General features: G+C 41.2%; 1 protein-coding gene across 1 annotated transcript; it reads right to left on the reverse strand.

The window, feature by feature from the left end:
* Positions 1 to 9,792: 9,792 nt before the first annotated feature.
* On the reverse strand, positions 9,793 to 106,679 carry SV2C (synaptic vesicle glycoprotein 2C). Its single transcript, XM_072138184.1, has 13 exons — positions 106,292 to 106,679; positions 78,667 to 79,339; positions 56,346 to 56,526; positions 51,074 to 51,225; positions 29,227 to 29,360; positions 27,377 to 27,466; positions 26,646 to 26,756; positions 19,054 to 19,142; positions 17,507 to 17,671; positions 16,595 to 16,728; positions 15,502 to 15,705; positions 13,814 to 13,973; positions 9,793 to 12,450 (listed from the first exon to the last, which is right to left on the reverse strand). Exons 2-13 carry the CDS (start codon positions 79,226 to 79,228, stop codon positions 12,267 to 12,269), a joined length of 2,166 nt encoding a protein of 721 aa, XP_071994285.1. The 5' UTR covers positions 79,229 to 79,339; positions 106,292 to 106,679; the 3' UTR covers positions 9,793 to 12,266.
* Between the last annotated feature and the right edge of the window lie 272 nt (positions 106,680 to 106,951).

Raw genomic sequence — 106,951 nt, forward strand, 5'->3', positions numbered from 1 at the left:
TTAGATGCTATCTAGCTTCATTCTGTCACTCTGTCATGGCCATGCTGTTGCCCATAATTTTGGCATAATGGTGCATTTAAGCAGCCTCAGAGGCATCCATGCATGCTGCCCCTGCTGTTTCCTGTCCATTTCCGTGGTGTTTCCATCCTTTTCTGAGGTTCCCAGGTGTTTGGCCAAGCTTCCCTGTGCAGAGCCTTGGTCCCCTTGAAAAATGCTCGAGTCTCCCATTGACTTCAATGGGGCTCGTTATTCGAGACGAGCACTCGAGCATCGGGAAAAGTTTGTCTCGAATAACGAGTACCCGAGCATTTTAGTGCTCGCTCATCTCTAATTGTAAGCTCTTGTTAGCAAAACTGTAGCAAAAAATTCCTACAGTTCCATCTGACAATGTTATTGCTCTGTAATTACTTTGCTTATATATGTCCCCCATGATCTGTAAAGTGCTGTAGAAAATGTTGATGCTATATAAATAAAGATTTAGGGGGACATTAATCATAGTCTGTTAGACTGTTTTGAGCTTCTTTTAGCGCAAAAATCTGGCGCATCTCGTTAATTAGGCGCGTTAATTAGGCGCATACAGATGTTTGCACGGGATCTATCACAAATTTGCGCCTAAAAAGTCGCAAAAAAAGGCACAAAAATGCACCTCCTCTGAGCAGGTGCACTTCCAAAAAACTTCCCTTTTCATTACTAAAAACATACATTTTAGGTTCCCAAATGAAAAATTCCCTCTATGCAACATGGAAAATACTTCGGAGCAGTTTTAAAATGTAAAATTTCTCCAGTGACGACTTCACCATTGTCTATGGGATCATCTCTGTGAGTGATTATTGTCTTATTGTACAGATCTGAGGATATTATCAGACTCCATTTACTGTACATTATAATAAAAAAGGAAAAGACTCATTTCTGCAAGAATTTTTTTTTTTTTTTTTACATCTCTGTAACGTTTAGTCCTTGCAGTTACAGCACAATGATAGTTTTTTTGTGCAGAGATGAAGCCCTGAACGTTCTGTCACCTTTTCTCAGTCTCCTTTCATTACTGCTCACAAATATGCAGTATATAATAAAAGACCTGGAGAATCTACCTATACTAATATCACAGAGACTGAATATGCATCTATGACAATTTGTCATGCTTTGCGCAGCGCTGCGTAATCTGTAGGCGCTATATAAATAATAGTTATTATTAATATCTGTGTGGTTATTTCTATTTGAGCTATTAAGCACCCAGTCTCTGCTGGTCCAGTCCCTCTCATCTACAGGATTTATATATGGAAAAGAGCTACATAGAATAGCAGAGAATCTCTGGGATGGGAGACGGCAGAAACTGATAACATAGTAGTTATATAATATGACCAGTGAGAATCTCAATTCAAGGGATCAGCGCGCCATCTAGTGGTCATAGTAAATGATTGCATGTTTCGCTTGGTTTATATAAGGCACTATTTCTCATGATTGATAAATGTATCTAAATCAGTTTTCATAAATAACCAATGTTGATAGGCGCTTTGGTTGATAAGCTTTATTTTAGCACAGTTTTTATGAAAACCAAATGCCTATAGCAGCGTAAAAACCTACAAAACAAGAGCAATATGTTTAAGAGGCAAAAATGTTGCTATATAGTACATAGTATATTTCGGTTACTTGATCACTATCAATGTTCCTGTTGACCAACATGATAAGTTGCAGTGGACACTATGTCAAATCTGCTTCATTTGACCAAACTCTGTGGAGGGGATCTTTATTCTGCAATAGATAAATGGACTGAGATGGTCTCTGCACTTTCAGATTTGTGAGAGGTATTGGGGAACATTTATTTCATTTATTTTACGATCATGTACTCCGCCTCGATTCACTAAGATCGCGCGCCCGATATCCTGCATGTGTCACTTCCCCGCTCAGGTCCCACAGAGTTCACCATCTTCTTCCTGGTGCATGTAAGTGCACAATTTGAAAGTTAAATCCTGCGCTCAGTCCGAATCAGTCAGATCCCCCCCAATTTGTGTAGCATAAAAGCCAGCGCAGCTGCGCCAAAAAAAACGATTGCGTACAACACAATCCCAGAGCAGACACCTGTTAATTACCTGTCCAAGCCGTGCAAACCCTGAAACAGACAAACAGTCCAACGAAGATGCGATCTGTGACCCTAAGTAAATATGCCCCATGACCCTAAGTAAATATGCCAGCTTTGTTGGATCTTCAGGAGCTATAAAAATGCCAGCCAGGTGAAGAGCGCGGGTATAGGTTGTGGTTAGGCTTAGAAACCTCAGCCTGAAACTGGGAGGGATTGATGACCAGAGTGTGGGTTGAGTGTTTGCAATGAGGCTTTGATAATGCACAACTTTATCAGTCTTTTACATCATTTTACCTGGAGGAATTTCAGTTGCCGCTTCGTTACCACTTTGCTTCATATTATTGAGATTTTGCAGTATTAGTTTAATCACAGCTCGTAAAGTTCTGCCACAAGATTTTGGTTTGATTGGTTTCTGGACCTTGATTGGGCCATTACAAGACCTTGATTCTTTCTTTGTAGATTTGACAACCCAGGTATGACTGAGTTTTAGCCCTTGGATGTTTCACTCTTTGGATAGATGTCCTCATATTGGTAATAAACAAATGTGCACTCAGTATTATGCCCAAATATGTCCATCCCTGTCTGTCCAACGTCCAACGTAAATTGTTCCCGAAAATGGTTTGGTCAAATGCAAGTTCAATCTTAAAGCATTACTAAAATTTTGATTGTTTCTTTTTTTGCAAAAATTAATAGAGCAGATGATACCAGTAACTTTGTATTACACTGTATTAAATAAAACAGCTTCTCTGTGCCTTGATTCTGCTCCTTCTTTCTCCTGTATTGAGCAGTGTATCTCAAGTCCTATACACATTATTGAGATAAAGAAAGCAAGCTAAAGATGAGCTCTTTCCATACTTAGATCATATTTCATGTGATTATTCAGGTCTCTAAGGATTATCAAGGAAATGTCCATAAAGTCATTAGACACTTTATCAGGTTCTTTATCTTTCAGCCGTCAGTGGATACAGGACAGAAAGCTGATTTACACAAACTGCTTTAAGAATGGAGAAAGAGAAGGATAAAGAAGAACACAGGAACCAATTTCTTTAATTAATTATCTAATAAAGTTTACTTTATCAGCTGCACTGTTAGTTATGCTTTAAGCTGTGCTACCTTGTTCTTTATAGAAAGAAGAGGTTTTCTCCTTGCAACATATATGAACAAGTTTTTATAATTTTCTGTGAATCTGTATAGTGTGTAATGTAGTCCTTCAATTGTTGCAATTGTCACGGGTGCTCCCACGACCCATGTCTCGGGTTGCAGTCTCACACGTGATCCTCCTTGTTCCCCAGCGCCCCGCAGCTTCCGCTTACCTGTCCCCGCTCCCTCGGCCGTGCTTGCGCGTCACCGCCCACACGCTTGCCAGTTTCAGAGGATTTGGCTCTGGCCATTTCCCAGAATACCATTTAAATGTCTTCTGTTTTGTGGCAAACAAGTCATGAAAAAGTTGACAAAAAGTTGACACAATTCCTGACACTTTTTTTCCCCCTATACCACCCTCATGCCAAGTGGCCGAGGAATGGGCAGAGCTGGGAACCAGCAGAGGATTTGTCATGAGTGCCGCTCGGTGTGCCCAGCCGTGATTCATTCCCCTCATAAATCTTCTCAAATTAATGGGCAGCAACAATTTCTTCCTATTATTTCCGATAAAGAAGTGGTCACACTTGGTGATGATGCAGGTATTTGATTTGCATTTACCCTTTTAACTCTTATGGAAGCCGGTAGAATGTTCTTTGCTTTTCACACATTGAGTTTCCTTTTTGGTAAATAATGAAAATGTGATTTTTCTTCTGTTGTCTACCCAAGGTTTTATTAACCTACTTCAAGGGAACTCATAAAGATCCAAATGTCTTTATAATTAACACCAAATAATTCAAAGAGACTTACTTTTTCTTGTATACAGGCAGTCCCCAGGTTACATACAAGATAGGGTCTGTAGGTTTGTTCTTAAGTTGAGTTTGTATGTAAGTCGGAACTGTATACTTTATCATTGTAATCCCAGCCAGAACTTTTTTGGTCTCTGTGACAATTGGATTTTAAAAATGTTGGATTGTCATAAGAATCAATATTAACACTAAAGCTTCATTACAGACACTTGTGATATCTGTTATAGCTGATTATTGTAGCCTAGGACTAAAGTACAATAAATTACCAATATCCAGAGGTCCGTTTGTAACTATGGGTCGTATGTAAGTCGAGTGTTCTTAAGTAGGGGACCACCTGTATTTGTATTTATAGAGATATATAAATATCTATTTCCTTCTGTAGTGCTCCTTAAATCTTTAAATTTCCTGGTTCCCACATGTAGATTTCAAAGTCTCGATTAGCTAGTCTAGTAAAGTATGTGAGTTAGGCCTTTTGCCCAAGAGCAAGCTTGTTCCAAGAAAATCACTCCGTGTGATGGTGGGGTTTCCTTGACTGAACCTTATATCACTGGACGGAACTCAACAAGTCTGCTCAGTCCAGTGATATGAGGTTCAGCCCAGGAAATCCCAACACATGCAGTGTTTTTCTCAGACCAAACACACATATACTAATAATCTTTATTTATATGGCACCATCGTATTCTGTACCGCTTTATAGATGATGGGGAACATATACAAATAAAATGAGACATTAATGAGTAATAACCGTCATATGGAACAATAGGAGGGAGGGCCCTGCTTGAAAGAGCTTACAGTCTATGAGGATGAGGAGGTGACACAAGAGCTTACAGTCTATGAGGATGAGGGGGTGACACAAGAGCTTACAGTCTATGAGGATGAGGGGGTGACACAAGAGCTTACAGACTATGAGGATGAGGGGGTGACAGAAGAGCTTACAGTCTATGAGGATGAGGGGGGACACAAGAGCTTACAGTCTATGAGGATGAGGGGGTGACACAAGAGCTTACAGTCTATGAGGGTGAGGGGTGACACAAGAGCTTACAGTCTATGAGGATAAGGCGGTGACACAAGAGCTTACAGTCTATGAGGATGAGGGGGTGACACAAGAGCTTACAGTCTATGAGGATGAGGGGGTGACACAAGAGCTTACAGTCTATGAGGATGAGGGGGTGACACAAGAGCTTACAGACTATGAGGATGAGGGGGTGGCAGAAGAGCTTACAGTCTATGAGGATGAGGGGGGACACAAGAGCTTACAGTCTATGAGGATGAGGGGGTGACACAAGAGCTTACAGTCTATGAGGGTGAGGGGTGACACAAGAGCTTACAGTCTATGAGGATAAGGCGGTGACACAAGAGCTTACAGTCTATGAGGATGAGGGGGTGACACAAGAGCTTACAGTCTATGAGGATGAGGGGGTGACACAAGAGCTTACAGTCTATGAGGATGAGGGGGTGACACAAGAGCTTACAGACTATGAGGATGAGGGGGTGACACAAGAGCTTACAGTCTATGAGGATGAGGGGGTGACACAAGAGCTTACAGTCTATGAGGGTGAGGGGTGACACAAGAGCTTACAGTCTATGAGGATGAGGGGCTGACACAAGAGCTTACAGTCTATGAGGATGAGGGGGTGACACAAGAGCTTACAGTCTATGAGGGTGAGGGGTGACACAAGAGCTTACAGTCTATGAGGATGAGGGGCTGACACAAGAGCTTACAGTCTATGAGGATAAGGCGGTGACAAAAGAGCTTACCGTCTATGAGGATGAGGTGTGACACAAGAGCATACAGTCTATGAGGATGAGGGGGGACACAAGAGCTTACAGTCTAAGAGGATGAGGGGGGACACAAGAACTTACAGTCTATGAGGATGAGGGGGTAACACAAGAGCTTGCAGTCTATGAGGATAAGTAGGTGACACAAGAGCTTACAGTCTATGAGGATGAGGAGGTGACACAAGAGCTTACAGTCTATGAGGATGAGGAGGTGATACATGAGCTTACAGTCTATGAGGATGAGGGGGTGACACAAAAGCTTACAGTCTATGAGGATGAGGGGGTGACACATGAGCTTACAGTCTATGAGGATGAGGGGGTGACACAAGAGCTTACAGTCTATGAGGATGAGGTGGTGACACAAGAGCTTAGAGTCTATGAGGATGAGGGGGTGACACAAGAGCTTACAGTCTATGAGGATGAGGGGGTGACACAAGAGCTTACAGTCTATGAGGATGAGGGGGTGACACAAGAGCTTACAGTCTATGAGGATGAGGAGGTGACACAAGAGCTTACAGTCTATGAGGAGAAGGGGGTGACACAAGAGCTTACAGTCTATGAGGATGAGGGGGTGACACAAGAGCTTACAGTCTATGAGGATGAGGGGGTGACACAAGAGCTTACAGTCTATGAGGATGAGGGGGTGACACAAGAGCTTACAGTCTATGAGGATGAGGGAGTGACACAAGAGCTTACAGTCTATGAGGATGAGGGGGTGACACAAGAGCTTACAGTCTATGAGGATGAGGGGTGACACAGCCCAGGACTTGCTGTGCACAGAGCTATTTTAAAGTGACAGCGCTACCTGGGACTATTTTCTGCTTTATTGGTGTCCTCGGTGCTGGTATCAATGAAAACTGTGACAGAGAAGGAAGTATAAATCACAAATTACATTTCTGTGTTGGCACTTTGCGATAAATAAGCGGCTCTTTGTTGTAGTTTGGGCACTCGGTATCTAAAAGGTTTGCCATCACTGGTCTATGGGGATGAGGGGTGACACAAGAGCCTACAGTCTAGGACAGTGATGGCAAACCTTTAAGAGATCGAGTGCCCAAAACGAGGCTCAAAACACACTAGCCTTTCCCAAAGTGCCAACACAGCAATTTAGGCAGCAACAAACTTATTGCTACCAGAGTCTTTGAGTTCCAATCCGACCCTGTCCACACCTTCTCACTCTTCGGACAGGACCAAGCAGCACAGGATTGGTCACTTTAAAGTATCAGGGCATTACTTGGACTGCCTGAGACTGCAGGAAGGCGCCATGTGTGGCAAACTCTGTGCCTGGGAAGACAGCCTGTGTGCCCACAGAGAGGTCTCAGAGTGCCGTCTCTGGCACCAGTGCCATAGGTTCGCCAACACTGGTCTAGGAGGATGAGGGGGTAACACAAGAGCTTACAGTCTATGAGAATGAGGGGGTGACACAAGAGCTTACAATCTATGAGGAGGAGGGGTGACACAAGAGCTTACAGTCTATGAGGATGAGGGGGTGACACAAGAGCTTACAGTCTATGAGGATGAGGGGGTGACACAAGAGCTTACAGTCTATGAGAATGAGGGGGTGACACAAGAGCTTACAGTCTATGAGGATGAGGGGGTGACACAAGAGCACCTCTAATTGATTTGCATATTGTTAAAACAATAATAAAAGAATCAACCATTTCAAGATAGAATAAAAGAATCTTGCTGGAAACAGGCATGGGTCAGGGAATTGAGCGATACACAACTACCATCAGGTAATCTGATAGTAGATGTCCTTTAAAGTTGGATGCAGTTATGAAATATGATAGGCTGCCTAAAGAGATGGGTTTTAAGAGCATGTTTGAAGCTTTGTGGATTGGGTATTAGTCTGATGGACCGCGGTAGGGCATTTCAGAGGATTGCTACTGGAGACATGAGAGGGAGGTTAGATTAAGGGAACAGAATAACCTAAGAACAGTGATAGACTGAGATGCTAGAGGAGAGGTAGGGGGAGCAGATATTCGGAATATGCTTTCCTAGGCCATGATAATACAGCAACTGCAAGCGGTCAAAGCCCTTCCCACATTTAATCACCACAATGGGGCACATTTACTTACCTGTCGCGATCCCCAAGGTGCGTTGTCCGACGAGGATTCAGAGCTGCCGCAATTCCCTAAGATCGTGTGTGTGACCATAACCTCTCTAATAACGGACCGTGTCACAATGGTCATTATAGAATCAATCTTTATTTGTATACAGCAGAAGGAAAAATACTCTTTTCTTGGTTTGCTCTTCATTAAATATCTTTGTGTTTAATTACAAGTAGAATGGATGTCTGTCAGGTAAACTTATACACACGGGATAGTTTCATGTACATACGGTCATGTGACATAGAGCATGCCCTTTCACAATTGTACACATAGCATCGGCTCATGAAACAAATCGGTAAAAAGGTTGGGTTAGTTTGGCAATCGGACACATAGAGCAGTAGCATACAGGACAATGGGCTCACGATTGTAACATTTATACAACAAGCAAGCAAGTCTGGCTGACCACAAGTAGGCAACGATCCTTAGTGACCTAAACATTAGGCCAACAGTATTCTGTGCCTTTGAAGGGATGTAATAACCCTACACCAATGTCCTCATTATGGAAGATTCCAATCAAATAAATCCTTGCATCTCTTTATGTTCTATGATGGAACAAAATGTTTGGCAGATTGGTTTACAGTCCAGTGGTCACATTTCCATACATTTCGAGTAAGCCTCCATCTTGGCACATGTCTCTAGCAGGGACATACATTCGCTGCAGTCCTTTATATCTGGCAAACCAGACAAAAATAATATTTTCCGACCTCGCACATCATGCTAGAACATACATTGGGGAACATGGCGCGTCGTGAAGCTTGCTTATCGGATGCAGAGCTGGAGTAGTAATTATCAATATGCAGAGGTGACTCTTAGAGGAAAGACAAACCTACAGATCCTCAGTTTGTGTTGAAAATGATTAAAAGACCGTCTACTGGAGTTAGTAGTTATATGGCTCAGAGTAACACCGGTGTGAAAATACAAAAATAGTTTTGCTTCATCGTGACTGTACAAAGGAGCGGAAATGCCTGAACAAGGTATAGGACACACTGACATGCAGGGTACAAACAGTATGTACAGAGACATGTAGATCCCCAGTTATATATGGCTAGTAGCCAGTTGCTTTAAATCTACCACCAGGATGAAGGATTGTACACCAAGCACACTGACATACCGGTGTGTGCCCCCTCTGGCAGGATAGTAAATGTATGGCAATCTTCCAGGCCAATCACTCAGAATAGTTCTTTTTCATAAATGAATATCTTAAACCAGGGTCATTATATAAGTCAGACATGTTTTAATCTAATTTTATGCTGTATATAACTGAGGAAGAGCCCGGTCCAGGCTCGAAACGTGTATTATTCAGCCTATGAATAAAGATATTCATTTATGAAAAGGAACTATTCTGAGTGATTGGCGCCGCTGATAGCCTGGAAGATTGCCAAACATTAACTACTCTGTTCTCCGACGAATTCTATTGCCGAAAAAAACCCAGGACGGCTGCCGAGACCACTACAATACCTAAGCTACTATACGAGTTGTACCGCTTGTACAATCAGAAAAGGTGAGCAGATTACCAATCATATTTTTTTACCAAGCCAGAAACTGCTTTCACACATGTGGCGCTTGTATCGCTTTTCTTTCTTCTCTTTCTAACTCTGGCAGGATCTGCTCTTTTTTAAGCTTTTATGCCCTTTTTTGTAAGATAAAAGGCTTTAGAAATTATGCAAATGAGCCTGGGGGGCTCCTCAGTCCCTCAGTTTTATTTGCCTAATTTTAAAAGCCTTTTTTTTTAAAAACAAGGGCATAATACGGGGCACACACCAGTAAGTCAGTGTGCTTGGTTTACTATCCTTCATCCTGCTGGTAGATGTACTGTAATTTGAGAATCATTTATAATGTCTCCTGCTTGCACCATTGACACTGCAGTAACAGCAGTTACAGTCATAACCGCTCGTTGCAGGTGAAACTAAACCAATGTCCAAATCAGGGAAATTTTTTATGCTTGGTAATGTAAGCTACAGTTTTTGTGGAAAAACAGAAGATATTAATTATAATATTTATATATATTTATATATCATCCGACAATATCATGATTGGTTCTCTGAAAAAATCTGTCATGTATTTTTGTCTTTGTGTTTTAAGCTACAGAAAATATTTCAGCTATATCAACATCAGTGGAGCAGCACCTAAGGATATAGTAGTAGGCGGAAGTGATGAAATGTCCTTTTAAAGCGTGGGGAGTGTCATCTGGGCTCATTTTTTTAAATACATTTTTGACAAAAATTAAATATATGATATAGTGCTCCATATATTTTTAACTAACTATATTACTCTTTCTATAGTTCTAAAATTCTCTCTTTATCTGGACTAATTTTCCAGTATAGTTATTGTAAAACAGCTTGATACAGAGATCTTAAATCCACACTTTTTTTGAACATTAAACATTACAAAAATAGCTGTTTATAGTTGCCACAAGGGCAACACATGTTCTAAATGGGAGGCAGGCAGAATATTACTATTTAAAGAGGTTGTATTCTCACATTACCAATCCACTGTTCCTATTACACAGCCGCTGACGTGGGTCACTGATGCAGATAGCGAGTCATTTCCAGTGTGTCTACATAATAATAAAACTCAGAGCACTGCCCCATCCACCTGGGGAATACACACCTTTTACATGGTTTGTCATTTTTTCACCAGGACAAGGGTGTTAGTAAAAATTTGGGTGAATTCCAGCAAATGTGGGACGATTGTCATCTGTGTAAAAGAGACCAGACCCAGTAAGCTGTGGAACAGGGACTTAGGAGGATTGGTAATTTTAGTATCACCCACATGACCCCTTTAACTGTAAGTGAAGAAGATTGAATTAAAAGCTGTTTCAGAAAAAAAGTGTTATGGAGTTAGTTACAGAGATAAATTTTTATCCATTGTAAACTACTTTTATGTTATTGTTTTAAATAAAAAGTCACATTTAATGATAATTGACATTAAAACTCTTGCATATAATTTCAGTTCATTGTGTGCAGGTGTCTGCAAACAGAAAATGTGTGTATATATATATATATATATATATATATACATATATATATATATATATATATATATATATATATATATATATATATATATATGTGTGTATGTTAGCTAATAAATAAAATAGTAAAAATAATAAAACATAAGTTATAATAATTTTTTACAAGATAATTTACAGGGACATTACTTGTTGGCAACTTCTGGGAAATTTGGCAAACTCAGGGGTGGAAATTAAAAAAACGTATACTCCTCTACTCCCGATTCCCACAGCGCAATCTTCGGGGGCTGTGCATACCTGGAAGTTCCAGGGGTAATGCGACCCACTTTAAACAACATGTGTCCTCCTGGTACCACAGGATGTCATTTCCTCTAAGGCCACAAGTGACATTCATGGTCAAAGGAGGCTGCTCATTGGCAAAGTGGGTCCCATGTCCCTCTGGAATTTTTGAAGTGATGCAGGAGTCGGGAGCAGGGGCGTAACTTGAGGTGGTGCAGAGGTTGCGGTTGCACCAGGGCCCAAGAGGTTAAGGGGCCCCTTATGGTGTCACTTTCCTATATGAAAAGACTATTACTATAAACCATTCATTATAGTCGGGGGCCTGGCACAGACTTTGAATTGGGGCCCATCAGCTTCAAGTTACGCCACTAGTTGGGAGCTTTGGAAGAGCAAGGGTTCTTAGAAGAGACAAAGGTTGAAACTTTTAGCCCCCAATGCACAATTTGGGTTCACCACAAATTATTGTGAGATTATGAAAAAATCCTCACACCTCTGGATTATGTGTCTGGGTTACCTTTAGCACTAGGGTGCACTAAGTGCACCTGCAACCTTTCCTTTTCTATAGCTTTAATGTCATAATGAACTGTAAATTGGGCCTAGTTTGGCCATCTAAAGCCTGTAGTAGATTTGCTTGTTTTTGAGTTATTTTAAGGGGTTGTCCAACTGAAGCACAATGCCGCTTAAATGCGCATTGTGCTCATTGATGAAATTTAGATTTTTTTTAAACTAATAATTATTACATTTTGTATAACGATTTATGTGCCATTTATTCCAAACAGCCAGAAAGACACACAGGCATAGACAATTCTATTCCGATGAGACACAATTGGTAGAACCAGTTTTTGGGCCTGATTTTTGGCATTATTCCTGTGGACTTCTAACCTGCTCTACATAAGTGCATTTTATTGGGCCAATGGTGTACTGGCCATTCAAAGGACAAAAAAGTAGCAAGAAAGGCGTCATACAATGTAAAAAGCGAACCAAATAAAAAGTATGTGGACAGCTCTAGTTCTACACATACACACAGCACAGCAAGGACATCTACAGTACATTGTGTTAACATGATGTGTTCGGGCTTCTCGATGAAATTTTGAGTATTTTATTCCATTTTTTATTTTCAGGGATAACAGAAAAAATTGTATCCGCAATGGCTTTTGTTTTCCCATTTACATCAACACCTGGTTTCTTGTGTCCGGCAGCCTAAGTCCCACCAGACCTCCACATACAAGCACGGCTGAGGCCAGAAGAATAGGTATGGCTTTAGTGATTCCCACAAGTGAACCGAATATTAAGTTTCCAAGCACAGCTGCGGCCTTACACAGTGCATTCAGAAAGCCGAAACCTGTGGACCTGCAATAAAATACATATTAGAGTCAAGAACTGCTGAGATACATACAAGATTAAGAAAAGTAGGTCCCACAATATCACAATGGAGATCACTCGCACTGGTCTTAGTTCTCAACCTTATCTACACCCTATGAAATACTGCCCCATCCTGCATCCTCTCTAACTCATCAATACCAGCCCATATGCAATCTTGGTTATAACAATTACACCCTTCCCTTTACAACTCAAAACACATCCTTCCGTTTTTGAATTCAAGACTTCTCTGGAAGTTATTTGCTTTACTCTCTATCCCCTCAACTTTAAACCCTTTGTAGGAAAATGATGAGACATTGGGGCTTATTTACGAAGGGTCCACGGCCGCACTTTCCTCGGATTTTCCGACGGTTTCAGGTTTTGCACAGCTGTGACAGGTGTTTAACTGGGGATCGTGTCGCACGTGATCGGATTTTGGTGCAGCTGCGCTGGCTTTCATGCGACATAAATTGGGGGACGGGCTGTCAGACGATCTGACTGTTTCGGACTGAGCGACACATGCAGGATATTGGGCTCACGATCTTAGTGAATCCTGGCAGAGTGCATGATCATCGTTCAGTGGACTCCTCCGGACAGGTAAGTAAATGTGCCCCATTGACATGTCTGATAATTGATTCTCAAATGAGAAGAAATTCCAGATGTTGCTGGCAGTGGCTTTTTCTCCTTTCGTACCAATCGGCTTAAGGCTTTTGAAGGTGTATGGGCCCTTTAAGACATTACCTAACTTAATAAGCTTGAAACCCGCTACTTTGATGGCCCGTCAGATATATTTTTGGCTGCCCTGCCTGTGTGTTGTTTAGAAAGTCTATATGTAAATGAAGCTAATTATGTTACCCAATAATTAAATAATCTATCAGGACTGAAGAATCCAATCACTCATAACAAAACACCAGCTGCTTCTTCAAAATTGAATAAAGGAGAAAATTAAAACACAACCTCGAGGGCTGTCAATCTCCAAATCCAATGTTTACGAAAGTAATTTAAGCAAATGGGCAACACATCAACAAAATCTAAGAATCTGCTTGATGTTTATACTGAAGCTTAAAGGAAATCCACCATCAAAATCCATCATTATACACCAGGGACATTTACTCATAGATCCAGGCACCATGACTGTAATCTTCCCACTGTGTGCTCTGTGCTTAAACTCACTGCTGCCAAAAGAGAGGGAAATGCTGAGGGAGCAGGGGTGTGCTTCTGCACAGTGTAACAGCCTGTGAAGCTACACCTCGGAGCGGGTGTCCCTGGTTATCATGTTTGATGCTGATGGTAGATTTCCTTTAATGAATGAGATTATACCTGTCGGTGTTAGTCTTCTTACTCATGTCCTTACCTCTTGTCTGTGGGGTACAGCTCCACAGTCACCACATCCAGAGAATTCCAAGCAGAAATAGTTAGACCATTGTAAACACACAACATCCCGACCATCATGGACTCACTCGTACCGAACCAGAGGAAGAAACAGCTGATGCCCGAGAGCACCATAGACCCTCCTGAATGGAAATGCAAAAGGAGAAGCACATTAGATATTTTGTCAACTAATCATTGTTGCACCCCATACCATTTATTTTCATCTGCCCATTTATCCATTTAAAGAAGACCTGTTACCAAGTACAAAATAATGAATTCATAATGATTGCCGCCATTCAGCACCGCACCACCATTACTACGGCCCCCTCTCTTCCCTTCTCTTTCCTTTGCTCTGCCTTAAGTAGGACACAAGGCTTTTTTACTAAGCCTTACCTAAGCCCATGGTTATCATTACAGCCTTGCGGCGCTGGGGACCTGGGTTCAAGTCCCAGGTTCAAAATCTGTTTGCGTGGGTTTCCTCCGGGTCCTCCAGTTTCCTCCCACGCTCCAAAACATACTGGTAGATTGATTACATTGTGAGCCGTATTGGGGACAGGGACTGATCTGGCAAGCTCTGTGCAGCGCTGAGTAATCTGTGTGCGCTATATAAATACAGGAATTATTATTACGGTATAATAACCATTCCCTAGCTTAAACTGAAACTGATCAGGTGGACAACAAACCCTTTATCTCCTTGTCCACGTGACAGTATCAGGTCCATGGGGAAAATCCATTGTTAAGTGATTCTTTATATAATTATAATGTAGTTTTTTTAAGAGAATTAGCTTTAATCTCATGAGCCCAACTTACCTTCCCCTTTTACAGACATCTTTATACAGGCACTAATTAATACAAGGTAAAAATCACTGTGTGTGGTGGGGTATGTAGGACTCTCGGTGTCCCTCCTCAGAGTCCTGTCAGAGTCTACTCACAATTTTATTTAAATTCATTTCCAAACTATAATAACCTAAAATGCTACAGAAATCAGCTTCTCTCCCTGCTCTGAAATAGGGTAACAGAAATCAATTGACAGGTTCCCTTTAAAGGTACTATCAAAAGATGGGTGACAACCTACCAAAAACAGCTCCAAACATTTCTGGCAGGTAGAGGCAAAGCTGCAATACTGTCATAGGTTATTCTTTTTTGATAAGATACTTAGGCTACATTCCCTGCATGTTTTAAGCAGATTCCTAATGTTTCCCTACAATGGAGGGCTAGAACATATCCCAGGCTATGGATAAACAGTGCTATACGTCATCTATTTCCTTCCACCCCTAGTGGGGGAGTGAACACCGGCAGCAACCAGTGATTGGATGCTTCCTACGTTCAGGGAGTTTCCCATTGATGTAATTGTGACTTTACTGGGGACCTCCCTGAGTTTACGCACAGCAGAGGCAGAGAATGGATGCACTACTTTACATCCATCTCCCACAGGGTATAATGACCTCCGCTGAGCATATACACTGTCCAGCAAGAGGGGGCAGGATAGATAAAGAAAGCTGATCCATCAGAGACATTAAGGATGCCTTCACCTGCCCATATATATGTCCGTGGATATGCTCACCGTATCCACTGGGAGTTTTCCTGTTGTATACGCTGAGCATATCAAAAAAGTGTCAGGAATGTAGACTTTAGATACATATGACAGTAAGTATTTTATATGACACATACCCAGCATTGTTAATCTCCCAATTTTGTCCATCAAAAGAGCGGAGACGATATTGCCAGGAAGAACGGCAAGTGTTCCCAAGAAATTCACAAAGTAGATCCAGTAGGCGCTGTAGTCATCGTCAAATGTGATCTGACACCCCACCTTGGGATTGTGAAATGTGCAATTTATCAGTTCACTGTCGGTGAACTTGTATTTTTCTAGGTCTGTCGAAACAAATGCATGTGAAGTTACATACATCGGACTCACTATATTACAATATACATTGTGCACACTGCCTGTCCCCATCATATCACTGCTGTGCTCTTGTTGCACACCAGGTGTCAGTGTTCTCATAAGGTGCATAGCAGAAATATTACTGCAGTAATAAAATTTCACTGGAATACAGTGTTTCCAAAATATACTATAAAATATTTTTTGAAAGAAAAAAGTCTTATAGATACATTCGCTCTTATGTTTTCAGCTTTTTGTCTTTTGATCATTTCCAGCCTCCCCTTAATATTAATATTAGAAGTTTAATACATTTAACCTGCTGCAGAATAAAGTATTTTCCAATTTCTGTTCAAAGTAGAATCCATTTACATTACATTAACACAGGATCAGACTAAGAAACTTTAGCAGTTATACATGATTTTCTTTAGTGCTCATGGTCTAATTTTCCCTTCTCAGGAACAATCTCAGTTTTGGCTGTTTGTGGAGGTATAAAAGTACCTAAAGGAAACCATCCAACAGCCAAAGAATAGAAAAATCCTGGGCACATGTAAGAAAGATCATCTGTAGTGTATATGAAGTTCTGCAGAAGCTGCAGCTAGGTGCTTAGTTGCTATAAGGCAGTGGTTCTCAACCTTTCTAATGCTGTGACCCCGCAATACAGTTCCTCATGCTGTGGTGACCCCAAACCATGCAACTCGCAGTAAAAACACAGTAAAATTGCGGCTCTGATGGCTTTAGGCGACCCCCGGTTTTGGTCGTTCGACCCCTCCTGGGGTCCTGACCCACAGGTTGAGAACCACTGCTATAAGGGCAGATCTGGAGACCCAGTGGTGCCTTACAAATAATAGGAAATACCATATATATACGGTGACACATCCTCACCTGTATTTACAAAATGTGAATGTACGAAGGTGCAATTTCTGAAGTAGGTGTTCAGTGATGTCACATCTTCAAAATAACATCTTTCAAACAGTGAATCTTGGAATACTACAGACTTAAACTTCATTGAAGTAAACCTGTGAATTACAGCAAGAGTTTTTTTTTAACAAGATAGGGAACTACATGCAATCTGCTCAGCTCCTCCTGCTCTATAACATGCTGCTTGCTCATAGGACACTACTATCAATCTGCTCGGCTCCTTCTGCTGTATAACATGCTGACAGAGGAAACGCACACTAGTATGTCAGTGTGCTTGATGCTGAAGATAGATTTCCTTAAAGGATTGTAAACCAAGCACACGGACATACTAGTGTGTGTCCCCTCTGTCAGGATCTGCTCTTCTTTTATCTTCTTATGCCCTTGTTTTCAGGGGCGTAACTTGAGGGGGTGCAGAGATTGCGGTCGCACCAGGGCCCAAGAGGTTTAGGGCGCCCTTATGGTGTCACTTTTCCATAGGAGAAGACCAGTACTATAGACCATACATTATAGTCGGGGGCCTGGCACAGACTTTGCACTGGGGCCCATCAGCTTCTAGTTGCGTCACTGCTTGTGTTTAAGAAGAAATGTCTCTAAAGATTATGCAAATCAGGCTGAGGGGCTCCAGTCTCCATTAACATCTATGGAGCTATGCATAATTTTATATGCTTTTTTAAAAAAAACCCGGGCATAAGAAGTTAAAAGAAGCACAGATCCTTACAGATGGGATACACACCAGTATGTCAGTGTGCTTGGTTTATAATCCCTGATGCTGATGGTAGATGTCCTTTAAGCTATATCACTGTTTTGAGCCTCTTATGCTGCTTTCTAGGTGTTGTAAATACAGTAAGATAACTCCAAGGGAAAACAGATTAATACTTGTCATTGATGAACTCTCCGCTTTTATGGATCTGATTTTCCAGTGTAAAGTTGAAATTGTAGTTAGAAATATTTTCTCCATAGAAGTATTTCACTCTCAGAGCATATTCATCCGCCTGAAGATGTTTAATGACGTCGGAGAACCAGACGGATAATCCATAGTAGCTGGGGAAAAAAAGAATCACTTTACTTTACAATGTGCAATGTTTAGAGAAGTAAAGATGCACAGACATGCACCTTTGTGCACTGGATCTGGCTTTGCAGTGTACTTTCTGTAAGTGATTTGAAAGTCTGTGTTCACACCACTTTTTCAATGTAAATGTACTGTATATACCAGAGTTCCATAATATACAATGAGACTAGGGGGCATGCATCTACACATTTGTGTGACGTAGTACTGTATATACAGGACTATACAGGCAGTCCCCCCAAGTTGAGTTTGTGAGTAAGTCGGAACTGTATACTTTATTATTGTAACCCCAGACAATTGGATTTTAAAAATGTTGGATTGTCATTAGAACCAGGATTAACAATAAAGCTTAATTGCAGACACCTGTGATAACTGTTACAGATGTTTATTGTAGCTTGGGACTAAAGTACAGCAAATTACCAAAATCCAATTTTTCCGTTTGTAACTAGGGGCCGTATGTAAGTCAGGTGTTCTTAAGAAGGGAACCGCCTGTACATATATACGGATAGTTAAAATGGTATAAACACAGACTTCTATAAAGAGGTTGAATAGTACCAGACTAATACTTGTCACAGCTGAAGCTCCATTCCGATTGTATCCAGTCTAGGCAGCTGGATTCATTTTCTGACACATTGGGGAGAATTTATTAAGATTGGTATTTCTGCATTTCAGTAGATCCAGATGCAATCTCCACCAGGTCAGACCTTAATAGACCAGGTCTAAACCTAGAGGAGATTTCACCTATAGCCAGTTTTACAGAAGAGACTATAGTAAATGTGGCAGGCAGGGGGGTCCGCGGCTCTGTTATCTTGTGGAGCATGTCCTTGTTGGTTATAGAGCTATATCTTAGTGAGGACTTTCCCATAAATTTTTAAAGGTGTTTTCCCAAAAAGCAAGTTAGGCCCTACCCACAGGGAGCTGGTGGAAATTGCTCCATTGAGATGACCGGGGCAGACCACGGATGCTCAGCTCATGACTGGGAGCTGAAGAGGGGTGTGACGGGAGTACATCAGACCCCTAATCTAGTGCCCTGGGGGGGTCCTATCACTGAGTCCCCCACCGATCAGCAAGTTAGTGGGAAAACTCACAAACTTGCTTCTGTTCTATGCAAGTGGATTTCTACATAGAAAAAAAAGAAGCAGCATGCCCTTCTTTCAGGATATTCTTTCAGAATATGCTGAGCAAACTTGTTCCCACGTCTCACTGGCCAAAAGTATGTTTCTTTATACCATATTTATTCTCCTTTAACTATCCAATATTTGAAAGGAACAGTTTGCAGCGTAGAAGTAATAGAAAGAATAAACCACACTGTATACACAGAGGTAAGAGAGCTATATGGGATGGAGTGTATACATACCCGAATGACAGGCTCAGCCAGACTATTGTCAGTTTGATTGTGTTTTCTTTGACAGGATAATCAAAGCATTTCATGAACGTTAACCAAATCTGTAAAATAATGTGTAATATTAAGGATGATGTAAGTAAATGATAGAGCACGCTTCATAATAAGAGATAGGGGTAATGAGGGGGCTTGATAATTACAGCCTTTCATTCCAATTAATTTTCATACAGAATCTGGAATAGCAGCGGTGTAGGAGGGACGTCATCTACTGGCCTATTAGTGAGATTAAGTATCATCAGGTTATGTTACACTGTCACTCATTATACAATGCTTCACATACAAAGGAAAGGAGAAATTAGAGAAAGTTTGGGAGTTAAACCACATAATAAAAAATTTTAATGGACAATTTCCATTGCCAAGTGGTGCATTGCATTATCTACAATGTGTTTGCTATCGGGGGTATACACTAAGCCCCTCTCCTACAAAGAAAAGCACATGACTGTTAGGCCTCATTCAACAGAATGTAATACTGCCGCACATATCGGTCCTCATTGATGGCGCCGGTCACTGTGCGATGAGCACCTTGTCTCACTGACCTGAGACCTTACATGTCGAAACATAGGACATGTCCTATATTTCGCTGTGTTACTGGGACCAGCTCTGTACTGTTCTATGCAAAAGGGAGGGGTCAGAGCGGGAGTGGTGCTACAACTGCATCACAGCACCCATAGAGGTCTATGGCGCCCAGTCACCTGGGCTCAGCTTTCTATGGAGAGGGGTGAGGAGCGCTCGTCCCTCTACTCTTCTTCACCTGGCCAGTTTACGGCCTAGTTAAGCACCCATCCATGTGCAAAGGGCCTAAAGCAGACATTTTAGGAGAGAAGAAGGTTCTCTTAAATAGGGTGTCCCGAGTTTGATTGTTATGCCCTATCCTATAGATTACAATCTGATGGGTGGACGTCTGACTCCTGGTACCCCTACCGATCACAAGAATGGACTCCAATGATCACAAGTTCTCACTAAAGATGAAAATGCTATGTATTATAATGTAGGCCCCATCACATTTCCTATGAAGTGTCCATAGCCCTATCTAAGAGAGAGAGAGGACTGAGACACAAAATTATGCACATATGGCTAAACACATGCAAATGAATCCAATAATATAAGAGTAGCAAAATCAATCAATCAATCTTAATTGTATCCAAAATTACATAATATAAACGCCAGGCAAAAAATTGTATAAAAACATTTAAAACAGGGGTAAATACCTGTACCTCCAAAATAAATCAAAAGGGGAAATGTGTAACACCCCAAACTTTATCTCCCCTTTACACAGCCCCCTCCCAAAAATTGTTCAAAAAAAATCCTGAATGGATGGCAAGCCAGGCAGAAAAAGAGAAATGTGGACCTACATAAATAGGTATTGAAGCCAAATGGCACAGCAAATAAACACCAATACAATGCACAATATGAAAAGCCCAATACTGATACCTGCACTATTGTAATAATGATAGCAGAAGGAAAGCGGAGGGAAGGGGGCTGCTAATATCCCATGCATATCGCCACCAGTAGTGGCTTCCTCAAGGGTGACCACTGTATGGAGGTGCCAATCTATAAATACCTGCATAAGCCCTAGTAGATCCGTGTCAGCTGTGGCTCATGCGCATGCCACCAATATAATGGCGGCCACCAGCGTCATCGAGCCCACTGTGTGCCAGAATGCAATATGAAAACTTATGGGGTCAATATAAAAAACCCTTATTTTGGCACAAATTCGCCAGCCAACAAGCCGGAGGCCGGTGCAATACCTAAGTATATATGAGACAGAGTCTGTGGGGCACATTTACTGAGGAGCGTGCACCAGTTTTCTCTCAGACTATGTCTCCTTTTAGTGCATACTGCTTGCACAGGTATTTAAGAAGTGTCTGAGACACATTTCTGAAGCATGCGGCACACAGAAATGTGTTGCATGCCCCCTGTTAAAGGTGCACCAAAAAAATGGTGCACACTGTACAAATCCTGAATCTATATGCACTATACACAGGCAAACTGCATATAGTACAGAATGCACTGTTGTTAGTAAATGTGCCCCTGTGTGTGCGTGCAATAATGCACATATATTAATATATTACAAAGTGGGTGTGCTGTAATACAACTTCAATATGAAAACTTCAATTAGTAAAAACTAACTGAAAAATGAATTACCCGTATATATTCGAGTATAAGCTGAGCTTTTCAGCACAAAAAAAAATCGCTGAAAAACCCAAACTTGGCTTATACTCGAGTAAAAAAAATAAAATAAATCAAAACTCACCTATCTGGCGGCCCCCATAGGTCTTTTGTGCGATCCGTCTGGCAGCCAGCACACACTCTGATGTCAGCGGTGGTGGCTGACTTCATAACTGAGAGCCGCACGGACCAGTCGCTGACGGACGCATCACACTGAAGACCCACAGGGGCTGCCGGAAAGGTGAGTTTTGGTATATATTTTTTTTTGGCTGCATGACGGGGTGGAGAGCCGGCTGTACGACGATACGAGGAGGGCATACTGGCTGCATTCTGGGGCAGGGGCTGGCAGGCTATGTAGTACAGGGGGCTGGCTGGCTATATAGTACAGGGGGCAGGCTATATACTCCAGGGGGCTGGCAGGCTACATACTGGGGAGGCTGTGACCAATGCATTTCCCAGCCTTGGCTTATACAGTTTTTTTTGTGATAAAATTAGGGGCCTCCGCTTATACCCGGGTCGGCTTATACTCGAGTATATATGGTAAGTGAGAAAGAATGCATAAATAAAACTAATATGTTAATACAGGGGCGTAACTAGGACATGCAGGGCCCCATAGCAGACTTCTGAATGGGGCCCCCTTCCTGCTTTAAAATATGCATATTGCACTCACATTGATATACCTATATACAGAAACATACATTTCTTCACTCTTACACACATATAGAGCACATCATATATACACACATACAGTGCTATATACAGACGTACAGCATATATACACACATACAGTATATACACACCTTACATCATATACATTTACAGCATATATACACACACATATATATGTTATATACATATCATACTGTACCATGTGCAGAATGATATGTATATAGTGGTGCACATCCTCCATTCTTTAGGGTCAGGTCGGATGATGGGCCCCTTTGACACTGTGGGCCCCATAGCAGCTGCTATGGCTGCTACCACTGCAGTTATGCCCCTGTGTTAATATAGAAATAGATGCAAACATTAATCCATATAAAAAACATATAGTAAATATATATGTATAAACAAAAACATGCACCTAAGTGTTCCCAGTGAAAACTAAAAAATATATGATACATATTATAAAGGATCCTGTATATATACACATAGGCCCATGTTCACACAAACACAAGTGGATACTGGAAAAGGCACACCTCATCACAGATGATACACTAAGACCTATAGAAAGCTCCATATGAATAGTAACACTACTTAATAAAAAAAAACAATACAGAAATCAAATTAATATGTATGTGCAACAGGGACTAGAACAAGGAGTCAAATAGTATACAGTCCGAGGCGAGCAGTCCGCAGTACATCAAATTGGCGGGTTGGAAGGGGCAATGGTTCCAGAATAGCCCTATACCTGACATCTGACTTGCTTGTGGTTTTGGCTAGGAAACTTTTCTAGCGCTAGAAGTCTATAATGTGCAGACTGGCACAATGCGCTTCCACTTAAATTGCCATCTGCTTAATATTTTAAAGGATGAATGCTCTGGAATTAATGCAACCCGCACTTTTGATGGCTAATATTAGCTAATGCTGGGTTTGCTTTTTAAGATTGTGAACAGATTTTATCTAAGGAAGCTAAATCAACCAGAAGGAACAGAATTGTGGATAAAATCATAAACGATAACATTGCTGGTATCTGGATAACCAGAGATTAACGGATATTTGATGTTGTTAATCTGGAGGATTTTCATATTAGTAGATCTGTATCACTGGTTACATGTTGGTTTTAGTTCAGAATAGGCTAAAATATTTCGAACAGGAATATAATAGAGCGATTATGATTTGCAGTTTTTAACAGTTTCATAAAACAGAAGTAATAAAAAATGGAGCAGACAGGAATGTGATTAAAGTAAATATAGCGAAGTATATGTCATTGATCGTGAGGATCCTTTAGCCTGTGAGCCATCTTCATACATCCTATGGCTCCTTGCACATGAGGAGCGCTCACCATCTCCTCTCCTGCACCCGGTCGCTTGGGTGGCAAGCGACCAGGTGCAGGAGAGGAGAGGGTGAGCACTCCTCATCCCTCCCCTCTCCATAGAAAACTGCCTTAAAATGACAAAATATAGGACATCTGCCAAATTTTGAACAGAGGCTGACCGGCTTAGCCACGGTGCAGTTAGACACAATGGGGCACATTTACGAAGGGCCGGGCACCAGTCTTCTGTCGGAATTTGCACGTTCTTTCTAGTGCAAACTGCGACACAAATTTCTGCACTGAAAGGGGTGTCCCGGTGCTCAGTCGGACCTCGCGCCACATTTATCATGCGCAGTCTAACAGAAATGTGTTGCACATCCCATGTTAAATGTGCACCAAAAAAGAGTTGGTTCATTCTGTTGGAGCAGTGCAGGGGGACCAGATTCATGAAGAACCGACACCGGATATCCTGAATCAAGTGCCCCCTGCAAACTCCACAAACAGCACTGTTTTTTATAATTGCACTGCTCTGCTTCCTCACCTCGTTTATACATCTAACCTCCCATATAGATTGTGAGCCCTCAGGGGCAGGGTAGGGTCCTCCTTCCACTTGTTTTCTGATCTCTGTAGTTTTTGCATTTGTTCTCGTCTTAATGTAATGTATGTGCACCCCTTATGGATTGTACAGCACAATGGGGCAGATTTACTTACCTGGTCCATTCGCGATCCAGCGGCGCGTTCTGTGCGGAGGATCCGGGTCTTCCGGCAGTTCCTCCGACGTCCACCAGGTGTCGCTGCTGCGCTGAAGTTCATCGGAATGCACTGAACTTCACCAGGCCAAACTGGGTGCGACACTTTTTTGAAAAAAATGCGGCGGTTTTTCCTAATCCGCCAGGTTTTCGTACGGCCACGCCCCCCCCCCCCCCGATTTCTGTCGCGTGCATGTCGGCGCCGCTGCGCCACAATCCGATCGTGTGCACAAAAAACCTGGGGCAATTCAGGGAAAATGACCCCCAATGTATTCTAGGATTGAATTTACATCTCACCTTACATAACCATTATTACCTATACACAATTTGTACTGTGCACAGACCAAAAATCATCTAAATCAGTTGTCACACATATCCATGTATAGCTATACAATATACACTCACCGGCCACTCTATAAGGTACACCTGTCCAACTGCTTGTTAACACTTAATTTCTAATCAGCCAATCACATGGCGGCAACTCAGTGCATTTAGGCATGTAGACATGGTCAAGACAATCTCCTGCAGTTCAAACCGAGCATCAGTATGGGGAAGAAAGGTGATTTGAGTGCCTTTGAACGTGACATGGTTGTTGGTCCCAGAAGGGCTGGTCTGAGTATTTCAGAAGCTGCTGATCTACTGGGATTTTCACGCACAACCATCTCTAGGGTTTACAGAGAATGGTCCGAAAAAGAAAAAACATCCAGTGAGCGGCAGTTCTGTGGGCGGAAATGCCTTGTTGATGCCAGAGGTCAGAGAAGAATGGGCAGACTGGTTTGAGCTGATAGAAAGGCAACAGTGACTCAAATCGCCACCTGTTACAACCAAGGTAGGCAGAAGAGCATCTCTGAACGCACAGTACGTCGAACTTTGAGGCAGATGGGCTACAGCAGCAGAAGACCACACCGGGTGCCACTCCTTTCAGCTAAGAACAGGAAACTGAGGCTACAATTTGCACAAGCTCATCGAAATTGGACAGTAGAAGATTGGAAAAATGTTGCCTGGTCTGATGAGTCTCGATTTCTGCTGCGACATTCGGATGGTGGGGTCAGAATTTGGCGTCAACAACATGAAAGCATGGATCCATCCTGCCTTGTATCAACGGTTCAGGCTGGTGGTGGTGGTGTCATGGTGTGGGGAATATTTTCTTGGCACTCTTTGGGCCCCTTGGTACCAATTGAGCATCGTTGCAACGCCACAGCCTACCTGAGTATTGTTGCTGACCATGTCCATCCCTTTATGACCACAATGTACCCAACATCTGATGGCTACTTTCAGCAGGATAATGCGCCATGTCATAAAGCTGGAATCATCTCAGACTGGTTTCTTGAACATGACAATGAGTTCACTGTACTCAAATGGCCTCCACAGTCACCAGATCTCAATCCAATAGAGCATCTTTGGGATGTGGTGGACGGGAGATTCGCATCATGGATGTGCAGCTGACAAATCTGCGGCAACTGTGTGATGCCATCATGTCAATATGGAATTGATTTTTGGAGAGAAGTATGGCAAGAGAGGACAGGGAGAGAAGAAGCGCTAATAGTGTCACACCTTTAGGAGTGAAGATAGGATAGGGGTAAATATTATGCTCACCCTGTGTTGTTGTGCTAGAATAGGCACAACACTACGAAATGGCGTTAGTCATGAATGTTCCTGGTGCTGCCTCCTTGTGGATGAGCTCCTGCGTGGTGTGGCCGCACCACTCAGGATAATCTCCGCTCCCCGTTTTTAACAGATATATGCCGACACATCCCGCCAGATCCCTCAAGAGACCGGAGCATCAGCGTCCGTCCTCCACTACAGGTGAGCCTATCTACCATCTCCCCAAGCAGGCTATTCCCCTCCAACCCAACGATCCAATACCTAATATATTTTTCAACTAATTCTGTTTTTTAGAACTAATTTATGTATATAACCGATTAATGAATGAATTATTTAATTATTTATTTATTTATTAATGAATTATTCATCTATTCATTTATGTATGTATGAATCATTTGTCTATTTATTTATGTATGTATTTTTGTACTTCGATTCATTTATGCATTCATTGATGTATTCCATCTAATGTACTTATGCACACTTGCTTTTACCCTTGATGCTTAGTAGCTTTTCTGTTGTATATGTATATACCTATATACCCACATATATTCATTTCCGGACATTTTTTGGACATCTTCCAGTCACTTCCTATTTGATCTGGATATCGTGAACAATGTACCTACGTAACCTTTTTTTCAGAAACCACAAAAATCTAATGTGTTCTTTTATATATTTTTTATTACCCTCCCTTACTCATATCTTTGTATCATCATCTATCTTAGTCTTTGTCACTTGATAAAGGGGTTATTCCAATCCCGAAACGCGTTGTGCTTTTAGACTTATTAAATTCCAATTTTTAATCCTACCTTGAGTGCGCCACTTTACTGGATCACAATTCCAAAACCACTGTCAATATGGAATTGAGGCAGTTCTGAAGGCAAAAGGGGGTCCAACCCGTTACTAGCATGGTGTACCTAATAAAGTGGCCAAGTGTATATATATACATACACACTTTTTGTCTTTACATAAGTCTTATTTTACAAGAAAGCAATAAGGTTCTTGGTTGCCACCAGTCAATCTAGTCTAGTTGTTTCTGACTATTGTTTACTTACACCATAAAGTTCAGTGCGAATCCTTACAAAGCCTCTTCTGTACCACGTTCCCGTGTCTGTCTCAATTTCAATGAGCTCATCTATTTGTTTCGGAGTTTTAATTCTATGAACCTGCAAAAAAAAATAAAATTGATGTTTTATTTATAAATATACTTAATTAATATGTTATTACAGATCTGGGCTGTGTAGTGTAGGCATAATTGGAGACCAGATGCTTGTACCAATATCTTTGGGAATTATGCCCAAGAATACAATATTTATGAAAATAAAATATGTACAGGATTCATAAAATGTGTTGTATTATATTTGCTCCTTGCATGATTTTGGTAGACACAACAAAATTCCAATTTACATGCTGCACATCTTTTATTTAGTAAAATATATTTCTATTGTGCATATTATGTTGTGTTACACTTTATATACAGAAAGTGTATATAAAATGTAGCAGGACATAACATACACTTTCTGCACTTTGTATACTGAGCAGGATATTCTTGTGCTTCCCAAAAACCAGTGAGTAGAACATATTGAATGTTAGACATAACCCAGTCCTGAAGGAAGCAAAAAAATATATAGGAAAATAGAGTGGGCACCCCAGGGCTCAGACCAATGTCCATTCAGAAATAAATCCAAAAATCTGCCAGCCCCCAAACAAGATTTAGTAAAAAAAAAAAAAAGTCCATTAAACATTTCAAATGATCTGTAGGAAACAAACACTTCTCGAAGCTCACCGTAAATACTTTCTCCGGTTGCCCACGAGCCCTCATATTTGTGTCATGAATTTGTTTCAGGATCATCCAGGCTTCATCGTGTTTCCCAACCTATAGCAATAGAATAAAACACGGTGTAACAGCAAAATTAGATATTTTCTTAACCACCATCCGTTAAAATGCACATAAATGTTATGGTAGCAGATGCCCTACTCTATAGGCTAGAAAGGACAATTGCGCCCCCTATTAGTTGGATGCTGGAAATTTTGGTTAGACCAATAGTGATTATCTAAGGTTGTTGTTATAACCTTATGAGATTCCTTTCCAAATCAGATCCTCTTGTAAGTCTTGCCATAATAACTTTTTCTACACATTGGGGCAGATTTACTTACCCGGTCCAGTCGCGATCCAGCGGCACGTTTTTACGACGCCGATTCGGGTTCTGCCGGGATTCACTAAGGTCGTGCGCCCGATGTCCAATAGGTCTTGCTGCTGCGCTGAAGTCCGCCAGAGTTCACTTTCTCCGTCTCGGTGTATGTGAGTGCTATTCTTGCGACATAAATTTTTTTTTACATTCCACGGTTTTTCCGAATCCGTCGGGTTTTCCTACGGCCACGCCCTCCAATTTCTGTCTTGTGAAAGCCGGCGCCGATGCGCCACAATCCGATTGCGTGCGCCAAAATCCCGGGGCAATTCGCCGCAAATCAGAAAAATTTGCGAAACCCAATGAAAATGTGCGATTAGGACCCTTAGTAAATGAGCCCCATTGTCTACAACCTGTGGGAGTAAGTTCAACAATTTTTTTGTTTCTAATGGGTTTTCTGGTATTCTGCTCCCCAACATGGGTTGGATGAGGAGATCATTCCAATGACTTATGGTGGAAAGCTATGTACTGTAGACTTATGTATAATGCCAGGAAAGTTATCATCCTAGTACATTAGGTATAAATTTATATGGCACTGCTAGAAGGGCCTTGGATAAATTTCTTCCGATTTTGGCTCCTTAGATCAAGGCACATATAATTGGGATAAAACACTCAGGGAGTTCCACAGGGTTAAATGCATGTGTAACCATGTTCTTTTCAACCTTTATTTTTACAGTCTTTGTATTCAACACTCCTTATGTCAATTCACAATGAATGTGTACAGTTGTGTCCTTGTACTTTTTGTTAAAAAGCAATCTGGTCAACCACTTCAAAATCTATCTTCTATCTAGACAGGAGGCTTTCCTTACATCTACATTGGACAGTTCTTTTATTACTCTTCTTTATAGAAGCAGAATGAATTCCTTTAATGATGTTAGATCCTTCACATGATTTATATCAATGGAGCACCAATGGACCCCACTAATTTAGAAGTGCCTCCATCATCTTCCACAAAATAATAGCACATTATTTCTGCCATTTTTTCATTATGATGCTCAATTTAAGAGATATGAAAAGATAGTTAGGGGTAGATGTTTGGTAAATGCTAAGTCAGCATTTATTTATCTCTACTCTCCTATTAATATATTTGCCTGACAGCCTAATAAACATGTCATTTCTATGATTGGAAGGACATAATGGGAAGAGCAGCTGCCAGACAGCGCTGACCTCTGGTATACAGATTACAATCAAGTTATCTGATGCACTAAATACTCTCTTGTTGGATTCTTGTAATATTTCTTTGTAGATGTAGAGTAAAGCTCCCGGCACACCAACATTGGAAACATTGGCAGTGAAAAATGGCTGATTTGCATCAATCAAAGGTGTTACATTTAGATGTGCCGTGTATTCAAAAAACAGGCTACACACTGCCAATTTTCACTGTTGTGAGCATCTGCCTCATGTATTCTGTTATGGCTGTAGGTCTCTGTCAGTCTTCAGTTCTTACCTCTAAAAGGAATCGAGGACTTTCTGGCATGAAGGTGAGGGCCACGACTGCAGAGACACAGGGTAGTGCACATACGATGACAAAAACTCTCCAGCTGTGGAACTGATAGGCTGATCCCATACTAAAACTCCACCCTAGAAAAATAAAGACCATTTATAAATTCACCAATTTTCCAACATCCACCATAATTAGTAAAAAAAAAAAAATTTAAAGGGAACCTGTCATCAGACGAATCGCTATTAAACTGCAAAAAGTACCTTATATGGCTGGTTGCATGTGTGCTGTGTGCTAAATAAAGTGATAATGCTGCCTGCAGCCAGAAAAATTTTATTATATCCATGGTCTGCTTCGAGTCAGGGGGGTGGGGTTTTGGGTACAGCAGTCAAGCAGGCCGGCCCTCATGGCCGCATCTTTACATAACCACGCCTCCTTATCTCCCTGTAATCTCAGTCATGTCTCAATTCTCGCGCATGCACTGGTCATCTCTGCTACGGTCCTGTGTGTACACGGAGGAAGAAAGGCACAGCGGTTGAGGGAGAGGACAAGAAACCAGGAGGCAAGGCCTGCTGTGGCTACAAGGAGATAAGGAGGCACGGTTGTGTAAAGATGTGACTATGAGGACCGACACCTGCTTGACTGCTGTGCCCGGAACCCCACAGCCCTGCACGAAACGGTCTATGGATATAAGTCAAATTTACCGGGTGCAGGCAGCATTCTCACTTTATAAAGACATGTCCAGCACACAGGGAATGGGCCGTATAAGGTACATTTTGTATTTTAATACCTATTCGCCTGATGACAGGAAACTTTAAAGCACATTTCACATTAAAAATGGATACCACTATAAAGATAAAGACAAATAGGATTTATCAATAGATAGAAGAAATGTGCTAAAACCTGGGTCAGGAACTGGCACCGGCTATAGCTAAGGCACCGGTGAGACCGACTGCCCATCCCTCTCCTGACCGCTTGGCATGGATGTTGCATAACAGTGGGTTCCATGTGGCAGAAATATACTATCTTACATATTAATGATTATGAACTCTTCTCTACATTTAGACCATACTTATAATGCAGGACACTTCATAGGCTTAGTGGATAAGTGAACTGACAGATGCCCTATAAATATGACGTCCAATATTTGTAATAAACCCCATTGGAGGAGATTTAGGAAACCTTCCTTTTAAACTTTTCTGACAAGTAGGAAAAAAGGGATGTGACTTTGGAAAATAGGTGTGTGGCTTAATGAAAAAAAGTCTGTGTGCCTAAAATTATGCAAATCTGCCACAATTTTGGCACAATTTATTAGAATAAACTAGACCAACTAATAGATGGTGCAAAGTACAACTAGAGAAACTTATATTACACCAGATCTATCATCCAGCATCAGACACTGTGATAAACCGTATGTAATCTAATGCACTGCTTTACTTTCCAACACTTTAGTGTTTTATTTTTGTTTTTATAGGGACTTTTTAAATGGGGTAAAGTACTGCATGATAGTGCTAGAAACAAAGTGGGGCAGATTTACTTACCCGGTCCAGTCGCGATCCAGAGGCGCGTTCTCAGAGGAGGATTCAGGTTCTTCTAAGGTAGTGCGCCCGATGTCCACTAGGTGTCGCTGCTGCGCTGAAGTCAGTCGGAGTTCACTGAAGTTCACAATCCTATTCCTGGTGCAGGTAAGGGCACATTCACATGGCCGTCTGCAGGGACGTACATGCGGCCGCAAATTTGCGGCCGCATGTACGTCCCCATAGACGGCAATAGTGGCGCGGCGCCGCAGATCCGGCCCGCACACCGCAAAAAGATAGAGCATGCTCTATCTTTTGGCGTGTTTGTGGCCGTGCGCCGCTATTCTCTATGGAGGGAGGAGGGGCTGCCTCCTCCTCCTCTCCAGCACACGGCGGTATGCCCGCACGGCGGACATACCGCTGTGTGAATGTACCCTAAGTGCGTGTCGAGCGACACATTTTTTAAAAAAAAATACGGCGGATTTTCCGAATCCGTCGGGTTTTCCCCCCAATTTCCGTCGTGTGCATGCCGGCACCGATGCGTCACAATCCAATCGCGTGCGCCAAAAACCCGGGGAAATTCGCCGCAAATTGGAAAAATTCGGGTAACCCAACGAAAATGTGCGATTCGGGCCCTTAGTAAATAACCAGTGTGTTTTAAGATTCGGGAACCCCTGTCCCTAGATGTTTATCTGTTTCCTTTCTCTATATTTTCTATATTTTCATCCTTTTACTCACACACACTATAACTTTTAATCTTAAGGTTTTTACATTCTCTTTCAGTCCCTTCTATTCATTATCCTGTGTCCTTCAGTGACACGTCAGTGATACCCGCTGAGCCCTGCTACCATGGTGCCCTGCCTATTCTCCATCCAGAGGAGATGCCATATATCACTAAATCCACTCTGCAGGTTTATCTCCGTCACCCTCGCTATAAGTGCAATGAATGTAGATTTCTTCTTGGCCATAATCACACATAATGCAGAAAGTGGCCTTGATAAAATGATTAATGAGCTGCGGCCGAGTCCCTTTTTTCCATCCAAATATTGAAGCTGCAGTGAATGTGTTTCAGCCCTTTGTGTTATGTGGTTATCTTATCTGCTGCAGTCATGGATTCAACCATTTAATTACTTTTTTCCTTTATATTTGGAAAGGGCTTTTTCTCCTGTGGTTTACCAACCTGCTCCAGATATTTAATACAAGTATCGCTGGGATATGATCACTGAGTGTTAGTGTTAAATAGGTTTATAACAGTATTCTGGAGCTTCTTGATATGGTTCCATTTTACTTCTATTCTGTTTTATTACAATGGTGTTATTTTACTTTTTTATCCAAAGGAACACTGGGATGTCTGATAATTGGAAGCAATGGGAAAATGAAAAAAGCTGATTCCATCAATTCCCAAATAGTCCTGCACATTCCTGCGTCTTGGGAGATTACCCCCATGCCCAAATGGTATGGTGATGCATCAATTGTAGTGTGTGCATTATGCCTGTACTGTTACATCACTGTGTGCATTATGCTTGTACTGTGACATCACTGTGTGCATTATCCCTGTACTGTGACATCACTGTGTGCATTATCCCTGTGCTGTGACATCACTGTGTGTATTATCCCTGTACTGTTACATCACTGTGTGCATTATGCTTGTACTGTGACATCACTGCGTGCATTATCCCTGTACTGTGACATCACTGTGTGCATTATCCCTGTACTGTGACATCGCTGTGTGTATTATCCCTGTACTGTGACATCACTGTGTGTATTATCCCTGTACTGTGACATCACTGTGTATTATCCCTGTAATGTGACATCACTATGTGCATTATCCTTGTACTGTGACATAACTGTGTATTATCCCTGTAATGTGACATCACTATGTGCATTATCCTTGTACTGTGACATAACTGTGTATTATCCCTGTAATGTGACATCACTATGTGCATTATCCCTGTACTGTGACATAACTGTGTTTATTATATGTGTATTATAGAAAAATTATCCTTTAACAATGACATCATTTTAACTATTATCTTTGTACTATGATGTCACATTACCAAAATTCTGTGACATCATTGTGTGAATTATCCCTGTATTGTGACATCACTGTGTTCGTTATCTATGTACTGTGACGTCACTCTATGTATGATCCCTGAACTGTGACATTATTCATGTATGTGACATTACTGTGTGTACTAGTCCTGTACTTTCACATCACTGTGTGTATTATGTGTGTACTGTAACATCACTATGTACATTATGGGGGTCATTTACTAAGGGCCCGATTCGTGGTTTCCCGACGTGTTACCCGAATATTTCCGATTTGCGCCGATTTTTCCTGAATTGGTTTTCGTTCGGCCACACCCCCGATTTCCGTTGCGTGCATGCCAGGGCCGATGCGCCACAATCCGATCACGTGCGTCAAAAACCCGGGGCAATTCAGGGAAAATCAGTGAAAATCGGAAATATTCGGGAAAACGTGAATCGGGCCCTTAGTAAATGACCCCCACTGTGTGTATGTGTAGTTTCCCTCATCTGTGACATAATTGTATGCATTATTTCTTATTGCTGTTTTGTAACATCACTGCGTATATTAACTCTGTACTGTGACATCACTGTGTATATTAACTCTGAACTGTGACATCACTGTGTGTCTTATCGCTGGTATGTGACATCACTGTGTGGATTATCCGTGTACTGTGACATCATTGGGGCAGATTTACTTACCCGGTCCGTCCGCTATCCAGTGGCACGTTCTCTGCGCTGGATTCTGGTCCGGCCGGGATTCATCAAGGTAGTTCCTCCGCCGTTAACCAGGTGGCGCTGCTGCGCTGAAAAGCATCTGAACACGCTGGAGTTCACCGGGCCGGACCAAGTGAAGGTAAGCGCGTCCCAAGCGACACATTTCTTTTTTTAAATGCGGCGTTTTTTCCGAATCCGTCGGGTATTCGCTCGGCCACGCCCCGATTTCCGTCGCGTGCATGCCGGCGCCGATGCGCCACAATCCAATCGCGTGCGCCAAAATCCCGGGCAATACAGGGGAAATCGACGCAAATCGGAAATATTCGGGTAACACATCGGAAAACCGCGAATCGGGCCCTTAGTAAATGACCCCCATTGTGTGCATTATCTCTGAACTGTAACACCTCTGTGTACTTTTCCTATAATTTCACATCAATGAATGCATTATCCCTGCATATAATGGACACCAAATAAGCAGAAGCTTTTGTGAATATACTACCGAAACTGGCCAAGCTACAGTAAAGTGTCAATTTAGTTTGCTTATGGTCACCTGTTATGACCCTGAACGCTATTTTTAGATTTATTCTTACTATTAATACAATTTTTACTGTCAAGACAACAGAGTGCATGCTTCCCTAAACCTCTGTCCCTGCCTATTTGCCGACCCTGCACTAAACTACAGGTGAAAACTGAGCGGCGGTCCCTACTCTGGATAAGTGCACAGTACAGAAAGTCAAACTGACAGAAGACAGACATCAAGGCAAAGTCTAGCATATCAGCGAAAAACCAAGTTGCTACAAAGTTACAAAATCATGCAGCAGAGTAGTCAAGGTTAAGGCTAAAAGTCAGAGCAAGATCACAACATAAAAACTCCGAAAATCACAGGAGCCAGAAAGACAAATTCAATAAGAGGCTCAGGCATATAAAACTAGGCGGGAGAACTGATCTGCAGAACCTTGCAACATCAGCAACCAAAAACCAAGTAAGATGCAGAAGGAGTCAATTCTAAGGGTTCTGGCATGGACTCCACACAAACATACAAAATTTTCTACTTTGTACTTTTAGCCGCTCAAACACAATGTAAAGTAACCTTTATTATTCCCAATTTTATAGCCCATGAACACAGTACAGCCTTCAGCTAGAAAATGAACACAGCTTTGAGTTCCAGCCCTGGGAAAACTGTAATTCGCTGCAGAGATTCAATATCACCTTCTCAGTCGGCTGCCTGCATGGAATGACTAAATGAATCACAAAGAATCACTAATCAGTCAAAGTGATAGATTAGAAAGAAGGAACAGTGAAGCAAATGTCGTAAAACAAATTACCGTGAAGTCTCATATACTAATGGAACATTACAATTATTACGTCCCGCTTTACATTGTCCATTGCAATTATTAAACCCATTCAGAATGTTTCTCCAGGTGTATTTTCCATTTAGGCAATTTCTATCTTTTGCACTTTGGTCGATCTTATTTTGTATTATTTAGATTGCATTTTGTATTATTTAGATTACATTGTGCTTGTGGTAAATATGTATTGATCATCTTTGGTGATAAAGAAAAAAATTTAGGAAGAGGTGAAGAAACTGATGGAGAATGTATAAGGAGGACAGGAACAAAATATAAGATAATATTGTAAAATTTTAAAGCCATTAGTAATTGATAGACAGCCGTACTGCAATTGGCTCCCCACCCTCTTAGCTGTGTGCATAAAGTAAGTGAGATAGTGGGGCTCATTTACTAAGGGCTCCACGGCCGAACTTTCTTCGGGTTACCCGACTTTTTCCGTTTTGCACCGAATTCCGCCTGGATTTTGGCGCAAACACGCCGGCTTTCACACAACAGAAATCAGGGGCGTGGCCATCGGAAAACCCGACGGATTCGGAAAAACCGCAGAATTTGAAAAACAAATTGTGTCGCAAAATCTATCACTCACATGCATCGGGGATAGGTTGGTGAACTCCGGCAGACCTCGGCGGACCTCGACGCAGCAGCGACACCTGGTGGAGATCGGACGCACAACATTAGTGAATAGCCGGAAGACCCGAATCCTCGTCGGAGAACGCGCCGCTGGATCACGACAGGACCGGGTAAGTAAATCTGCCCCAGTGTGTATGCAGTGTTGCAGTCCAACCGATATCCTACGGATGTAGCTGTCTGCTACGATGGAATCATGTGATCGCTAGGGGGTGCCAGTTTGACAAGTCATTAGTAGTTATGTAACCAAACAAAATCCCTTTAAGATGCATGACTGCGCTCTTGAGCTTTGACTCCTTGGAATCCTTGCAATAGTGAAATAAACAGTGGGGAGTTTTAGGAGCCATTGAAGAGCCCGGCCAGTGCTAGAGCGTCCAATAGCAAGAAATAGAGTAGCGGCATAATGGACAATATATGGAGCTGTAGTATGATGTCCTAATAATAACTTTAAATGAAGTTCGCTGATAGGACCACCTATGTCTTTGCCTTTAACTAAAGTCTTTTTACTGTGCTGGTCCCAGAAATTAAAAGTTATGTAAATCACTGCCAACTTTTTTCTTTCCTGCTTATTGTTTTTATAAAGAGAGAGAAAAAAAGTAAATTTTAACAAAGGTAATTTTTAAAAATGTCCCACTGTTAAGCTCTCCTGCTTAACGGTCTAAAATTTATCTGAGATGGTCCCCTCATGCACAAGCCACAGCTCAGATGCACCTATTCTCCTGCCATCTCACAGCAGACAGCTCAGGCTGATAAAGCTCAATCCATCCTCAATGAAGCCCCTCCCCCTTTGTGTAACACTCACTCACCGCTCAGTCTATCATCTCCCACTGGTAGAAGTTTTAGTAGATAAAAGACAAGATCTTGTGATAAATCGCTCTCTCAGACAAGAGCCAATCAGCTTTGGCTATTCGGTTATTTCTTGCAGTTTCTTTGAGACGAAACCAGGAGTGGTGAAACATACAACAGGCACAAGTATTTCCATCTGTGTAGTCGTTGTAGTACCTGTACTTTGTGTTCCACCACTATTGGTTTGGGCTCACAATCAGGGGTGTAACTTAAGGGGGTGCAGGGGGTGCAGTCGCAACCGGGCTCAAGAGGCTTGGGGGGCCCATAAGGTGTCAATTTCCATTATGAGGAGACCAGTATTATAAACCATAGATTATAGTCGGGGGCCTGGTACAGACTTTGCACTGGGGCCCATCAGCTTCATGTTACGCCACTGCTCACAAAAACAGATGCAAATAACTGAAGGCCTAACAAAGAGGTAAACTGAGCCTTATACTTGTAGTAACATTTGACATAACTAGGGTGTGTATCCATCACCAAATTCCCCCAACTATTAGCTTTTCAAAATAGCAGCTTTACTCGGATGATCATCACTTCAGCCTTAATTTCAGGTAGAAGGAGGTAAAAGGCAGAAGGGCATGAGCGATGACTATCTTACATTATCTTATATAGTGTGAGCTAGTTTTCGCGACGAGATACTTTACTACTTTCACATTTAATATCATTAAGATGGGCACTACTCATAAAATCTTTGCACAGGGTCCGTGATGTGTTAACCTTCTGGTTGGAGAATCCCATAACCGGTTCATATCATTCCTCAGTCGTTTTATGTGCATGCAGCATACAGTAACAAACACCAGTAAAAGAATCCCTTTTCTGAGGAAATTTTACTGCATAAATACCCACCAGGAGCTAATGATAAGCTGATGCTGGGAATCTCATTAGAACAATGTGGTCATGTGAGGCGACTGCACTGACTCCATGGCTGACTGAGTCAGCGGCTGGGGAGATTTATAGACCCACAGCTCTGCCGAGTCCTTGATTGAGTTTGGTTCAATGCTGCTATTCAGTGAGAGCGCTTTACACCGAGAGAGAAATAATAAAATTTCCCATGAATCAGCAGCAGACCTGTCACTGTACGGGCTGGATGGGGCCATTAATAGAGGGCTATTCTGCTACTCTGGACACAAAATATACAGTGTTCCTGGAGGAACCATGTAAGAGACATTTCATTGCATGACGTAAACTGCATCCTCTTATTGCACTCAGTGGAGTAGACATTTATGGTGTGAACTTAATGGTGCTCACAGCCACGGAGCTTCTTGATATATTACTTACCACTGTTATGGCCAAGCGTAATGTCTACCTTCTATATTCTGCTTAACGCCTTCACCACTGCAACTTTTTTCGAACCCTTGTGACATATGATTATTGTCAAACATTGACTGTGCAACAATAATGGGGCTCATTTACTTACATTCCCTCTGTAGTGCACTGAAAGGGCATTGTCTGACGATAATGCACTCTGCCGCGATTCACTAAGATCGTGTGCCCGATATCCTGCATGTGTCGCTTCCCCGCTCAGGTCCCACAGAGTTCGCCTTCTATTTTGTGGTGCATGTAAGTGCTTGGGCTTGTGACACAATTTGAAAGTTAAATCCCGCGCTCAGTCTGAATCAGTTGGATCGTCTGACGGCCCGGCCCCCAATTTGTGTCGCATGGCCGCAATACCAGCGCAGACAAGCCATGCAATCCCTGAAAAAGGTGCAAAGTCTGAAGAATGCAAGGATGAGCCCCAATGTGTAAATAAAAAAGTGGCAAGGGGTGTGCCCGCTAAGATCACATCTTTGGTGCACTGAGAACCTAAAGGTAAAACTGAAGTACTGGGAAATAGTAACTGTCACATGTATGGGGGAGATTTATCAGAAGTGTCTGAGGTAAAACTGTTTGAGATGCCCATGGAAACCAATCAGAGCTCAGCTTTCATTTTATAAACATCTGTGGGAAAATGAAAGCTGAGCTCTGATTGGTTGCCATGACTTCATACAACCAATTTACATCTCACTTTCCACAAGTTGCTTTTCTGGATGATGCCAGCGCACATTAAAGAAACATCATCTGGAAGGTGTTAAACACACTGAATATATGAGTATACTGAATATAATGGTTGATTTCCTTTAATCTGCTTGACAACATACTGCTAATGGTTTATTAGCCAATTTTCATTGCATTGTGTATTGGCACGCTTAGCTATGAAGACAACAATTGTCAAAAAGGACTTTAAAGACATTAAATGGGTCCTACTTATATGTGCATGTCTTATTTCTTTATACCATATGCACTTGAGTATATATGGTATATGTATACATTGGTATTGTACAAATCAGTGTTTGGAGCAGCACAGTGAGACAGGAGGATCTTGTCCAGAGGCTGGGTCGTTTTTCTATACCACGGTTGAATAAACCTTCACTTTTTTTTTGGAGTGCTGCTTCGTTGTGCCTCTTTTACCAAGTTTATTGGTATTGTATATATGGTATGGTATATATGGTACATATTGGTATATTTCTCTATTATTTCATACTTTCTGTATTAGTTTTTATAAAAGCTTGCCAAGGGTCCCCGCAAAATATCAGAGCAAAAATAGAGGTGATTGAGGCCAAATAAGGACAAAGCAACACAAATACAGAGAGAACATACAGCTAATAAGATTAAAGGACAACATCTATCAAAGGCTCAAGGAGAGCAGGTATCAAAGCAAAGTACCATGAATGCTAGAAGTGTCTACTAACAAAAGGAATGACCTGACCTGAGCTTATAAATCAGATATGAGTCACAAAGAGCCCATTCTGTCCAGCAGTCAAAACAGAATAGAGAACACAAGCCAAATATCTTGAAAAGTAAAAGGAAAAACTTAATTAAACCATCTGACTGATGAAAGTGGTTGACTATATACTGTATTATGTCTTTGATATAATTACATGTAGCCTCATCCTCAGGAATCTTCCCTTGTTACTTTGTACATAGCTTTAAAATGGTGCAGACAACAAAAAAAGATGGATGATGGAACCATACTGCAACTATATGTCCGCAACTCCATACAGTTCTGTGCAAACGTTTTAGGCCAGTGTGGAAAAATTGCTGTAAAGTACAGTAGCAATGCCTTTAAAAATAGAAGTGTTAATAGTAGTATTAAAAAATGTATTCTGCAGCAGGACAAGCTACTCCAAACATACAGCCAAGATCTACAAAATGTCCTACACGTGAACGTCTCCACAGAATCCGGATCTCAAATCATTGAATCGGTCTGGGATTACATGAAGGAATTAAAGAAGCCTTGGTGGTTAGTTCACCAAAATGTTTGGAAAAACTCCTCTGCTGAATTCCTTTCAAAACTGTGTGACTGTGCCCAAAAAATGTTTGCATGGTACTATTTGTCTGGAAGGTTAACCTCATAACACATTGGTAGCTGCATTTTATGATAACAGTAGAAGTGGACCTTCTAGCTGCAGGCTAAACTGAGCAGTATGCAAATATACGTTTTCCAAGGTGTTAAATGGAAAACAATACCTCCTTTTGCTACCTTATAAGGCAGCCCCCTTAACGCCAAGCATGAGCTACAAGAAGTCTAAAAATATGGTGTGGGATTAAGCCAAACCTGTATATCTATTCCATAAGGAACAGACTCTCAACTGTAGACAGCAATGTTTCGACCTGGTTGGGTCTCCATAGTACAGTGTAGGGAACTGGATTGACTGTGTGAGGGGCTATTGACAACTAGGGTCAGACAGTAGGTGTTCTATTTGCATACTTCCCAGAATTCCCTAGAGGGGCATCTATGGCTTTAAGTCTCCACATGTCTTTAAGGTGGCCTTAATTGGCAAACTCCATAAGGAGAACACCTACTGTCTGAGGCTAAACTGAGCAGCAGAGTCTAAGGGATTCATCTGTATAGTCTCTTTAAACCTTGTACAGGGATAGGGGGGGCACATTTACATATCCGGCCGCAGGAGTTCTCCGACTATAATCCACTGTGCCGCGTTTCACTAAGATTGTGCACCTGATATCCTGCATGTGTCGCTTGCCCACTCAGGTCTTACAGACTTCATCCTCTTTTTAGTGGTGCATGTAAGTGCTTGGGCCTACAACACAATTTAAAAGTTAAATCCCGCGCTCAGTCCGAATCAGTCGGATCAACCGACGTCACGGCCCCTAATTTGTGTCGCATGGAAGCCGGCGCAGCTGTGCCAAAAACCAATCGCGTGCACCAAAATCCCAGCGCAGACACATTTTAAATACCTGTGCAAGCCGTTTTAGCCCTGAAAAAGGTGAACAGTCCGACAAACGTGAGTAGCGCAACCCTTAGTAAATAAGTCCTATTGTCTTCACTATTAGGATATTTGTCCTTGTATCAGCTAAGAGGCAGTTATACACATATCCTGCACGAAAATAGTTAAGAACAGAAAATAAAAGGAAATAAAAAAATCGTGGGATGCACAGTTATTATTTTCAAGAGGATACAAACACTCGGATGAGTCTTTTACGATACAATGCATTGAACGCGGGTGATTATTATAGTTCAGCCCACGCAATGTCACTTATAAATCTTCACACAAAGCCTCTTATGCAATGTGATTATGCAGATGAGCTTGAGGTAGATAGAGAAGGTAATGTAGACGTGAGATGACATGAGGCATGGCTTTGGAACACGAATGATAGATTCACTACGGCTAAAAATATCATGTTTTAATTGTTAGGCTGTACAGACCCAGTTTCTCATATTATTGTGGCCTGAAGGATTTTCTCAAGTAACACCATACAAAGGAAAACTGAGTGAACATATTACATATTCATACAAATTGTGAATTATTGCGGTCCATACCATTCAAAGATTTTTAAACTAAAGGACATTTAACATCTTTAGATGCCACGGTCAATGGTAAACCAAGGTATCTAAGGCATTTGAAATGATCCCTATTGGTTGTCCTGAAAGTTGAAAGCCTAATCAAATCCCCCAAACCTGCTATTTGGTCTTCTTATTTAATCCTTCCAAAAATACGTTGTCATTGTCTTGGTAGAGTTAGGAATACCTGAAAGCAGGACCGTAGCCAGATCCCTTATAAACAAACCTTAAGTATAAATGTATTACAGTATTATATCAGTGTACAAGTCCAATATTAGGCCCTTTGCACATGAACGTATTCTTATTCAGGCTATAACCTAGGGGAGCACATGGCCAGGTGAAGCAGGGTTGAGTGTTGGGTCTCTGAGATTCCTTCCCACTCTTTCTATGGTGCTAACGATAGAGTTCTTACTAGTTGAACCATACTTTACTGTTGATCTGATCATTGTTTGCCTTTGTTTATACCATTTTATGATTTTGTCCTTTGTTTGCTCTTTTTGTTGTGACCTGGCCCTGGTGACTAATCTAATCTATTTCTACTATCTTGTCTTTGTCTTCGTGTTTTGCACTTTGGTGATGGAAGGGATTGTTGACCAGTTACTGGCCACCACCTAGAGTGGTTTAAGTAGGTAGGGCAAGATTGGTGGCTTCAGAAATAGGGCCCTCTGTCTTGTCCGTTTTTCAGTCCCTAGTCACCACATTACAATTAGGAAAATTCAAGGAAAAAATAAATAAAGAGTTTAATAATATAATAAAAGATGAAATAACACATTAACGATGTATAAAAAATTTTCATTTTGGTATTGTTAAAAAACAGCTAAATACCAACATGAAGAGAGCCTTGGAAAATAAATTATGTCAGAATTGATGTTTTCTGGTCAGCTCACCCCATAAATAAACTCTCTGAAACCCATTGATGGAAAAATAAAACAGATATGGCTTTCAGTAAATGGCAATACAAAAACTAATATATTTTCAAGCTATTTTGGAGAAGAACTATATTATTGAGCATAAAGTTTTAGTAGAGATAACATGAAAGTCAGTGTCAACCCGACTTCTTACTGATTGCTCTGTCGCTTTTCTTTACACTTTTCTGAAAAAAAAGTAGAATAATCTGCACCAAAGGTAGACGTAGAGACCAAATTATTGTACAGCTTCCTAGTAAGGATTTGTAAGTAGCTTAAAGTATATAATGTAAATCTATCATAATACACATTTAAAGAAGAATTTTCACCATCAACTTTATCTTTTTGTATTCTTTAAAAAAATTATTTTAGCACAGCTGGGGAGAGCCTTTTGACAACAATTCCAATGATACCTATGTCATACCGCTAGCTTATTTCTAGCCTAAGATACAACCTGGCATATCTATCAGCCCTCTATTCTCCTGAAGTGGACAGGCACTTCCTGATTGGGACTTCAGCTAAGGGCACTGACACCAGAGCAGCTTCCCTCACTTCCCATAATGCTGAGCTCTCCTCTCTAGGGCTAGCAGATCTAGCACACAGATTATTACACACACATATAAAACTATGCACTGTTACACAGATAGACCTATAATACCCTTAGATAGACCTATTAAAGCCTTATGACTACGATGCACACTTCCTGCTATGATGGATTTGTCAGCCAGAACATTCAATAGATGTTATCACTCTCCTCTCTTCCCTAGCAGTGGAAGGTGGGGAGTGCAGAGAACTGAAGACATAACACACAAATAAATAGCCTTTATCCTATGTATAAAACTGCTGTGCTTATCCTAACCCCTTCTCTTCACTGACCCGACTATAGTCTTGTCAAAGCCTCCAGAGAAGTTGGTGGTGTGCAAGAAAGACTTATGGTTTGTAATAGATTCTTTGTTAAATTAATCATCTGCAGGGGGAGGCGGAGGACTGTGTGTGGGAACATGTGAGCAGACGCTAGACAGGACAGAGCAAACATGAAAAAGCTGTTTACTGTATTTACTGAGCAGAGATCAGATTAGTGCTCCCCTTACACTTCTGTGACCCTCACTCCATAGACTGCATCTCCTTTCCTGTTTCATTCTACAAAGCTTTCTTAGCAACCAGAATGCCAGGCTGACAGTGCTGATACGGGATGATAACAGAGGATAAGCAGAGAAACAGCTGCAATAAGGTAATGAATTGGAAAATATATTGGAAAAAAATTAGTTTACAGCTCTTGCAGCTATAGAAATAACTTTATAAGCTTTACAGTTATGCTTTAAAGGACATCTACCACCAAGATGAAGGATTGCAAACCAAGCACACGTACATGCAGGTGTGTGGCTCCTTTGTCAGGATTGGCTTTTCATTTAGCTTCTTAAGCCCTTGTTTTTATGAAGCAAAGGTTTTAAAAATTATGCAAATGAGCCTGAGGAACTCCAGGCTCCAAAAATGTCTATGGAGCTTGGAGCCCCTCAGGCATAATTTTTGTAACTTTTTTTGTAAAAACAAGGGCATAAGACGCTAAAAGAAGAGCCGATCCTGCCAGAGGGCACACTCCTGCATGTAGGTGTGCTTGGTTTGCCATCATTTATTCTATTGGTAGATGTCCAATAGAAAGAAAGAAATAGGCAGGCACTGGATCTTTACTTCTACCTGGCACTTCTACCTGGCATTATTTTTAACAGCAAGTATTGTAGCTCAGAGAACACTAAGATGAGATTGTTATCTTTGTTATGACACTAGAAACATGGTTTTACTTCCTATAGAAGTGAGGATAGAATTTTAGAGGTTCTGCCTTCAGGCTATAAAAGTTACTCACCTCAGGCAAAATATGACTCTTATCTGCTCATTCTCTCATGACTTTGGAGATGTTTTTATAGCATAACAGGTGAGATTTCACATAAACAAGGGAATTCTAGAAAGGACATTTCATACCCTACCTGAGGGGGCTAGTTCGTTTAATGGGGTAAAATCTGGTGACGGGTTATGAACTGGCCCAGAATCAGTGCATTCAAATATCTGGAATTAGTGGAGGTGGTGAGAGGGTCTCTTTAACCTGACCTATTTCTGGATTTAAGAACCAAGTGAAAATAAAGTGAAATAAAAAAAAAAGCATTAAAGAGTAGGATACCTCAAACCAGAAAAAAGTGCACTTTGTACAGCAAAACTTTGTTACAACACAAGTAAAGATAAAAGTAAGAGGTCATTATCTTTTATTTTACTGTACCAACATTTTCTGGGTTGTATCCAAAATCTGCAGCGGGGGGACAATACAAGTGTGGCAAGGCACCAGCCTGGAAACATTATTAATCCGATAAACCCTTTATACTGTGTGATTTTATTAAAGGCTTCAGAAAGATCATTGCTCCCTTCTTATCATGTGTCAGATTATATAACGCTGCTCTCAAATGTTTGCCAAGCTAGCTTTTTCATAGAAATTAGACTTTCATTGGCTCTTATACTTTGCAACCTACATTTTTGACAATGTGAGAACTCTCATTATGTAAAGCTGATTTTCTTCTCATTTTCTTACGCATTGTTTACTAAATCGTATAGTCTTCTGGGGATACTTCTTCTTATGGAGACCCAGCTGGTTAAGGAGACCGGAAAGCAATGCTTTCTGGGAAAAAATATAAAAACAATCTCTTCCTCCATTAAAGGGAACATTTCTCTTTTTTTGACGATTAAACTGCAAGCATAGCTCTAAAGTGAATTTATATACTTTCATGGCCATGCCCTTGTTATATTGCACCGTACCGCTTCATACACGGTGAAAAGATAGGACATGACCTATCTTCCCTGTGTTATGGATCCGTGCGCCATGCATAGCTATGGAGAGGGGAGGGGTCATCCGCCGGTATACATTCGTGTGAATGTAGCCTCCCAGCTGTCATTGCAGTGATCGCCACCCTCCAATGATGTCACAGAGGGCACCGACCGTGATTTTATGGTGGCGGTGCTCAAACCCTAAGAGGTTAACTGCCGCAATTGGTGCCAGCACTGACTGCAGCAGTTCCCCGGAACGTGTCAGCTGTGTAATACAGCTGACATCCACCATGTATAGAGAGGGCTCCATCCTTGAGCCCCCTCCATTCTCCCCTTCATGACCCTGCTCAGCGTGTATTTACGATGGGTGGTTGTGAAGGAGTTAAACTTACCTGTAACAGATGTTATTTAATAGGACTAATATTTTTACATTTTTTTTATTATAAGAGGCCAAAATTTTAACACAATAGTCTTGACTTCTTACTTCTCCCATGCTATAAGTTCTCTTTGTCTGAAGTTTATATGCAACATATTGGTAATGGGGTCACCGATTGAAACTACTTAATTTGCAATACAAAATCTATAACAGAACAAACCATCTAAATTTTACAGTTATGGTCTCCTTTTGTGAGATTGAGTCCCTTGGGTCTTCTCAGGCTGAAAGTCAAATTACACCCTGTAGTTGATCCCTTGGGGCTCCAACTAATTCACCTTAAAAGGATTCTGTCAGCAGTTTTGACCATACAGAGCTATAGACAATGTTAGGTAGCAGCCGTGGACATCTGTGTAACCATACCGTTGTGTGTGTTGTAAGTAGCAGCAGGACTGTGAAAAATTAGTTATATTCTATTATTGTAGTTGGACATTTTCTACAGTCCTACTGCTACTAAAGTAGGGTGATACAGAGCTTAATTGCCAATACCGATTATTGTCTGCAGCCTTGTATTGTCAAAAATGCTGACAGATTCCCTTGAATTACCTTTACTAACGCATTGTTAAGCATTATATATACAGGCAGTCCCCGGGTTACATACAAGATAGGGACTGTAGGTTTGTTCTTAAGTTGAATTTGTATGTAAGTCGAAACTGTATATTTTATCATTGTAGTTCCCGACAATTTTTTTTTTTGCCCCAGTGACAATTGGAGTTTCAAATTTTTTTGCTGTAATAGGACCAAGAATTATCAATAAAGCTTCATTGCAGACAATTTTAAGCTGATTATTGCAATCTGGGACTATTTTAAAGCATCCAGAGAGCTTCCCCAGAGGTCACAGTGGGCAGAGGGGTCTGTCTGTAACTATGGGTTGTCTGTAAGTCGGGTGTCCTTAAGTAGGGGACCGCCTGTATATTATATTTAGATATATAATTTGACATTATATATATTACTTTTATATACATAATATGAAGCAGACTGTGTATCTTGGATGCCTTCCACTAACCCCATTAACCTGCAAAGCTTGCTTATAATGATGTTTTTTTTGGTGGCTGTTTTATATACAGCAAATACTATATAGAGTAAAATAGCTTGGAGAAGAGTGTATTATTTCCTTCCAGGACACTATTCATTCTTATCCATCCAAATCACGTGTAACAAATAAACCCGCGTGCCTTGAAGAAAACATTGTTACTAATGGAAGCTCAGTATTGTATTCTAGAAACCCTTGGATGGGCACTCAAGTCGCTGCAGAGATGGGAAAAGGCTTTGAGTCCTGAGCTCTGTGCAACAAACCATATCATGCCTGAATGATTTCATACAGAGGAGCCACTTCGGTAATAACACTCTAGAGATGGTATTGATTCAGCATATAGCTGCGCCAGCACTGCATAGTTTCTTTAAAAAGACAAAGAATTCAATTATTTCCAAGCAGAGAACATCTACAGCCTTCTCAGTCACTAAATGTAATATTTTTTTTGTAATACAGTGCGCAATATTGGGCAAATATATACTTTCTAAATTAAAGAAACTGTATAGTGCTACTGCAGTTTATCCTCCATACACTTGAATCGGAGCAATTCTGCAGTACCCAGCTTGGCCACTACGCAGAGAATGGAGCTGAGCTCCTTCCTCTGCTCTTTGTGTAAGTTCTGGCACCAGCTGAATCCAGTTGCCAGTTCTGTAAGTCATCAATATCTTTAAAGTAGACCTACCATCAGTAATCTACCTATTAAGGTAGATCTGATGGTAGGTTCCCTTTACTAACCTGAGCCCTAAACTATGCTTGCATAACCTATAACAATCCATCTGATATGCAAATTTTTGGAGAGGCTACTGGAGTGTCAAGTAACCTCTTGTTGAGTGGGAGCAAAAGCTACTCCCCGCCCCAATAGCCTCTGCTGTTCCTGCCTACCCGCATGCGCAGGGACCCCCGGCTTCAGTGCTGGACATGCACACGCCCATCGCCGCTAGTGTCCGCATTGACGCTGGAGCCACTGTGCATGAACAAAGCTCTAGAAGTCGGTGCCTCTTGGTAAACTGTGCGAGGAAAGGAAATTCCAGATCCAGCCGTGTCAAGCGCAACTCGAACTTTATTGTGGCATATCATTAAAATCCATACGTGTCAACGGTCAACGCATTTCAAACAGAAACCATGACTAAGATCGGTGCTTCCGTTTGAAACGCGTTGGCCGTTGACACGTATGGATTTTAATGATATGCCACAATAAAGTTTGAGTTGCCCTTGACATGGCTGGATCTGGAATTTCCTTACCTCGCACAGTTTGCCACGGCCCTCACAGAGGGGTTATCCGTGCCTTGTCTGGCACTCTACAGTAGTAGGTGAGCTGGACTTTTTTCTATTTTCTGGTGCCTCTTGGTAGGCAGGGACAGGAGAGGCTGCTGGGGCATGGAAAAACGTTTTAATCCCTCTCCATGGAGAGGCTACTCCACGCCCAAGTAGCCTCTCTAAAACATTTACATATTAGATAAACTCTAGATTTCCAATGGTAGGTTTCCTTTAAAGGACAGTTTTACTCATGGTGGACATGTCCTACTAAGAGGTTGCTCCACAGGACTTCTTTTATATTAACTCTATATTTTGCAATGGAGTTATTAAAACTATGCTTATCAGCCTGGGGTTGCCCCGGCTACATTTCGGGAGCACCTCAGAGCATCTTGTGTTATACTTTATTCACTCTCCCATACAATACAAGTCCCACCTGGTCCCACACGACAGCTGTTCTATGCACTGTGGATGGGCATTTATTGCTTATGGCTGTCTTAAAGGGGTTGGTTCACATATTATTTGAAAGGGAGTTTATGGTAATATTACAAATTGTTCTGTTGGATGGAATTCTAAATTAATTCAACATAACATCATGCATATGATTTATTATACTCTGGTTATACAGAACGGAGATCAGGTTTGAGTCTGTTTGCTATAGATGTAAGGACTCCGGTGCATGTATTCTACATGTCATATGGAGATGCTCTAATATTTTTGTTTTTTTGGGAAGACATATTCGATCAAATATCTCATGTTGTTAAAAATTAATATTATTCCATAAATTCAAAACAGCTATCCTAGGTGTTATAGAGGAAAATCTTCAGGACCGAAGTCACTTTAGTGTTATGGGTAGGGCCCTGCATGTTGGATGTATTTGTATTGACAGAAAATGGGGTAGCAGGGAGAGACCTAACAAAATCCAATGGCTGAGACTAACTAACAAAAAAAACAAAATGAGAGGATCTGGTGTACCAAACAGGGGCCAAAGGGTAGGATTATGTGGAGGAAAATCTGGGCAAAATGGTAATGATATATACAGGCGGTCCCCTACTTAAGGACACCCGACTTACAGACAACCCATAGTTACAGACAGACCCCTCTGACCTCTAGTGCAGCTCTCTGAATGCTTTACTATAGTCCCAGACTGCAATAATCAGCTGTAAGGTGTCTGTAATGAAGCTTTATTGATAATCCTTGGTCCCATTACAATAAAAAATGTTTAAACCCCAATTGTCACTGGGTCCAAAATTTTTTTCGTCTGGATCTACAATTAAAAAATTTACAGGTTCGACTTACATACAAATTCAACTTAAGAACAAACCTCCGGACCCTATCTTGTATGTAAGCCGGGGACTGTCTGTATCTGTATTTTATTCTTTTTCTCCACCAGTCGGATGGGGAGGATGCAGAGGGGGGTTATGAGGGTAAGGGAAAAGAAATGATTAATCTGTATGACATAGGAAATGTTTATGGTGCACTGACAGTTTAGACTTTTCAGGCTAATTCTATGAATGCGGAAGTGGACCTCCACTATGGACCCCACTATCAGTCAAGTACATGAGGTTCAGTGCAGTTTCTGGTTCCAGCCACTATACAGAGAAAGGAGCCAGACTTCCAGCTCCATTCTCTATTGATGTGTATCGACGCCCAAGTGTTGGACCCCCACAATCTTAGATTGGTGACCTTACCTATGGATAGACATATGAGTAGTAATAATTTCATACTGGGGAAAAAAAAAATTTCTACAACTTATTAAAAGCTAAAAATACACGAAAAAAAGACATTGGAGCTGCAGTGATGGTGTAATATATACAGTGCCTGGAAACCTCACGGATTTCATTCCCAGCAGGAGCTATAGATCAGACAGTAAACACATGTACAATATTATTTTCATGCTGTTCACATTCGCTCCACATTTTTTGATAAGCATCTTCTGAACGCGTTTTCCAGAATGTTATTTTTTTTTTTTCCTTTTAATAAAACATCTGCCCAACATTTTTTCATTTCACTTTGGGCTTAACAATCTGGACGTTTAAGTTTCTTATTACCTTTTTTGCGAGGAGACATTTGGAGCTTTTCCATTAATTTTGCTTCCTGAAGGCTACCAGTGGCATTTTTGCAACTGGGTAAATTAAATTGAGCATAAAGTCATGAAAATAAGAATCATCAGAAGGCATGAAAGTTGTATTAAAGTTTACATATCAGATCGGTTTTATGCGATATGAAAAAAAGAATTATGTTGCGTGAGCAATTTTGCTGAGCAGAGTAACTAAGTCTAGAACGTGAAAAGCAAATACTGCAAATCCAATATACATAATACCTCCAGGGCTCTGCACGACTGATGCACACTATGGGCTAAAGTCGTTTTCCTGATTTACAGGCAGTCCCCGGATTACGTACAAGATAGGTTCCATAGGTTTGTTCTTAAGTTGAATTTGTATGTAAGTGGAAACTGTATATTTTATAATTGTAGATCCAGACAAAAATATTTTTTTGCCCCAGTGACAATTGGAGTTTCAAACTTTTTGTTGTAATGGAACCAAGGATTATCAATAAAGCTTCATCACTTTACAGCTGATCATCGCAGTCTGGGACTATAGTAACATCCAGAGATCTTCACCAGAGGTCACTGGGGCAGAAAGGTCCGTCTTTAACTAGGGGTCATCTGTAAGTCGGTTGTTCTTAAGTAGGGGACAGCCTGTATTTTAATTTTTTTTATAAAATCTCCATATAAAATTAAAAAATACTCAATTTTTTTCTGTTCTGGTTGTTTATGTTTGCACCATATATTGTAAGGCTGTATTACTGCTTCATATCCCCTCCCAAACACAGGCCTAATGACCCAAACTAATAGCTCTCATAGGGGTCTGTGGCTGTAATATTGTCTATATAACACAATGCATTATGACTGTCTTAATAAAGCCTAATGAGGATCCCTGGGCAAACATCCAGTTTTTCACCATATAAAACCAGCACTAAAATATGATTCTAAATCAGAATGAACTCATAGCGCGAACAACACTATCGTGTCCTATAGATGCAAAATCAAAGAAATTTTACTATATTATGAACACAGAACTGTAGACATTTTGTAGGTTTTTTAATTAAAGGAAATATATCATTAGATTTCGGCTTTATGAACTATTAACACTGCTGGGTAGATCTGAGCAGCGGGAATAGAAATATATGTTCATTAGGATTTCTGCTCTTGTACTTTACTTTACTAGAAAATGTACTTTAACCTTATTCAAATGAGCCCCCGAAGCTCAGTGGAGCTCTGATGACACACCCAAAGCACACCCAAGTTTTTTTTTATATTTGGGGTAATCTAATAGAGCAGAGCTCCTAATAAACATCTATATATACAGCAGCAATGTCAACTAGTAATCAAGCAATTATATAAAAATTACCATCAAAGCCAAATATAAAATGCCAATTTTTGGGACATTCTAGTAGAAATCATGATGTTTCACTTTTGGCACATGACTATTCTTACCATAATGTGGAATTATGGCCCACGCCATGGCTGAAGCATAGATTCCTCCAATCATCCAAAACATACACAACCAGCTGAGATGTTCTCCTCGTTTTTCCCTTGCAAGGACTTCCGAAAAGTAGGAAAATGCCGTTGGAAGGGCTCCACCGATCCTGTAAAAATGATCAACATATATGTCAATTTTGGTTGGACTCAATCACCTTGTATATTTAACAGGCCAGTCGTAGCGCCACTTGGAAGAGTGATTAGGAGTGATCTGTGCTGAATTTAGAGTCTAAATGGAGATACATCGTAATTTTCATCCGTGTGCCAAAGAAGAGTTTGGTGCACCATGGGAGTGGCCAAAATGTAGAGTGCACATTTTCTTCTCCAGTTTCTCTTAGTGTCTCCCGCTCGCCTTCAATTACAGTGCTCCCCCTACGAAACTGGGAAAGAAAGGATGCATTGGGCATCATGGCCACACATGGTGCACCAAAATACTTCTAGATAATAATAATAATCTGTATTATAATCTTAATATTATGTTAATTTATATAGAGCCATCATATTCCGTAGAACACTACAAATCATAGGAATTAAAAACATATGGAACAATAGGACTGAGGGCCCTAAGAACTTACAGTCTATGAGGATGAGGGGCTGACACAAGAGGTATAAGAGCTTGTATAATGGTCCAGCCATTCTTTATAAGGGAACAGAATCTAATAAATAAAAATTATGCAGCTTGAACCAGTCGGCTGCCATCTTATATACAGAATCCAAGGTCAAAGTGACTGCAGAGAAGCCCGGAGTTTGGTATCTTGTGTTTGCCGCATAACAGATGGAGGAGGTCACAGGATGGGTAAGTCAAGAGAGAGGTGAAGTTTCATGCAGTTAGCAAGTGGGATAGACTTGCCTAAAGAGGTGGTTTTTAAGAGCACATTTGAAACTTTGGAGGTTTGATATAAGTCTGATAGTGTGGGGTAGGGCATTCCAGAGATTGGTGCAGCTCGGGAGAAGTCCTGAAGATGTGAGTGGGAGGTTTGCATTGAGGAAAAGAATAATCTAAGATCACTGGCAAATCAGGTCGGACGATAGACTGAGATATAAGAGGACAGATAGGGAGATGCAGCATTTAACAGAGCTTTGTGGATGAGGGTGACTATTTTAAACTGTATTAGGAAGGAGACGGGCAACCAGGGTAGTGGCCGATCGAGACTGGAGGGATCTGTGCAGTGTTTGGTCTGAAAAACAAGCCTGCCTGCTGCATTTATGTTTAAATATAAAAATTTATTTGCATTCAGGCCACATATTTTCCTAAGAAAGCTAAACGTATGATGAAGTCACTGAACTCACAAGACAATATGTTTAGTTTATAGGTGACAGCATTGATGACAGGTTCCCTTTAAACCATTTTGAAAATAATTCACATGTTGGTAGATTGATATTGACTTTGAATTCTGTGTTATTTATCACCTGTCCAAATTCCCATTATCTTAAACATGAAAAATTGATATTTGCCAAGCTGACAGACATATCAAATAGATCTCCACAACGTAAATCATAAGGAAGATCCAATATTACGTGACAGCTATTATTTTTATTAATTATTTTAAGAGCAATTTTTTTCTGTGAGCTATAAGAGCCATGAAGTTTTTTGACAAATTCTAGACGATCGCATTGATCGTTGCCAGGTATTTTACCCACAATCCTCTGTAATAGATTTGATGTTGTCCAAGTTCCTCTATGAGATTGTCACTTTGAAATGTGATAGGTGCAGCACCCAACCAAGTTGACCAAAGTTGGAAATAGTATAATACACGTTTAAAGGGGTTGTCTCATTCAGTCAACCCCCTATCAACAAAAGAGGCCATATATATGATGGGAGCAGCCTTGTACTGAGACTCTTTGGACCTTACTAAGGAAATCGTTCCAGGGCTACTCTACAGCTATACATAAGATGGGCACAATTGCTTCATATGTACATAGACATATACTATGTACACATGAAGCAAATGTGCCCATGTCTGTATAGTTCTAGGGTCGGCCCAAAGGACTGAGAGCTATACACTGGGAACTTTCCTGGAGTATTTCTGCTAATGAGAGGTTTGGTCACTGCAGAGTAGGCTTTCAGTCCAAATGCCCTTGAACACACTGTATGAAGAGACAGGGGTGTAACTAGGAGATGTAGGGCCTGATAGCAGGCTTTGGAATGGGGTCCCTTCCCACTTAAGAAAATCACATATTTGTATATTCACAATTGCAAGCTACAATCATTTTTCAAACATATAGAGCATATAAACACAATACAGTGCCATATACAAAGTGCAATACAGTGCCATATACAGAGCATATATACACACATACAACATATACACATCACAGGTACAGAATATATGCATCACATATATCTTATATACATATTATGCTGTACAATGTGCAGCAAAATATGTATATAAAACGACAATAAAAGCCAAGATGGCGGCGCCCACGCTTTGCCAGCAGCGTTCAAGGATTGCGGGTGTTAGCGACGGGTGTTTGCTAAATTGTGCAGCAAACACACATTGGGGCAGATTTATCAAGCTGTCTGAAAGTAAGAATATTTCTAGTTGCCCATGGCAACCAAACACAGTTCAGCTTTCATTTTACCAGTGCTCATGAATATTTTAAAGGGGAGCTGTGATTGGTTGCCATGGGCAACTAGAAATATTCTGACTTTCAGACAGCTTGATAAATCTGCCCCATTGAGTATGAAGAGGGCTCGGCCTGTGAGCCCGCTTCATACTCCCCCCTCCACTACTTGATGTACAGAAAGCTTAAAATACATACAAATATATTCCAATATGAGTACACACAGACCTTTTAGGGATTTTGATCTACAGTGTATTTTATAGTAAGAAATAGCACAAAATGCTGCTGATACCTAACAATACAATACAATTCAACTTTATTGATCCCCTGGGGGGAAATAGTTTTTTACATAGTGTTACACATCTGGTATAATCTCTTGGGCGGAGGGGTTTTTAAATAAACATACTACAAGAGAAAATATTCCTGCTCTATTTGATGTATTCATAGACTCAGTGATCCATTAGTGGGAGTGTTATTAGGTTTAATGTGTAAATCGATTGATAGTAACATGCGAGTAGCCTCTACTATTGACCATACACCAAATCACTTGCACAACACTGATAAAATGTTATTTCTTTTCACTGCAGTGTAGAGCTATGCTGGAATACAACCCAAAGGGACAAACATCTAAAAATAAGCAGCTATTGAATTATGTAGAAACATTATCCCCGGTGTAGATTTATTGTCATCCCTAAACTATCACATACTTCACAATCGACAAATCACATCAATGACTCCATTTAATTAAAACCACATAGGATCAATATCCTTCCTTAGGAAGTCAGTCATCAATATATTCATTAGTGAGCAGTGCCCATTCAATGGGGATTTATTGGCTGTATGGTAATGTAGTGTGCTCCACTTACTCTATATGGTTACCTCGCTGAAGGCTAACAGTAACAGACTTGTCGTTGCCCCAACATGTAGTCCAAATGAAGTGGTAGTTGCAGGAGTAATGGACTCAGGCAACTTTTTCAACCAGTAGTAGGTTGGTTGCAGAATAGGTGGACTGCAGTTAAGGGAAGACCACCTGTTATGTGGTGCAAACCTAAGGTATCAAAATATTGACCTCAATTTATTTCAGGATAAAATTTTTATAGAGGCTAGGCAACACACAACAGCAACTTTCTGCGGAACAGAGCATAGAGCCATCTGCTTCCAGCTGTTCTACAGTGGTTCTAAGGAGAAGCTGTCAGCAGCAACACCTCCCCACAACACAATGGGGCTCATGTACTAAGGGTCCGTGGAGCACATTTTCGTTGGGTTTCCCAACTATTTCCGTTTTGAGCCGCATTTAACAGCGGATTTTGGCACATCGGCGCCGGCTTGCATGCAACACAAATTGGGGGGCGGGCCGCCGGACAACCCGTCGGATTCAGACTACACATTTTGAATTGTGTTGCAAGACACACACTTACAAGCACCGGGAAGATGAAGGTGAACTCGGCGGGGAAGCGACACATGTAGGAACTCGGGCGCACGAGCTACGTGAATCACACCGGACTTCATCTTCGTCGGACCGTCTGAGTCGGGGATCGCGACAGGACCAGGTAAGTAAATTTGCCCCAGTATTTTTTATATATCGTTATCTTTATATATGTTTGGGTCCATTCACATGCGGTATGACCGCCGTGCGGGCATACCGTCGTGTGCTGGAGTGGAGGAGGAGGTGACCCCTCCTCCCTCCATAAAGAATAGCGGGACACGGCCGCACACACGCCGAAAGATAGAGCATGCTCTTTCTTTTTGCGGTGTGCGGCCCGGATCGGGGCCACACATGTGTGGCACCGTGTCTGCGCCGCTATTGCCGTTTATGGGGACGTACATACGGCCGCAAATTTGCGGCCGCATGTACGTCCCCGCAGATGGACCCTTCCACTGATGCACTATCCATGAAATTAAAGCCAGCATCCTTCTAAAACACTTGTATTGATGTCCTCTGTTCCAATCATGGAGGCAGGGAGCTGCAGTATAACATCACGCTACCTCTCCCTCCTCACTGAAACTGCAAACCTGGCTAAAGAGAATTCTTGAGGGAAGGGTGAGGAGTATGGTTGATTTGTCTTCACACAGCCAGCGTCACTCTCAACCCCCACTGGATATAGCAGTGGATATAGCAGAGACCAGTAACACAAACCCCCTGTCTCTCTCTCACCTGCTCTATTCCATCAGGAATTCTCTTTTGTATGACTGCAGCTCCCCACCTCCAAAACTTGAAAACAGGACATCAATAAAAAGTATTTTTTAGAATACTGGAATCCCACAAATAGAGGCGTCAGTGGAAAATGTATAAAGACATCCAAAATATCTAACCCTAAGTATCATCCCCCACCAGTGAAATAGGTCCAAAAAATTTTATGTAAATTAGCTCATTCTAGCCTAGGGGTTAGCCGGTACAACATTCATTTTCTCTGGGTGTGTGTATCTGTGTGCTGTATTAAAACCCTTGATTAAGGTGAGCTTTTTTATATATAAATTTGTGGCCACAGAATAAAAACAATCTAAACACATATTTAAACCATTAATAAATGGTGATGCGAGAATTTTTCTTTAGTAAAACTTTTTGATAACTTTTTTCCATCCTGATAAGTTTAAAAATTCAAAACATTTTCAAAAAAAGTTTCAAAACATTTAAATAAATAAAAAAAAAATCTTGTTTTACCCAAATCCAGAAAGTAATCGGCAGAGTAGAAATAATCCATATCCTTGGACAAAGGAAGAAAGAAAGGCGAAAAATCCATTGACTGACATGCAAATCAGGAGAGATTGCTTCCGTCCCACTTTATCTGCTAGGCCTCCCCAGAAGAACGCTCCAGCCATCATTCCCAGATACACTATACTGCCTGCAAGAAACAAGGACATTGACCGTTACCATTGAGCATAGAACAAGGCAGTAATGGCTGGCTGTCCAGCTAGTAACACATAAACATAGCATAGAGTACATGATGCTTCCTCGAACATGTGATCCATGATTCCTGCATATAACACATATAATGATGAATATCTTTAGCCTGGATTGTCCCTTCTTACAGTCCGCATTTTATTTTGCCGTTTTCACTGTTGATTGCACGGACTCCCATCGTTCCATCCTTGTCATCCTCTATTATCCTCTGTGGTGCCAACCACAATCAATTCTAAGTATCACTCGTGGTTGATAAAATTAATCAGTCATATAGCCAAAATTGATCTCCCATAGTGCTTGGAAGGTTTCCATCCTACAGCTCAAGACTTTTAATTACAAGGTGCCCTGCACCCACCGAAACAGAATATATTTTCCCTTAAGATTTTTATTATTTGGTCTTTATACTCTACCTTGTCTTTTTTCATTGTCAAATTCTAACAGATACATTATAAGGGCTTATTTTTTTACAGAAGAGTTGTATTTTTATGGTACTATTTACATATAATATATTATTAGAATATTATTCCAATTTTAATTTTAAAAAATCTTAATATGTCCCCTAATTCAAAAATCCCACTTCTGTGCCCCTGATTATGAAAATGCTTTTAGTGTCAATAATAAATAAATGTATGTTCCTGCCATCCCAACTGACAATATTCACATTCACAATTTTATCTGGATCTTATATATACATCAGAGTGAAAAATGGTGGACTGGCTAGGAAGACCAAAGGAACACAGAAGGCCCCATGTGTACCCCTACCTGTTGCCCGATGAAGGCTGGCACCTTGTGCTACTGTTTGGACATAACTAATGCCGGTCATGTACAGGCAGCATTACATACAGGCAGACTCCTTCCATACATGTTCTTCTGACAAATATTCCCATGTTTCAGTTAAAAAAAATCATCCAAAAATGAACCAGGAATGTAACTAGGCCCAGTATGGATAAGTTTTTGGGTGCATCATATCGAACTACATACAGCAGCCTAGGGGTTATGTACTACCAATTTCCATTTTTATGGGCTTATATACACAACTGAGAATGTATTGACTGCCCGAAATGCAAAACTTAAAGGGGTATTCCAGGAATCAGCATAGTTCTTATACAAATGGGTACTTAAAATATAAGCTAATATGTTATTAGTTGTTATTTAAAATTTTGCTCCTTTTAGCAGAAAAATGCTGTGGAGATGTAATGGAGAATTGAAGTGCTACTGGACCTTTAATCAATCCGTTGATTTCCTCTCCATGGAGCAGAAACAGGAAAGAAGATGGCCGCTGGTCACATGTCCACATCACATGTCGTGAAAATTACCTTTATTCCCATTACAGTGTAAATGAGGCTTCACTGAACCTGCCGGAAGTATGTGAACACGCGTAGCTATCGCATGCGCAGTTCACATATACCTTGCTCGATCAGGATGTCTGCCGGGCATGCGCAGTAGCTTCACAGCAGTCTTGGTCGATCAAGCCTTACCTTGGGACAGCTGTGTACTGCAGCAAGCCGGCACTAGTAAGTTCTCTTCATCTAGTAGTGCTGGCTTGCTGCAGTACACAGCTGTCCCGCGGTAAGGCTTGATCCACCAGGACTGCTGTCTATGCGCATTCACACACTCCCAGCAGATTCAGAGTAGCCTCATTATAAGCGCCTGCTGAAGAGCGGCGGTGGCCGCATCTAGTGATAACAGAGGGCCGTTACTAGGGGGCAAGTAACCCCCATTTACACTGTTATGGGAATAAAGGTAATTTTTCTAAAAAATAATGCATTGAAGAAATATTTTTGAGGGGGTAAGGGATTAAATTAACTGTAGTAGCTGAGGTGGGAATACCCCTTTTAAAGGAAAACATTGGGGGAGATATATCACAAGACCTTCGGTAAAACTGTTCTAACTGACCATGGAAACCAATCAGAGCTCAGCTTAATTTTTATTAAACATCTATGGGGAAAATATAAGATAAGTTCTGGGGGAGATTCTTCAGAAGTGTCTGAGTGCAAAACCAATCAAAGTGCTGGTATCAAATCTTGTCTCTAAAATTCTTACATTAAACGACCTTATTTATTCCAATTTTACACTTTCAGGTGTTATAGCAAATAGTGAATCTTTAGCCAGGGTAATATCATCAAATGTTTACTCTGTACTTGCAATGATCTGTTGGCTGAGTCTTTAGTAACAGAGGTATGGCTGCGGATGTCATCAGGAGTAATAGATTGTACTGTCACAAGAGAAGCTTCCTGCTCGCAGCTGTTTGCTGTGATAAGGAGAATACATATGAACAGAAGAGTGAACCGGCGGAACAGCGACTGTATTAAATGAGCTGTACAGCTTAGTCTTCACGAACACCATCTAGTGCACTAATAATATTTGCATGAAGAACCGGGCCTTGTAGTAGCTGGGCCCCCTCCCACAGTTCAATTCCTCATCGCAGCGTTATTGGTGACATTTTATTTTGTGTTCTTTTATTAAATGCCTTTTTCTCTACAAATTGCAGTCACTGCCAGACGATCATTGAACTAATACTACATCTCTTGTCAAGTTTCTTCACTACTTTCCCAGTTGTGATATCCTTCACATCTCCAGTCCTTACTAATAAGATAAAACTACAGGCAGTCCTTGGGTTACGCAGAGGATAGGTTCTTTATTTTGGTTCTTGAAAGGAATCATCCAGAAAATTAACTTTGAAGTGAGATGTAAGTTGGATGTATAAAGTCAGGGAGGCAGAGAGGATTTTCCTGGATGCACGGCTATCAATTAAAGTGAAGCAAACGTTTTAGCAGAGGGAAAGTGTAACTTCAGTATTACGGATTTTGGCGCAATTGCGTCGACTTGCGTGCGAAACAAATCGGGGGCCGTGGCCGACGGACAACCCGACTGATTTGGACTAAGCGCGGGATTTACAATTCAAATTGTGTCGCAAGATAATGCACTTACATACACCGGGAAGAAGGAGGTGAAATCCGGCGGACCTCAGCGGGGAAGCGGCAGATGCAGGAAATCAGCTGCACGATCTTGAAGAATTGCGCCGGACTTCATCCTCGTCGGAGAACGCACCTCGGGGATCGCGACAGGACTGGGTAAGTAAATCTGCCCCATCATCTGCAAGCTGCTTGACAACAGACTGGTAGTGGTTTCTTTTCTTTTCATTTCGGATGACAGGCTCCCTTTAAGTTGAATTTGTATGTAAGGTATATTTTGTAAGTAAAACTCTAGACAAAGTATTTTTTGGTCATGTGACAATTTGATTTTGAAAATTTTGGGTTGACAAAGGAACAAGGTTCATCAAATAAACTTCATTGCAGACACCTTCCTGTTGATCAATGCAGCCTTCGGGGAAACCAGTATCCAGAGAGCTTCACCAGACGTCACAGTGGGCAGAGAGGTCCGTCTGTTACTAGGGTCGTATGTAAATCGGGTGTTCTTAGGTCGAGGACTGCCTCTTCTAAATCTGACCTAATAATAATACTGTGGCTAATACTAGACTTTCTTCCCAGAGACAATGATTAAGAATCCTTGAAGACATGGTTTATGTCTCTCCATTATATATTCACTTACAAAAACAAAGCTAGAAACTGACTGGATTGAGTCGTGAAAGTCGTCTGGTTTCAAAACACATCACTGAAATAATGCAGGCAAATCATGAATGAACAGCAGGTGTCATGATCCTAACAGTATAAAATAAGATATAAAAACAGGCGGTCCCCGACTTAAGGACACCCGACTTACAGACAACCACTAGTTAAAGATGGACCTCTCTGCCCACTGTGACCTCTGGTGAAGCTCTCCGGATGTGACTTTAGTCCCAGACTGCAATAATCAGCTGTAAGGTGTCTGTAATGAAGATTTATTGATAATCCTTGGTCCCATTACAGCAAAAAATGTTGAAACTCCAATTGTCACTGGGGCAAATTTTTGTTGTCTGGAGCTACAATTACAAAATATACAGTTTCAACTTACATACAAATTAAACTTAAGAACAAACCTATGGAACCTATCTTGTATGTAACTTGTATGGGACTGCCTATACTCTGGTTTCAGTATAAGGACAGGTATCTGCACTCATAATACATAAGCAAAAATATTACACAAATGTGACGGGATTAAGGGTGGTTTAAAGCTGTCAAACACATTTAAGCGTGCATACTATGAGGAGGAGACCTGAGCTGTAGCTTAGTTTCTGTATCACAGACAAGATATAGGGAGTCATTTATCTTATTTCCCCCTTCTCTGCACTCTTTTTGTGCCTTTTTGAGTCTATTTTTTGCACCTCATTTGTCTTTGTCGTTTGTCAAATACTGATTTTTTTTTAAAGTCTTATTAGACGCAAGTTTGAAAAAAAGATGCAATTTTGTTGCGCAAATCATACTATTGCGTTTCCTAAGCATTGGTATGCATGGCCAGGACTGGCGTTATTGCACAATTATTTGGAAGCAGGAGAAACACAAACCAGGAGCACTGCTCTATGGCCAACTCCGGCAAACTGCTGGAAAGGTGCAAAACATTGCGCAAATACCCCAACGCTATGAAAAAGTCACTAAAATGCAACCAAAAAAGGTGCGTCAGACTAATATAAATCAGCCCCATAGTTCATTGTCCTAAATCGCTGTTCTAATACAGGCAGTCCCCGGGTTACATACAAGATAGGGTCTGTAGGTTTGTTCTTAAGTTGAATTTGTATGTAAGTCGGAACTGTATATTTTATATTGTAATCCCAGACAGAACTTTTTGTTGGTCTCTGTGACAATTGGATTAAAAAAATGTTGGGTTGTCATAAGAATCAATATTAACACTAAAGCTTCATTACAGACACCTCTAATAACTGTTACAGCTGATTATTGTAGCCTAGGACTAAAGTACAATAAATTACCAATATCCAGAGGTCCGTTTGTAACTAGGGGTCGTATGTAAGTCGAGTGTTCTTAAGTAGGGGACCGCCTGTACATTAAATTGACTTGTCTTTATTGAGCGCTTCTTCTATGCCCCTATTTTGTAGGTATACTAAAGTCATCATACATAACTGTAGGGTTTAATGGTGATGTGGGCATAAGTGTTAAAGAAATGTTTAGTATCTTTAATTCTTAGTTTGTGATACATTTTAGAAAATGGGCAAAATTACAGCACTTATTAGATACTTAGTCTCACTCTTCAGTTAAATAAAAATGGATGATTCCAATCATAAGGAACATATGTTGGGTCAAATTTAACGTTTGGCTATAAAACAACTTATAGCCATTTTAATTGTAGGGGATTTATTCAGCTAAATGTGACAGAATTCTACTTTAATCTGCCCCAGTGTAGCACATTTATTATGTATCTTAGACACTTTTTAACCTTGGCTTAAAAAGAAGTTGGGCTTAATGGGGAGAGAATCAGGGTAGCGGCTTACGATGCAAGATTGTGCATCATAGTGAGCAAATACTTATAATCATGGACTACACAGTCTAGCATTACACCAAATTCATTATCTAGCATCAATCATTGTTAAATTTTGTGTAAACCTATACTAAAAATCTAGTTTAAAAATGTAAGACAGGATTAGTAACTCATCATTATGTAGAATTGGAGAATGAGACATCAGAATATTATCCTTTCTATATCCAATTAAGTCTAAGGGACATATATAGCCAAAAATATATTCCTATTAATAATTTACAAGACATCTGACCTCCACCCCCCCCCCATCCCATTCTCTCGTAATATTATTCAACATTTAGGATAGAGCAAGTTGAGTCAGACTGTAAACAAAACTCAAGCGCAGCAGAATAAATGAATATTTGAACTCTTTCCGCAGTAAGTTTTTGATGAAGCACTTAGTCGCAGAGAGTGTATTATGTACATAGAACGATGTGACAAGGTGTAGGCTGTACTGTGACAATAACAATCGAGCAGGGAATTCAGCGACTTGGCAAGTGCAGTAATTACACAACCCACATCCGCTGTCAAATTCGACTTCAAAAATTCTTTTAACAAAGACATTTAGGGTAACATTACAGAACACAAACTTCTTAGTTTAGCAGAACTAAAAAAGCTTTGTAAAGTTTACATATAAAAAAAGAGACAAGATAGTAGGTTGTTTTTCTGAAAACGAAATGGCTTTCAGAAGTCTGTGTACTGCAGATCTATAATAGGAGGAGGATAACAATTAACTCTTTATAGACCTTGAGAATATTCAGGACCAGGGTAATTTGTGTCTTCTGAATCGGAAACAGTAGGGGAGATGTACTAATGTATTAGACAGTTCTCTGCTCGACCACATAAATCATTTCTTAGCGCCTTTCAAATGGAAAACTGGCGAAAATGGCTTTTTTCCCCTTGCTGCACCTCTTGCGCCTTAATTATGAAGTGTCTGTGCCACTATTTTGGTGGTATTCCGAAAGTCATTACTTGTTTTTTTGGGGGGAGCAAAATTGTGGCACTGCTTGTTTTCAGACTCCTTTCCTGTTGCAGTTTTTGGTGCAAAATTAGAGATGGTCTAGGGAGTTCTAATTCACCTTCATGAATGGGGAGATATTTTGAATCTTTTATGTTTCTGCACCAAATCATGAATCCATTACACCACAACTTACATCCCACTGAAAATGATAGCACGCGTCCAGTGCCAAGCTGTGCCCAAATTAAGACACTACCCTCATAGGGTGTTGCACGCCCTATGCCAGTGATGGCTAACCTATGGCACTTGTGCCAGAGGTGGCACTCAGAGCCCTTTCTGTGGGCACTCAGGCCATTACCAGAGATGACTCCAGGTATCTTCCTGCAGTCTCAGACAGCCCAGGACTTGCTGTGCAAAGAAGTATTTTAAAGTGACAGCTCTACCTGGGACTATTTTCTGCTTTATTGGTGTCCTCAGGTGCTGGTATCAATGAAAACTGTGACAGAGAAGGGAGTATAAATCACAAATTACATTTCTGTGTTGGCACTTTGCGATAAATAAGCGGGTCTTTGTTGAAGTTTGGGCACTCGATCTCTAAAAGGTTTGCCATCACTGCCCTATGCTAATGTTGCACAACTAAAAAGATGGTGAACTCTGTCTGCCGCACACTGCATTATAGTCGGACAATGCACTTTCTGAGAACTTCAGTGACTGGGTAAGTAAATGTGCCCCATTGTGTCTGATGTTGTATAATAAATCTGATGCAGTATAAGACTGGCGACTGGCACCATCTGCAAAGTACCAATGAAGTCACGCCCACTTTTTATCGAAGCCATGGCTTTTATTCACATAAGTAAAAAAAAAACAGCTTAAAAGTGGCCTAAAACCCTCAATAAATGTGGCACACAGAATTTCAGTTGCAATAGCATTCTGGCCTGGACAGATAAAAAAAAACATTTTGAGAAATTTCTTTCATGGACAAACACCTTTAAAAGCAGAAAAAAAATATTATAAAATATGTTTCTTCTTTTCATTTCGTCTATCATTATATGATAATAATATAGAAATAGATATTTCATTAGTTTTTGGCTTTTTATGCCGCAGTTTTTGTATACTTGGGTGTCATATCGGGTGACTTTAGTGACTTACACATTAGATTTTACACAAATAGATCTTACTTTATTCTTCCAATTATTTTTATCCAAGTCTTATCCATATGTTTTATCCATGATTTTAATGGAATCAGTAATGAAGGTGTCTGACAAAACACTGAATACCAATGTCAACCTTGCCTAAGATTACAAACAAATTGATGTACAGTATATTGCAATTCAACAATAATACAGTATACCTGAATGCTGCCGAAGGTGTATACAGTACAAGATGTGTATTTTGTTTCCTAAAATCCAGTCATGTTTTAATATTACGGTTAGTAACAGATTCACCAACATGAGAAAAACTATTTGGAACAACCAGCACATAAACCTACTAAACCTATTTGCGTTAATGTGTGTGTCACGCGCCCGACATTCTCTACATCGAGGGATTAGCCCTAATTCTACAGACTGAAATCAGCAGAATTTCCTTTGGCAGTGAGTTCTAATTTTTAGGATTGCAGGTGGTAAATTTTACATGGTAATTGAACTATTACTTTATTTGTGTTCTTGCCAAAAGGGGCCAATATTCTCCTCTAATTGATTCAGTCTCTAATTAAATGTGCTCATTTGTTTTATAATGCCTCCAAGCGCCCTCTCCGGTAAGCGTGGCACACTTGTCTGTCTCTAAGGAGGGATGTTATAGTATATAAGGTTTAGAAACTAGGACCTACACTAAGCTCTCCAGGTAACAATGATTTTATAGTCTCATAACATTGTTTATTTTGCGCCTATGGTTTTCCCATTAGATAAGGTAGAACATTGAATCAAGGGGTATTTTTTAATATGCTTTTCTCAATTTTGGGTTTTGTAACATTTTTTGAATACTTCTCTATAACACATACATGCAGTTTCCAGCTGACAGGCAAGATGGATTTTGTAGATTTGTTCTTAAGTTGAATGTTGAAAGTCAGAACTGGTATATTTTGTTAATTTAAATCCAGCCCTAATTTTTTTTTTTTTTTGATGAAGCAACTTTTGGACAGGATAGATTCAAATCTTACGAAAAATTTGATGGAGATTCAAGTGTTTTGATGTATGCTCATACTGCAGCAATGTCAGGGGGTTTATTGGGGGCATCGGAGGAGATAATGTTACGTCCACTGCATGTAATCTATGTTGTTATTATCGCTTGCACAAGAGTATCAGCATTATGGTTTAATAGGTTATTTTCGAATCATCTGATAAGGTAAAGACATTAGCGCTTAGCTCCAAAATCATCACTAAGAGGGGCTGTCTTCTGCTGGATGATTGGTCATATATTATATTATATCCATGGTCCACGGTCTGGGTTTAGCTAAAACCTCCCCCACCAACTGTTAACATCTGTACGTGTGCGGGTGTAGCAGGTACTGCTATGCACGCTGACACTAGCACTTCATCATTTTGAGTATGATGGTCATTCCCGCATGACAGCATTGGGAGTGCCAGCCCTCCACAAAATGGGGCACCCAGTAGCAGTAGCTATAATGTTATTGGTGACTTTATCAGCGGCATTTATACAGTTAATACCCGCCGATCATAGATTTTAAAAGATGAAACCTGAATCGGTTTCTTGGTTTTATCATTTGGTTTCTTGGTTTTATCACATTCGATTGTCTCATAAAGTGTCTAGCTCTATAGGAGTCTAAAAGAGTTTTATAGAATTCTCCGAAGAACAGAAGATCCAACCCGCACTATTTCATCAGGAGACTGAATGTGAAACCACTTCCGTTCACAAGCTTCTGTTTCTTGTGGGTTGATTCGCAAATTAATGTGCCAAACTTACAGTAAGTTTGCAAAGCAATTAAGACTAGACATTTCCTCGCTATGGAATGACCCCTCTGAGTAACTATCTCTGGTGAGCCCAATGTCCCCCAGACCCCACTTTAAAGGCAGGCTTAATAAATTGGTAAGCGAGCCCTGAGATCCAGATGGTAAACAAACATTAAGAAGACATTTCTCTGGTTGGTCTTTAAAAGAAAAACATGAAAGAATGAATGAGTTATAGCTTAGCTTGTGGCCTCTTGGTACTTCCATGCATTTACTAGAACTATGGAAGCCTTTAAAACCAGTATAGGAGTTTATTATAAGAATTATAGTGTTACGGTAAGTGATGAAATTATATTTCAAACCAGAAAACAAAGGGTGGATGAAGTCATATGCTGACTGCACAGCTGGCTAATTTCCTCCTGTAAAATAGCGGATATATTTCCATATAAAAGCTGTTTCTAGTCCAGCTTTATTTATTATACGGGCTCTTGTAAGTGTTCCATATCCCGTTACTATGAAGTTGGCAGTGACCACAGCACAGGTGCCCAGAATTTATAGAGAAAATTACCTGGGGAGAGGCCAATAATATGTAACTATGGTTTAGAGGCGTCCAATGGGATAGGTTTGAATTTGGATACTAGCGCCAAACTCCAGATTTTGCTTTCATTAGCCACCAGAATTTAGTGTGTAGGACCCAACAGATATAATAGAGACAACATTTCTTAAATAAATGGGTTGTCCACTTTCCCATGAAATTTAATAAATGCCATATTGTAGATACAGGACATACAATGGGGCTTATTTACTAAGGGTCCACGGATCGCATTTCCGCCAGGTTTTCCTACGTTTTCCTCTGGGAAAGGTATTTAGTAGAGGATTGTGTCACACGCGATTGGATTTGGGGCACAATCGTGACTGCTTTAATGTGACACAAATTGGGGGGGGGGGGTCGGGCCGTCGGATTCGGACAAGCCGTGAGATTTAACGTGGTAAAAATTGTTTCACAAGACATGTACTTACATACACCGGGAAGAAGAAGGTGAACTTCGAGGGACCTGCGCAGGGAAGTGACACATGCAGGACATCCAGTGCACCTGATCTCGGACAACGCACAGCGGGGATCGCGACAGGATCGAGTAAGTAAATGTTCCCCAATGTGTAGGTGCCGTCACTAGGAAGTAAATTTTGTTAAACAGAAATCTAACCCTCCTGTAGCTCCACAAACAGAAATATAAAAAGATAGTTAAGTTTTTTTTTTAAGATGGGGTGTAAAAAAGGGAAAGGCAAAAAACTAAAATGGAGTTGGTCCTTAGGGTTAATATATTTTAAGAATTTTTTACTTTTCCGTATCACTTTATATATTTAGATATATTATTTCTCATGGGTGATCTCATTATCATCACAAGGAGGATTATAATTAAAGATGAGCAGACCCGTAGTTTGGGTTCAGCCGTGCGACCCAGAAGTATTACCAGATTCATGGCCTAACAGCTAATCCGGCAAATGGACACCCCTTGCTACTTACCATGTCCATGATTGGCCAGGGGGTGTCAGGTTGCTGGACATGTGTCACGGGTGAACCCGTGCCTCTATCCTCCCCTAGGTAAGGCGCCTGCGCACCTTACCTTTCCCGGATCCCGCTCTGTCTTCTTCGGCCGTGCGCGCATGCCCGACTCCTAGGGCGCGCCGGTTTCAAAAGACTTAAAGGCCCAGCGCGCCGTTAATTGGTGCTGGCCATTTTAAGGAAATCTATTTAAGCCTGCCTCTTCCTGCAAACCCTGCTGGAACTTTGAACCTGTGCCATTGAGAAAGCTCCCCTGCGATATTCCTGCATTCCTGTGTGTTCCTGCTCCTGTGTTCCTGCGTTCCTGTGTTCCCGCATTCCTGTGTTCCCGCGTTCCTGTGTTCCCGTTCCCATCTGCCAGGACCTCCCATTGCTGACCCCGGATTGGACTTGACCTTGCATCTCTGTCGCCTGCCCTGACCCTGTGCCTGAACCTGACCACGATACTCTCTCCTGCTAAGGTACCTCGACCTCAGCTGCCACCGCGAGCTAGTTGCACCTGTGGAACGACCTGGTGGTACCCCACCACAGCAAGACCATTTTCCTTGGCCATGCGCATGCATTTCTGACTCCTATGGGGTGGGAGCCCCGGCTCCAAGAGATTTAAAGGAAATCTATTTAAGCCTGCCTCTTCCTGCAAACCCTGCCGGATCTTTGAGCCTATGCCATTGAGAAAGCTCCCCTGCAATATTCTTGCATTCCAGTGTGTTCCTGAGTTCCCATGTTCCTGCGTTCCTGTGTGTTCCTGCTCCCGTGCTCCTGGGTTCCTGTGTTCCTGCGTTCATGTGTTCCTGCGTTCCTGTGTCCCGTGTTCCTATGTTCCTGTTCACATCTGCCTGGACCTCCTGTTGCTGACCACGGATTGGACTTAACCTTGCATCTCTGCCGCCTGCGCTGACCCTGTGCCTGAACCTGACCACGAGACTGTCTCCTGCTAAGGTACCTCGACCTCGCCTGACACCACGAGCTAGTTGCACCTGTGGAACGACCTGGTAGTACCCTGCTGCAGCAAGTCCATCCCGCTTTGTGGTGGGCTCTGGTGAAAACCAGGTGCCACTTAGACTCCGGGCCCAGGTGTCGGCTAGTACCACCTCACGCGGTGGTCCAAAGGATCCACTGATCCCGAATCCTGACAACATGAAGTGAAACTAATGGGTTGCTCATCTGTAATTATAAGGGAAGGCGACAGATAACTCTGGATCCGACACTGATGAAAGGTGATGACCACAGCTAATTTCCTCCTCCTCCTTGTACAGGTTATGGAGCATGTCCAAAGCTCTTTTCTATACAAGTCAGTCATCACCAGATTAAAGGTTAGATGCATCGTGGTTGATCTGTGAAACATATTTCACAGACTGACCATAGTACCAAGAACAAGATTCCAAGCAGACCAGACTCCAAGTTGGATATGACAACAAATTTTAATCAAGATTACAGATAGGCCCTGTTGTTCCGTAGGGAAGCAGGGACTCCTTCCATCTTATTTCACTATGATTCTTGGAGTCCGGTCTACTATTTTGAGGTTGCTCCATGAAATCCAGCCAACACATGGTCCCTGATTTACAGACCGTTCACAATTTAGCACTCCTACCCTAAAGTTTACTGGTTAGAAACACCAACTGGAACAAGACGTCTATCTACAGAGAATAGAATTTAAAAGAAAAGCAAAATAAAAAAAAATTACACATATTAGGATCTGGTCAATTAATAAAACATATAGGTAATACAGTCTTTTTAAGACCATCTGGAACAACTTGTGTAATGCCATGGAATGATGTAGCCGGAAAGTGAGTCAACGTTCTGTAATCATATTTGTAAAGTTTCTCTTGCTTCCTAATACCTCTCGGCCATTGAGGACATTCTCCCGCTGTGACTGCCCTCACTCATCTGACTTTCTCTACAGACTGAAACGCTTTCCAGCTGTGATAATGATAAAGGCAAGCTGATGAATCTATTTCACTGCATAGACCTGGCTTCTAAGTACAAGTTCAATGCAATCCCATCGCAATGAAAACAAAGATATCTTAGACAATGAATTTCCCTTTATCGTCTGAGCACAATATTGAGTGAGTCCATCAAATCAAGTGAAGTGAAATGAAATTCAGACATGCAGAAACATCTACCTGGCAAACAAGAAAATATTGTTATGCTTCATCTAGATCCTCACAGAAGCAGAACCGCCTTGGACTCAACAATGACAATTTTTTATTTCCATAAATTACTGTCAGAATGATTTTCTCTTGTTTTTTTTCTTGTCCACATACAACAATACTTGAGATCTATCAGAAGGAACAAGGCAGCAGAACAAGTGTTCTTAGAGGTCTTCCACTTTCCTCGTAACTTCAGGTTTAACTAATATTTTCTAGGAACATATCAAAGACCTAAAAAGTTGTTCAACAGATATCCATAAATAAAGGAAAAGACCTTAGAGTAACTAATTTAACTTTATATCTCTTCCTTGGTTTAGCTTTAGGGCACAACATTCCCAAAATTTTGGGGAACCTACTTTCTGCAATGTCATACCCATTCTCTGAAAGGTCATGGCCCTTTATTGTACAAGATATGTCAGAAGGATTCCCAACTTACAATGAGTCCTTACAATGGAGAACTACTACGTATCTCACCGTATGATCATACAATGGGATACCTCCTTCAGTTTGCCCCCCTTAAAGGGAACCTACCACCCCGATTCTACCTATAAAGGTAGAAGGGGTGGTAGGTGGATGGATGGGACGTGAGGATAGCCCTTTTTTGGGCTAATCCTCATGTCCCGGGTGTCTTTTAGAAAGCTTTATTGTAGCTATATGCTAATTTTTTTATGCGGCTACTGGGGCGTGGAGTAGCCGGACATGAGGCTACTAGTCGTGGCTACTCCACGCCCCAGTAGCCACGTTACTCCGCCTACCAGATAATCTTCGGCGCGCAGCTCCTGGTAGCTGCGCGCCCTCGCCCGGGTCCCCTGCATTCTGCGCATGCTGCGCGGCCACGGCTCCGGGGCCAGAAATACTGCGCATGCGCAGTAGACGGGAGACTCGGAGGAGGGCACGCAGCTACCAGGAGCTGCGCGACGAAGATTATCTGGTAGGCGGAGTAACGTGGCTACTGGGGCGTGGAGTAGCCGTGACTAGTAGCCTCATGTCCGGCTACTCCACGCCCCAGTAGTCGCATAAAAAAATTAGCATATAGCTAAAATAAAGTTTTCTAAAAGACACCCGGGAAGTGAGGATTAGCCCAAAAAAGGGCTATCCTCACGTCCCATCCATCCACCTACCATCCCTTCTACCTTTATAGGTAGAATCGGGGTGGTAGGTGCCCTTTAAAAACAGGAGGTAGAGAGGTTTATCAGTGATTTTCTGCTGGGTGTCTCCTCAGTGAGGTAACTGTTCTTATATGGACAGTTAAATCACTTGAGAAACACCCACAGTGTACGCTCAGTAGAGGCTGGGAATAGAAATCATACAGTTCCATCTGTCCCCCATAGGCTATAAGGGCCTCAGCTGACCATATACTGTGCTATGTCACACAAAGAAGTATGGAATGACTCAGCCACCTGCATTTTTTTGATCATGTATTCCCTGCTGGATACAATGGGGCACATTTACTAAGGGTCCGAACGCCGCATTTTTGTCGGGTTTCACTATTCTTTTCCGTTTTGCGCTGAATTGCCCCGGGTTTTTGGCGCACGCGTTCGGATTTTGTCGCATTGGCGCCGGCTTGCATGCAACACAAATCGGGGGGCGTGAACATCGGACAAACCGAAGAATTTAAAAAGCAAATTGTGTCACAAGATCAGCACTCACATGCACCGGGAAGAAGAAGGTGAACTCCGGTGGATCTCAGCGGAGAAGCGACAGATGCAGGAAATTGGACACATGATCTTAGTTATCGCGACGGGACAGGTAAGTAAATGTGCCCCAATATGTATACTGTTCAGACAGAGGCATCATGGTGACTTGCCTGCCACTATATGTCTATGGAATCTGCTTTTTGTGGCCAATAAAAAAGGGTCCTCAACAAAGTAACCATATCTATTGCATACATTAAGTGGTCTATGGGAGTAAAGGGGTTGATAGAAACATCTCTGGTGATCAGGGGTCTGAGCAGTAAGATGTGTGAATAAAGACTTTCAGAGGTCATGGTGGACCACCTACTGTTCTGTTACAGACATTCATAGAGACAGTCATAGAGTCATTTATGATACACTGGTACTAGGCTCTAACAGCACGAACGGCTGCGTCTGTCGGTAACTTCCTGACAGTATTCATCCCTAAACCAGATACAATCTTTATTCAGGGGAAAGGCTGTGGAGAAGCCCAATGCAGAGTGCAAAGAGAAAAGCAGGGTGAGGACGCCCCAGTTTCTTGGAGAAGAAGATACAATCCAGGAATTTAAATCAGTTTTCACTGTCCTGCGGCCACAAATGTATGGTCACACAGATCTACAGGGCTCCTGCCTACCTGGCTTTGGCAGCAGTTTTACATGGTCATGGACTACTTACAGACGCCTTTTAATATTCATTTGTATAACCATTGAAGCTCATGCCTCTGTATTCCAATTTTTTGCTGTGGGGCACCATGACTCTTTCTCTCTCTGCTTGTAGTAATAGAGCCGGCTTTAGCTAGGGAATAGTTGAAGATAATAATACGCCATCCCTCGCCTGGCTATACCTATGATATGCTATTAGTATTCTGCAGAAGAAGAAAAAAACTGGAGGGAGTTAATGCTGCTGGATCAGCATGTGTGCACAGCTATGGTACAATCCCGAAAGGGGTTATGATAAGTCTTCGCTGAATCATGTACCTGTCTGTCTCTGCTTGGCTCACAGAACGCCAGCTAAGCTGACACATCTGACCTGCGGGGAAAGACGGGAAGCTGATCTGACAAGGGACACCTGCTTGCCAGTGATGAAGCGCTGCTATAATCTTTTCTCTAGTGCCTATTTCTGCTGAAGTGCATCAGTGAAAAATTGGACAGATGTCTGGAGCATACAGATTGTCGAAATAAAAGAGTGAGACGTTTACCGGCAAACATAAGCATTTGCCACGAAACAAATATCATTTGTAATGGTAAAAGGACAGGTTCTTGCCAGGGCTTTCTATAATTGAACAATACTTCTTAGTTGTTTTTATGCTTTCTGACTGATATTGATCGTGTGTTGCCAGAACGTGAAATATTGCGGAATTTTAATTTATGAATTCAGAATTCCAAAAGAGCAAAAAAGAGTAATGTAATGTTTTTTGTATGAAGATTAAAATACAAAAAAAATCGCCTATTCTAAGTTCTGCATGACAGGAAGTATTGAAATTCTACATTTAAATGATCACTAACTTTACAAAGAAAACAATTATTATTAATCAATAGTACGAGTCAATACTAGAAACTTTGTAACTAACTTTGACTCTTATCCTTCTCTTTCAGGGATTGGATTAGGACTACCATGGGTCCTGGATTGTATGAATATTGTGTCACATTTTTTTAATGGTTTGAAATGTATTTATTATGTGTCTACATAAAGTACCAGAACAAAACTTCTTTGGAAAAAAAGGGGGGTTCCTTCTGTCTGTATTCAGTTCTGTAGTTTAAGGACCTTAAAAGGTCCTGCAAATGATGGTGTATTCATGTGTGTTGAGAACAGACACAAACATATGGGAGTTTCAGTGCAGGAGGTCCTCTGTTTTTATTCTCTAGGACCAAATCCGATAGGTAGCCAAGGGCCCCCTAGAAGCCTTGAGCACCGTGCTTCTGCCCGAACCACTCATATAATAATCCACTACTGTTCTCCCTCCTTCCCTCCCAATCTGCTTTTCACTATAGACCACTAAGCCATGACTAAGGACGACATGCCAGTATACTTCTGAAACGCGTAGGTCTGCCGCTTCTGTATTTTTTAACAGGGAGCATTCCAGCTCATTTTTCACCATGGCTTTTTTGTTTTTTGTATTTGCATAAATGGATTAAATAAAGAATATGTAATTTTAGTGCTGGATCTATCAACCCCTTTTTCTGCATGCTATACCTGAAGCGGTAAAGGTTTTTTCTCGAGTGTGACCCGAGCACCTTTCACATTTGGATTCTGGATATTGCACATCAAGAAGCGATCTACCTGCTGAACAGGTGAGCTGGAGATTTATCTACAAACTATTCCTACAGATATTTATCATATGGGAGCACAGTCATGGCTGACGTTAGGGGGCAGAAAACTGGGCAATTGCCCATGGCCCCCTGTCATAAAGGGGCCCCCTGTATGTCGACTTTTGTGCGCAGGGGATGTATTGGTCTTTTAAACCCCTTGGTTGAATGCCCGGTTGAAGATGCTTATTATCTATCTCCTGTCTATATATCTATCATCTATTCATCTAACCATTTATCTATCTAGCTATTTGTGTATCTATTTATCTATATATCTTCTATTATCTATCTATCTACAAACTGATCTTCTATCCCTCTATCCATAATTTATCTATAAATCCATCTTTCATATTTATCTTCTATCACTAATCTACCTATCATCTGTCTATTTCCTATATGATTCTCCTACAGTCCCATATTACAGATACTTACCTACTTCTGTGTGTAACTACAAAGTGTTATTGTGCAAGACTAAAGTGAGAAATATTACTGAATGTGACTGTTCATAAAATAGTTTTGGGGTGTTTTGGGGTGGCGGTCTGGGGTCCCACTTTTAGTTTTGCCCAGGGCCCCACTTTGTCTAAAACCGTCCCTAAAAGCAGAACGCTACAGTCTTAGACTGGGAAAGACCCATCATCGCAATGAAAAATCTGTAGCAGCAAAATCTGAATCAGATGTATTTTATGGATATATTGGAAACACTTATCTGAAGGCAATCAGGGCATAGCTTTCATTTTCCCACAGTTGTTTATGAAGCTAAAGCTGAGCTCTGATTGGTTTCCATGGGCAACTAGAACAGTTCTACCTCAGACACTAATGATTAAAGAGGACCTATCACCAAATTTTAACCACCCTGACTAACAATGTCTGCTGATAAAGTCCTTCCAAGTATATATCTGACCACATTAAGTCTAAGCAGCCTTCATGGAGGATGGAGAGGAGTAGAAGTCCATGGAGGCTGCTGTGACTTCATGTGGTTAGATACATGCATGGGGTAAAGTTTTCTATTATTAACAGGCTAAAAGACCTGCGATGATGTCACTCTGGTCACATGACATGAACTGTGATCAGTAAGGAGGCATAAAGAATTTGGACGAATAGATGGGAGGGACTGGCCAAGCAGGACACGCCCCCTCTGATGCCAGGTAATATAAGATAAAATGTGATTTATGTGGATGTAAGGGACACAATTTTTAGCTAAAAGAAGAGTGTCAGTAAGTGAATAGAGTTCTATAGGAACCTGTCACTGGCTGTATGTATGCAAATGTGGTGACAGGTTCCCTTTAAATCCGCCTTATCTGTGCAGCCAACTTTTACCATCACTCCTAGATAATTATTCCAACAGTAAAGCATAGTGATGCCGTGCCGTACCGTGCAGAGGCTTTTCATGGGAAAGACAGATGGCAGTAAGTACAAAGCTGGTCATGAGTAAGGCCTGTTTCAGTTGGTTAAATTTAAGACTGGGCTAGAGGCTCAACTTTCAGCCGAACAACGATGCCACCCATCTAACTTAAACTAATAAAAAAAAATTAAAAAAGAATATCAAATAGAATATAATAAAAAAAAAAAACATTGGGGTAAATTTACAGGGCCTAAAATAATCACAATTCCTGGCACAGAACACCAGGAAGTATGACTATTTCCCACTTCACACCTCCTCCACAACAATCGCACATGAAGTGGTGTGAAGGGGAGCTCACCCGCAGTGGGGGTTCCTGCACACTAGCTATAACCGGCGCACGTTCAGGCCTGAGCTTCCTGATATATCAGGTGCACTGGATGGGTGGGGGCTGGCGCACCATGCACCGACGTATGATGAATAAATTGTCTAGATGTCCTTGTGACTCCACAAACTTTCAGGGAGTAAATGTGTAAAAGCATTTATTATATTATTTGCAAACTGAAACAGTAAGAATAACAGCACAGAACAATTATTTTAAAAAATCAATTTGGAAAATAATGTATCCCAATTTAATATCCTAATTAATAATATCCCATTTAATAATAAAAACAATGTCATTTAAGTCAAAAACTGAAAGTTTTTTTAGCAATTTCAGTGCCAAAGACGGCAGGAGAATATTTTTTTCTAGGTTTATGTCCTGGATGAATTGCTTTACTGAATTATATGCAAATATCTTGGCTTATTAATACGTAGCTGATGGAGTGTCAACATCTATTACCCAAATTGCTCTGTGGTATCAGACAGTGAGTGACAGTAAATGGATGAACTAAATCACTTCATTACTGAACATTTCTCCTGTCGAATATCAAAAATATATGTACATTACAGCTGAATATATTTGAGGTTGAAGTCTTTTGAAAATTTCTACACTTTGATAAAGAAGTAAGTGTTCAGTATATTTCTAATATTGAGGCAGTATTACAGAATGAAAAATATAGTCTAATATTGTAATTATTGTAACCGTTTACATATACAAGCAGTCCCCTACTTAAGGACACCCGACTTACAGACGACCTATACTTAAAGACAGACCCCTCTGCCCACCAATTGACTGTGGTTCAATTACACCAAAAAATGATGAAACTCCAATTGTCCCTGGGCAACAATTTTTAGTCTGGATCTACAATTATAAAAAATACAGTTTCGACTTACATACAAATTCAACTTGAGAACAAACCTATGGACCCTATCTTGTATGTAACCCGGGGACTGCCTGTATTGCTAATGTAAGTTCTGTATGGCAAGTGACCTAACCGGTAAAGACTTCATAAGTTGATTGTATCCATTGTAACATTGATAGTATAAGGTTATCGTGTCTTAGCAGGCTCCCAACCAGCGGCTTCTGGGTCCTATTGCGTGCATACTCATCACCCCCTTACATTTATAGGGCCTGTGTGTCACCCCAGCCAGACCTCAGGTGCATGCTCCGGGTAATAAAAGGTTTGCTCTCAGACCACAATCCTGGTATGATATTCTCCATGTACATCCCTGACTTGTTCCTGAAACTGTGCTGCCACCGTTTAAGTCCCTTTTGCTACATTGCTGCTTGCCCTGACTATGGGCTGTTCCTGACAATTTGCCTGCCTGATCCTACAGAATCAAGCACCAGATGTCTGTTCCCAATGAGTCAGTCACTATTCATACCAGGACCAGCACAAGAGTCCCAAAGCTAAACTGGTTGCACATGGATACCATGTATACAGGTCTGCCCGGGAGGGGGGGGGGGTTGTATTATAGACTTGTACTGGGAGTCTACAGTATTATATAAATTTCCGGGGCTCTCCTGTATTATAGGTCTGCCCTGGGGATCTCCTCTATTGTGTTTCTGCTCCAGGGTCTCCTCAATAATAGTCTGCTCTGGGCGTCTCCTGTATTATAGCCAGCTCTGGGGTCTCCCGTATTATATGTCTGCTCAGAGGTCTCCTGCATTATAAGTCTGCTCTGGGGGTGATCTCCAGTACTATTACTTTTTTGTTTTTGCACTATATTTGTTGTCTGCTCTGGGGTCTGTTTTAGTTATTGTACAAATATAGCATTATGCAGTAGGATTTCTAGGGTGGAATTTGTGCTGTACTGTGGTTTTTAGCATGTCTAGGGTGCTGGTAACTGTTGCGGCTCCTTGAAGTTGAGAGATGGCCTCTGACCAATAAAGGTTGTGCACCCCTGACCTAAAGGCCCACATCTATCAAAAACAGGTCAGTCTGTACTATATGTAGTTGCCTGTATAGTGTGCAGCGGGCGCCAGATTCAGGATTTCTGGCGCACGTTCTGCATGAATCTGGCGCCTCTGCAGTGCATCAACAGAGTGCACCAAGTTTTTTTTTTAGTGCACCTTTAACATGGGACGTGCAACATCAAAAAACTGGTGCAGGGGCTTTAATAAATGTGGCCATGACACTATTAAACTGCTCCAGACTAATCAAAGTGTCAAATGCTGATTGATAAATTTGTCTTTCTTTAAGACTGTCTGGTCCAACTTTAACTTCCGTAGTCTATTCCCAAAAAACATCTTATGCCATCTTGTCGTACCGCTCTTATTCATACTAGTATCTGCAAATAATCTAAAATAGGACTCCACTAAAACATTATACAGGCGGTCCCCTACTTAAGAACACTCGACTTACATACGACCCCTAGTTACAAACGGACCTCTGGATATTGGTAATTTATTGTACTTTAGCCCTAGGCTGCAATAATCAGCTGTAACAGTTATCACAGGTGTCTGTAATGAAGCTTTAGTGTTAATCCTGATTCTTATGACAACCCAACATTTTTAAAATCCAATTGTCACAGAGACCAAAAAAGTTCTGGCTGGGATTACAATGATAAAATATACAGTTCCGACTTACATACAAATTCAACTTAAGAACAAACCTACAGACCCTATCTTGTATGTAACCCGGGGACTGCCTGTAATGTAATTGTCCTCAAAGTCTACCTGTTTTCCTTCTGAGTTTCTAGATGTACAATTGTTTGTTGTAAGGCATGTTAATGATTGGAATCTTTGGAAATTGGTTTTTTTGTTTCATCCACCCAGTAAAGTTCACTTTGACTTTTGTTTTAGTTCTGCACCTAAAATATCATTTAAATCCAGATGTAGATGTATGATAACTCTTACATTTATGCACAATTCTGGTAAAAAATCTAAAAATTTTTGCGAAAAAAAACTCCACCCTCCAGCTGACATAAGCAATAGAATAGTACACGTAGGTCATGATTTTGTGACTTTTTTGTGCATTTAATTTTTTTAAAAAGTTGCAAAAATCATCAAATACAAATACCAAATATATCACCCTCTATGATAAATCAAAACCTGTACCTGTGGGTAAAAAAAGGACATGCACAAATCTCCTGAATAAAGAAAAATAACCATGATAACCCTTAACATCAAAAAATGTAACGGTATATTTTTGCTTCTCTATCCAAACCTTTTGTAAACCTTTGGGTGTACACGTAAAGATACAGACCCTTCAGAAAGTTAACTTGCTTTTATTTCCATTTCTCAAGGGTGGTCCTTCAACCACCAAAGTCAAAAGGTATCAATTACAACCAAATAACATTCCTGAGGCTCAACCTTTTGTAGTTATTGATGATAATGTGTAATCTTACGTTTTAGATTTTAAAAAACATATAATAATAAAACTGGTACTCACCGAGCCAGCCAGAGCCAGAATCTGGTATACACATATCGGTTTCAGCACTTGGCAAAACAAATCCAACTACGAACACCTCAACCCCGTCAGCCATTAGAGCCATGCCAAGCACAAAGAAGAGAGTCCACTGAAAGCGGCCATGTCCACACTCTTGAATAATGAGTTCATATTGCTGCGCCAACTCTTCTTCATCAGCTTTCCTTTCACTTTCTAGCTCATGCCGGGCCTTATACTCATCAGGAACGGGTTGACCTAAAGCAACCATGCCATCTTTCCCTTGACCAGGAATTCCTTGGTACTCCCCATCATAAATCTCATCATCTTCATCATGCCCTTCCGTTGCATCGCTAGAGCCTTCATCATCATTACCCTCTTCATTGTAGTTGCCTTGTGAATAGTATTCCTCTTCATCTGGGAAGTGATCTTCAACCCTGTGGACATATCCATCATGCACTGCTTCTCTTGGCTTATTTGCAGTTTTGGATGTGTGTCTCTTTGCTTCCCTAGCTATGTCCTTAGCACCTTTCACTAGTGAAGTCCTGTCTCTGTAGCTATCTTCCATTGTGTAGAATAACTTACTATTCCACAAATGGCAGTAGACGTCTCCGGTTGATAGATTAGGTGCTTTTCCTATTACACAGATGATGTATTACACTAAATTTGAATTATGCATCTGCAACACAAAGAAGAGGGAACAATTTTAGTAGTGAAGAAAGTTTAATATAAAACTTAAAGAAAATGCCTTGAACAATTTGCGTGATCTATTGGCAATCTTATGACTCATTCACTCTGCCTATGTCATTCAAAAAAAGGTCAATGATTGTCACTATGAGGCAATGACAGATATGTCTGGAGCAGCTTACTCCAATATTCATATTCCGAATCTACTGTATGCTCTTCGTTGAACGGATCATGTATTCTGCTATTGGAAGAGTACAAGCGCCCTAAGTTCTGTCTATGCAAGGAGTTATTTCATATTAAGGTTATATTTGAATGACCACCTTGGTCAGTTAACATTTCTTTTCTAGTATGAAAACTCTGACCTGCAGTAACCAAACTTATCCACTACTCAAACAGCAGGACTAAGCTTCCAGCGCAGTTCTCTGTGAGCTACAGTAACCCAACTTAGCCACTACACTATAGCAGAGCAATGCTTCCAGCTTAGTTCCCTTAGCTACTCCTTATTCTGGAGGTTGCAGCCGATCAATGTTTGGTGGGGGTGGTAGGAGTTTGACATTTGATTTAAGCCTTATTCACACAACCATAATGGGGGCCGCATCATTTGTGGCCAGATTACAGGTCCAGCCGAAGTTTATGGCACCTGGTTGTGTTGAGATTGGTGGCCGCTTGTCTTTAAATGGCGATGCGAGTGGTGAAAAGATCTCACTCCCTCTACCTTGTCTCTGCATGCCTAGAATCTGGTCACGGGTGGGCACAGGACCATGTGAAAGTAGACTTAGATGACCTATGCTAAGTAATCAATATATATATAACCTAGAAAACCGTTATAAATCCACCACAGTGAAGACATGTGGTAGGAAGGTATTGTGTGGAGTAAGAGACAAAAAATCATTTTGTCCATCCCATACAAGTGTACATTATAGGCAGTCTTCCATGTTTATCACCATATTACCCATAGTTTTGTATGGAGTGGGCTCACAAAATGAAAAGCCATTGTTTTATATACTTCTTCCATTCCTTCCCTACCAACAAGATAGGGAACACAAATCAAGGATTCTTAGTCTTAGTGACTTAGTCATTATCAGGGGTCCCAACAGCCAGATATTCCCATGAATTATAGCTATAGACCGTGATTCACACTTAAAATGTTCAAAATCCAATATTTATGGACTATATTTAACACTGTATGTTGGCATAAGTCGCATAAAAAATGTACCAAATGTACTTGTTCTCCTCCAAACAATGTAAGAAGCAAACAACCCTATTTGGGAGAACTCACAGAATAGTTTTAGAGGTAAATGCCATTTGAGATGAATGCAATATTGTATTAATACCAAACGAATCTTTATCCCAATTCTTCTTTTCTGTGTTGTTACATTTATTTATTGTGTTTTTAATCATGGGAGCTCCAAAATATTTGCAGTTTTTTCATGTGGAGTGAAAAAATTAATATTCCCCCGCTTCCATAGTCACTCATAGTGCAAAATGGAAACTAAATACACAAACATTTCATCAGATTGTAACATTTAATTACATTATTGCACATCAATAGTAGATATGGTGTATGAAATTTTGGTTGCCCTGGATCCAATCGCAAATCTTCTGACTTTAAGGTCGGGAAGACATATTGTTCTTCTGTCTGACTCTGCATTAAGCTTCTCTCTGCTCTCTGCCAATAGCCCCCACCCTTGCATTCCAGGACGAACTCACACTCACACTGACTTCTTGCCGGCAAACAACACATCGTGAGGAAAGTTACAGGCAGATAAGGTCTTTATCCAAGGGAGGGTTAGGGAGGCATATAGCAGATCTATGTGTATGTTATGGCTGTTAAAGCAAAGCTGAGAATGTCATGTGTAATATGCATCTCATGGATCTCATCATCTCTGATCTGTCAGATACTAGTGAATGTTCAGAGGCAAAATGAAAGTGTATACAAACCTGGACTCTTATAATCAAATCACATTGTCAGCACACAGCATCTCACAGCACTAAAGGGATAATTTTGCTTAGAGAGTCCCCATCCACACTCTGGAATCTTACACTGACCATCACTGAGTGATAGGAGATAAAACAGCAATAAAACTGAGTAACATTGTAAAGTAAGGGTGTCAAAATTATCTTTCTTGTTTAAACATCACTAGGGAATTTTCTTTTATGGGAAAAGTCCTTTAATTGTGGGATACAGATAAACTGTACAGAAAACCTTATAGAGAAATCCTTTCAGTATACGCCAATTCAATAACCACCATAAGAGTGAATGGGTGGTATAGACAGTGTTGGCAAGCTGTACTATTTCCGTGCATCACAGAAACAGAATATATCACTGTGCTTCAGTGTAATTATAATCCCCATTGGCTTCTATGTGCTTACACAGCATTATCTGTAACTTCTAGCATCACGTCACGATCTTACAATGTGTATTCACAACTCAAGCCACCCTAATATTAAAACTATTTTACGAAACAATGACTGCAAGCATATTGTTCTGTGCAGTTTTCTGTTGAGGAGGAGACTTAAACAGTAGAGAAAAGAACAACAAGGTTATCCAAAGAGCCCAAAGCACTACTTGGGAGACGCTGCATCCGCTAGAGCAGAGGTCCCCAACCGCCGGTCCGCGGACCAGGACCGGGCCGTTGGAGTTCACCAGCCGGTCCGCGCAGGGGCGGCACCGGCCAGCACTGAGCTCCCGCACCGGACGGGACCACGTTGCAGCCCTGTGTCCGGCACCTTGCTCCGCGACGCTGCCAACACCTTGCGCCCACCCCCCGACGCCGCCGGCACCTTACAACGGCCCCCAGACCCTGCCGGCACCGAGCTCCCCCCTCCAGGCTCTCGGCTCCCTGCTCCCCCTGCCCCCGCTCAAGCTCCAGGCTCCTCTCCCGCTCCCTCCGCTAACATCCTCCCTGCTCCCGGCTCTCCGCTCCCTCCGGTTCCCGGCTCTCTGCTCCCTCCGGTTCCCGGCTCTCCGCTCCCTCCGGTTCCCGGCTCTCCGCTCCCTCCGGTTCCCGGCTCTCCGCTCCCTCCGGTTCCCGGCTCTCCGCTCCCTCCGGTTCCCGGCTCTCCGCTCCCTCCGGTTCCCGGCTCTCCGCTCCCTCCGGTTCCTGGCTCTCCGCTCCCGGCTCAACCTGTCTCTGCTAACGCCCCCCCCCTCTCTCGGCTCCCTGCCCCTGCTCAAGCTACCCTACCACTCCCTCCGCTCTCCGCTCTCTGCTCCCTCTGCCACCCCGCTCCCAGTTCTCGGCTCTTGACCTACCAGCTTACGGCTCTCTGCTCCCGGCTCCCCTTCCACTCCCGTCTCAACCCGGCTCCGCTAACGTCCCCCCCCCCTCCAGGCTCTCGGCCCCCGGCTCCCCCTGCCAACGCTTAAGCTCCAGGCTCCCTAGCCTCCCGGCTCTCAAGACCTACCCGCTCCCGGCTACCTCACCGCGCCACCACCGCTGCAGAGAGGTAAGGTTACTTTATCTTTGCAAATATATGTGTAATATGTGTATATATGTGTAATATGTGTATATATGTGTAAATATATGTAATATGTGTGTGTGTGTATATATGTGTGTATATATGTGTATATGTGTATATGCTGTATCTACTGTTTGTTTATGTGTATATATGCTGTATGTATATGCAGCATTTGTGATATTTATCAGGGCTTCTATTTTGTACTACATGGCAGTACTCGGTATGCATTTTATACTACTTGGCGGTACGTTGTATCTGTTTTATACTACTTTTGGCACGCTGTGTGCATTTTATACTACATGGCGGTATTCTGTATGCATTTTATACTACATGGCGGTATTCTGTATGCATTTTATACTACATGGCGGTATTCTGTATGCATTTTATACTACATGGCGGTATTCTGTATGCATTTTATACTACATGGCGGTATGCTGTATGCATTTTATACTACATGGCGGTATTCTGTATGCATTTTATACTACATGGCGGTATGCTGTATGCATTTTATACTACATGGTGGTATTCTGTATGCATTTTATACTACATGGCGGTATTCTGCATGCATTTTATACTACATGGTGATACGCTGTATGCATTTTATACTACATGGCGATACGCTGCATGCATTTTATACTACATGGCGATACGCTGTATGCATTTTGCATTGCTTTATTTTTACACCAAACCAATATGATGGATCTGGTCCGGACACTCCCTGATATCTTATATTATAAGCTCCACCCCTCCATAACCCCACCCCATATGACCAAAGCCCCGCCCCCACCGGGCCATGGAAAACTGGTCTAGCTTAAAGCCGGTCCCTGGTGCAAAAAAGGTTGGGGACCTCTGCGCTAGAGAAAGTTTGGCAAACCAAATACTGATAAGGATATGCAGTATAGATCATACAATTTATTTTTAATATTTCCAATCCCATCGCAGTCATGATAATGTGCTTTGCTACTCTCCTTATACACTTCATTAAATAATAGTTAACACTGTAGTTAATATGAAGGACGTTGGAGTTAAACATTATTCCATACAAAGCACAATTACAGAGAATGTAATGAACTCCGTTAATCTTCGGCTAATCAGAAGTCTCTTCTTTGCAGTCTGAGCTTCCTGATGTCTTAATGGTTCTCTTTTATCAAAATAACAACTTGTGTTTTATCTATTTACTCTCGCTGCCAATGATGACGGGTAGGAGCGATTCCATTCTGTCTGTTGGTTTACAAATGTATACGGAAGCAGAAGTGCAGAAAGACATCATACTTATAGTGAGCACCTGGTGCCATGACATTGCCCTGCCAAATGACTACATTCATGCCCAACGGGACCTTTTGTGAATGTGTATCCAGCAGTCTGAATTTGGGATCTATCCAGGCAGATGTTGTATTGTAAAGTAAAGTATTGTAAAGGATTGCATGGTGTAACTGCACCGATGACCTACATAGGTTATTAATGTTAGATTCATCAAATCAAACGAATAATAATAATTCCTTTATTTATATAGCGCACATCAATTATGCAGGGCTACAAAGAACTTTCTAAATCAGTCAGTGTCCCCATGGGGCTTACAATCTAAGCAACATTAAATTATGTTTTATGGAGTGTGGGAGGAAACCGGAGGAAACCCAAACAAACATGTAGAGAGAACATAGAAACTCTTTGCAGATGTTGACCTGGGACTATAGGGGCACTACTATAAGTTCTATATCTTCTTCATTGTTTACACAAACACATACATAATTGTAGCTAAGGTTGGTTCTGACTTTGTCTATGTTCTTTTTGATGGGATGGCTTAAAATAAACATACTGAGGCAGATTTACTTACCCGGCCCATTCGCGATCCAGCGGCGCGTTCTGTGCGGTGGATTCGGGTCTTCCGGCGATTCACTAAGGCAGTTCCTCCGACGTCCATCAGATGTCGCTGCTGCGCTGAAGTTCCCCGAGGTCCGCCAGAGTGCACCATCCTATACTTGGTGATGGTAAGCGCGTGTCCCACGACCCTTTTTTTTTTAAATGCGGCGGTTTTTCCGAATCCGTTGGGTTATTGTTCGGCCACACCCCCTGATTTCCGTCACGTGCACGCCGGCGCCGATGCACCACAATCCGATCGCGTGCGCCAAAAACCCGGGGCAATACAGGGAAAATCGTCGCAAATCGGAAATATTCGGGTAACCCGTCGGGAAACTGCGAATCAGGCCCTTAGTAAATGACCCCCATTATATGGGTTTCACACCCATTATCCATTCCACAGGTGGGCCTGACACTATACTGCAATTATAAAATAATGTTCTATAAATTTATTTAGATTTTACCTAATTTACCATTAGATCTGTGGTATGTTCATAAATGTAGTATAAAAATAGACAATTTAGGGCCTTAAATTTAATTTCCTTGGAAAATTTGATCCTTAATTCTGGAGATCAGTGTTAGTCTCAGCTGTGCGAGAGATGCAGGGCCTACCCTGTCAGCTGCTTGTGTGGTCTCCAGGAACTGGATAAATGGCTAATCTTCAGTTTACTCAGGGCTGGTTATACTTTCTCCTGTTACTTGCAGTACCTCTGTTGTTTTTTGTTCTGTGTTTTGCTGGACCTGAAACCCTGTAATGGTACCTTAACCTGTATCCAGCCTTGAGCCAAGCATGATCTGGATCCCCAAACTCAGTGGTGGCGATCCTATGGCACAGGTGCCAGAGGTGGCACTCAGAGCCATTTCTGTGGGCACTCAGACCAGGGCAGAGTTCACCAAATAGGACCAAATCCACCAGGCAGTCCCAGGAAACAGATGCTACGCTCAGCGCTATTTTAAAGCTGTTTGGAACTGTATGAAAATTGAGAAGGTGTTGACAGAACTGCAATATCTTTGGAGGTCATCCTGTTGGACCCACCATTATTCCTCTACTGAGAGACCCTGGAGAGAAGCTACAATGTCTAAGTCTGAATTTGCCCTTCTTTTTTCAATTGTATTGGTGGCCTCAGGCGGCCGATATGATTGAAAGATTGGAAGAACAGGTAGCAATAAGTTACTGCTTAAAATGCCATGTTGGCACTTCATAGTAAATAAGTGGATTTTTGTTGGGTTTGGGCACTCTCTCACCAAAAGGTTCACCATCACTGCCCTAACTTGGACCTGAGTCTGGATCCTGCCTGATCCAGAACCTTGAAACTCTGATCAGGAACCCCAAACCTGCATCTGAGCCATCTGACCTGAAAGCCTGTATCCTGCCTGATCAGGAACCCTGAACCTGTACTTGGACCTTGTATCCTGCCTGATCCTGAACCCCAGCCTGATCATGAACACCAAACCTTGTATCCTGCCAGATTTGGAACCCTGAAACCCAATCTTATGTGGTACCCCAAACCTGTATCTGAGCCTGTTCCCTGTACCCTGTTCCAGACCTGTATTCTGAACCCCAATATGGACCTTGTTCCCGAATACTCTTGTGTCTTCAAATAATCTGCCCTGACCCTCTTATTTTTCATACTATTCATTTTAGGACAAGTTTCTGTAAAGACGTGAAAAATAGTGAGAAAGCTAAAAAGAAGCTCTTGTCATCGGTCTAATACAGTAACCGTGTTATTAAATTTTATAAAATACTGAAATGGCCATGATTTATATTGCATCTGATAAATGAATATAAAGTTTTGAATACAGAAAAAAAAGATAATTGTAAAATTCAATTACGTCTGCTTCTTATTGGATTTCTATTAATTTATCACGACAGTTAAAAGCCGGATCCTCCAGTGATTAAGTAAAGAGATATGTGAATTCCACTGGGGAAGTCACATTGATTTATAGGACTCTTTGACCCAATGTTTCCAAACACTACAGTATCTGTTTTAATGAAATGACTTTGTAGCAAGATGACTTCACTCAGTAAAATTGCATTTTCCCTGCAAGACACCAGAAAATGGGAAATAATGGTGACTATAAGCAAAGCTGAACCCTACATGAAGAATGGCCAAACAGCAGAAATCTGAGGTCTACACAGAATCATTTATTATAGGCTGAGAAAATATGTTCCTTCTTTCCATATTCATCTAACTTAAATTGTATATAAATGACTGCATCAGAACGTGTCTCCTAAACCTAAGTTGGTTGTTTTACAAATCAATTAAAATCCTCCCCAATTTCCATACTGGGAACACCCTGTCTTTGCAAGATCAGTCCTTCAAAAGGAGGATGTGCATAGAACATATTTGTAGAAGCAAAGTTTACCTTTTCCAATGGCAAAAAGCTTATTTGCATATTCCTTACACAGAATCCCCAATGGAGCATGCATGGCCTCGTGAGCCTGAAAGGTGGCCTGCAAAGTCAATGTCACCAGATTCCATGCTCCCTTCACTAAGGAATCATAGGTCCCTTCACTAAGGAATCATAGTCGTGGTGAAACACTGTGGGGCTCATTCACTAAGGGTCCGCGGAGCACATTTTCATTAGGTTTCCCGACAATTTCCATTTTGCGCCGAATTGCCCCAGGATTTTGTCGCACGAGATCGGATTTTGGCGCAGAGGCGCCGGCTTGCACGCGACAGAAATTGGGGGGCGGGTGATTTGGACAAACAGTGGAATTTAACTTTCAAAATTGTGTCACAAGATCAACGCTTACATGCACTGGGAAGAAGATGGTGACCTCCAGCGAACCTGAGCAGGGAAGCGACACATGCAAGAAATTGGACGCACGATCTTAGTGAATCGCGGCAGCTCCGAATCCTCGTCAGACTTTCCGGATCGGCGGCATCAACAGGACGGGTAAGTAAATGTGCCCCTGCGTGTTCACCACACTGTGACTGGGTGTCATATACCTTGATGGACCCAGTATAGTTGTGTGCATAAACTTGTACTTACCTCCACGGTTCCTCCTGCTGTCCCATGCCACTGTCTCTCTAGCCGTGCTCCTGTTCACAGGGGCACGGCAGCTACACTCACACCCACCAGTCCTCTTATCTCATTGCTGTTTCATGCGATGTTGGGTGGGACGCGGGATGCCAGGAGGGACCTCGGAGGTAAGTACAAGGTAGCCGTCATCTGTTTTTCATAGGTCTCGGACAACCCCTTTAATGGGAGTCGCAGCTTCTAGATCCCCAGCAAACAGACTATATACAATTTTTTTTATTTTACTTTTTAATAGTCCATTCTGTGTCAAAAATGCAGACTTTGGAAGATAAGCCCTGACTCAGGAAGATACTTCTGATTGGACCCATTTTGCATATTGTGTGCGTTACAAATGTTGTTTGCCTTAATGTCTTCTAGTTGAGTCACTTACTACTGACCTAATTTTGAGTGCATTGTGCACAGGTTCAATTTATGGATTAGCCCCTGGGGCACCATCTATCTAGCACTATACGGATTTACTCTATTGTTATGTTGATCAGCGTTTCATAGTAATGGCTTCTTTTGTTAGTAAAGCGAATACATGATTTTATTGTCTTATTCTTCACTAGCAAACAGACTGCATTTTATATCATATATATTATTTATCCTTGCTGTCTAAATCTCATTTACAGAAAGAAAAATGTAAAAACGTCTTCATATTTTTGTAAATGTCACATATGATGCGAGTGCCAGTCACCAGAAATCTGTGTTGTACATGGAGCGCAGTGAAATATTTGAACAGTGTGAAATAGTTAAGCATTGTGGGGTATAAATAAATCATATCCGTTCCTGTACAGACTGTAGTCTCCTCTCTGAAAATGAATAATTGAACATATTAAATTATACATCTTTATATGGTACATTGGATTTCAGGAGCTTTGATTTTACATTTTATTACATTATCTATTTACTACTATAATAATACCAATGCCTTGACATTTGTTTACTTTTGGTTATTTTAATATATTCATAAGTATACTATTTACTCACTCGGCTTTCCTCTAGGTATAGCAGTAAGGCTTGGTTCATAGTAAGTTTTTGATATGTTCAGCATATACACCAGGAAATCACTCAGCAGAGGCCACAATAGCCTATGGGCCTATGGGGGTTGGATGCAGCTGTACTGCATCCATCCACAGCCTCTGCTGAGCGTACAATCAGGGAGGTCCCAAGTGACGAAACAGTTTATATGAGGCCAGGCCGATACCTCGGCAGCATCTAGATGTTCACTCTTCCTTCCATTTTCAGGCTGTAGTTGCGCCAGGGTCGGCTCCAGGTTTTAGTAGGCCCTGGGCGACAGAACCTGAGTGGGCCCTCTTTGCAGTGAACTCGTATGGCGGCATTAAAATTCTGAAACTAAAACAGTCTCCTGTTCCTTAAAATATTCCCTAGTTGATCATACGAAACAGCCCCCTCATAGTTATTTTATATAAATCCCCCTCACGGTTATTTTATATAAAGCCCCTCTCACACCCTATGGATTCATTAGATACAGCCCCCCTCGCCCCCATGGATTCCTTATGTACAGCCTTATGTGTGCCCCCAGCAGCTATGGGCCCTGGCAGGTATACCCAGTGCTGGCACCCACCCTGAGTTGCACTTAGGCCCATGAGTCATAGTGGACCCATGTGTTTTTTCCTTAGGAAGAGACCAGTTCCAAAACAATACATTCCACTTATAGGGCCCGTTACAGATTTTGTTTCGAGTCCCGCAGGCTTTTGACCACTGTCTTCCATTAAATATGATGATGTGTCTAACTTCTACAGTATAAAACAGAACAGGTAGAGTTGTTCCTAAGATGGGAATTTTTTTTTTTTTAAACTTTTTTTATTTTATTTTTCATAAACATACATATAATATTAATAGTAAGTGCTTATACATTTGGGTTCTTAACTAAAGCAGGTTATTGTAATGATAGCTTCAGTCCATCATCTTGAATCTTGCTGTTATATTTTTTCCACTTTAGTTCGTAAATAAATTTGCAGGAGCACATTCTATATTTTGACAATTGCTTTAAAAACCATTTCCCACCCATTAGGGGTATGAATATGTTACCTATTAGGTGGGCTTTGCACCAGCCACAGCTCCTTTTGGGCCAGGACAAGACAATTACTATTTGTATAGTCCATGAATAGTACATAGAGCCTCTGCAGTCTACAGGGGAGGGGGTATGACAAGTCTTTTTTTTTGTAGACATCTTTCTGTTCCAGTTTTTCTCCATTTTTGGACTGAACAAAGCAAATAAATTAAGGGGATTGCAAAAATAGGTAAACATGCACAACATAAAAAATAATGAACACACAAACATTAAACACACTTTTTTAAAACCCTTCTCATAGATTTAAGTTTCCACAGTCATATAAAGGAGGCGATGGAGACGGTAAACTTATCTTAAATACTTGATGAAGAATACAAAGTCGATACTTATAAAACGATTTTTGTGAATGTGAAAAAATAACAAATAGATCCACTATTGGGACTATTACTTCAAGGCTGAAATATGTTATCCTTACTACAGGCGGTCCCCTACTTAAGGACACCCAACTTACAGAAGAACCCTTGTTACAGATGGACACATCTGCCCCCTGTGACTTCTGGTGAAGCTCTCTGAATGTTACTTTAGTCCGCAGCTGCAATTATCAGCTGTAAGGTGTCTGTAATGAAGTTTTATTGATAATCCTTGGTCCAATTACAGCAAAAAATTTTGAAACTACAATTGTCACTGGGGCAAAAAAAATTACAATTATAAAAAATACAGTTTCGACTTACATACTAATTCAACTTAAGAACAAACCTATGAACCCTATCTTGTACGTAACCCCAGGACTGCCTGTATTTCCTTACTACAGGCGGTCCCCTACTTAAGGACACCCGACTTACAGACAACCCATAGTTACAGACGGACCCCTCTGCCCACTGTGACCTCTGGTGAAGCTCTCTGGATGCTTTACTATAGTCCCAGACTGCAATGATCAGCTGTAAGATTCCTGTAATGAAGCTTTATTGATAATTCTTGGTCCAATTACACCAAAAATTTTGAAACTCCAATTGTCACTGGGGCAAAAGAAAAAAAATTGTCTAGAACTTCCATTATAAAATATACAGTTTCGACTTACATACAAATTCAACTTAAGAACAAACCTCCAGACCCTATCTTGTATGTAACCCGGGGACTGCCTGTATATGCTTGTAAATGTGAAGTGTTTTGATGGCTTGTGCTGAATCGGAGGTGGATACCTTGTTACAGGATGAATATAAGGTGTCCTTTGGGATAATTTTGTCAAGTTAAAGCCAATATTTCCCTGTGTGTTCAGAATCCAATCACATAATGAAATTCAGATAATCTGCTTTTAGTCACTGATGTGTTCCCAGCAGCAGGTCCCATGATAACACATGCTGAGATACCACACAGTATCTTATGTGAATGCAATCAAGATTGAGTGTACTCTACGGCAAATCTGTGCAGCCATAACATCCCTCACTTATTGCAGTATATTCTAGACGCAGCTTCTACAGATGAGTCAATATTCACAGCAACTTACTGTTTCTATTACTTATGTAACATTTATATCATATGCTGTAATGAATAGGTAATATGACAGTAGGAGGTCAATGTGCATAGGAAATGATGTGTGCTGAAGGTCTCTTAAGATGGTGAAGACCGTGAAGATACAACAGGATATTTCTAGTTGTAAGGGCTGATGCACACATGTTTCTGTACATGGATATAACCTAAGGGAGTGCAGAGGCAGGGTGGGTTAAGACTCCCATGGGCCCTGGGCTGTATGAATATTAAAGTCTCTACAAGTCTGGAATCACTTCCTACATATGGTACTAGAATCAGGTTCTTAAGGAATGGAGGATGCGTCCCTTCTGCTGCTTTCAATCTGCAGTTTCAGGACCTTTGGAGGACCTTCAAACATCCTGCAAGGATTTCAAGGGTGAAGGTCCTTCTCAGTATAAAATTTGGTGGGTGGTTTGGGCATCCATGGGCCCCTTAGAACGCTTGGGCCCCGGGCTACCACCTATATTATAATCAACCAATGTGCTTAGGGTCTGAGTAAAACCAGGCCAACGAGTGCTAGGGCGCATATAGCTCAGTTTCATTGGAATCCCTTTAACACATTTTGTATTTTGAATCATCGGCTTCTGATGAACTTCCTGGGGCCATATGATTTGAGGGGAGGATGAATTAAAAAAATACCCAAAACTGATCAGAGGCTCAGAAGCAATCCTATAAGATGCTATTCAGCTCCTCTTTGAAGTGATGCATTTAGAGTCCTATTGCACCATGTGCATTCCACCAATTTCGAACCATTTTTCTCCCTAAGCTTATTCATCCTTTAAAGCATTTTATCACATATATTTCTATAGTAGATACCAAATTGGGGAACACACTTATAGCCCCTGTATACTGCTGTGTGATAGCTTGTGTGCTACAAATCTTTAATTAGAGGAGGTTGTGAACAATGCTCATCATGGTTGGAACTTGGAACTAGTGTATTTGGCATTACTTGACTTCTAGAATGTGGGCTGTAATGTCACTGGTTCATTGGTACTTGGAACTAATAGAGTTGATTAATTGAAATAGGAGCAATGGGGCAAATTTACTTACCTGGTCCTGTCGCGATCCTCGATTCAGACGGTCCAACGAGGATGAAGTCCAGTGCGATTCATGAAGATCATGCGCCCGAGTTCCCCGCCGAGGTCTGCCGGAGTTCACCTTCTTCTTCCCGGTGCTTGGAAGTGCGTGTCTTGCGACAAAATTCTAAATGTTACATCTTGCGCGTTGTCCAACCCGTTGGGTTGTCCGACGCCCCCCCCCTTTCTGTTGCGTGCAAGCCAGCGCCAATGCGCCAAAATCCCTTGTTAAATGCGGCGCAAAGCGGAAATCATTGGGAAAACCTGACGAAAATGAGCTCAGCGGACCATTAGTAAATGAGCCCCAATGTGTTGGTTGCAGGCCTCTTGTGTGTGGCTGCTGAAATCCCATCCTTCCTTAGCTTCTTGGTTATGAAGAATTATTGTATGGATTGTGTCAGGCACAAGTTAGAAATATTTTAGTTGGTTCTCCTGCAGAGATCTTCTGATCCTTGTTAGTGAATCACTGGAGTAGTTTCTGGCCATGTTATCGGATTAGAAGTTCTCGATTAGGAGTTCTCGGATTAAGATATGTTCACATGCCCAAAATGATCTGCTGTGTTTTTCATAAATCCACAACAGATATCCAAAGGTCAAACTTGCGTTTCTCCCACAGATAACATAGCGTATCCATTCATGAATTTGTACTACAAAGCCCAAAGGAAGCTAGTCCACAGGCGCTTTAATAATCACTCCTTAGATTCAGTATTCCACACAGATTGTTTCTGGAGCATGTGAATTGGGAACAAAACACTATTAAGTTCCATCAATGTTTTGAAATCTGTTTCTAAATCACAAAAGAATCCTGAATGTGGGAATCACCTCAATAAATCATTATTATTGTGGCTCCCATAAGGAGACGTCCTGGCCACTTCTGCTATATGTTGCTCGTACAAGTCATAAAATAAATGGCTTCACATGAGACTTCTTTTGTCCAGCTCTTTATAGTATAGTATATTTCATTACAGCATTTTTGAAAGGTAATTAAATTGGATCTTTACTCATCTCCATCAACTCCAACTCCTTAATGCGGTGCCTTTCTGTATAGTTGGAATTCTCTAGCTAGCCCTTACCATTCAATGGTAATCTGTGTCATTATATTTAGATCTCTACTGTCAGATGGGTGGTGTCAGGCCATCAAACTTATCTGATCTGACTGTAGAAACCTATATTCCAATACCTTCATGGGAAATTTTGAGTTAAAGGGTTGTGTTATTAATTAAATGTATCCCGTATTGATAGGATAAGGCATAACTATATTAGCAGAAATTCTAGTCATTTATTCTGCCAATTGTAGGAGGTTGAACCGCCCAGACCCCTCACGTTCATGACACAGCCCCTATAGTCAAATTACTTCCAGGAATAACCATAATTCATATACAAATGGGTCCTTAAAATATAAGCTAATATGTAATTAGTTGTTATTTAAAATGTTGCTTCCCTTAGCAGAAAACTGCTGAAGACATAGACTGTAATGGAGAATTAAAAAGCTACTGGCCCTTTAATCAGCCCGTTGCAGACACAGGACAGAACATGGCCGCTGGTCACATGTCCACATCACATGTTCTGCACCTGCCTGGGCAGGTCATGTGATCATCACTACGTTTGGTTGTAGTCGGTTGGTTGCAGTGCATCCAGTATGACCAGTCTTGTGGAGAGACCCTTCTCAGTGAGGTAATGTGCAGTGATGGCAGCTACACACATCATTACTATGGTAGCAGAGCAGGACAGTCTGTTACATCATCACTGGGGGCAGGAAATAATAGGGAGGAGGAGTTACCGAGAACTAAAGGATCATGGGACTTGTGGTTTCCAGTAGCGGTCATCTTGGTAATAACTACACCTACTTTAGAAAGTCCATAACATTTTGTGAATCATAAAATCAAACAATCTCCATTTTGTGACTAATGAGACTTTGTCATATTCATTTATTTATAACATTATGGATTTTTGTATCAGACATTCTCTGATTAAAAAAAAGATCTACAAGGAAGGGGGGGAATTAAATCATAGAAGTTGAGGCCTTTCGAAACCTAAGAAATATACTGCAGAGGGGAGAGCTGCTATTGAATGAATAATACAGATCACAAAGAGAGAAGAAACTGAGGAATTCCACATGTTACTACAGTTGACAGGTCAGAAAAGGTTGGGTCTACTTTACATCTCTTTAAAGGACACAACTGTCATCAGGTCGGTTTCACTATTTCTGTCACTTCTACCTGTTGGAGCAGCTCAAAAGGATCCATCACGGCCTTTATCTAGTAAATTCATACATTAATCATTATAAAATCATCTTTTCTTTATTATGTAAATGAGGCTGGTTACATGGTCAGAGGCAGTGATGTCACTCATGTTACCCTTCCCCCCTCTCCTCCCCCTGCTCATGTCTGTGTGTAATGTATACAGCCTCACACCATTATACAGGCTGTCAGTCATGTGTATAGGAGTATCTCATACACACACAGGCTGCAGGGGGTGTGGCCATCAGCAAGCACATGGAGCACCCTCACATCATTATGCAGGCTGTCAGTCAAGCACTGGGGGTGTGGCTGTACCTCCCACTCATGAATAAGCCGGACAGCTTGAATATGCTAATGACTCATTGGAGATTTCACAGGTCATTTGCATACAGCTTTAGGACCTCATTGCTTAGGTTTACAGACATGTAGAGGGACAATGAAGGGATAGAGGTAATGCTCTCTAATGGCAGTTTATGAAAATATATTTAGTTTAGGGGGGTTATTTTGCCTGACATGTTCTCTTTAAGGCTTGGTTAAAGGGCCAGTTAGGTTTGTGGATTTCGGCCTGTTTTTTATAACTAGTGCATTGAGATTTCTATTGTTTCTGCAATATTTCAATTATTTCATGTCATTGAAGTTTTGTTACTTATTTTCATATGAATGAAGGTGTAAGAAAGCTACAGCTATCAGGCAGCTCACTATGAGAAGAAGATTTAATGTTAGGTCCTTGGAGTTGTTAATTTTATAGCTTTTCTATACATTGACTATTAAACTATATGAATGCTATGGCTTAATATACAAGATGAAAAATGCTTAAAAGCACATTAAATAGAATTGTTATGTCGCTAAAGACATAATAATTACATGTTCAATGAAGGCACACACGGGTGTAGGCCTGAGATAAGTCTACACAGTCCTATCAATACTTTAATTATAGATAGCGACACGGTACACATTTGCTTTTGCTCTGTGCCATTTCTTTGCCTCTTATGTCTTTGTTAATTTATTATGTTGTGCTGTCAAATGTTTGCATTAAACAAAGAGGACTACTTAAAGATTCACAGACCATTACAGGTCCTTCAAGGGGTTTTCCACCGGTAAGGTGTAAAAAAAAAAAGCGGACATACCAACATTCAACACTAATTTTCAGTAGTTTGGCTCTTATTCATCTTTTTGTAATATACCAAAAGCAGAAGGAATGAGGGGTCCTGCTTCTATAATGGAGCACATGGGATACGTCTTCTTTTTTCAGTGTACACGTGCCTAGCCACCAAAGGATTTTCCAGATAACCAAGAGATTCCTCTTAAAACAACATGCTAAACGAAAATGGGGCTGTGTTCTGGGTAATCCAAGATCTGCAGGGACAGGGCATGAGATTGGAAACACCTCTTTTATTCCATATGGTCTCTTCTGATTCAGTCCCATGATCAGGGAAGAAGCCCAGTGCTTCCCACAGCCACCATTCCTGCCTACTTGCTGGCCATGCATTAACCCACAGGCAACAACTGGGCGGCTGTACTTACTTTGGGTACGTGCACAGAACAGACCAACCATAGAGACAAGAAAACCAAGTTAAAACTAAGATGGCCGTGAGGTACAAAATCATAGGGCAGTAGAATAATTAAAAAGTACAGGGAATGGGTCAGAGAATAGAACAGTAGAGAAGACAGATCACCAAGAAGCAGACGCCTTGTGTAATAGGCACAGAATGAAGTCAAAGATGAGTTTAAATAAGTGCCTGGACCAGGGGCGGACTGTCAATGAAATCCCCCAGACATTTTCCCGGTGGGTCAACTGCCTTTGGGGCCATTGAACCCCCTTCTAATCCCTATCTCTAGGCGCAATCTGCCTCCCAGCTGCTACCTACATATCCTTGTACATCAGAAATCCAGAGCATAATCTCCCCATCACCTGTGCTGGGCTGTGTTAACTCTTCATGAAGCAGCCACCAGCATGGAGAGAGAGGAGGTCAAATGAGAAATCGGCTGTCCTGTCTCTTCCTCTCTGAGGGGAAGGAGTAGTTAAAGAAATAAGGGGCATTGCTAAAATATACCCCCCTGCCAATATTTCCTGGCAGGGTGGCAGGATTTTTAGTCCTAGTTACTAACAGGAATAGCTTTGGATCTGTGACACCTAGAACCATTGTATAAAGTGTTGGGCTACAGGCGTAGCAGTCCTGTGTAAAGTGTGTAGCTTACAATGGCAGAAGTCCTGTGTAAAGTGTATGGCTACAGGGTCAGCAGTCTTGTTTGTAATTTACACCTCCTTATTTAACACAGTAGTAAAAGACTAACCCCTAATTCTTTAATACAGGTCATATTCCTGTACATAGGGGGCAGTATTATAGTAGTTATATTCTTGTACATAGGGGCAGTATTATAGTAGTTATATTCCTGTACATAGGGAGCAGTATTATAGTAGTTATATTCCTGTACATAGGGGGCAGTATTATAGTAGTTATATTCCTGTACATAGGGGGCAGTATTATAGTAGTTATATTCTTGTACATAGGGGGCAGTATTATAGTAGTTATATTCTTGTACATAGGGGGCAGTATTATAGTAGTTATATTCTTGTACATAGGGGGCAGTATTATGGTAGTTATATTCCTGTACATTAGGGGTCAGTATTATACCAGTTTTAGTCTTGTACATACTGTATGGGGCAGTATTATAGTAGTTACATTCTTGTACATAGGGGGCAGTATTATAGTAATTATATTCTTGTACATAGGGGGCAGTATTATGGTAGTTATATTCTTGTACATAGGGTGCAGTATTATAGTAGTTATATTCTTGTACATAGGGAGTAGTGTTATAGTAGTTATATTTCTGTACATAGGGGTCAGTATTATAGTAGTTATATTCCTGTACATAGGGGGCAGTATTATAGTAGTTATATTCTTGTACATAGGGGGCAGTATTATAGTAATTATATTCCTATACATAGGGGGCAGTATTATAGTAGTTATATTCTTGTACATAGGAGGCAGTATTATAGTAGTTATATTCTTGTACATAGGAGGCAGTATTATAGTAGTTATAGTCTTATACATAGGTGGCAGTATTATAGTAGTTATATTCCTGTACATAGGGTGGCAGTATTATAGTAGTTATAGTCTTGTATATAGGGGGCAGTATTATAGTAGTTATATTCTTGTACATAGGGAGCAGTGTTATAGTTGTTATATTCCTGTACATAGGGAGTAGTATTATAGTAGTTATATACTTTTACATTAGGGGGCAGTATTATGGAAGTTATATTCTTATACATAGGGGGCAGTATTATAGTAGTTATATTCTTGTACATAGGGGCAGTATTATAGTAGTTATAGTCTTGTACATAGGGACAGTATTATAGTAGTTATAATCTTGTACATAGGGGGCAGTATTATAGTAGTTATATTCCTGTACATAGGGGGCAGTATTATAGTAGTTATATTCCTGTACATAGGGGGCAGTATTATAGTAGTTATATTCTTGTACAAAGGGGGCAGTATTATAGTAGTTATATTCCTGTACATAGGGGGCAGTATTATAGTAGTTATATTCCTGTACATAGGGGGCAGTATTATAGTAGTTATATTCTTGTACATAGGGGGCAGTATTATAGTAGTTATATTCCTGTACATAGGAGGCAGTATTGTAGTAGTTACATTCTTGTACATAGGGGGCAGTATTATAGTAGTTATATTCACATGTACTGATTCCACCGAATTAAGCTGGGCCTCCAGCAAATTGTACTTATTTGACCTACTGTCTGGAGCCACTTTTTAGGGCAACTTTAAATTCTCAGTCTGCCCCTGGCCAGAACGCTGCCCCAGAAACTGATTGGTTCAGCTGCCCATCACTGGATCAGCCATCTTTGACATCTGTGAATTTATTTACCATTTTATCCGTTGTCACTTTACAATGGGAAACCCTTTATTTTTGGCCGTGTTTCCAATATGACATTCAGCTCAATAATAGGACTCAGCCCAAAACCAAAACAGAGCAGATAAATATTGCATGTTTCTGGCACTTGTCCATAGTTCTATGAATTAGCCAAAGTTAAAGAGGACCTGTCACTTCTGCTGACAATTGTTTTAATACATAAATACACTTATTTCTAGGGCACTTTAGGGTACATTCACACAGCGGTATGCCCGCCGTGCGGGCATACCGCCGTGTGCTGGAGAGGAGGCGGCCCCTCCTCCCTCCATAGAGAATAGCGGCGCACAGCCGCACACACGCCGAAAGATAGAGCATGCTCTATCTTTTTGCGTTGTGCGGGCCGGATAGGTACCACACATGTGTGGCACCGTATCTGCGCCGCTATTGCCGTCTATGGGGACGTACATGCGGCCGCAAATTTGCGGCCGCATGTATGTCCCCGCAGACGGCCATGTGAATGTGCCCTTAGCTAAAACTGATGGATATCTCTTTTAATTAAAGGGGTTGTCCCGGTTCATACATTTCTTTACTAAGGGTCACAGAAAAAAAATAAACACCCTATTGTTTGATCCTTACCACTGCTCCAGCCTGACGCCTCCTGACATCACATACAGAGTCTCAGCTTTGATGTCACGTCGACAGCGTGCACCTGCTGCAGCCAAATACAGACCACAGCCAGAGGCTGCAGCAGGTGTGCAGACTGCGCTTAATCTTAGAACTCGAACTGAATATAAACCAAGGCTCCTAATTTTACCACAAAATACGGAGAAAACCTATTGACTCGAGTATAACCCTAGGGTGGAAAATGCATTGGTCACAGCCTCCCCAGTATACAGCAGCCAGTGCCTGCCCCCCCCCCCCAGTATACAGCAGCCAGTGCCTGTCCCCCCAGTAAATAGCAGCCAGTGCCTGTCCCCCCAGTAAATAGCAGCCAGCAGCCCTCTTTCTCAGCCAACCAGCCCAGTTTGCCCAATTCACAATTGAAAACACCACTTTCCGGTGCCCCCCCGCAGGTCGCTGCTGACATCAGTGTTTGTGACGGTAGATGTCAGAGCCTGCTGCTGGAAGGATCGAAGACTTGCAGGGGGTGTCGGAAAGGTGAGTTTTCAATTTCTTTTTTTTTACTCGAGTATAAGCCGAGTTCGGGTTTTTCAGTACATTTTTTGTGCTGAAAAACTCAGCCTATACTGGAGTATATACAGTAAATTGACAAGTAGGTTTTCCCAGTTGGAGGTGTATACCAACACACACTGACACCTTTTAATGCGTCGTTAGTAACAGCAGGACTAAATGCACACATATTCTATGACAGTAGCCAGTGCAAAGTCTGTGCCAGGCCCCCTGATCGCCGGAACGCCCCCTAATATATGTGGCATGGGGGCTAGTGCAACTGCGCCACAAAACGGTTGCCTGCAAGCAGAAAGAAATTATAATTTTGGTGCACCAGACATCTTAAAGAGACCACAAAGCAGGGGTATGTATTATGCCAAACTAACCACTGGCATATATATACAGATCCACCAGAGGAAAGAAATGAGAGCCCATTGTGCGCAAAATGGGTCCAAACCTATGCAACTGAGCCAGGAAGAACCCAATTATACTCCTGAAATGGATTTGTATAACATGTTAAAAAAAAATGTAGGTCCCCCCCCCCCCAAACACATAGAGGGAAGTTATCAAACTCTGCAGCCATAATTTTGGCTACTGGGCTACTTCCAAAAATAATTTGTGATCGTTTTGAAGTTTAACACCACACACTCAATTTTGGGAAATGGGGTGTGGCTAACATCCAGAATTTATCAATGCAACTTTTTGAAAAGTTACAAAAATTCGGCACATTCCAGTAAGAGTAATAAAAAAAGAACAGTCACATTTCAGGCCAGGCTTGTAATGAATGAATTAATGGCAAATTAATCAAACTTTCTGTGCCATACGATAAATTTGCCATAAATGACAACAATAAAATTGAATTTACAGATAAATTGGCCCCACAAAAATATTTTACTTTTTATGCATAAAAACTCCCATACAGCTTATCGAAATATATAGTAAGTTTGGTTGGACAGGTCATTTTATCTTCCGCTCTTATATATGGCCATTGTACTTTTCTAAGCTACAGTATCTTCTCTAGCCATTATAATTACTGATCACCTGATAGTTCAGACTTATTGAGGATGTTTTGTCCTTGGCTATGACAGTATATTAGATCAAGTCTCTTCTTTATTAATAGCGATATCTACACATCAGATTCATTGCTGTGTCTCAAGAAGAACAATATAACTATGTCCAATTACTCCAGAAGCTCTAAATCACTGTACTTATTAATATACACTATAAAACACCAGTTGCTTTCTGAATTCATACTGTGTTACTGTATAATACATCTCAGGTACCAGCTGTAACAACACCAGTGTATTACAGATGGAATATAATCCTAAAGTATGGGCCACAAAGGAGACGGGTCCTAAGTGCAATTATCTTAATTAAAGCAAATAATTAAGACAAGAAAAGGAGAGGTTCCCAGTGCAAATAACGTGACTTATAAATTCCACTGATATTGATCTCCTGTCAAGTAGTGAATGGATTATCCTGTCCTCTTTAGAATGTACAAAAGATGCTTTGTTCAAGAATTGATATTTAGAGTTTTTTAAAGGTACTACCCAATATATATATTAGCTTCAATGTAAACTACATAGAAGGATATTAAAGGTAATCTGCCATCAGGGATCCACTTACTTAGTAGATCCTGATGGTAAATTCTCCAATCCCTAAATTGCCTTTTATTATTTTCTAAAACCTAACCTATGTGTTTTAATGCATAATTTTATTTTTATGCTAATTTGCTGCAAAGGATGCTGGGACGTGGAGTAGCCTCAGTGAGCACCAGTACCGAGTACCCTCTGCGCCCCGAGTACCCTCTGCAGGGCCACTACCCTGTGCATCCATGCTGCCTGTGATAATGGTTGCAGGGCTGGTGCAGGCCCCTCTCCCCTTTAAAGGAAATCTACCATCAAAATCAAGCATAATAGACCAGGGACACTTACTCATAGATCCAGGCACTGTGACTGTGGTAATATTCTTATATTTGTTATCCATGGCCTCCTTCCTTCTAAAATCAACTTTAGAATTATGCTAATGAGCACCCACAAGGTGTTACCAGAGACCCTCTGTGCTGCTGATTCACAGGCTGTTACACTGTTAAAGAGCATTTCCCTCCTCCCACTGTGTGCCGAAACTTCCTCTGAAGAAGTAAGATAAGTCAGAGGGAGGGTGAAGTGCTGAGGGAGCAGCTTGTGAAGCTGCAGCAAGGAGCAGTTCCTGTAACACCCCCAGGAACTCTTCAGAAACATTAGCATAATTTTAAAAGTTGATTTTAGAAGGAGGGATGCCATGGATAATAAGAAGATAACGACAGTCACGGTGCCTGGATCTATGAGTAAGTGTCATTTTCCTCATGAATACACCAGACTCAAACCATGCAGCCAGTGTATTTCCAGACGACACAACATTAATTATGTGTTACTCTGCTTGTAGAAGTGTGGATTATATTGTGCTTGCCCATTACATAAGGTTGGATAGATTTCTTTAATTGAAATAATTTAGATACAGGTCTCTTCTGGACACCCCCTGCTGCCTGCTGGGGAGAAATAATTGCTGAAGACTTTGGGGGCATGTACAATTGTTCTATAGCTCCATACAACTTTCCTGGCCTGATATGGCTCCTTACCAGCGCTCTGTATACCTCTAATTATATATGAAGACATGTGCCTATCATCAAACAGGGGAAAATAGTGGCATTTCCTATTAGATGTCATAACTAGTTCTAAAATGACAATATTCTCTTGACTTGAGCTGCAGTTGCCTTACACGGCCACTACACAGCCTTCAGCTCCATACACTGCACAGAACCAGTGGGCACATTGGTTGATTTGGAGGAGGTGTGCCAATACCTCACCAAACTTATATCTTTCAATACAATGGGGCTCATTTACTAAGGGTCCGAACGCCGCACTTTCATCGGGTTTCCCGAATAGTTGCGATTTGTGCCGAATTGCCATGGGATTTTGGTGCACGCGATCGGATTGTGGCGCATCGGCGCTGGCTTTCACACAACAGAAATCGGGGGTGTGGTCGTCGGACAACTTGATGGATTCTGAAAAAGCGCAGAATTTAAAAAAAGAATTGTGTCGCAAGATCAGCACTTACATGCACCTGGAAGAAGAAGGTGAACTCCGGCGGAACTTGGCACAGTAGCGACACCTGCTGGACGTCGGGCGCACAATCTTAGTGAATGCTGGCAGACCCAAATCCTCGTAAGACAACGCACCGCGGGATCGCGACTGGACCGGGTAAGTAAATGAGCCCCAATAAGTACAGATCGTGAGCATTAGAATAAATATCTCGTCTGGGACAGCCCTTTTTTTCCAAAAGATGTGTGAATTATATTGCATAGCTCCACCTATAAATTTCCAATTGTATAACTCCAGACTATGTATAAGATGATATATTTCATCATTATTTAAAATGATAACCTCAATAATCTGCTTATACTCTGCATGGACTAAGTATAGCCAACTTGTAGCCCTCCAAATAAAAGCGCTTTCCATTGCATAGAAGTATCAGCACCGGGAGGAGTGCAGTGTGAGCAATCTATGACACAATGAAGTATGTGGACAGTTGCTCTGCAGTACAATGAAGTACTGTAGGGCGACGCAGAACAAGGTCTGGGAAGGCTCATAATGAAGCCAATGCCACTAAATGCTCTCCACTCTCACTTGACAGTTAATAGCCCCGATCTAGTAATACAATTATCATTAGTCTGGCGCAGTGCGAATTAGTTAATATGACGCCTCATACATTCCTACCGATTTGTAAAACCTTTAAAGGATGTCATGGGTGTCTAAAAAGAGAAACAGAGATGAGGGGACTTATCTCCTTCTCAATAATTCCACCCACTCTCTACCGTGAGCAAGAAGAGAAAATTAGGTTAAGCAAAGGAAACGCTCTACATGGAAATGTGCAATCCTGCCGAATAGATTGTAACCTACTAAAGGAATTCTAGAACTATACATATACAACACAACCTGCACACAGCGATCGCTCTTTTATAAAATCAGTTATTCTTTGCCACACCTCGGTCCTAAATTTTACCAAATATTTCATCGTTCAAACCATTTTAGTGAAATTGACCAAAAATGGAAAATCCGTACATTAGAACATCAAATTGAAACCATCATGGATTTTTTTTTTTTTACACAAATACAGTTTTGGAAAATTCGTCCAGTTTTTTGCCAGTCTGCAGTAGAGAGAGAATAAATAGGAACCACTGCACTGCAATTCAATGTAGATGTCTGATACGTCACATTAGGACAAATTTTGCAACGTAAACTGGATTAGTCACACATCAGGGTCACCTTTACTGCACCATATCACCCCAAAACTTTTGATGGAATTAGGTCTAAGAAAGGAAGCAATATATTCCTTTTTTGTATATTGTATATTTTTTTATACAACTGAGCATTGATTTATAAGAAATATAATAATCTGGCCTATGAAGGTTCTAGTGTCCATATAGCGCTCAGCGTAGATGAATGAACGGGCCGTCCATAAATAAAATCATTTGCGGTTATTGGATTGCGTTTTCAAACAGATATAATGTAATGGAATAGCTTTTGTTTAGTCTGATGTTCCTACATAGACATCAATCCGGAATGCTTAGATACCCGCAAGCTTGTAATGGATTATTTTATAACAATGTATCATAATATATTATCATTATTATTCATTAAAACTGGATGGAAATGCCGTAATGACTCGGAATTTATCAATGTGGTCATTGATAACCAGTAGAACTTCATTTATGGTGCTGATCCAGAAGAATACGTGATTATACACCTATTACACAGAATAGTTCTTTGTATGTAAAACGCTTGTATTATGCGGCTGTGAGGATTGTTCTCTTCTTCCATGTGTGACTGTGGATCCCATTATTTTCTCAGTGGTAAGAGGCTATAAACACACTGCGGAGATCACCGCTAACTAGTCATTTAGAAGGAAAAAGGCTACACTGGTGTATAATCCAATTTAGAATAATTCAATTTTTACGGTGAAAGGGCCCACCTCGGAAATGGGAATCTGGAAATGGGAGTCTACATGCTCGTAATTCATTATATAATGGGACTGACATGTGGGTTTGACCTATTGCATGTTGACCCACCCTCTTTTTTGACATCTGGGGTAACCTCATACAATATATATATATATATATATATATATATATATATATATATATATACATAGCAAAAGAACTATGCTTTGTTACCAACAGAGAATTAGAGGAGTTACAAGTTGAATGATAGCAGCTAAAATTTATGGTCAACTTTGTCTTCCTGTAGACATGACTGCTGTAGTCAGCGGCTGGTTACATGCGGGATATCCCTCCTCCCTACTATCCATGTCCCTGGTTATACCCCGACTCTGCACTGCAGTTGACTGCAGATTATCCTATGTATGTCCAAACCCAGTTTATTGTTACCGGTGCTTTATCCTAGCTGGTCCATGTTTTATTACCACTTGAAGGAAGAGCGACCACTATCAATCACCGCGCACCCTTTGACGCACACTGATTCTGGTAATGAGATTTTGTTTGCCCTGACACTCTGCATTTGGCTCACTGTGCAGTTGTTTGACAAATGACAGCTCCTGTGGATGACTCAGACTCTGCAGAACCAGCAGGTCTGGTTTAACCCCTTTTCTACCAGAGGGACCTTGAGAACAGAGCTCTGCAGGCAGCCGAGGCAGTGAAGAGTGAAGGCACGCTAGTTCTGCAGCATGCTTCCTGCACTTTGAGCCAAGTACAAGACTGCAATAAGTTTCCTGCTGCAACATTTGCCGTCAGCGTGCAACACTTCCCTGCATAAATCAGACTCCTCATCCTTTCCTAATACACGACTAGTAGTATATCTAGTCTCTGGACTAATAAATGCATTACAGAAACACCAAGTCTGTGTTATATCTCATCAGCTCTGCAGTTTAATGCAACCCATTGTTTCCTGTAAGGAGCAGCAAATGACTATAATATTCTTTATACTATTTCCAGAATAAAGTCATAACATACAATAATATTATCCAACACTATAATATAATGATAGTAGATCAGTTCATTGTACACGCCTTGTACAACTCCTTTAAGACATACAGTAAAAGACCACCCCTCTGAGAAGACCACCACCTTATCTAGACTAGATGTGAGGAGCAGCAAATGACTATAATATTCTTTATACTGTATCCAGAATTATGTCTGAATATTTTATCCAGCTCTGAAGAGCTCTGGAAATATTAACATACAATACATAACAATATTAACCAACGATATAACATATTGATAGTAGATACGTTTATTGTATAAACCTTGTACAACTCCTTTAAGACATACAGTAAAAGACCACCCCTCTGAGAAGACCACCGCCTTATCCAGACTAGACATTCAATTACACTATATGTCCTGCATTCTTTGAAGAGACCCCCTCCTTAGAAGTCCACTGCTCAATGCAATTGTCAGTGGTTGCCTCAAAGAGGTTTCGCTAGAAGTTATATTTGTCATAAACTAAAGAAAAGACAACATTTCTTAAGTCAAATGCCTTCCCTACATAATGCAAGCAAGTTCCGGCACATTTTTCTAAATGCACAAAAAGTTACGAAGCTCATGCAAATCCAATATCCCAGGAAGAGTAAGCGTCTACATGCGGAGTGATGGGCTGCTGTGAAAGTATGTGCCCCCTTCTTACCTCGTCCACCTGCTCCTATCCGCTTATGGTCAGCAGTGTGCAGGGAGCTGTCCGCTTCTCAGTGCTGAACGGGCCACCAAATAGGGAAGACTAGCACATTGGGTGGATCTTACTCTGCAGCTCTATTCTGCTGCAGTGCTGAATAAGAAGTAGAAAGAAAGAACAAAGTCTCTCACACACATACACACATTGTTCTGAATAAGAGGAGAGGTAAAGGCGTACAGATGAAACGAACAGGGAGGGAAGATTTGTGTGTAATCAATAATTGAAACGCTGGGAGTGGAGTGGGCAATCCCAGCTCATAGTGGGAAGCAGCCTGGAGCAGCTGTGGGGGTGGAGTGAATGCAGGCATATGGGGTTATCCGTTTTGCTTGAATAACAATGTACGAAGAGAAGAAAATAGAATAGAAGGCACCTCCTGGGTAACCTCTGTGTGTTATCTGGGGTGGGACTGACTAATACAAGCCAATGGATCACTATGACTAGCGTCAACTCCTTAGACGAGTCATAGAACTTTCCCTCTATGACGCAGAAGGTTTCCTATAAACCTTAACATTTTCCATTTCTATATCAAATCGCAGACAATAAGACAATGTAAAATGTAAAATTCAGAATTCAGATATCATCTTATAGGTTTCATATTAGTAAAGCTGAAATAAT

The sequence above is a fragment of the Engystomops pustulosus genome, chromosome 1, assembly GCF_040894005.1.
Source record: "Engystomops pustulosus chromosome 1, aEngPut4.maternal, whole genome shotgun sequence".
NCBI lineage: Eukaryota > Metazoa > Chordata > Amphibia > Anura > Leptodactylidae > Engystomops > Engystomops pustulosus.

Bases quoted from the DNA above. Each gene is read 5' to 3' on its own strand.
- SV2C (XM_072138184.1), bottom strand. From the start codon at position 79,228: ATGGAAGATAGCTACAGAGACAGGACTTCACTAGTGAAAGGTGCTAAG. The intron at 16,729-17,506 runs GTATTAATCTGT...TGTAATTCACAG, and splicing joins GGAGAGTTCATCAATGACAA to GTTTACTTCAATGAAGTTTA. The intron at 15,706-16,594 runs GTGAGGATGTGT...TTGTTTCGACAG, and splicing joins TTCACATTTTGTAAATACAG to ACCTAGAAAAATACAAGTTC.